We start from the raw sequence: 144,179 nt of genomic DNA on the forward strand, positions 1-144,179 counted from the left end.
AAAAAAGTCTCTGCATTGGAAGCTGGATGTTTCCAACTGGCTGTCGATTTCAACCTTGAAAGCAGAGTCAACCAAATGAGTCGTATAAGAGCGCTATTGTCGCAAAAAGAGGTCACTCTTACATCTGCTAGAGAAACATTTGTCCTTCATGTAGCAAACACCCGCACAGAAGTGTGTGCTTTGTTAAATACTGATGTGCAGTGGAATTTTATGGAGTTAATTTAGACTATCTTCAATGCGTCCTCGAGTAGGGGTTAGCTTACTTTTTTTAAATTATAAGAATTGGTCTTGTGATTTCTGTAGAAAGTATATTTGGTGTCTTGTCGGTGTTTCTTCATTGCATTTTTCGCAGCATTTTTGGTGAATTGTGCCTAATGGTCACATTAGTTGCCAGTGTGCTTGTATTAATTTGTTTACTTAAAAATGGATGCACATCTTGCAGCAGACGACAATATTTCTCGGTTGTTGCTGGTCCGCAACCGAATGCTTAGTTACTATGGCGCGCTGCCTCTTGCAACGTTGAGTGCATTCAGCCTGTCTTCCATTGCCTGAGCTGTGATTTCGACTGGGCCCTGGATTTGTGTCTCTGCAGTACGGTGTCTCCCAACGCGGATTACGACTAGATGAGGAGTCCTTTAGTGGTTCATGACGTGCTCTGTTCTGCCGGCGGGATTATGGCCTTGGCAGCGACACATGGAATAATGGGACGTTGGAATGTTTTTACAGCGGCGCTTGAGTTCTTGGCACGCAGTTACATTGAAGATTACCTGAGTTTTCCTCCGATGGCGATAGAGGCTAGTGGTTGAGGAACATGTATGTTCATTCTCACTATTGAATTGGATGGCTGAAATGTTTTCAGATGAGAACAATGATTTCCTGTTGGAGGCTGTTGCTACATACTGTGCTTACATGCTGTTGGATTTAGACTCTTTGATTTTTCTGCGTATTCTTTATTTTTTGGCTACTGCTTTCTATCAAAGAACGAATAACTTTTTTGGGGAAATGAGAACTTGACTCTGGTTTTTAGTGTTGGAGTGTGCGTTTCTAAGTGGCACACGTTTATATCACGTGCTTTGATGAAGAAAGGGTTCTGTGGGGCTGAGGCTTTCACTCACACCCTGTTAAGTTAGCATGGGTTTATTAGAAGCGTACACGCTATTTTTGCTTTCCTGCTCTGCTTTGCACGTGACACATACTTGTGATATTGTTTAGAGAAGGCTGAGTATTTTGTTTTATATGAGAATAATTTGGTATGCTAGATTTGTAAAGTGCCTCGCTAGTTTTGTGTGTATAGCGAGAGCATGGAACATCAAAGTTAGCTTGAATACTGTGTCTGTTTAGAATCATCCTCAGAAGTTCGAGCCATAATACATATGTAGCTGTGTTCACCTTTGATACTTGCGCTTTTCATAATGCATTGTGGAGGCAAAGTTACACACAGTTGGAGAACATTCATAACTTGATAATTTGTGGCGCACTGCATGTGATGTATTACTGCTGAGTACCAGAGATATGGGTCTGACCATGTAATCCTATGAGACTTTCTGTAGTTATAAACTAATCTGCTAGGTAGGGAGGGTGAAATGTAGGTATATTTTAAATTTGTTTACCTGTAGTATTATAGGATGCTTTTTCCGTTTGTATCTTATAGAATAGTAACAATGCTGACAACCTTGTTTGTGATAATATGTTCGGTTGTATTATCTAAGGTACTGTGCATGAGATTTTGGTGTTAGAAATAAACATTTCAAAGTTGCACGTTCTTTCTTTACATCTTGTATTGGACTGGTGTAAGAGTATAATGAAAGAGTGCTATTGCTATCCACGTTACTTCATGTAATCTAAGTGGCATGTTTTGGGTTGACTAGTCATTGGTGTTTTTGTTGTAGGGCAGTGGTTACCAAACTTTTGACTCGTAAGGACCCCCCATAGAGTCACCACTGGAAGCTGGGGACCCCCAAGCAATTTGTAGGATTTAAATTTCAAACATCAAAACCGTAATTCGGAAAAATTAACACATATGTGTACACAAAACAAATACTCAAATTACTAATGATTTTAGTGGCATATTTACAAGCACCTATCACCATGGGAACATCACTTTGTGAGAGTTTTCTGTGGCGATAGGGGCTTTGTCTGATTTACAAGGGACCGTTAAGCCACGTTAAGTTTTGGAACACCGTAATACACTGAGGTCCTAAGTCTTTATGCACGGTTCTGTGTATGAGCAGAATTCCTGGAACAGTAGTTACAACAAAAAGGCTCGATAAAGGGTTTGAACTTTGAATATGAATATAAAATAGAAGATAGTTGATAATCAGTTAAGGAATGCAGAAATTAGATGTGTGTATGTGTGGATGATGTGTACATTGAATGCAGATGAAAAACTTCACAAATTAGAGAGGTTGTAGAGATGCAAACTTTCCATTTCTTTGTAAAGGAAGTGGGTGTTTAGTTTTCCAGTGCATATATATATTCACTGAAAAAAACATAGGTTTCAGGCACGTTATAGTCAGGAATTAGCATTTTAAAAAACTTTAGAAATTCACTGAAGAAACCATAGGTTTCACGCACGTTATAGTTAGGAATAAGCATTTAAAAAACCTTAAAAATTCACTGAAGAAACCATAGGTTTCACACACGTTATAGTTAGGAATTAGCATTTAAAAAACCTTAGAAATTCATTGAAAAAACCATAGGTTTCACCCATGTTATAGTTATCTGGACATTTCTCTCATACAAAACCATTGAAATTCCCCTGTTATAGTTAGTTTAGCTAACTATAACTTGTGCGCCAGCAATCCACTGCTGATGACGTCATATAATACATCACTCATGATATGGTCAGTGACATCACTCAAGACATCTCAAATGACATCATTGATGACATCATCCTTGTGAAAGAGTGGTAGACCTCCTCTCATCCTAATATAACATTTGATAAACAGACTGAAAAATAGAAACTAAAATTTTCAAAACAATGGAGATACCTACACCAGTTAGAACAACCTATTCAGTAATTCCAAAATCTACATACATATCCACTCATTCAGCAATAGTTCTATATAGTCACTCATACATATGTACTCATACACCTATACATCCTGTTACACACTAATACTCATCCATAGGGTTACTCACAGACATACTCACACATGCAAAAAAATATTCATTTACTTGCATATACAGCTATACATACACCACTACACTTACTTCTACAGAAACCTACACATACTTACTCTTAAACAATCACTTATAGAAACACATACTTATTTATACAACAACTCTTCCAATCTTTCACTCTCATATATACTCACTTATATACATCAATGCTCACATATACTAGTTTAAAACATATGTACTTACTCATAAAGACACTATCGAGACAGTTATTCACTCACTAACATACCCATACACACACTCATCCACCCATATAGTCCTGCACACATGCGGTCTTCAAAACACATACAGTGAGTCATTTATTCATGCATCTATCCACTAAGTAATATCCCACAGCGAACCGTACAGACACTCATACTGACACTCAAAAAAACAACTAATAACCCATATACACACTCATGTACTCACCAACCCATGCAGACACTTTTATACAAAGTAAGATACAGATATTTACATATTTAAACATTACTCGCTAATACATGTATTCACTAAGATATACTTAATAAGTGAGTTATACAATCAATTTTACAAAAAAAAACAATTTACACTTATTTACCCATTTATTCTTTCAACAACCTTTAGCTATAATATTTAAAAAATATTTATTTTTCAGAAAGACACATTCACTGGATGATGTCATCAGTGATGTCATGAGTGATGCCACTGACATAAGTGATGTAATATGTGACGTCATCAGCAGTGGATTGCGGCACGCGAGTTATAGTTAGCTAAACTAACTATAACGGGGGAATTTCAATGGTTTTGTATGAGAGAAATGTCCAGCTAACTATAACATGGGTGAAACCTATGGGGGTTTTCTGTGAATTTCTAAGGTTTTTTAAATGCTTATTCCCAACTATAACGTGGCTGAAACCTATGGTTTTTTTCAGTGAATATATATATATATATATATATATATATATATATATATATATATATATATATATATTGGTTTTATATGCCTCCATATATACATTGTCTTAGCAAGGTGGTGGAGCTCTTCATTCTGTTCACTGTCCTTACATTGCTAATCACTTTTATCTGCTTCTGTCTACTGATCATAGCAGCACATATTTTATATGAAAATCACGATGGTTCAATAAATATTTAAAATGCCCCACTGTGTATTCTTTGTATATTTCTCGGCGAGAAAGAGAGCTGTAGTGACTGAGCAAAAAGGTTCTAGATCAGTTACTAGGAGCTCTGAGAGTGGTTCAGGGATGTCATGTTCTGTGGTTGCCAAAACCATTTGCTACCTGTCTAGGTTTAGGGGTGCATCTGGTGGCATTGTGGGCTAGTTGGTCTCAAGATGACATATCCTGCAGAGGAGCGTCAAATCAGTCTGGCACCATCTGTACGTTTATGTTGCCCAACAAATGCACAGTACCTACTGGGAAGTGTGGAATTACACAATACTAGCAACATTTTATGAAGGCCACTTTTGCATGAGCAAATATACAAGTTTACATTTGCTCATCCAAAAATTTGCTCAGTGATTGCAAATTCACTTTCCCCACATCCTACTTTTCCCTCCCTGGAAAAGGTTTTACTCTTGACTTTCCACTCTTTTTCAGAGTGGGAAGAGATTGTATAGGAGTTGAAGAATACCACTAATCATGCACGTTTTTGGAGGTGCACTGAATCACATGGTAATCTATCATTTGAACTACCTCTTATGCCTCTTTCTGACCTACACTGTGGAAAAGTGGCACAATCAGAGCCTTGCTAGAATCTGAATCCATTTACAATATGAGTCCTGGAATAATCATTGAGGCTATTATCCGAGTTCTGATATAATGAATGCGCTGCCATGATTTGTCACCCTCACTTTTGTTTAGAGCATTCCAGAGTTCCCCAGAGGGCATTAACAAGCTGCTTGCTTACCGCTCATTAAATCTGCACTGCGCCGTATCTTGTGCGCCCGCTGCCTATACATCAGGTGACTATAATGGAATGGTAATGTCCACGGTGTACTAATTTTTTACCATTTCAAGATTGACAGCGTGTTGGTTCTAAACATGGTGGCCATGCCTTACATCTTCAAAAATGATACACTATGTACAATACAGTTGTGATATGGTTATCTGCTGCTATGTTTAATTTTATTTGTTATTGCAAGCATATGCCTGCCATGCATATGTTGTTGATTTTTTTGGGGCTGCTTGGTTGTGCAAGTGGATAAATACAAGAATGAGTCAGTGGGTGGAAGAATGGATGTGTTGTTGTGCAAGAATAAGAGGCACTTTTTATAAGCCAGACCGGTTGACATTTGTAAGGCTTGTTTAAATTAAAGTGGACTGTCAGGCATATTTTGACACAAAAATTCACTCAAAGCCCCATATTATAGTTCAAGCCCGATTGAATATGATATGCAGAAACACATAAGTGCACTGTCTTAAAATGGAGTGTGAATTTGAACCTGGAGTGGCAAATTCTATGAAGGGAGGGACGTTTCTCACTGAAGTAGCAGAAAAAGGTCCGGGGTGCAAGAACAGGATGATTCTCTACACAAAGAGCTGTATGGGTATACCCTTTCTGGAGCTCTTCCGGCTGCCTTCGTCAGGAAGCTGGAAGGGGGGTGGAGGTCAAAGTTAAGCTAAGTTGACCACTTCCTCTCAGGCATCAGACCCAGGCGGTTGTTCTCGACTTCTTCAGGAAGAGGACTTGAGGCTGCAATAAAGAATTCCAGATGGATCCAAAAAATGACCTGTTGATTATATTAGGCTTTTTTTCTGGAAAATATTGGTGCTTAATGACTTCAAATGACACACTTTCAATGACACGACCAGTGATCAGGTCTTTGTGACCTTTACTTTGTATAACTCATGCTCGTACATTCTGCTTCTATTGGTTTCAATTGAATCCTTTTGGTCTTTGTTTATTGGGTCCATAGTGTTTTCTTTTGTCCAGTACAACCTGTTGCAACGGGAACCAGAAGAGCTGCTGATGGGACAGAAAAAGGAGTAGACCAGTAAATAATTTTTTTTAGATGATGTCAGCTGGTCTGACAGCCAACAATAGCAAGTCTACTGAAATGTCAATCAGGAGTTAGGGCACAGCGCTATCTTTCTACTCGGGGACTTCCGAAGAGGATCTGGACGACATGCAACAGGCGCAGAGAAGCATACTGCAGCCAATGACGATGAACAGTCCCAAGAAAATGTACACCAACGTTGTACTCCAGAAGGCGTAGAGGTAGAGCCGCTTGTGGCAATAGTTTGCAGCAGTGCTGTCTGTATAATTTGGGGCATAAATGGAATAAATCCAAACGTTTCCTGGGTGAGAAAGAGAGAGCGATAAACATCGAATTACTAGTAATGAATAAAAACAGATTGTACTTGGTATACGCTCTAGACCAACATAGTTTTGTAATCCTTTTACCTAAACTCTATCTTGGCAACAAAAGGTGAGTTAGTAAGGAACAAAACTGGGAGAGAACAGAAGAAAAAGAGAAAAACTGTCCAGCAGGAAACAAGATGACAGTGAAGCCGAAGGGAGGCACAAAGGAAAAGGGTGAGGGCAGAAGGGTGAGAGAATGAGGGGCAGAGAGGGACTGGAAAGAGTAAAACACAGGAAAGAATGGAGACTAAATGAGGAGAAGAGAGGAAGAATATGACTGCAGGATGGCTGTATCAAAGAGACTGCCAGAGCTTATCAGAAACATCCAGAGACCTTAACACACAAGTGAAGTCTGTGGTCTTTCCCTCCAGCATTAGTTCTTGGAATGAGACTTCTATGCATGAATATGTTCTCTTTTCAACTTCACTTTCTGCCACTGTTCCATCCCATGCCAACTGGATATTTTTTCCAACTTTATTTACTTTATAAAGCATCACTATAGACTACTAGCCAACCTGTTGCTGACAGACATCGAGGTCTGGCTTGGCAGTTCGGGCTGGACTGTTCCCATGAGGCACTGGGTCAAGACGGATTTGCATATGGCTGGGTCTGAACTGGGGTGGCGAAGTGAGCTAAAGAGCGATGATGGATTCAACCTAGATCTGTGACTGGGGGGTGGGTGAGTGTCTCAAAGGTTTTAGCGCACCGTCCATCATCTCCTTGTGTTTGCAACACAACAATGATACCATTGCACCAGTGTTTACGTAGCAGAAACAAACAGCCTTCATGAAAAAAGTGTACTTTTCAGTAGTCATTTTTAATATCAACATCTAACACACGTTTCAATATTACAAGATATACACAACTATTGGTGTACTGGTAGGCTAGACAGTGGTAGTTATGTGATGGCATGTAGCATGCATGCCCAGTATATAGAATAGGCCAGGTCTCCACCAATCATTTTTCGGGGCTCCCCTCTTTTTGGTGTAGGTCTTTTCTCCTAGGGTCTAGATGCCCTTTGGGCATCAGAAGATTTGGAGGAGAAATGTATACGTGTGTGATGAATCATTGCAGAAAATCAGGTCTTTAGTCCCACATCGGGCCTCAGGCAGTGGACATGTACCCCCCCCCCCCACATTACCACAATTGGGAGGCTCCAACACAAGGCTGTGTATCTACGGAGGAGGATATATCCGGCATGTCCTAGTAGCACCACCAGGAGTGAGGGTCTGTCTTCAGCTGTGTCATCAAGTTTAATTCACTGAATAGCTCTTTCCAAGAAGCAGTCAACCCTGGCATTACTAGGATGAGTGTATGAAATCAGCTTCACTATGTGAACATCTAGGACTTGTTGCATTCTTGATAATCCCAATAGCTTTAAACTCTGTTGGGGAGTAATTTTATCAAATAAGATATCGGACCTAGACGAGTGCATGTCTATTATTCAGCAACATACTGTTTACCTGGGCACAAGCAAAGGCCCACTGTTCATCTGCCTGCAAAGTTTCTAGGTGTCTTACGAAGAGCCATCCGCCCCAGAGAAGAAGGGAGACTATATTACCCCATCTTTTCGCCTGCTAGTTTTGTGTCTCAGATGTGCCCTGATACCATCATTGGTGTGGAGTTACAACAAAGAAGTAGCAATGGAGTGTTTCACAGAAAAACAGACGCCAAGCTAGATATACTGTACTCCCGCCTTGACAAGGTGAAGAACCGAGTGGATGCCCACAATTCAAGACTCAAACACATGGAATCCTGCATCTCGGAATCAGAAGACAACATTGCTACCACCTCCGAACAACTCCTGTGCATTGACAAAGTCCTAGAACTCAAACAAAACTATGAAGATCTTGAAGCCTGGTTGAGGCGCAATAACATTCGAGTGATGGGGGTGCCGGAGTCCACCGCGGTCTTGAGAATGGAGGACTTTGTGGATACCATGTTATGGGACCTCTTTGGCGCACACTTGTCCCCGATCTTAATCACTAAAAGAGCCCACAGGTCGATGGTCCGCAGGCCTCTGCCGGGAGTCCCCCCTCCTGCGAACTACAAGGACCGCGACCCGATCTTTAGGCTGGCCAGAGAATGGGGCCAAATCCAATATATTCTTCTATCCCAATTTTACTCTGGCGGTGCAGGCGGCCCACTGGGACCTCCAACCAACTAAACATCTATTGCAGCAGGCCAATATAAAATATGCCATGTTGTATCGAGCCAAGCTTGAAATTACACAAATGGCAAAATGAACCATTTCACAGACACAAAACAAGCCTTCAAGTTTGCTAAGCAACAAGTCAAGGCTCTCTGATTCTGGCAAGCCACATCACGACCCCCATCTGAGGTGCTACTGAGTGACACTGATTAGGTTTGAACAATTTCTTTTCTTCTGTTCAATAATACAAGAGTTGTTATAGTGTTTAGAAGCATAGGCCGTGCTGGGTTACAAACCATTTGCCTTTTTAAATGTGCTGTTCTTCTCTAATGTATTGGAATGCGGTCAGAGCACTCCCCAAATGCCTGTGTTTGTAGGGCATGCTGTGGTGTGCTATGTGGCTGGAGGCCCCCCCATGATTGATGCTCGGCCACTCAGCCTTCACGGCGGGTCGTAAGCTCGGAGATTCCACTGCCCCAGGGGATAACTTCCAGTTGACAATGTTTTGGGTGAGGGAACCAGAACCTTATTGGGGGTTATTGTGGGTCCAGGGGGTGGTTCAGGTTTTTTTTCTTGTGGGACAGTTAAATAAGTTTGGTTTAATGCATCTCAAAATTGTTGGCCTAATGGCATACACATACACTATTATCGTACTAGCATGTAGGGCACTGCACAGTCCACCCCATACACAGCAAGGCAACCACTTGGCGATCTCCCCCCAAGTGCAAGGATGAATAGGGCAGCGAAGGTCAAACTCATCACATGGAACATAAAGGGCCTCAATGATGGCAGGAAAGTTCATCTAGTGCATGAGTACCTGAATAGGCACAAGATCGATATTGGACTACTCCAAGAAACTCACCTAATAATCAACTCTCTTCCCACCTTACTCACTAGGGACTGGCGTCTATCCTACTCATCAATATACTCTAATTACGCGAGAGGGATCTGTGTACTTATACGTAGGGGCCAGGCTTGGACCACCACCCACTGCATTTGCGACAGCGAAGGTCAATATGTCATATTAGTAGGCACATTATACAATCACTGTGGAGCAGTATGGCTCAATGATTAGAGCGGCAGACCCTGATGCAGAGGTCTAGCCTGGGACCAGGGTTCAATTCCCCACCTCGGCAGGCCTTGGGCTCAAAATTCCACAGACTTGATAATTCTCGCCTCGGTGCCTATTCCAATCATGGAGTCCCACTCTGCAACTCTGGGCAATAGCTTGCTTAATCTCCACAATGGCCCCCACAACGCTAAGGATGCCTGGCCTCCACCTTGGGGGTGCCCAGGAGTGGACGCCTCACAGGGAAAGCCAGGATGGGTTCCACAGCGGTATTCGTACAAGTGCCTTGAGACCCTTACGGGTGCCTAGTGCGCTATACAAGTATCAATTTTACAATTTACTCCATAACTCTTGCTACCATCTACGGACCAAATATAGACAACCCCAATTTCTTCCTCAGGGTTTGGCACCTAATTGCCAGTGCTGGCCCGCCTACAGTACTTTGGTGTGGCGATTCTAATAACGCACTGGACGGCATGATGGACAGAGCAGGTAGTTCCAGATGACCCCATCACCAAGCGGCCTCGACACACCGTGATAATCATGGACAACCACCTCACTGATCTCTGGCGCGATATACACCATACCATGCATTAAAGCACATGCTTCTCATTGCTGCACGGGCAAGGACTGACTACTGACTGGCAACCAGGGACATACTGGCCTGGCAGACAACGGTCTCTTATTTACTGCACACTCTGCAGGATCATTCCATGGTGCAATTAGTTCTTCAGCCTCTCCACACCCTACCTAGCGCATTCTCATGAAAACTACCACAGTGAGCTCTCAGGAACATGATCTTCAGAGAGGAAATACGCACAACTATTCAAGAATACTTTGAGCAAAACACAGGCTCAGCCGACTCTCAAGCCGTGCTTTTGGATGCTTTCAAAGCGGTCATACGCCGCACGTGTATAGCCAAACAGCACGGCATCCTCAAATCCATGCGTGGGACACTTTCAAAACTCGAAACCAACATTGCTACGCTTAAAGCCCATTTCTACTGCTCCAGCATCCCCCGCATGCTGGCAAACATACGCAACAAGATGTCGATGTATCAGGATGAGGCGCTGAGAGAAACACTTTTCATGGAGAAAGAGACTCAAGCCCGTAGATACGGTGAGGGTGATCGCCCTGTTAGAATTTTGGCCAGGTTGCTCCAGAGTCCACATGCTTCATCCTACATCTCCGAACTTCTCGACCCAGCGATTCAAACCTGTTCCTCCACCCCAGAGCTCCTACAAATCATGGTTGACTTTTTTGCCCACCTCTACTCCACTTTGCAAATTGCATCTCTCTCTGGCCTCCATGCCTACATTGATGCCATCGAATTGGTAGGCTATCAGATGCACAGCTGGAGTTTTTAGACTTCCGGATCACTGCGGAGTAAATGCAGCAGGCAATCGTCAGACTCCCCCTGATAGAGCTCCCGGCCTAGAATACTCTTCAATTCTTACTCCTAAACTTCTGAACGTTTACCAGGACACCCTTAAGGTGGGCTGGCTCCCTCCAACCCCCCCCATTGATGCGGGAGGCAGTCATTTTCACACTCCTGAAACCGGACAAACCAGCTAACCAATGCGACTTATATCGCTCCCTGTCTCTCAACATAGACAACAAAATATTTGATACAGTACTGTAAGGATCAGACCCGATCAACCCAGATTTATACTGGGCTGCTCCACGGCCCATAACTTAGGAACCATATTTGCAGTTATGCATCATCTGCATCCCCATAACTCTGCAGTGGCTGCATTGCTCAATGCCACAAAAGTGTTGGAAAGGCTGGATAGGGAATACCTCTTCCCATTTCTATCTCGACTAGGTCTCGGCACTAACTTCATTGCACAGAGACACCTGCTCTACACTCTGCTCATCGCCCTAGTATGCCGCAATGGGCAAATATCACACCCTTTCCCAGTGACAATAGGCACGCAGCAAAGGTGCCCGCTCCCCCCTTACTTTTCGCCATCACAATAGAACCCCTAGCGGCCAAAATCATTCGGCACCACGCGAACCGGGACATAGGCTTTACATCTCGCGGACTGGTCCTATCCTTTTATGGTGGCATTACCCTTTATGCTATTCACCCCGAGACTAATCTCTCCCCATTAATCTGTGAAGTCATATGAATTAGGGGCTTGTCTGGTGTTCAAGTTAATTGGGACAAATCTACGCTTCTTCCCTTAACGGATGCCACAGTTCCGTTCCCGATAGATTACCCGCTCTAATGGGCCACTGGGCCCGTTAAATACCTGGGCACCCTGGTCAGCAGGAATGTTGAGTAACTATAGCAAGCTACCTTTAGCAGAGCCATAGCCTGGTTAGAGGACCATGTTCCTTTGTGGTCTGAGCTTCCATTGTCCATGGCAGGATGGATTGCCATTGCAAAGATGGTCGTGCAAACCAAATTTCTTTATTTGTGAATATTCCTATCACAATTACAAAGGCCTTTTTTAAACGTCTTTGTTCCAACCTCATCATGCTAGTCTGGGTGGACCAACAGCACTGCATTGCATACGAACTTCTAACACTGCCACAATCACAGGGAGGGATGGGTGCACCAGATCTGCAGCTTTATGCGCTGTGTGCCCAGGCACATTTCGTACACTACTGGACTCACCCCACACCTTTTCAAACAAACATCACGCTCAAGACAGACAGGATCTCCCCGTGGTCATTATATACAGTGCTATTTCTTACTTATAAACTGGCAGGCTCAGAGGTCGACACTCCGCAATGTATGCGTTGGGCATGGATCAGGATGGCAAGATGCACAGGCAACACTCAACTCTATGCCCCATCCGTTCCAGTGGCAAAACACCCAGTTACCTCATTCACATGATAAAGGCGCAATTAGCCGTGCCAGCAAGCAAAATATTCACACCTTTGTGGATCTCTATCCGGACGGCCAATTCCTTGCCCATCCAACCTCGGCCATTGACAGGTGCACCCTTGGGCGTCCTTTTGTATTACCAATTGCGTGCAACATGACGGGCTCTTCACAACACCTTCCCAGCTCCCCCAACGACACTCACAGCGTTTTCCGACATATACACGACACCCTCGCCCGGAAACTGATAACATCCCTATATAACCACATGCAGCGCACCGCACCAGCAGCAGCCACACCAGCCTTCCCTGAGCCAGCACCCTCCCGCCAGCTCAGCAAACCCCAGCCAGGCCGCCGACAACCTCACGAAGTGGATCAGCAACTGCGCAGACGAACTCGCCCCACTGAGGACCCCGCCCAGCAGACCCGGCAGCAAGAAGGCCCTATGGTTCACCGACGAACTCAAGAGCTCCAAGAAGAACTGCCGAGCCCTCGAGAAAGCCTGGAGAAGGGAACCAACACCGGACAACATGACCACCCTCAAGCTTGCCACCCGGAAGCACCACCAACTGAACCGCGCCACCAAGAAAACTGCATTCAAGGACCGGCTGGACAACAACGCACACAACTGCATGGAACTCTTCAACATCGTGAAAGAGCTCTCCAACCCCAACGCCGGACACAACGACATCACCCCATCGCAAGACCTCTCCAACTCCCTCGCCTCCCACTTCCACAAAAAGATCGCGGACATACACAACAGCTTCAACACTCAACCGACGCACGCCACGACCGAACCACCGCCCCCCACCACCACCCTCTGCGCCTGGACTCCGATCAGCACCGAAGACACCGTCCGCATGATGAACTCCATCCAACCCCGGATCTCCAACCGACCCCTGCCCTCACCACGTCTTCAACAAGGCCGACGCTGTCATCGCACCCCACCTGCGGGACATCATCAACACCTCCTTCGACACCGCCACCTTCCCGGAGAGCTGGAAGCACGCCGAACTCAGCGCCCTACTCAAGAAACCTACAGCGGACCCCACCGAACTCAAGAATTACCGCCCCATCTCGCTCCTCCCGTTTCCAGCCAAAGTCATCGAGAAGACCGTCAACAAACAGCTGGCCGCCTTCCTCGAGACAAAGTAGTGCGCTCTACAAATGTATTTGATTGATTGATTGATTGAGAAGCCTTGGCGAAAAGACCTCGCCCTTCTCCTAACCGATACCCAGTGGGCCTTCTGCTGCGGCCAGCCTGAGAGGCTTTCTCCCAACTACAGACTACGACTTATCCATTTAAAATATTTGCACTAATTATACTGAACCCCTATACCAATACACCCGATGGGGCTATCCCCGGAGTCCCGCTGCCCACGCTGCTATTCACCTCACGGGGACTTCATTCCCTTGGCCTGGCACTGTCCTGCAATTGCTGCCTACTGGGTGGAGATCTTCTGCATAATATGGAGAGTCGCAAACATACCAGTATCCCCGCCCCCAATGTTGGGGCTACTGGGCCTTGTAAAGGACATGCCCAGTGATTCCCGTAAATTGCTTGCTTTGATGCTCCTTGCCGCAAATCGAAAAATAGCAATGAAATGGAGACGCGCATGAGCACCACAAGCCCAAGACCGGGTCACAGACATTACATACTGCCACAAACAATTATCCAACTACTGGGACCTGATGCTGCCGGGAGACCACCTCTGAGACAACTGGGAACCCTTTACCACCTATCGTCGGCAAACAGACATCTTACCCAAGGCCCCAAACAGTAATCATAAGTCCTCCGAAGCACTTGAGGGTTACGAATCACTCACCTGGGGGGTCCACAACACTAACGAAATCAGGTGCTTGCATTGTACTGTTGCGCCAGGGGTTTGGGGAGGACACCCTTTCTGCATCCTAGAGGTTTACAGAATTTGTGCTATGTGTCTAGCTGTGCACCAGAAGTATGTGCAATGCCCACCATGTAATTTTCTCTTTCCAATTTAAAAGCTCCTGTCTGTAACATGCCAACTGTTTATAAATAAAAATCATAAAAATAAAAACTGGAGTGCCACCATGTCGCCTTTGTGAAGCAGACGGATTACATCCTGTAGTGTTACTATATGCAAGTGTTCCGATAACGTGTATGGATTGAAAAGGCAAAGATGAAGTATTGATCTCAGCGTTCCATCCTTCTTGGGTATCAAGAAGTATAGGGAATACACGCCTCTTTCAAGGCGTTCTTTGGAACTGGCTCTATGGCATCTTTGGACAGCAGAGCTTTGACCTCCTCCTTGTTAAGGTGAAGGTGTTGATGGTCTGTGTGCATGGAGGCATGTTTGGGGCATGGGGTATGAGGTCTAAACATCATCCATGTTAAACGATGAACAGCACCCATTATTCAGATGTTATTTCAGGCAAAAGGTGGTGGAACTGCTGCAGGCTTCCCCCAACAGGTGTGTGATTGGGGGAGTTGAGGGGAATCATTGTTTAGAAGTAGAGGCTCCCTTTCCAGGAGTACCTTTGAATCTTTGATAGCCCCTCTTGTATACTCCTCTGTAGTAACCCCAAGCATTTTACTGATGGTATACCAGTTATTGTTTCTGGTAGGACTGGGTGTCAGTGGTGGTGGTCTTGACTGCCCCCCTGTTCTGAACCCTATGAAAGGACGGCTACCTACGTGTTGTGTTCTGCAACCCTTCCATGGATTTTGCAGTTTCTTTGTCTTTTTCATTTATTCTAATGGAGTATCCATCTCTGTTGCAAATGTTTTTTTCCATCTCTGGGCGAAATGTTTTTTCCATCAAAAGGGATGTTTAAGAGGTTTTGCAGAACCTCAGGTTTAAATCAGGATATGCGCAGCCAAGCATGTCTGTGTAGTACAATTGAAGAATTCATCACTTGTGCTACAGTATCCAAGCTGTCCAGGGCACACAAAATAGCTGCCTAGGAGATTTGTTTTCCCTCTGAAACTAGTTCCTCTGCTCTTTGTTTATATTTATTTAGTCAGGGGCGGCTCTAGGCTCATGGCGGCCCTGGGCAGGGAGCGAGGTAGGGGCCCCGGAAGAGGGCGTCCGGGTGGGGCGGAGCACGGAGGCCAGGGAAGGGGGGGGCAGGGTGGGGGGAAGTCAGGGTGTTTGGGAGTAGAACAGAGCCGGAGGTCGCCAAATCTAAAACTAAACTCGGACAAAACGCAAGTCCTCATCTTAGGCTCAGCCCCCTCTGCCTGGGACGACTCTTGGTGGCCACCGGCCCTGGGAACCGCACCCATACCTACGGATCACGCACGTAACCTGGGCTTCATCCTGGACTCCTCCCTCTCGATGACCAGACAAGCCAACGCCGTCTCATCATCCTGCTTCAACATCCTACGCATGCTCAAAAAAGTCTTCCGTTGGATCCCCACCGAAACAAGAAAGACGGTCACCCACACACTGGATTACAGAAACACCCTTTAAGCCGGAACCATAGCCAAACTACAGAAAAAACTCCAACGCATCCAAAACGCATCAGCCAGACTCATACTGGACATCGCTCGTCAAGATCACATTTCCGGCCACCTGAAAGACCTCCACTGGCTCCCAGTCAACAATAGAATAACGTTTCGTCTCCTCACCCATGTACACAAAGCCCTCTATGACCTAGGACCCGAATGCCTCAACACGCGACTGTCCTTCTACACCCCCTCCCGCCAACTACGATCGTCCAATCAAGCCCTCGCCGCAATTCCGCGCATCCATAGATCCACCATGAGGGGCAGATCCTTCTCCTACTTAGCGGCCAAGACCTGGAATTCTCTCCCCACCCACCTTCGCCTTACTCAGAACCACCTCTCCTTCAGAAAGCAACTAAAAACTTGGATATTCGAGAAGTAAAAACACCCCCCTCCCCCAAGCGCATTGAGACTCTCTGGGTGAGTAGTGCGCTATATACATTTTTTAACTTGAACTCGCTTCAAAATCCCAAGATACAAGAAAAAAACATGGGTGGCACATCCTTCTCCGTTCAAGCAGCCAAAATATGGATCTCTTTACCCCCAACAGAAGATCCACGGACAGCCACCTTATCTTCAGAAAAATAGTCAACAGTTGGCTCTTCACCGCATAAGCACCATACGCAAACAGAAATTTACAGCATATCCCTCTGTATATAAGCATTATTTTCACTATAGATATGTACCGATCTTTGTGTATTGCTTTGTATAAACATGTACAATAATTATGTAAAAAAAATTAAGTACAATAGCACTTGAAAACCGGAGTTTATCTGGTGCATCTTTGGTCTACATGTACTTGCTTCCATTGTGCATCTATGTACCTTCCATGTACTACCCTATTTCTCATCCTGTACCTCTATCAATATCTTTAATCTACATATACTTACCTCCTTTATGCATCTATATCCTTTCAATGTTCTTATGGATCTATATAGATCACTTTCTTCAAATTTAGCATGTCCAATGCACTACCTCATTTCTCAGCCTATACTTTTCTCAATATACCTTCGCGCCCAACTTTGACTCATCTCAGTAATCTTTCAACTACTCTTTCCAATGCACTACCATATTTCTCACCCTATACATCTATCAATATATCCTCTACATTCACTCTTATTTATCTCAAACTCATACTACTACTATGATCCCCAAAATAACCCTTTCTAGACTCTCCCCTACTCTACCCCACCTTGCATCATCTGACACCTCTTTTACTATACCGATCCCCCAAAACAAAAATTTCTAAACTCCCTCTGATTCTTCCCCTCCACAGCCCCTTTTTACTCATCCAAAAGCCTCCTCCTACTGCTATGACCTCCCAAAAAATATAAATATACATCTCTAAATCCTTCATTCTTCTATCCCTCCACTATCCTTTTCCATCATAATAACAGACTAACATGTTCACTTCTCAAATTTCATATTCCACTATACTAATTCACCACTAATCCTTTATGGCTTCAACACCCATCAGGGTTACAAGCGCTATATAAATGCAAACCGTTTTCCCTTTTCAACCCCTCCCCAACCCTTCTCAATCCAAATAACTGACTAACATATCCACCACTCAAATTACTTTCATATTTCTCTATACTAATTCAACACTAATCCTTATGGGTTCAAGAGGAGGGGGCAACATGCCCACAAAAGCGCTTCAAAACCCCATTAGGGGTAGCATGCATATATAAATACAAACCTCTTTCCTTTTTCTGTCCCGCCGCTTACTCTTCTCTATCCAAATAACTGAATAACATATCCACCACTCAAATGACTTCATATTTCACTATACTAATTTTCAACACTAATCGTTTATGGGTTCTGGAGTAACGTGCTGCTCACCAGAAAAGCACTTCAACACCTATCAGGGATAACAGGTGCTGTATGAATGCAAACCTTTCTTCCCCTTCTATCCCTCCGCTATCCTTCTCACTCCAAATAACGTACTAATATCCACCACTCAAATTACTTTCATGTTTCACCATACTAATTCACCACTAATCCTTTATGGGTTTCTGGAGTATCGTGCTACTCGCCAAAAAAGTGCTTCAACACCCCATCAGGGCTAACAAGCGCTATATAAATGCAAACCATTCTTACCTCTTCTATCCTTCCGAATCCAAATAACTGACTAACCTATCCACCACTTAAATTACTTTCATATTTCACTATACTAATTCAACACCAATTCCTTTATGGGTCCCGGAGTAGTGTGATACTTGCCGAAAAAGCGCCTCAGTGTTTCGTCTGGGGTAGTAAGCGCTATATAAATGCAATTACAATACAATTACCTTAAAATTATTATTAAAGGTCTTCCATTACCTCTCAGCTCTATTTTTCCTCATTTGGATGTTTACCTTGTCTTTAATGCCTAATCATAGAGCTTACAAATAAAAATATAAATGTATTTCAGTACGAAACGTATTCACTATATTTATAAACTGTGATAAATATCTAGTTTTAAATTATATTTAATAAAAATACAATATGATTGAGCTTCATTTTTTGTGCCTAACCATTGCACCAAGACTTAGAAATTAAAATCTATAATTTTTTTTTATATTGATAGCTCCAATTAAGCAACTCTTACTATAGCCCCTAATACAAACGCTAACCAATGATAAATATATAATAGACGTAAATTCAATTAATGTTTTTTAATAAAATATGGTGCCCTTACCATAGCACTAGAATTACCCCTGACTGGTAAATGAATATACAAATAACTTTAATGTGAGTTTTAAAACTAACCCCAACCAATAGGTATGTGATTAGATTAATTTATATTTATGGCTGTATTTCTGAAAATCACTAAATATTTTGGAAATGAAATAGGCAATAAGCTGGTCACAAGCAGTTTCACTATGTTCACTGAGCCATGTGGCACGCAAGCATGTAAATAACACAATAACAACGGTTTCTTTAATGTGAACAAGGCTGATACCAACCGAATGGCGTATTTGGAGACACTGCAATTAATTGAAATACTGCAGAGTTTGGGTTCTCGTGTCTGGTTCTTGAATACTGTTACTGGATCCTTTATATAATTTACATTTATATGTAATTGCATTTAATTAAACTAAAATAAATGCATGTTAAGGAAAATGCTACTTACCCAGTATGCATCTGTTCTTGGCATATAGAGCTGCAGAGCCATATGCTTTAGCATAGATCGCCATCTAGTGTTGAGTCCGCATGTTTGCACTTTGTTTTTGTTCGAAGAAGTGTTTGCAGTCACGAGGTAGGTGACTCCTCCTTTTGGTGATAGTGCACATGGCCATCGACTCCACCCCCAGATTCTTTTGCTGTAAGGGTGATGATGGAGTTAGTAAAAGTAGTAAAGGGATGTCCATGTATAGTGTATCTAAGTAAGATAATACTGCAACAGATAAAGGTACCCGGGGAGGGTGGTGGGCGCATATGGCTCTAAAGCTCTATATGCTAAGAATAGAAGCATTCTGGGTAAGTAGCATTTTTCGTTCGAGGCATATGAGCTGCAGCTCATATGCTTTAGCATAGACTATACAGCAGTTATCCACCATGCAGTGGTTAACCTGTATCTGTTGCAGTGGTTTGAAATTGTGTTCTTAAAACTGCCTGGCCTACACTACCTTGTTGTTTTGCTAACATCTACACAATAGTGCTTTGTGAATGTGTGAGATATAGGCCATGTTGCAGCCTTGCAGATGTTATCGAAGGGTATATTCCCTAAGAATGCCATGGAAGCCCCTAGTTTGTGTGTAGAGTGCGTCCTAGGGGGAATTGTTAAGGAGCACTTAACTTTAATGTGGCATATTTGGATGCAATTCAATTCAAAGTGGCTTTATTCGAGTATTTCTCATAAAAGCATGGGACATACATAGATACATTTAAAACATCATTAAATAGTAGCCTCTATCAAATAAGAAACAAATACATTACAAAAAAGCATTAAAAATACATGTACTTGAAAATTGACACACTACATCAAATAGGTTCAATAAAACAATCCCTATATAAGCAGTTACTCGGCTATAGCTTTCTGCCTAATAGACCAGGCCCACCCCAGAAATTTCACGACTGCTATGGCCAGTGGCAAACAAGAACTAGTAGAAATGATTCTCAAAGCCACTATGCCACTGATGGTACCTAAATTTTTACATACAGGTTTTACCCAAATTCGCCTAGGGACGACATAGGCTTGGCAAGAGAATAGAAAGGGCCCAATAGTCTCCTTTGCAGATACACAAGCGGGCAGGCAATATTAGATAGACCCCTCCACCTGCCAGTTAGGGACCTGAGCGGAAGAGCACCTATCCTTAATTGGAATAGAAGCTTCCTATCCCATGGCTTGGTTATGTTGTCCCAATAAAGTTCTTGGTTAGGGGAGGTTTTAGCTTCCAAGAAGCGACCTGTCATGGATCCGGCATCAGTATTTCTCCAGTCCCGCTTGGCCACAAAGTCCCAATATAACTCCTTTAATGTTTTTTTACTAGGAAAAAGTGCCCCTGACGGGTTATCCCAAAGGGATTGGAGACCCAACAAACATAACATGGATCTAAGATCTTTTAACCATTTGATCCTATGAAATACATCAGCTTCGATCAGCGCTAAAAAGCCCTCAGAATAATGTTTGAGTTCTACAGTATTCCAGAGCCGGCTCCAATACAAGATCGGGCGTAGCTTCGCCAAATCATCCACATCCTTTCTGTCCAACTCATATCTAAGGGGGAGAAGGGGGGTACTTTTGAGAAGACCAGTAATTGTCCTAAGGAACTTATTTTCGGACTTCTGTAATGAGTGGAGCTTCCCAAAACCCCACAGCTCAGCCCCATATAGTGCTGAGCCAAGGGCTTTCGCTTCGTAGACCTGCAGGGCTTGCGCGATTGGTTTGGATTTTGATTTTCTATGTTCTGCCCCAAGGGCTCCAGCTAATTGTCTGTGCCTTAGTGTCGCTAGATCAATGTGCTGGGACCATTTTAGATCATTGGGTTACATAAATACCAAGATAGGTAAAAGCGTTAACTACCTCTAAGGGACGATCGTTCATAGACACCCTGGATCGGAAACTAAGATGGGGGTTAAAAATCATTAGCTTGGTTTTGGCCACGTTAACTTCTAGACCATGCTCCCCACAAAATTCCTCAAAAATATGGAGGGAACGCTGCAGGCCACTCGGGGTCTTTGATAAAATAAGGGTGTCGTCGGCGAACATTAAAATTGGAACCTTAATGTCCGCCAATGAGGGAGCATCTACATTAACAGACAACATTCTTGCTACTACCCCGTTAATAAACAAGGAAAAGAGCAAGGGGGCCATCGCACACCCCTGCCGAACGCTCTGCTCGACCGGGAAGTCCGCAGTGACCTCACCCTGTCTGCCCCACTGTATCTTGGCGAAGTTCGCCTCGTGCAACCTCATAACCAAGGTCAATAGTTCCTCTGGTAGTCCCAGGTTCTACAGCACTAACCACAGTTTAGTCCTGGGTACCAGGTCGAAGGTAGCCCACAAATCCGCAAATACGGCATACAGGCTGCCCTCGCCCAGCACCACAGTTCGCCATCGTAGCAAGGTAAAGCGGAACACCTGATCCACCGTACTAGTGGCCTTCCGGAACCCAGCCTGATAGGGGGATAATGCATTGTTCTCATCAACCCAATCCATAAGCCTGTTCACCACCATCCTCCCCACCACCTTTTGAATGGTAGCTATCAAGCTTATGGGTCTGTAATTACCTGGCAAACCCCGATCGCCCTTCTAATACACGGGAATAATGATTGCACCCTTCCAGGATGACGGAACCATTGCTCCCTGGGCAACAGCGTTAACCAAAAGGAAAATATATTTACCCCAGCGTTCCCCATCGTTAATAAAAAGATCCGCCGAGACCCCATCCAAACCGGGAGCTCTTCCTCTAGACACTACACTTAAGGCCAACAACACCTCTCCATAACTAAAGAAGTTGCATTTGGGATACACAGCCTTAAAACCATCCATCTCAGAACCAGGGTGGCTATCAGCATATTGTGGCTTAAAATAATTGACCCAATCCTCCTCCAGAACGTTATTATCGGGGCAATCGGGTAAACCGCCACTACCCCATTTAACAATGCTCCAGAAAAGCCTGGAATCTTTAGTCCTACTTGCCTCCCTTAATTCATTCCAGTGCCGCTCATCCCATATTTTTTTTGCTGTGGCTATACTATCCTTGTAGATCGTTCTGGCACTACGATTAGCCACTTGTTCCCTACTCTTAATAGCTTTTCCCAGAGCTAACCTGGCTTTCCTGCACTGTGCGATGTACCACTTCATAGGTCTAGAAGGTGCCTTGTTGGTTTTCCTACCCGGTGTCTGGAAATGGGATTTAATGACACAAAAGAGATTATCGTGTATAGCTGTTTTTTCATTTGACCCTGGTACGACTATATTAGCCTGCTCTAGGGCAATTATTGCCCTGTCCACCTCCATGTCTATACTAGCCATAGACTGTTGATTAGTCAAAACACTAGGTCATTTTAGCCGACGCATGTCATTAGTGGGGACAGGCAAGGGGACACCATCCCACTCTATAACGGGATTCCCTTTTGAGGATTGCCACCATTTCTGTACTACGCACCAAGGGTTCATGGTCACTTTCAAGCCTGTGCTTCACTTCCATATCACGGACTCCCTTCCATAGTTTGAGGCTACACAAAACGTAGTCTATCCTGCTCCTATTTCGTCCATTATCAAAGGTACAAGCCCCCCCCCTTATCACTCTTTGTTCGCCCATTTAGTGCCCTAAGGCCCCTTTCAAGACAAATGGCATTTATACAAATAATGTCCTCAGACCAACGTTTAATAGGCTCTGAATTTGTTTTGGGAACTCCCCATTGCCTGTCCTCTTCCGCCCCAACAAGATCGTCACAAATGTCCAGGGGTTCAAACGTGCGGTTAAAATCACCAGCAATAATGATGTTGTTGTTCAGGGAATATGTTTCAAGAAAGGTGACCAGAGCCGCAAGAACTTCTGATTTCCGCCCGTTATTGCCCCTGGCATATACATTGTATATATCAATATCAAGACACCCTGATGGATGCACTTAACTATCCACAGTGCAATACCAGCTTTTGATTTGGGATTGACTTTATGCAGTGGTGAAAAAGCAACAAAGAGTTGTTTAGTTTTCCTAAAAGATTTAGTTCTTTCAAGGTAATATAGTATGGCTTGTTTTACATCCAGTTTGTGAAGAGTGCATTCTGCCACTGAGTCTGGTTGAGGGAAAAAAACAGCTAACTCAGCGGATTGGTTGAGATGAAATTAAGAAACGACTTTAGGTAATATTTAGGGTTAGTCCTAAGAACCACTTTAATTGGGTACATTTGTAAAAATGGTTCTTATATAGTTAGTTATAGTTAGTGCCTGGAGTTCACCTACTCTTCTAAGAGATGTAATGGCTATAAGGAAGGCTGCCTGCCTTCCGGGTGAGAAATTGTAGTTCACATTTGTGCAATGGCCCAAAGGGTTGACCCATGAGTCTTGTAAGGTCTATATTAAGATTCCACGCTGAAGAGGGTGCAAGTCTAGGAGGAATGATTCTTTTGAATCCTTCCATGAAGGCTTTGATAGCAGGCACTCAAAACAAAGACAAGTGTTGTCTGTTTCGTAGATACGCTATTGCAGCAAGGTGTAAGCGTATAGATGCATATGCTAAGTTAGAACCCTGTAGGTGTAGCAGATAGAAAATTATGTTTTGCTTGGAAGCATCTAATGGATTGATGTTATTGTTTGCACAGTAAATTACAAATTGTTTCCGCTTTGCAGCATAGCATGCTCTTCTGGTAGGGCATTTAGCCTCTTTGATGATGTTCATGCAGTCTGGCGGAAGATTAAGGTTGCCAAATCGCAAGGTTCAGTTGACTGGGATATGGATGTCTGATCTCTCTGTGGTTCAGAGTGAAAAGCTTGGGGGAGAGGTGTAGTTTTTGGTGAGGAACTACTGACAGTTCCAACAGGGTTGGGAACCATGGCTGTCAAGCCCATATGGGAGCAACTAGGATCATTGTCAGGGAATGTTGTGTGAGCTTCCGAACCTGTAATGGAATTAGCGGGAGAGGTGGAAAAGCGTAAGCAAATTTTCCTGACCAATTCATCCATAGCCTTTGGACAATGGGTGAAGATACCTAGATGCGAAGCTTGGGCATTTTGCGTTGATGTGTGTGGCAAAGCGATCTATTTCTGGGTAGCTCCACATCTGGAAGAATGGGAGGAGAACTTGAGGATGTAGTCCATATTCATGGATCTTTTGTCTTTGACGGCTGATCAGATATGCAATCTGGTGGTTTGCTCCTGGGAGGTTGTAGGGACCTGGGACAGTCACAACAGCAAGGGTGGATACAGAGTTCACGTAACCAAAGGGCCGATACCACCTCTCATTCATTATACCCCCCACAGAACGTCAACTGTGAGTTTAGTATGCAAGAAACAGAGACGGAGCCCTGGCCCTTTAATGCAGACTGGAACCAAGAGTGGGAGGAGTCACGACAAGAGGAAGAGGCGTCATATACCAGGAACGACAAATCACAGGTGTGCTTGTTCACCCGGAGGGAGCGGAGCGGAGAGGAGAGAGAGCGTGGAGAGGAGAGGAGTGTGGCGGAGTTCAAGTGAGCTGAGACGAGAAGCGGAGAGGACGAAGAGAAGGGAGAGAAGCCAGGAGGCCACCGACACAACGGATCGCCCAGCCATACACCCGCGGGAGGTGTATGGCTTACACAGGTACGCGACACAATCAAGGGTTGGGTCAAGCGTAAAGGAGGGATCTTCGAATAACCCCCGTATCCCCACTTCCCTAGTATAATGTCCCTATCCTGAGCACTTATCCTTCACATCGGCATTTTTACTAGACGTGTGGCACAGGTGGTTATTCCCTCACTCCTTTCCCCTGAGTGTAGTTACGCACTTGGACCTACGACTCATTCTGTATTTCTCCTTCTGTTTGGGGCGAGAGACACAACGGAGCCAGACGAGACCCCACCTCGACGGACACCCGAGAGAGGCCGTCGAACAGCAACCGCCGAGTCCTGTATTACAAGAACCGCAAGGAGCCGGTCACCACGAGGAACTGTAACACGAGGAAAGAAAAGCTCTGATATTTTGTTAGGTAAAATAAAACCTAAGAAGACAAAGATTCACGTATTGCCTATTAATCCCGACCCCGTAACAGTGGTGGAAAATGCGGGCATAGGCACCATCTCTGGGAAAAAGATGGAAACTGTAGTGGAACAACTCGTAAAAGGTCAAGAAAGACTCGAATGGGCGTTAGAGCAACATCTGGTATCAGCCCAGGCCGATAGAGAGGTAATAAAAAAAGTAATTGAGGACAAAAGCAAACAACCTTGGGTGGACCCCGTGGTTCGGGGTGGATCAACAGAAAGAGGCGTGTCCCATGGAACACCAGCTGTTTCTCTACAAAAATATAGAAGCGGAGAAGATATGGATGCTTTTTTATTAAATTTCGAAAGAGCAGCTCGAGCTTGTGATTGGCCAGTAGCTAAATGGCCTTTCTTTTTAGCACCGCTATTGGGAGGAGAAGCTCAGGCTGCCTATCAAGTGGCTTACCCAAATGGAAACACTGCTTACGCCGACATAAAAAGAATTATACTTGATCATTTAGGATTAGATCCAGAAGCATATCGTCTCCGTTTTCGAAAGGAGAGGGGCGCAGTGGGAGAAAACCCTAAAACCCTGTTTGTACGATTAAAAATGGCCGCCGATAAGTGGCTCACACCTGCTACTAGCACTAAAGAAGAAATACTCGACCGAATATACCTTGAGAAATTTCTAGAGGCACTCCCCTACGCCACACAAAAATGGCTTCGACAACATCATAGCTTAACCACTGCTCAAGCAGTCGAGATGGCCTCTTCATTTTCCAGAGCCCAACCGAAAAATTTTCCGTTTGAGTTGGAAAAAGAGAAAAATGGGGATACGACAGGAAAGAAATTTTCCTAAAGGAAGAGAAACTATGCGACCTCGCACATGGAGAACTGAGAACCCAGGAACAACAGGACCGCAATGTTTTGATTGTAGACAGTGGGGACACATTGCGAGATTATGTCCCAAAAAGAGACTGGAAGAGGAACCCATGGAAGTTGGGTATCTCCCTAAATCGGTGCTGTACTCGGCAGAGATGGGCGGATCATTCCGTGTAAGTGTAAAAGTCAACGGGCAACCTCTGATAGCATTGTTAGACTCCGGTTGCCGCCAGTCTGTTATACAGTCTCAATATGTAAACACTAAACAATACATTCCAAAGGGGACTGTAAATATCAAGTGTGTCCACTGGGACATTAAAATATACCCTATAGCCAACATTACTATAGAAAACACTAAAGGAACTCCACACATAGTGAGGGTGGGAGTAATGTCAAAGCTACCTGAAGATTTAATCATTGGGACCGATAATCCCGATTTCTTGCATATGGTTAAAAAAACCTTAGAAACAAGTCAGAAAGATAGACGTAAAGAACTACACAGCATAAGCGATGGAAGCCAGGACTCATCCGCACAGCCCCAGAAGGTCACGCTTAAGTTTGTAAAATTGTCCAAAAACGCAACTTCACCCACCAAGGGGTCGGCTAAGGCGGCCGGATTTGATTTATGTAGCGCATACAAATATGACATTCCAGCCAAAGAGAAGGCATTAATTAAAACCGACCTGCAAATCGCAGTACCAACTGGTTGCTACGGTAGGATAGCTCCCCGTTCAGGACTGGCCGCAAAGCACTTCATAGACGTAGGAGCAGGGGTCATTGATGAGGATTATAGGGGTAACGTAATGGTTCTCCTATTTAACCTGGGAACGGAAACTTTTTCAATACACAAAGGAGACTGGGTCGCACAATTGATATGCGAAAGCATAGCTTTCCCTACTCTGCAGGAGTCAGAGGAATTGGACAGCACAGATCGAGGTTCCAAAGGGTTTGGGTCCACTGGGAACCGAGAGGAGACGATACACGCAGTGCTTTCACCCGACCCTTGGGTTCTAGATAAAAGTTTTAAGTTCGCTCAAATAAGTGACACCACTCTTTTCAATGCGTGGGAACAGGCTCACCAAAGAACAGATGAGTCCAAGGTATACCCAGCCTTCGTGATTCAAGAAGGGTTGCTGTATAGGATAGGAAAGGAGGGAGACTCCCCTCAACTTTTGGTGCCTGTATCTTTCAGGGAGCAGGTTCTTTTTTTGGGGCATAGCCATCTAGTTGCCGGACATAGCGCCACTGAAAAAACTACTCAAAATATACTCCGAAATTTTTTTGGGCCCGGGATATATAAGGACACTGAAACATACTGTAGAACTTGCGACATATGCCAGAAATTGAACATGAGCAGACCTCCGGCTGTCCCTCTTCAGCCGCTGCCTGTCATTGGGAAACCCTTCAAAAGGGTCGGAATGGACCTTATTGGGCCATTACCTAAAACTCGAAAAGGTTTTCAGCACATATTGGTCGTGGTAGATTATGCCACGAGGTTCCCTGAGGCTTTTCCTCTGTCTACAGCTAATTCCAAACAGGAGGGTGATAAGATGATCGAGCTATTTAGTCGGGTAGGGTTTCCGAAAGAAATTCTGACAGACCAGGGCACTCCGTTCGTTTCTAGGTTAATGAAGGAGATTTGCGAAACGTTGCACATCCACCAGATCCGTACCTCTGTTTACCATCCTCAGACGGACGGACTGGTGGAAAGGTATAATAGGACCCTGAAAGCCACCCTACGCAAAATGATGGAAGTCAGCGGGGCTGATTGGGACAGGATGTTTCCTCTAGCATTGTACGCTATACGAGCTCAGAGACAGTCGAGCCTGGGTGTATCTCCCTTTGAGCTCCTATATGGGCGACAACCCTGCTCACTATTAGAGATGACTAAAGATGCTTGGGTTAATGAGGCCTCAGAGGACTTATCATCCACTCTTGACTATGCTCAGAGCTTGAAGTCTAAAATTGGTAAATTGAGAGAAATAGCAGTGGCCCATCTTGAGACTAGTCAACATAGACAGAAGGTTGCCTATGATCGGGGGAAGAAGTGGAGACAGCTCCAGGTCGATGACTGGGCATTAGTTCTCCTGCCCTCATCATCACAAAAATTCAAAGCCGCATGGACAGGCCCGTATAAGGTGGTTGGAGTGATTGGTCGCACTAGTTATAAATTACAAGTCTCTCACAACAAACAGCAATCTTATCACATCAACCTTTTGAAGAAGTGGTTGGGTCCCCCACCAGCACAAGTAAACTTGACTGATCCCACCGCACCTATAGGGTCCACATGTGAACAGCTTGTCCATAACGAAGAACTGACTGTGAGGCAACAGACAGAACTGAAACAAACTCTTGAGTGTTACGCTGGTGTCTTTTCTAGCCGACCAGGGCGTACTGCCCTTGCTGAACACTGCATTGTGACCCCCCTGACAAAAAGGTTAGGATTAGGCCATATAGAGTCCCCGAGGCTAGAAGAGCCGCTATTAAGGCTGAAATCGATGAAATGCTTCGCCTTGGGGTTATCCGTCCTTCAAAAAGTGACTGGTCTGGCCCCATCGTCATGGTCCCTAAGCCTGATGGTAGCAGGAGGTTTTGTATGGACTTTCGTGCCCTTAATGATATCTCGCTCTTTGACGCCTATCCCATACCAAGAGTGGACGAATTAATTGAAAAACTCGGCAACTCAAAATACATCACTACCCTGGATTTAACTAAGGGTTATTGGCAGGTCCCCCTAAGACCCGAGGATGCCAAAAAAACTGCGTTTTCAATGGAGGAAGGACATTTTGAGTTTACTGTACTCCCCTTTGGGCTACATGGGGCGCCTGCAACGTTCCAGCGCTTAATGAACACTGTTTTGGCAGGTTTGTCCGAGTTCACGTCAGCCTATCTGGACGACATTGTGATCTATAGTCCAGATTGGCATACTCACCTGGAGCACTTGAGTAAGGTACTGAGGGCTCTCCAGAAAGCAGGACTCACTGTCAACGCAAAAAAATGCAAAATGGCTTTTCAAAAAGTGAAATATCTTGGCTATGTGCTCGGCCACGGGTTGATTGAACCTCAAATTGAGAAGGTTCGGGCAATTGCTGACACACCTTTTCCCTCGACTAGAAAGGAACTGAGGTCTTTCCTTGGACTGGTCGGTTATTACCGGCGATTTATTCCACGATTTGCGAACATAGCCGCCCCCCTTACTGATGCTCTGAAAGACACCGGGAAATCGTCCACGCCGGTAACTCCTTCTGTACAAATGATGGACGCTTTTAGAATACTGAAGTCGATGATTACATCTACTCCGGTACTCTCATCCCCTGACTTTTCTCGCCCCTTTTCGTTACATACGGATGCATCTGATTACGGTATCGGGGCTGTGCTATCCCAAGTAGGTAGCGACGGTCATGATCATCCGATACTATATGTCAGCAGGAAACGGTTTCCTCGAGAACTAAAATATGGTACGATTGAGAAAGAGTGCCTCGCAATAAAATGGGCTATTGACAAACTGGCTTACTATCTGGAGGGACGAAGGTTTGATCTTTTTACGGATCATGCCCCACTACTATGGATGGCACGCAACAAAGCTAATAATGCTAGGTTCCTCCGCTGGTTCCTGTCCCTACAGCCTTATGTATTTTCCATTCATCACCGAAAAGGCGTTGATAACGTGGGTGCAGACTTTCTATCCCGTCACCCACTCACCGATCGTGAGTGTCCAGGGTGGGAGGTGTGTAGCGACCTGGGACAGTCACAACAGCAAGGGTGGATACAGAGTTCACGTAACCAAAGGGCCGATACCACCTCTCATTCATTATACCCCCCACAGAACGTCAACTGTGAGTTTAGTATACAAGAAACAGAGACGGAGCCCTGGCCCTTTAATGCAGACTGGAACCAAGAGTGGGAGGTGTCACGACAAGAGGAAGAGGCGTCATATACCAGGAACGACGAATCACAGGTGTGCTTGTTCACCCGGAGGGAGCGGAGCGGAGAGGAGAGAGAGCGTGGAGAGGAGAGGAGTGTGGCGGAGTTCGAGCGAGCGGAGACGAGAAGCGGAGAGGACGAAGAGAAGGGAGAGAAGCCAGGAGGCCACCGACACAGCGGATCGCCCAGCCATACACCCGCGGGAGGTGTATGGCTTACACAGGTACGCGACACAATCAAGGGTTGGGTCAAGCGTAAAGGAGGGATCTTCGAATAACCCCGGTATCCCCACTTCCCTAGTATAATGTCCCTATCCTGAGCACTTATCCTTCACATCAGCATTTTTACTAGACGTGTGGCACAGGTGGTTATTCCCTCACTCCTTTCCCCTGAGTGTAGTTACGCACTTGGACCTACGACTCATATTCTGTATTTCTCCTTCTGTTTGGGGCGAGAGACACGACGGAGCCAGACGAGACCCCACCTCGACGGACACCCGAGAGAGGCCGTCAAACAGCAACCGCCGAGTCCTGTATTACAAGAACCGCAAGGAGCCGGTCACCACGAGGAACTGTAACACGAGGAAAGAAAAGCTCTGATATTTTGTTTGGTAAAATAAAACCTAAGAAGACAAAGATTCACGTATTGCCTATTAATCCCGACCCCGTAACAGAGGTGTTCTGTAAGGAGCTATATTTTTTGAGGTATGGCCCATCTCCATATGCTTGGACCTAGTTGTGAAAGGTGTAGAGTCCCCCCCCCCTGTTTTTGTATGTAGTACATTGCTGTCATGTTGTCTTTACGAACTAGGACTGCTTTGGCTTCTAGTTGCAGTTGAAAAGCTTTCAATGCTAGGAAAATTGCTATTAGCTCCAGATGGTTTATGCGGAGTGGTTTTTGTTATAGGGTCTATATGCCCTGAATGGTATGTTTTTGAAGGTACGCTTCCCAACTAGTGAGCGATGCGTCTGCTATTAGCACTATCTGTGGAACTAGGTCAACTAATGGCCACCCCCTGGAAAGGTTTTGTGTATTCTACCACTGTAGAGAGCGATGGTTGTGGCTGTTCACCAACACTAGATCTGTTAACTGACCTGGAGCCTGGTTCCACTGACGTGCTAAGCATTCCTGTAGGGGATGCATTTGAAGTACCGTGCAAGGAACGATGAGATTGCAAGAACCCATCATGCCGATCAATTGCATGAACACTCAGGCTGGTAGTGAGTGTTTAGGCTTAAATTGTGATATCAGATTTTGCATGTTGCGTATCCTGGCTGGGTTGGGGTATGCTAGAGCTCTGCAAGGGTCTATTGTGGCCCCTAGGTATGCTTGCATGTTGGATGGGTGGAGGTGAGACTTGTTAAGTTTACAGTGAAACCCAAGTCATGAAGCAGCTGAACTGTCGTGTGAGTGTGGTAAATGCAGCTGTGTTGTGATCTGGCTTTTATTAGCCAGTCGTCCAGGCAAGGGAAGACGTGAATGTGTGGTCTTCTTAAGTAAGCTGCGACTACTGCCAGACACTTGGTGAAAACTCTGGGTGCTGTAGTTACCCCGAAAGGGAGAACTTTGAATTGGTAATGGTGTCAGTCCACCATGCACCATGAACCAGAGATATTTTCTGTGAGCCGGGTGAATGGGAATATGGAAGTAGGCGTCTTTTAAATGTAGGGTGTATAGAAAGTCGCCTTTCTGAAGCAATGGGAGCACCTGTTGGATGGTGACCATGTGTAAGTGGTCTGACTAAATGTAGAGATTTCGCTGTCTGAGGTCCAATATAGGCCTGAGAGAGTAGTCCTTTTTTGGAATTAAGAAATACAGGGAGTACACTCCAGTCCCTTGATGATGTAATGGGACTAGTTCTATTGCGTGTTTTTGTACCAGAGCAAGAACCTCTTGTTTTAAGAGTGTGAGGAGTTCTGGTGACATTGCACGTTTCCTTGGAAGAATAGTTGGTGGAGTGCAGGTAAGTTCCAGGCAATACTCATACTGTATTTGTATTACCCACTTGTCTGAGGTGATTGACTTTCAGACAGGTAGGAACTGTGAGATTTCACCCGACAGGAGTGGAATGATCGAGGGTAGCAGAGGGAAGTCAATATTTGTTGGCAGGGGTTGTGTGGTTGGAGTTGCCTCTGCTTCTTCCCATATTATTTCCTCTGTTGCCTATTTGAAAACTACCTCTGGAGAAGGGAGATTGGTTGTTACCCTTATAAGAGAAGGAGGGATTGTCTGTGGACACTGTTTTTGAGCCACCCCTGTAAAAGGAGCAGCAAAAGGAACCCCTGCTACAAGGTAATTGTAAGGCCCCCATGGACTTTGCAGTTTCTGTGACTTTCTTCATCTCTTTTAGGGAAGTATCGACAGCTGGCCCGAAAAGATGCTCCTTATGAAAGGGTTGATTAAGTATGGAGGACTGTACCTCCTGCTTGAAATCAGAGATTCAATGCCAAGCGTGTCAGCGCAATAGAATGCTAGTGTTGATGGCACCAGATGCTGTGTGTGCTGCATCCAGAGCACATTTTGGGTGGAAGTGTTGGTAATGAGTTTCCCTTCTTGAATGAGATCGTTAGCTTTGGTTTTATACTCATCTGGCAAATATTGTATGAGTTTTTGCAACTCATCGTAGCAAGCCCTATCGTAGCATGCTAAAAGCGCTTGAGCATTGGCAATACGGCACTGGTTAGCCACCTGCGAAGCCACTCTTTTGCCTGAGGCGTCAATGAGTTTAGACTCCTTATCAGGAGAAGGGGCATCGCCTGTGGTTTGAGAGTTAGCTCTTTTGCGGGTGTTAGATACCACAAGAGAGTCTAAGGGCAACTGACCTTTTATATATGCGTGGTCTGTAGGAGCAGCTCTGTATTTTTTATCTAGTCTAGGAGCGAGTGTTCTGGATCTAACGGGGGGCTTGAATACCTCATCTGTGTGATTTAACATGCCTTTGAGCATTGGTAAAGAATTAGTAGACCTTTGGGAGTGTGTTAGTGTCTCAACAAGGAAATTATCTTCTAGAAGGTCTGTATGAAGCTCCACCCTGTCATATTGAGCAGCACGGTTGATAAGCTGAACATTGCCAATGTTGTCGTCCGGTGGGCAGGGTCTGGAGGGATAAGGGTCGGGGTCATTGTCCTGATCTGGTTCCTCATTATAATTCTATCAGGAATCAGTGTCCTGTGGTATGTCCTGAACTTGTGGCATATCCTGATCTTCATCCCCATAATCTTCATCCTGTGGGTCAGGTGGTAGTGGATGTGGTGTTGTATAATTGATTGTGTAAGGATTACATTTGAGTTAGGAGGGGGAGAAGGAGGTATGTAAGGGGGAGAGGAGTTAGTACCCATGCCCTTTTTAGGTTTCGCCTGGGGCACGGGCCTCCTAGCTCCGCCCCCAGGAGAAATCTTTAGTTTTGCAGTATGGGGGACTTGAATCCACCCTCTGTTCCATTGGCTAGCTCCATAAATGGAGGCTAGCCATTGGAACAGAGATCTGTCCGTCATGGCCGGACCAGATTCGTGGGCGTTCCTGCAATTTTTTCCCTCTCCACCCTTTTCGCATCGTCATGGTGGCGGTGGGCGGAGTTTTTTTTTTTTCCGTTTGTATTCGTCATTCCATGCCGACCACGGCCGGCGGAAGAAGTCCAGGTGAGTGGTTTTTTAAATTCCTGCCTTCCCGCCCCCCCTCCCGCTGTCCGTGTGTCCGTTCCGCCCCCCTCCCCGTGTGCCCGTTCCCTCTCCTTTCACTGAAAGTGATTTGTTTCTGGAGCTCGGGTCAGATGCGCTGTCCATTCCCGCCCCCATCCCGCTGTCCGTGTGTCTGTTCCCGCCCCCCCTGCCGCTGTCCGTGTCTCGGCTCCCGCCCCCCCCTCCCGCTGTCCGTGTCTCGGCTCCCGCCCCCCCTCCCGCTCCCCCTCACGCTGTCCGTGTCTCGGCACCAGAGTCCGAAACTACCACTGCTTCATTGTCTTTGCAGTGCACTCGTTTAGAGCACCAGAAGGAAAGGGGACACTTTAACTGTAGAGCCTCGGAAGTGCATGTGCAGTTGCTCGTTCGACTCGGGGGTGGTTCTGTGTATGTACTTGTACTGTTGGAGCACTGGTGCTTCTACATTTGTGCATGTCATGTGGGTCTGTGCACGTTTGAACTGTAGGCAGTGGTCATTCTGCATTTGTGCACGCTTGTTTACATTGTTAGGGCTGCTGTGACGCTGCACTTGATTGAACTGTTAGCAGTTGCGATTCTACATGCTCCCTTGCAGTTTTTGGACTGTGATGACTTTGCATTGGAGTCATTTAATTTTGTGAGCCCTCTTCGGGTTGTGGACAGTGGAGCTCCCCACACAAGGCTACCCTTTGCCCTACCAACTGACACCAAGCTCCTGTGGGCTTGAGCCGGCCAGCATGAGCTCACTGCCTCTACACCGCAGACAATAACAACCCGGCTAATTATAGCAGTGTCATGACGTCTGTGCGGACACGGACTCTAATACAACCGAAGGACTGAGAGAGAGGCCAAGGAGGGCCTCAGTAGGGCGCACGCAACTGCCTGCTACCCTGCCCCCATGCCCCGTACAACATCCAGACCCGTCTCTTAAGACTTCTTTCTCTGTGCCTTTCGCGCGGGTGCTTTCAGGAAGCCCTACATTTGTTTGTCGTCCGTTTAACACCGCATATTTGTGTGGGCATCCGTAGCAGAAGTTTGCCGAAGGCTGCACTCAACCCTTGCATCTCATTTTGAAGGTCGTTGTGCTCGTGATTTGGGGAGCGGTTTCTGAAAAGCTTGTTCTTTTCGCTGTATCGTAAAGGAAGCTTGCAGTGTCGCTTGCAACCTTTCAGCATTGTCGGTAATAGGAGAGAACATGTTCAGCTCTCCAGCCCCGCCCGCCATCGAAGAGCCGGATGGGATGGTCCTTGTAAGATACCCGTGTCTCTCTGTTTGCATCTAGCGTCGCAGGTTACTTTCCTTGCTTGGCAAACTTATTACAAATACAGTAAACAGCGACAGGGTCCGTTCTTCACAATGGGATACATTCGATGTTAAACATTCCGCCCCTTCTTATTTCTGTTGTCTAAACAGACGCATTGTTTCACATGCTTTGGGGTCCACCAGGGCTTTAATTGGGATGAAAAAGCCAGGGGGTCTCAAAGGGCCGTGGCAAGTGTAATTAAGGGCATGGCTTAAAAACACGTAAGATAAAAATCTGTGCTTAGCATAGTGTGCCGCCCGATTTGTGTTTGGCTGTTTGTTATTGCATCCAGATATGATACAACATGTAAAATTATACCTACGACAAGTCAGGACTATTGACTTTGTCCCGCCCCCTCCTCCCCCTCCCCGTGTGTCCGTTCCGCCCCCCTCCCCGTGTGCCCGTTCCCTCCCCTTTCACTGAAAGTGATTTGTTTCTGGAGCTCGGGTCAGATGCGCTGTCCATTCCCGCCCCCCTCCCGCTGTCCGTGTGTCTGTTCCCGCCCCCCCTCCCGCTGTCCGTGTCTCGGCTCCCGCCCCCCCTCCCGCTGTCCGTGTCTCGGCTCCCGCCGCCCCTCCCCCTCACGCTGTCCGTGTCTCGGCACCAGAGTCCAAAACTACCACTGCTTCATTGTCTTTGCAGTGCACTCGTTTAGAGCACCAGAAGGAAAGGGGACACTTTAACTGTAGAGCCTCGGAAGTGCATGTGCAGTTGCTCGTTCGACTCGGGGTTGGTTCTGCGTATGTACTTGCACAAATGTAGAAGCACCAGTGCTCCAACAGTACATGTCATGTGGGTCTGTGCACGTTTGAACTGTAGGCAGTGGTCATTCTGCATTTGTGCACGCTTGTTTACATTGTTAGGGCTGCGGTGACGCTGCACTTGATTGAACTGTTAGCAGTTGTGATTCTGCATGCTCCCTTGCAGTTTTTGGACTGTGATGACTTTGCATTGGAGTCATTTAATGTAGAGAGTCCTCTTCGGGTTGTGGACAGTGGAGCTCCCCACAGAAGGCTACCCTTTGGCCTACCGACTGACACCAAGCTCCGTGGGCTTGAGCCGGCCAGCATGAGCTCACTGCCTCTACACCGCAGACAATAACAACCCGGCTAATTATAGCAGTGTCATGACGTCTGTGTGGACACTGACTCCAATACAACCGAAGGACTGAGCGAGAGGCAGAGGAGGGCCTCAGTAGGGCGCACGCAACTGCCTGCTACCCTGCCCCCACGCCCCGTACAACATCCAGACCCGTCTCTTAAGACTTCTTTCTCCGTGCCTTTCGCGCGGGTGCTTTCAGGAAGCCCTGCATTTGTTTGTCGTCCTGTTAACACCGCATATTTGTGTGTGCATCCGTAGCAGAAGTTTGCCGAAGGCTGCACTCAACCCTTGCATCTCATTTTGAAGGTCGTTGTGCTCGTGATTTGGGGAGCGGTTTCTGAAAAGCTTGTTCTTTTCGCTGTATCGTGAAGGAAGCTTGCAGTGTCGCTTGCAACCTTTCAGCATTGTCGGTAATAGGAGAGAACATGTTCAGCTCTGCAGCCCCGCCCGCCATTGAAGAGCCGGATGGGATGGTCCTTGGAAGATACTCGTGTCTCTCTGTTTGCATCTAGCGTCGCAGGTTACTTTCCTTGTCTGGCAAACTTATTACAAATACGGTAAACAGCGACTGGGTCCATTCTTCACAATGGGATACATTCGATGTTAAACATTCCGCCCCTTCTTATTTCTGTTGTCTAAACAGACGCATTGTTTCACATGCTTTGGGGTCCACCAGGTCTTTAATTCGGATGAAAAAGCCAGGGGGTCTCAAAGCGCTGTGGCAAGTGTAATTAAGGGCATGGCTTAAAAACACGCAAGCTAAAAATCTGTGCTTAGCATAGTGTGCCGCACGATTTGTGTTTGGCTGTTTGTTTTTGCATCCAGATATGATACAACACGTAAAATTATACCTACGACAAGTTGGGACTATTGACTTTGTCAATGGTTGTTAATTGCATTAGATAAATAAGCAGCAACTATTGCTTGTATATAATATTGAAAACCCTTCTACTTAAAGCCCTGGTAACACCACGACAATGTTGCTGCTCCTTAATTTAAACAAGAGAAGGGAAATCCAGAGAAACAAGAATTTGCAATGCAATAGGTCTCGCATTAGGAAAGTTTGAGCTATTGGTATTGTAAATAACACATTTTTAGGTTTCGCCCCGCGATCCGCTGCGCAGGGCGAAAACTTTTGTTTACCAGTATGGACAAAAGTCCCACCTCTCTGTTCCATTGGCTAGCTCCACAAATGGAGGCTAGCCATTGGAAGAGAGAGGCGTCCGTCATTCTGCGAGGCGACTCGTGGGCGTTCCTGAGATTTTTTCTCATTCAGCCCCTTTTATCACGTCAGTGCGGCGGTGGGTGAGGTTTATTTTTTTGGTCGTCCATGTTTCTTTTGGTCATTCCGCGGCCGACCGCCGCCGGAAGTCCAGGTGAGTGCTTTTGATTGTGGCCGTTTCCGCCGCCCACCCCCCCTCCCGCTGTCCGTGTGCCCGTTACCGCACCCCCCTCCCGCTGTTCGTGCTTTTCCCGCCCCCCTCCCGCTGTCCGTGCTTTTCCCGCCCCCCCTCCCGCTGTCCGTGCCTTTCCCGCCCCCTTCCTCCCGCTGTCCTTGCCTTTCCTGCCCTCCCTCCCACTGTCCGTGCATTTCCTTGTTAATATTTCAGTCAAGACTCAAACACAAATCAGATCGATTGGCCTTGTCAGTGCTTGTTGAACCAGTTACAATGTATTTGATAATCTTAACATCAGTGGATGTCCTACACTTTACCAGGAGGTGCACATTTTGTGGTGTAAATTAACAGTATGGGAAGGTGAGTCGGCCATTACCCTTCCCCGGTCAAGCCCACATTCCTCCACAACTCCAGTTGTACTTTATTCACAACACATCTCAGCGTGGTTCAAGTGTGAATGTTTCCAAGTGGGCAAGAATACCACCTGCTCACAGGGAAACCTTTGCTGCTGAAGGTGGCAATTCAGTTTCTCAGCCCTTAACCCATCAGGTGGTAGACAAGCTGGATTCCTCTGTATCAACCCTGCACAAGTACACAAGGAATTCATTCGCCCATAAATACAGCCGCAAACAACGTAGACACGTGGAAAAAAGACTTTGGTGCCAGTTGGTTTTGACAGGGACTTTTTAAATCAATTAAATAACTAAGCATGTAATAAAACACACACTTCTTCTGCGAATGAACTGCCAGGAGATTGACAAGATACATTAAATCCTTCTTAAAATAGTGAAGTCACAAAACACACCGAGCAGCCACCGACTTCTCACGTGAGGCTCTGAGGCTGAACCGGTCGCATAGGTTCCCTGGCAGGTCATCACCATACGGTTTCCTTTCACAACCATTCCTGGTAAACATTTATGAAAGGATAATTCGTCCGTCCATCAAAAGGCCCCCTTAGGTTCCCGGGCGGAATGTAAGACGCGCAGCTCGCCCGCACGCGAGGGAGCCTGCGGAGGTGAGCATCAGAGAGGGAAAAAAAAGTAGTTGAACGTCAGCACCACTCTGGAGGCACGAGGTGCTGCATCTTCACGGCACCCGACCAGGGGGCACACATGCCTGAACGGTGACCTTTCGCAGCAGCACCACAGATCATCCCTGTTGACGGAGGAGGCAAGTAAGGACAACAAGGGACACCCGACTCACAAAGAACCAGGGTACCTAAGCTTGCACATGTAAACCACTAATTCCAATTAAAGTTTAGTCCAGAGGTTTTCATTCTGTTAAACACACAGCATGTCAGTCACGTTAGACTGTATCGCAGGTACGTACTCTTCTGCTCATTCTTTAACGTGCCTTTTTAAACGTTTTGTATTATGGTTTTAATTAACTACACAATATATTTTTGTACTACTGGTACAGCATGTGTTGCACGTCAATCTTAAACACATTTTTTTTATGGAATGTCTTCCTTTTTCGTACTCGCTCTTGCATGCACCCGCCTATTTCTTATGGCCGTAGGGACTCTTCCCAGTGGTTGCTATCGCAGGCCCGTTGCCCTTTCTCCTTACGTGCTCTGCACTTTGTAATGTTGTATAGGAAGCTGCATGTGCAGGCTCTTGATATTGGAGTGCTCGATACTTGTGTCTTCAATGTCGAATTGCTTACTGTATCGCGTATGTGTCACCATTTAGCCACAAACAAATGTTTCAGGTTTGTATATTTGCATCAATAAATGTACAGATATTTCCACCATCCTTTTTATAAATCATATAAGCTTTGTGCGAAAGCCTGTCCCTGCGCCATGGCAGAAGCATCCGTGTTTCCTTTCAACAAATGGCTGTGTAGTCCTTTCGCTAAATGTCATTCACCCACCTTAATTTGTGTAGTTATTGGTACTGTGATAACTATAGGTTTCTTCTTCAGGGATGCAGAAGACGCTGTATATGGGCGCGATAGCTAAGACTGTGAGTGCAGAGTGACTAGGGAGTGCAGAGGGTGTATTACCGTTACATCGCAACTTTTACAACGCACTTCTATTACAACGCAACTTTTACAACGCTGGATCCATTACATCGCATGGCATTACAACGCATGACATTACATAGCAGATGCTATTACAACGCATGCCATTACAATGTAAGTATAGGTAAGTATATAATTTTTTTTATTTTATTTAATATTATTTAATTACTTTAATTAACATTAATAATAAATATATTAATTTATTTTTTTTATATTATAAATTAAATATATTAATTTAAGTAATTTTTAAAAATAAGTATGAGTATAGGAGTATATGTTTTGAGGTACTGAGGTATATGTTTTGGGGTGTTTGGGTATTTTTAGGTTTCTGGGCTGGGTTTTGGGTTACAGGGGTATTTTTAGGTTTTAGAGTTGGGTTTGGGTTTTGGGGTATAGGGGTATTTTTAGGTTTTAGGGCTGGTTTTGGGGTACAGGGGTATTTTTAGGTTTCAGGGTTGGGTTTGGGTTTTGGGGTACAGGGGTATTTTTAGGTTTCAGGGCTGGGTTTGGGTTTTGGGGTACAGGGGTATTTTTAGGTTTCAGGGCTGGGTTTGGGTTTTAGGGTACAGGGGTATTTTTAGGTTTTAGGGCTGGGTTTGGGTTTTGGGGTACAGGGGTATTTTTAGGTTTCAGGGTTAGGTTTGGGTTTTGGGGTACAGGGGTATTTTTAGGTTTCAGGGTTGGGTTTGGGTTTTGGGGTACAGGGGTATTTTTAGGTTTCAGGGCTGGGTTTGGGTTTTGGGGTACAGGGGTATTTTTAGGTTTCAGGGCTGGGTTTGGGTTACAGGGGTATTTTTAGGTTTCAGGGCTGGGTTTGGGTTTTGAGGTACAGGGATATTTTTAGGTTTCAGGGCTGGGTTTGGGTTTTGGGGTATAGGGGTATTATTAGGGTTCAGGGTTGGGTTTAGGTTTTGGGGTAGAGGGGTATTTTTAGAGTTCAGGGCTAGGTTTGGGTTATGGGGTACAGGGGTATTTTTAGGGTGAAGGGCTAGGTTTAGGTTATGGGGTACAGGGGTATTTTTAGGGTTCAGGGCTAGGTTTGGGTTTTGGGGTACAGGGGTATTTTTAGGGTTTTTTAAAAAACGACTAAAAAAATAAAATAATTAAATTAAATTAAATTAATTACAATTTTAAAATTAATTAATTTAATTAAATGAATTACAGTTTTAAAATTAATTAAATTAAATTAATTAAATTAAATTAATTACAATTTTTAAAAAAAAGATATACTTACCTATACTTCCGTTGTAATGGCATGCGTTGTAATAGCATCTGCTATGTAATTACATGCGTTGTAATGCCATGCGATGTAATGGATCCTGCATTGAAAAAAATCGCGTTGTAATGGTATGCGATGTAAAATTATGCGTTGTAACGCCATACATCCCAGAGTGACTGCAGAGATTAAGGTAATGACAATGTAAATGACAATGCCATTTATTTATCTGTTTTCAAAACCAACACATAAATACACATTTTGTCATTTACAATGCCAATAGCTCTAACTTTTCCAAAGGCGAAACCATTGCATTGTAAATGCTTGTTCTTCAGAGGTATAGAGCAATCCTCTGAGAGATACAGCTTCCTTTCTTTAGGAAGAGTGGCCAGGAGGTGTCCAGTTTTAGGGTCAATATTAGTCTTTTGTTTTGGATCCAAAGGTGGGTCGTCAGACCGAGGCTCTTCAGATGGGGTATCTTTTTCTTTAGGAGTTGATTTTGGCGTCAAAGATTTAGGCTGAGAGTCTTTGGGCATCAAAGTTTTGAATCCGAGTGCTTGGTTTTAGCGGGTTTGGGCTCTGAAGCTTTCGGAATGTAAGTTCTTGGTTCCGAACTTTACGGCGCGGAGGATCTCGGCTCCGAGCCTTCAGATGTCGAGGATTTCAGTTTAGACCATTTCGGCTCCAATGCTATAGATTTGCAGGATTTCGGCTCCAAAGCCTTAGATTTGCAGGATTTCGGCTCCAAAGCCTTCGGTGTCGAAGGTGCCGGTGGTGTGGAGACTGGCAAATGCTTCGTCTTATGTTTCGGTGTCGAGGGTGTTGGTTCGGCACCGGATTATAGCTGGCTCGAGAACGAGCCGGAAGGCTCATCTTTGTGTTTCATAGCCGGGCTGGATGGCAGGGCATCTGAAACCTTTTCTCGGTGCCGACCGGAGGCAGAGTTCTGTACTCCCGGTACGTTGACCAGTAGTTCTTCCATGTCGGAGTCAGCTTCGGACACAGAGACCAATTCTTCATCCTCGGCTTCTGCAGCAGGACGATGGGAATCTAGAACTTCACCGAAGATGTCCGGTATGGAGCTGCTACTGCGTTGTAACTCGTGGCTTCGAGCCCGACGATCACAAATGGTTTTCTTGGATCGGAACAATCGGCACGCTTCACAGTCCTTTTTGTCGTGTTCCGGGGCTAAGCAGAGGTTGCACACCTCGGGCAAGTGTGTCCATGGAAATTTAGCACTGCACCAAGGACATAGCTTAAATGGAGTCCGTTCCATCAACTGCTGGCGTGGTCAGAACGGGTAGGCCCGACGGCCCGCCTCGAAGCTCCTGATTGGAGGTTTTAACATTTTAAAACGATACGCGTCAAACAGGAAACCGCGATCGAAAGACAATACCATAGAGGGTAGAGGATTGCGCGTCAAAGGAGTTTGAGAACAATCCAGAACCACAGCAATACACATCCGAACACGATGGCGGAAAAAATAAATGTGGGTTTGGAGTCAATGCCCATGCGCACTATCACCAAAAGGAGGAGTCCCCTACCTTGTGACTGCAAAGACTTCTTTGAACAAAAACAAAGTGCAAACATCTGGACCCAACACTAGATGGCGATCTCTACGTAGAAGGAAATGAGGTAATTGTATGGTAGAATAATTTTTTGTTGAGGTAACGGTCAGTAGTGGCAATGTTCAAATGTGGAGCTGTGATGATACTCTACAGGTAAACCTCTATGAAGCTGAAACCTGTGTCCCACCCAGTGAGTGATTAATGCTGACCTGCAATGAAAAACGCCAGCTGGAAGAGGCCGAAGATCGAATGGAAGGCATTGATCAGAATGGAGGGCTCTTCTCGGTTTCTGCAGCAGAAGATGCTTGGAATGAGAAGCAGGAGGCTGGTGACCCCGGAAATGATCAGGTAGTAGGGGATTAGGTACTGTGCGGGGCAGTCGTGGAAGAACACCGACCCTGTGGGAGCAAGAAGAGAGCATCATCAGAAGTATTAGTGCACCTTCCATCCCAAGCCTCCTTTCATTTCGGCTTCTTTCAGTGAGTGGAAGGAGGAGAGCATCTGTGCACTAAAATGTATTTAAGTGGCAAAGTTGGGTTTTCATTTAATGTGTAAACTGGTTTTAAAGCCACTATGTACAGGCAGATCAGTGTAAAGAGCAAAGTGGCAGCAATGCTTCTCTATATTGCACATGTTGTTTAACAGAGGGGTAGTTTGAGGGGATAAGCACATAATGTTAATTTGTGGTTGCCCAACACCCTTCATTTTAATCCCAAGTACCCACCTGTTCCTTTGTGGTTTGTTTTTGGAGACAGGAATTTCAGTTTACTCCCAAAATTGTTCTGGGGTACCACTTAGAAAGGTGCTTTAGGGATGCTTCCTCATAAACAACCATGACTTGCATATACTACTAGTAGTGCAATATTGTACCGTAACAACAAGCAACACATCAGATACTATTCTGCTCTATCACATTCTTCAGCCTGATGTGTGGCCATTCATTATGTGTTCAAGCCTCATTTTGCGACCTTAATACCTCCTAAGCACGTTTTGGAATAATTTGAGGTGAAGTGCAAGCAGTCGTCAGCAGAATAAGGGACCATCTCCTAACAGGAAAAAGAGTCAAACAGGAACACATCTCGTTTGTACAAACTTTCAGTGTTTGACTCATCTAAATGGAACCATTTGTCTTGGTTTTTTTAGAGCTAGAACACCAATTTCTATGAGGTTTACCCTAAATGTGAATGTCTTTGTAGTACACAAGTATTACGCCGAGAAAGTTCAGGCTGATGGCAACCAATCTGGTTGCAGTTAGGTCTCCCTGTTTACTCTGGTGGATGAGAAATATCTAAGTCACTTGGTGAAAAGTACGCAATTTTGTGCCGTACTGTTCCGGACTCTACACCCACTCTGTGCCTGCCCGACTGTAGACTTTAGCCAGGATTAAAGCATTTGGTGATGGTGCTTTTTGTCTTGAATGTTGTTCTTTGTTCTGCTGGTAAGCAATGTAGCAATTTAAAACCAGTCCTGCATGCATTCGTTTCTGAGTGTGTTTTTGGCCAGACATGCCTGACCTTATGTTGTATCACTGCACAGTGAAGGGTCTGTTCAGCTCCAGTGTGTGTGTGGCCTGGAGGAAGGGTTGACCCTGCAGGAGCATGTCTAGTTCACTATGTTTGCCCTTCTAGGTGAAGAAAAGCTTGGAATCACATACTACACTCAGGACTGACGCTGAGGCTACCACCAAAGTATGCTGCGAAGGGCCTCTGAGGTGCTGTTTTCATCACACATTTCCATTTTGGACACACTGAGGCAGAGGAAGTTTTCCTCTGATGCTCGATGTGATCCAAGCGCTCTGGAATTTTGCCCCAATTTCTGGATTTGCCCTCTCGTTGGAGGCAGAACTTGGTATCACCTGTAAGTTATCAGGATGGTTCGGTTTGTGCTAAGCCCTGTCCATTGGTAATGCTTTTAAAGAAATAAAGCTGCCCAGATCAGTGAAGATCCTGGACCGCTGCTTCTGTCCAACCTCAGATGATTGAGAAGGATAACGTGTTCTGCTGTGTCATGGGCCGCTGTACATCATCTATGTTTGTGAAATACATCATCTTCCTTTCCTCATCAGCCCAGACTCTTCTACCTCCAATTATCCCTCACTCATCATCATTCTTTATCCTTCCCACATCCTTCTTCACTCATAAACCCTCATTCCTCACTCATTTACCATCTGCCACTCACACTTCAGCCCTCACCTATTCTTCATTTATCATCCCTGTCTCCATACCCCTGAATCCTCACTCCTCGTCCGTCATTCACCATCCGTTGCCTCTCTCGCACCGTAGAGTGAGGAGTGAAATTACATTATAGTGACTTCAAATGTACACTGATCTGTCCAACTTGGGACACCCTCATCCCTGGTTGTTCATACCTCATCTCTCACACCACCTTTTCATTCTTACCCCCTCTACTGGCAAGTGATGGTACTGATGTAAACAGTGCCCAAATACAGGCAGGCACCTAATGCTTGAAATGCTGAATGTAAACAGGCACGACCTGCTTTAAGTCTGTTTCATTTAAATACTTTCAACACATGAATTTAGAAAACAGACACAAATTATTTTTCAAATGATGGGCAGATGACAGGAGACAGTTGAGCAGGAAATGGGCATGGAATATGCCCATATGCGGGCATGCTCTATGGTTCTTGAATTCTCAATGGCTGGAGGAAAAGTGACCTGCTGAATTTGCATTTAATTCAGTTTCCTATTGTTCAGAAGGGAATTGTGGTATCCTTCTATGTGCTATGTATGTGTGGCTCTTTCTGATTATAGAATGTTATTTGTAGAATGTCATGATGTAGTCTTGTAATGATTCTAAAGGTGGCCAGGACTCTGTCAGTTGCTGCTGCCTGCCTGTGCCTCCTGTGGATGAGATCCTTTCCTTCTTTGAAATGAATAAAGAAACCTTTTATCCATCTTGTATCTGAGATGTACTTCTTCACATTGGCGACGAGGATGGGATTCGAACCCACGCTTGCACAGCACAATGGAAAATGTTATTGTAACTTCTAAAGGAGAACCTTGCCTTGCTAGTTAACTTCATTGACTGCCTGCCGTTAACTGCCTGCTGTGTTGCTGCCGTGTTGCCTACCTACTTTCAGTGACTGTCTGCTGAGTGTATTTTACTTGCCGAGTTTCTTGTTTCTGGGACATTAATTTAAAAAATATTGACTTCTGTTAACTTTGTTGTCAACGACCACGAGGCCACCAACGAAAGGCTTTCATATCTAAACAATTACCTTCATCTTCAGCCGCGCTCTCACCCGCGCTCCAGGCTCGTTTGTTGCACATACACGTAATGCTCCTGACGACATTGCGTTTCAAGCCTAACGCTGCGTTTCAAGCACGCAGCCTGACGCTGTGTTTCAAACACGCATAACGCTGCGTTTCAAGCTCACATAACGCTGCGTTTCAAGCTCACATAACGCTTCTCTCTATGCGTTTCACTCACGTCACACTCAAGCAGTGACGAACAATCCTTTTTCCTTGGCAACCCCTTTGCTCTTGGCAACGCTCAGCTTTCTTGGCAACGCTGCACCGGAACTTCGAGTCAGACCGGCAGAAAACTTGAATACTTGAATACTTTATTCTCTCTCGGCAGAAGACTTAAATACTGTATCTTCTTAATTGGTATTAATTTTTCTTCATGGAATTTATCGTTTTTCTGTGATAACATTTACTTTTGAATACTGAACTTCGTGGGAAAGTTTCCTTTGTCTCTACGCTGACACACTCAGCTTCAGTAGTGTGTATAATTTTAAATACCTTATCTGCGTTGACACCTGAACTTAACTTCGTGGGAAAGTTTACTTTGTCTCTACGCTGATACACTCAGCTTCAGCAGTGTGTATACTTTTGAATACCTTATCTGTGCTGACACACTCAGCCTTGTTAGAGTATAGAGTTTTTCTCTTCTTCTTTTCAGGTTTTGTTAATAATATTGTGCATTTTAACTTAATTTTACTTCCCTACAGGTTCATTCACATGCTATTTTATCTTTTGTGCTTGTTGTATTTTCATCTTTTGTGTTTGTTGTACTATTCACGTATGCAGAACGTCACAGCTGCTCCCTTTTTCCTTTCCAAACCAGGCGATCCACCCATTCGCTGGTCCAAATGGAAAAAGGTGTTCCTGATTTATGCAAGGGTGTGCGGTACTTCTCTTTCTGCGGAAAGGAAGTCTGCACTTTTAATGCACTGCTTAGGCTCTGAGGGGCAAGAAGTTTTCGAGCATTTACCTGAATTGTCTACTGAAGAAGCGAACAACTTAAATAAATTTGAGGTCAACATTAAAAAACTGGATGAACATTACTTGCTAAAAGTGAGTACCATTTTAGAAAGGTACCACTTTGGCAGGCGCATGCAGAAAGATGAGGAGTCTATAGAAACCTACATCACAGCTTTACGTAAATTGGCTGCCACTTGTAAATTTGAAGGTACGTTAGAAGAAAGAATACGTGATCAATTCATGTTAGGATGTTGTCTAGAAAAAGTTAAAGATGAACTGTGGCAAAAAGATGATCCTAATTTAGATGAGGTTATCACTATAGCCAAAAGATTAGAACATTCTGATGCATGTGTAAAGGTTTTTAAAAAAGAAAAAGAGGCATCTGAAAAAAAAGGTCTTAGTGGTTAATAAGACGTCCTTGGGAAAAAATGATCTGAGAGCTACATCTAAAACTGCTAAGAAGACATCTAACTCTGCTTCTTCTTTTTCTTATAATTATTCCAGAACCTCCTCTAATTCCAGACTAAAATGTTTTCGTTGTAATGCCTCTGATCATCTAGCTAATGATAGGTCATGTCCTGCTTTATCTTCTAAGTGTAACAACTGCGGTAAGGTAGGACATTACTCGAAGGCATGCAGGTCTCAAACTAATAAAAAAAAAAAAACAAGTGAAAGAAGTGATGATTGATGAAGACTCTGATTCTGATTCAGATGATTTACATTGTGGTGAGATTTCTTTATTTGATGAAACTGTTAGTTCTGATTCTGATGAATTACATTGTGGGGAAATTTCCTTATCTGATGGAAAAAAATGTAAAGGTGCTGTTGATGTTGTGCGCATTGATAATTGTGAGGTCAAAATGCTATTTGACTCTGGGGCAAAAATTACTTTAATACCTGAAATTTTCTTTAATGAGAAACTTTTTGGAAAAGTAAAAGTTTTCAAACCTGATATAAGACCTTTGGCCTATAGAAGAAAACCTATTAAACTTGTAGGTTATTTCAATGGTCAAATTGATTACAAGGGACTCCCCCCCTGCAGGAAAAAGTTACATCTCTTGCAGGGGAGATAGCATCATAAGTTGGTTTTATCAGGCAGACTTACATCTTGCCTTACTTCCTGGTGAGAATCCCTGCATAGTTCTGAGAGACATAGTATCGCACTCTGGGAAAAATGATCTTGTCTCAAATGTTGTGTCTCCATGCACATCTGGCTGTAATGTAGTAGGTTTACAAGAAGTCTCTAATCTGAGTAAAAATGAGGTATCTTATCCTGATTGGCGAGGACTGTTTGAAAATGTCTTTAGTGATAAACTAGGTTGTCTTTCTGTTTATGTTCACAATATTATCCTGAAGACAGATGCTGTTCCTGTGGCATGTAAAGTGCGTAGTGTTCCTTTAGCTATGCAGGAACCTATGTGGTTGGAATTAGAGAAACTCATGAGTGATGGAATCATTGTGAAATCTGAAGTAAGTGAATGGGTTTCGCCTGTTGTTTTAGCACCTAAACCCTCAGGCGAGATTCGTTTTTGTGTCGATCTTCGGGGTCTTAATAGAGAGGTTGTAGCTGATAGATACCCTCTTCCCAATATTAATACTATGCTAACGCAACTTGGGGACGCTTGCATGTTCTCCACTCTGGAATTGAGGGCTGCATACCACCAAGTGAGAATTGATGAGACATCCATGAGTTTCACAACCTTCATCACACCCTTTGGCACATATAAGTTTACTCGCTTGCCTTTTGGTTTAGTCTCTGCAGCCTCTGTTTTTCAGGGGGTAATGGAGGATGTATTGAAGGGTATCAATGGCGTTAAAATTTATCAAGATGACATACTGGTTTTTGGTTCTTCACAAGGTGAACATGATCTTAGAGTTAGATCTGTTCTGGAGCGTTTCGAGGACAGAGGACTGACTTTGAGAGAAAATAAATGTAGATTTAATTTGTCGGAGATTGACTACTTAGGTCATTGCTTGACCCCTGATGGTGTAAAACCAAAGGATAAACTGGTGAAGTCCATACAAAACTTGCCTACGCCAAAATCTAGAGAAGAGTTGGTTACCTTTTTAGGTATGGCAGAATATTATAACAAATTTGTGCCTAATTTTGCCAATAAAACTTCTAACATGAGAGCTTTGTTAAAGAAAGGAATTAAGTTTTCTTGGTCTCAGGTGTGTCAAAAGGAGAATGAGCTAGTGAAACATGATTTAAGTTTAGCTCCTTCTTTACAGAGTTTTGATGTGAATAATGATTCAATTTTGGTCACAGATGCTAGTTCTCGAGGTTTAGGGGCTGTGCTCAAACAAATGAGAGATGGGAAAGAGATTACCATCTTGTTTCTGTCTAGGTCTTTAGTTGGCCCAGAGTGGTCCTATTCTGTGATTGAAAAAGAGGCCCTTTGTATTTATTGGGCGATTAGGAAATTAAAAAGATTTCTGTGGGGTAATTCGTTTGTGGTTCACACTGATCATAAACCATTGAAGGAGGTCTTTTATAAAAAGGGTTTGGATGCCATTTCTTCACGTATTTGCAAATGGGTCATTGCTCTCCAAGAGTTTGAATTTGATGTGAGATATTTACCTGGGGTAAATAATAAAGTTGCAGATTGTCTCTCTAGATTAGTTGTGGAACAAACTGACCAGAATTCTTTACCATCTGAAGATTCTTGGGAAGTAGAGGAGTTCAAGGTCTGCGAGGTGGTTGAAGGAGTTGTTCAAGAAAGTGATTGGAGAGACGCTATGTGTACAGACTGAGTTGCAAGAAGTTTGCGATTTGGTAAATAAAGGTTGGCCATGTCTTAAGAATTTGAGTGTTACTGCCAAGAGGTACTGGAATGTCAAGGATGAGTTATCCTTAAAGGATGGTTTGTTGTGAAGAGGCACTAGACTTATCCCACCTTCTCTGATTAGGGAAAAAATTCTTCTCTTAGCTCACCAAGGCATATCCAAGACTGAGGATACGGTTACATTTCTGGTGGCCAGGTATCGATCTTCTGGTTGAACGAATGATTCGTGATTGCATTGAATGTAACTCGTCTGACAAGGTATGTAAAACAAGGACACAACCGATGGTTATTAGAGAAATGCCGGTACGTTGATGTAGCCTTGGACATTCTAGGTCCCATTTCATTATGGCAACGGTCAAAAGTTACGTGTTAGTCATGATGGATATGTTCTCACGATGGCCAGAGATAAAAATAACCCAAAATATTGAGACCAAAGATGTAGTCAAATTTTTACGAGATGTTTTTGGTAGGGAAGGTTTCCCTGAAACTATCCTTACAGATAATGGTGTGCAACTGGTATCAAAAGAAATGGAGGATTTCCTGGCAAGCAAAGGTATTAAACACAAGCGTTGTTCACTTTACCATCCGGAATGTAACGGTATGGTAGAGAGGTTCAATCGCGTACTTAAGGAGTCTATTCAGATCTCTAAAGACCAGGGCTCGGATTCGAAAAAATAACCTGATGGACAGGGTAATGATTTATAGAGTTACACCACATTCCACCACAGGTGATATTCCTTTTGTGCTTTTCCGAGGTCGCATCCCAAACACTTCTATATTTCAAAGTTGGATGAGAAATTTAGGGGTGGAAACAGGGAATCATAGCAAGGATTAAGTTCATTGAAGCAGGAGTTGAAGTCGATTATGAGGAAAGAAAACTTTGATAGAAGACATGCAGTTGCTCATACCAAAGTGTGTGTTGGGGATCGGGTAAGAGTTCGTCTTCCACTTAGATCTTCTTGGCTAAAGTTTTCTTCCCCCTTTTATGTCACAAAACTCTTCCATAATGCTGTTAAACTAAATGATGGAAGGATTTGGAATTTGAATCGAATTGCTTCATTTTCAGGTTCTGCTGGAAAGACTTTACCAAATAGCAGTTTGGTTAACAAGGAGGTTCATGTCAAGTCTGATGTTCCTGTCAGGAGAAGCACACGTTTGACCCGTGCTCCTGCAATTCTCAAAGATTATATTTTGAAATAGGTTTTTTTTGTGTTTCAGGGGAAGGTGTGTGGTATCCTTCTATGTGCTATGTATGTGTGGCTCTTTCTGATTATAGAATGTTATTTGTAGAATGTCATGATGTAGTCTTGTAATGATTCTAAAGGTGGCCAGGACTCTGTCAGTTGCTGCTGCCTGCCTGTGCCTCCTGTGGATGAGATCCTTTCCTTCTTTGAAATGAATAAAGAAACCTTTTATCCATCTTGTATCTGAGATGTACTTCTTCACGGGAATCACATGGGTTAGAGGCCAGCAAGGCTAGAACAGAGTAACACATGGCTTAATAATGGTTGTCCAGGATCCTGGTGTAGAACTGTGTACAGCACTGTGCATCGACGCGCCTGCAGAAGGTGGTTTGTTTCATAATGGTTCATGTATAATTTTACTGACTTTATTCTGTGGTTTTCTGGGTGTGGTATAGAATTTACACAAAAACTGCACTTCAACAATAAATGCAACTCTAGTCTGATTTGGGACTGTCTTTGAGGGAATCGAGGTTTATAATGCAAGCAGCAGGTGAGCCAGGGTGTACGTATGGCCACTGGTACCTTGAAGCAGTGATAGTTAATAAGCTTGTGATAGTGTGATTGATAGCTGGGTAGATGGCACATTGAGCTGGGAGTTCCATGGTTTCATGGCTGAAGAAGCGTGCACCAAAAATGGGCCAAGGTCTTGCTTCCTTGGGACATGTTTCCTTCCCCAGCATGTTTACAAGTTGTAAAGGCCCCTAAATCAGCGCAGTGGTTATCACGGTCTTGTCTCCTGGGGCAAGAGAGGTCTGGAGCCATTAATACAGGTCGAGCTAGGATGGACACCTTTTTCAAAGAAGAATAACAGCCAATTTTTGTGTCTTCAGATTTTGAAAGTCAGGAGCGCATACCTCAAGGGAATATTTGCAAAATCCTCTATTACTTTATATTATGGTAATTCTGCCTCTAGCTGCTTTAACAATCATTTAGGAATAGTTTAGGCAGTGCTAAAATACCTTTGAATGATGTCTCCATTTATCTGCTGTTAAGTTAAAGATTCAAAAGGAAAAAATACATTTTTGCTTATTTTTACGATTTGTTTTTAATAGTCTCAACATTAAACTAGTGGCTATGCTGGTAGAATAATGGCCAGATACAACTGGGGGCGATGAGCTCCCAGCTTTATGAGAGGACTACTGTCAAATAAAACGAAAAATAAATCCTGGACCAAGTACATCAGGGCACCATGCAGCCTAGAATTCAATTGGATTCCTCTAGTCAAAGGCAGACAAATCAGGTTTACCCTGTCACAACATCCTAAACCACTCTAGAGTGTAACTCAACACATGCAGCAGGTTCAGCCTGCACATTACAAGGGCAGCACAGGGCAGGACCCACTCACCGACACTGATGCTTGCAAAGGACATCACTGCTGTGATGACTGCCCCAGACACTGCAAAGGAGAAGAGAAAATCAGGTTAAAGAAAGTTAGGTCTGGGGACAACATCCAAGCTCTTATAAGCCCCTCTGTATTTAAAGCATGCTCTGTACTGCAATCCCACCTAAAGAATCCCAGACCCGCCCACTTATCCCAAACAACAACTCATTCCCCAACCCATGCCCCGCAATGATGTAGATTCACCAAAATGCCAGTGGTAGCAAGATTTACGTCACGCACCCTTCAAACCCAATGACATCACAGTGCTTGCCCATAGCCCCACAATACCCCCCCCACCTCCGATTAGCTACTGAGGGGTAGGGGAAGGCAAGGAGGGAAAGTTAGAAAAAAGTCAGGGCTCCTTGCAGCTCAATTTACTTTTTGATCCTACATTTTGTTCCAGAGACCAGGGTTTGCTTGGGTAGCGCAAAGGGGACCAAAGGCCAGGATACGGTGACACGGGTAGCAGCGGCTACCCCTTTATTCACATCCATGGGCGGAATCCTCCACCTGCTTAAACAGGGGGAATTATAAAGTTGTCATTACCCGGGCTGCAGGCACCCTTCTTCATATTCACGCCCTGGTTTATCATGCAATGAACAGTGCCCAAGCTCTAGTCTATGTAATCTGATTAATCGTCATTTAGGCAAGGCAACTGGAGGAATAATCTTTGGGTCACTTACGAGCTGCATCATTGCTCATCTAGAGGTGATGTTATTGTTACCTTTACTCTTGTTGCAGGAACCAGTGGGCTGGAGTCCCTCTGAGCAGACAAAATGGCAAAACAATGTATTTACAGTCAGAAAGATCACCTCTGCTGGCACTGAATATATCTAATTTAATTAAATGTACCCTTTCCTTCTGAGGCAGCTAGTGTCTGAAACCATTGATTACCCAGAAGACCTGTTCGCTCCTTTGCTCTGGTGGTTTTGGGGATTTCTTGAACACATTAATGCACCATACACTGCTACACCAGCAAATCCGCCCACACTCCTATATTGTCTGGTATTGGATCTACAACTCAATTGTAGTTTATTATAATTTCTTTATTTTTTTTTTAAACACACATGGACCCATGTTTTCCTCTGAAAGATTTCAGTAAATTTCTGAACCACTGATTGCTTTAGATTGATTGTTATTTGTTTGAAATTGAATCCCAGGGAGCATTTATTTATATCTTTACAAGTCAGAAAGAGACACTCTGTATAAAAGGTAACAGATGAGAATTTACCAAACTGAGAAACTTTACTAATCTCTATATTTGGGATGATTTGCAAAGTCTCTTTCATCTCAACTTCTCCCATCAAACGCTGCTGCTGGTTGTCTTGGAGGACATTAATGCATAGAGTGCCCTCACACAACTAATTGGCTATAGCGTTAGGGAAGTAGCTATTAAATAAGCAAGTTATAAAAAGCCTCCTGGACTCTTCAAAGGAATTTGTAAATTAACCCTGGAATCCTATTTGCCCGAGTTATTAGGAAAGGAACAATCTGGTTTTGTTAAGGGTCGCCTTATTACAGACCATACTCGTTTATTTTTTGACATCCTGTCCAAATCCTTCCATGGCTCACATTCCTTGGCAGCAATAGCCTTAGGTGCATAAAAAGCGTTTGATAGAGTGGAATGGCCTTACCTATTTCCCACACTTAAGTGGTTTGGCTTTGGTCCTAAAATTATTTCTTAAATATCAATTTTATACACTAATCGACAAGAAGCAGTGTGTGCAAACGGTGGTACATCTTCTTACTTTAATTTAGGTAGAGGTGTCTGACAGGGTTGTCCACTGTCCCCGTTCCTTTTCAACTTAGCCTTAGACCTTTTTTTATTATCAAGAATCCATCAATATAAATATATTCTTGGATTTCACTTTAAAGATACTCAAATTAAATTGGCAGCTTACGCTGATGATGTATTATTTATTTCACAACCTCAGACCTCTCCCCCGCATTCCTACAAGAAGTGTATTCCTTTGCAGCGGTCTCTGGATATAAATTAAATAAAGATCAATGTAAAATCTTACCTTTAACAAAATATACTTTCAAAGACGATTTCTTTATCTCCAACTTCACATGTAGCCCATAAGTATTTAGGCTTACAGTTTAACCCCTTCCACACTCATGACGAGCCCAGCTCGTCATGGAGCAGGGCGCTCGCACGCTGATGACGAGCTGGGCTCGTCATGGATAAAGGAAAATAGCAATTCCCAGCACAGCAGGGGAAAACGCCTAGCAGCCAAGGTGTTAAGCCTTCTATTTCAGGTACAATTTCACGTTGGATGGAAAGTTGTACACAGAGAATGTCCTCTTTGACCATTAGATGGCACCCTTTATACCCATCTTGATGGGGCCGTTTAGACACCATAAAGATGAGGTTGTCCCCTATAAATATCTACATAATTTCCAATATCCCAGTTTCTATTCCCTTAAATTTTTTCAAGAAAATGAACTCTATATTATCCCCTTTTCTATGGAGTAATAAAAAATTGTATAGGTCTTTATCAAAATGGACTCCTCCAAAGCCAGTAGGTGGTTTCCCCGATTTCCCTACATACCACAAATCTTTTTTACTTTGTCAAGAGTTGAGATGGCTCTCTGAGTCTCTCGTGGATTGTCCTCTTTGGGCTGAACTTGAACCATTTTTTTAGCTCTCCTTTCAAGAATATTTACCTTTCTCTCACAAACCACAATCTTTATCTACTCCAGTACTTAAACACCCATCAAAAATATTGATACCTAACTCTCCGCTAGATTCTATGGATTGGACTTCTCTCTCCAGATCCACAATATGGCATAACATGATATTGATACGTGCCAGGCCTTTCTATTGGAAATCATGGAGGCAAAAAGGTTTATTCTGGATACATCAACTGTATATACAAGATGAGATTATGTCTCTCGCAAGCTAGTAGACTCTTTGGCCTACCTACATCTTTCCAACCTAAATATCTCCTTCTGAAACAAGCCATTTTAAATGCTCAAGCCCAATACATACTCCGAAACCCTCCTACTGATCCTACTTCCTCTCCGGTCAACAAATTACATATTCTTTTACGCATTAACCACAAAGCCTCTTATTTATAATTATTACATACTTCCTGTAATAATGTAAATGTAAATGTACAGGAATTTATATAGCGCAAATCACCACTGGTTTCTAAGCGCTTGCTTAGGGAACCAGTCCTGGTATTCCCCTGTGAGATAAGATCAGAGGAGACGGAAATAAAAACACAGGGAGTGTGAGCTTACAGGCGGATTAACCAAGTTTTAATCCTTCTTCTAAACGGGAGGAGTTCAGTGAGGTGCCTAATCTCGACAGGGAGAGTATTCCATAGTCTGGCAGCTGCCACCTCAAAGGATCTACCTCCGGCTCTGACTTTCCTGAATCTGGGTACGACTACCAGTTTGGCCTCAGAGGATCGAAGCGGTCTGGTTGGAGTGTACAAGGCAAATTTTGATTGTAAAGGGGCTGGGCCAGTTCCATGGAGAGCCTTAAAGACTATGCAGAGGGCCTTAAATTGTACCCTCTGTCTTATAGGTAGCCAGTGCAGTTTTGCCAGGGTGGATGGTCCATGAGATCTTCTCCGAAGCCCCAGAGCCAGGTTAGCAGCTGCTGATTGGACCCTCTGGAGCCTGTCCAACAGGAACTCAGGGGACCCAAGCAGGAGGGCATTACAATAGTCCAACCTGCTAAGGATGGTACATCTAACCACTTGGGCGCAGGCATGGGTAGGTAGGAGGGGCAGAACTTTCCTTAGGGAACGAAGGATGGCAAAACAACAGGCAGACGTGTTTTGAAAGCCAAGAGTGTGGGGTGAATTAGACCAACCACATTGCACCGCCCCTGGAGCTCTTCAACAAAATGCCAAAGAGCAGAATGTATGCCTCCAAGACACCCTGGAGGAAGAAGTGAGAAATATCCAAGCCATGTAAGCTTTTTGTTTATTGGCAGGTACCACAAAATGGAGAGGATATCAACCCATTAAAACCTTCGAGCGTTGGAGAAAGAAATCAGAGATTGCCACCAATGACCTGAAGGATAGCAATAACTAGAACACCTTACAGACAGAAACAGCAGGCGTGTGCCTGCCAGCAGCTGTATCCTGGGGACAGATGTGGGAAAATCTCAGCAACACAATTTGGCATTTGAGATGAGATGGTGACAGCTGCCAGAACCCATTAGATAGTTCGCCCGCCATCCCGTGTGCCAATAGACTGGCAGAGTGCATTGCCAGGACGGTAGACAGTGTCCACCAGCCCCACGTGACCACAGATTGTAAGGCAACGTGCATAGCCAGGACTGTAGACAGTGCCCACTAGCCCCGCATGACCACAGACAGAGTGTGTAAGACAGCGTGCATAGCCAGGACGGTGGACAGTGTCCGCAAGCTCTGCGATCTCATAGCCAGGGGGAATAAGGCAGAGTGTACAGCCAGTACTGGAGTGTTCACCAGCCAAGAATGCCATTGCCACCAGAGTGTAATTTTGGGACTGTACTCACACAGTATAGTTGTGCATGGAGGCTGCCCTCGCCACCCTCTCGCTTCTTCTGGTCTCACCTTAGACTCCAACTTTCACTCTCCAGGAAAAAAACAGCTTTCACGTGAAACAGACCCCACAGGTGGACAAGTGACAGTTTTTCTTAGAGAAAGTTCTGCAGGTGAGGGGTTGGAAAACAAAGAGCTCCATGGGATCCAGGGCAGCTGCCTCACGGCGAGTAGTGGCACATCACAGCCTCCCCGCTTCGGACACCACACCCCAAGTTGGCTCAACCCGCCGTCCCAAACTGAACATGACATCAGGCAGCAAACATGGAACTCTGGCTTGAAATGCTCCTGCCTGCTGAAAAAAAGAAAATAAATTCCTTGTACAGCGCCGTGGTAAGAGACGTTCCACTGTTGTGCTGCTGGGCTGTGCTGCTCCCGATGCCGTGAGATATGAGTCGTGAGCAGCACTCCACCTGCCGCGAGCAGCCCTCCGTCTGCGCTGAGGCGGTGAGAGATGCGTCGCGAGCTGCCCTCCGCCTGCCGAGAGAAGCCCTCCGTCTGCACAGCTCTCCACCTGCCTCGAGCAGCCCTCCGTCTGCGCTGAGGCGGTGAGAGATGCGTCGCGAGCTGCCCTCCGCCTGCCGTGAGAAGCCCTCCGTCTGCACAGCTCTCCACCTGCCGCGAGCAGCCCTCCGTATGCACGGAGGTCGTGAGAGATGTGTGAGGGCACAACTCTGTGCCACCCTTCTGCAGAGTAGGGCGGGCGAGACAACATAATCTGTACGTGCAGACAACAGGACAAACCGGACTCCTGAATACCCTAGTACCACAATCATTTTAAAATTGTGCCCCTAAATTTTGTGTAAGTTGCAACCACCCCTGTGGCACCACCCACGTTACACCACTTCATCAGGGTCCTCCCCGTGAATTAGGCCCAGCCGTGCCTCTAAAGGGGAATAGGACGAACATTATGGCTGAAGACCAGATGGGAGAGGGCAGTGAGCTCCCTCCCAACATGAGAGACTGATGGCTCTCCCAGTTAGCCCCCTGTTCAACAGGCGGAGAGTACAAGAGTACCATGGTGCTTCATCGTTCTGTTCCAGTTCACCCTTGGATGGACTCTATATTGCATCCTGGAGATCTCTGCCAAGGGCAGCCTTCCTTAAGAAGAAAGTTTGCATGATGTTTAGAAAGATCGGCACCACATCAAGCGAATGTCAGGAAGATGTTAGCTTTTAAGTCAATGGGCGCACCCAGAGTTCATGGGATACTCTTGTTCAGCTGTATAGTTGTGTTTCTTGTGGGCTGTGAGGCTGTCTGGTAATCGGTTGCGGAGCCATTTCTTCTCCACCTTCCGAGAGGTGTGCTTGGAGGTCCAGAGGTCCTCGGTAAACCATGCGGCTTTCTTGTTGGTGTGGTTGGTTGCTCTGGGTCTTCCTTCCTTCCTAGGACCGGTTTTTGGCATTACAGCCGTCTTCAGCCAGGCTTGCTTGAATCCAGTGGCAAACACTCACATGCCTGAACTGGGGTGGCAGAGTGAGCTAAAGAACGGTGATGGATTAAACCCAGATCTGTTGACTGGGTGTGAGTGTTTGATTGGTTCAGATGCTCCGTCCATCACCACCCCCTTTTGTACCGCTTTGTTCGCCATAAGTTGGCAGGGTATGCTCAGACGCGAGTCCCTTGCTCACTTTGCAACTGGATTCAAGCAAGCCTGGCTGAAGACGGTTGTAATGCCAGAAACCGGTCCTAGGAAGCTTGTTTCCGGTCCAGGGAAGGCATGGCTTGGCAGTTCAGGCTGGACTGTTTCCATGAGGCACAGGGTCAGACTGATTTGCCTAGGGCCATGTCTGAACTGTCCGCATATGGGGTGGAGATCAGGCCAAACATTTGTATTATAAGAACAAGAATCTTCTGTAGGTGCTGAAGAAGGGCGAGAGGTTTTAACACTTGGCCACTCCACATGGAAGTTTGCCTGCATCAGAGGAGAAAGGCGCCACATGCTGTGAGGAATGGTAGGACTCATAAGTGGACAAAACCCTAGATGTTCATGTTCTTCTGTCTGGAAATAAAATGGGTTGGTTGACTGTGTCTAAAGTTTCCAAGAGCCCGGGTAGAACAAGAATATTTAGCATAACAAGTGTGTGCCAAGTGGAGATTAGCTGCTTCAGTTCTATTTGTGCAGCAGCCCACGCGGATAGGGCCAGGCAGAGTATGGAATGTGTTGCAAGCATTGGAACAGCTTTCTGTACAAAAATGTTCAAGAGTTTGGGATTTTGGGATGAGTCTGCATTTGGTCAGGTCATGAAATCACTGTACCTCTGCCTCATTGCTCTCAGTGACCCTCAGATTGCAGTATAAGTGCCTCACCTGTATATCACTATATCATCCACAAGGTCCTTCAAGTTATCAGCATTTATGTATCACTCATGCCAATGTCTGGGGCATTTAGGGCCAGATGAACGAAAGCTTTTATCATTTCTTAACAAGCCAAATGGCAATTTCGGTCCATTAAGAAATGCAAAACAGCTATTTTATATGTACAAAGGCCAAACAACTGTCACAATTTGAGTTTTCTACAATTTGAGTTTTCTACCAAGTAGATATTGTGATTTAGGAAACACAAATAAGGATGACCCATTTGAGGGAGGAGGAGCCAAGAGGGGAGGAGGAGCCAAGATGGCCGCGGAGACGGACGTGTAGCCTCCCGGCTCCTCGAGCCTTTGTTTCCCGCACAGCAATCCTGCTTACTATCCTGCTCCTGTGTACCAGCGGGATGTTTAGGGAAGTTTCCTGACCCCGTTGGTGTCCCTCCGGTGTTCCTACCTGCCCGGCAACCTGAGAAATTGTCGAAATGCATGCAGGCGACGACTCTAGCCCTGGACCCGGGACCTGCGATACAAAGCGCCGCCTGTGACTGCCGTGGCTGCAGGGGCCGATCACTTTGGAGCGGCGCTGCCATACTGAGCTGGCCGAATGGATATCTGGCCTTTACGCCGGTCGCTTGTGTGAATGTGACTGCCTGCCGATTGGGAGCCTGCATTGCCGCTTCCCACTGCGGAACGCTGAACGATAGCCGCTTGTTGCTTTTCCAGCATCGGAAGCGCCCCGGCAGCCGGGACTCCCTCATTCCCTCGCCTCTCCTGAGCCGATCGGAGAAGAGCCCCCCCCACTGTATGCAGCCTGCGACTGCGGACCTGTCCTGTCCCGAAGGAGCTGCCCGTCTCCTCCTGACGCCGATTCTGCCTGCAATCACTGTTTGCTCTGACGGCGGGACCACGAAGGCTGGCTCACCTATAGTAATGGCGGACGGCGCCCTGGCTCCTGCCCGATATATCCGGCTTGCACCCGGTCGGGGAGCTGAACTGGCTGAAGCGTCTCGTACCACGGAGGCAATGGAAGATCAATCGCCAATTACCCTTGCCTCTGTTCTCCTGGCTCTTACTCGACTGAGGGGTGAGTGGTATGCGAGCTCGCGACTGCTTGAGGAGAAGCTGGATGGCTGTCTGTCTGGATCGGACTATATTTTGCCCGTCCTCTCTCCCTGCTCCATTGAACAGCCTCCGCCGTTCCCTGTCTGTGAAACATTGTTGCCGGGGAAGTGTGACATTGATCAACAGCTTCGCGATGTCATGGAGGGAGAGGTACATTCTACCCGCCTCTGTACTGCTACAATGTCTCTTTCCCCAACACGGAGCACAACCTCGCCCACGGAGTTCAAGAGGCCGCTGCTGCAATATCTGACTATCCTGGCCGACTGTGCCTACTTATTGGGGACATCGCTAACTCCCGCACTGTGTAGTGTTATTGCTTTTGACACGCAGCTCCATTTATGTGTTGACTCTGTCTGGGACTGGCGACATCTATTCTGCCCTCGGGCACTTCTTTATTACCGAGTGTGGCCATTTTGTTTCTTTGTTCTTGTTGGGGCGGGCTCTCCCTTTCTCTTCGCAATTGCTGGCTTTTCAAGAGGGGCGGGCGCAGGGGGGTGTCCCAGATCGGGCCAGGGCTAGGTCTTAATTAGTGGGATGGACGCATGGGCGGGCGGGGACTAGGTTGGGACTGTTCATTGTTTGCTTTACTTGCGCAATTAGAATTGACCCTCCCCATATGCAGTTCTGCTTGCTAATTCAGTTTTGCTTTTGATAATTGGGGCGGGGATGCTTAGACGGCTAATGGTGACCGGGAGTATGTGAAAGTGACCTCCTCCCGATTTTTCTGAGAGTTGAAGATTAGAATTCTCTTTTCTCACTCTCTGTATCTTGGATATTATGGTATTCTTTTCCTTTCTTACTTCTTTCTTCTTCTCGCTGTATTTCGGGTTTATTGGGCGACAGACACACTGCTGGGGGGGTACGCCATAGCCTCTGCATGCGTGTAGGGTGGGGGGTTAGCATTTTAGTTTTGGTTTCGGTTCTATGGTGCCTTATTTTTTCCTTCTTCACTTTTGTTTTTCCTTTCTTCGGTCTTGGTCCGTGTCTAGTCATGCTAGGGGATGGGTGGCGGCGGTTGTTGGGTGGGATGTTAGGACTGATACCTTGCTGTAGTCATTGTACGCTGCCATGCCGCCTGGGTGGGGACTTGATTGTTGGGTTTTTAGATTGTATGATGTATTGTAGTCATAGTCATGTCCCACCTGCACGGACTCTGCCTCCTTCATTTCTTTTTTTTTCTTTTATGATTCAGAAAAAGTACGTATTGAATTCAATAGTTGCAAGAAAAATTTAAAATTAACCTTCACTGATCCTGGGACATGGTGATACGATGTTTTACAGTGTAACTCTTGAATACTTGCCGATGGTACTACGTATTGCTGTGTCGCCGACTTGCACGCACTGTTGTTTCCTGTATTTTCGTGGCCGGCCTGATGGTTGTGGGCCCGTATTTGTTCTTTCTTAATGCACAATAAAGGTTTACAAAAATTAAAAAAATAAATAAATAAGGATGACCCATTTGTAATTCCTAAAGCACATGTACAAAGAATTTCCTAAATGCGAATTGGGCATTTTGGAAATGCATTCACCAACAACTCAAAGTCGATGGTAACCATGTGCAAAATGTAAAAAAATCTTTTTTTAATGTCGCATGAAGCGCACATATGCCCCTACGACATATGATCATTTACATGTGCAGAACTAAGTTCGGGATGCCTCAAGGGGGGGCCTTAATCTCAGAGGCAACCTTGGGTTTGGAATTCCTAAATTGCAATTTTCAATTAGGAAATCGCAGTTTAGGAAATTCAAACCATTTCATATTTGGCCAATAGGTGGAAATGCAACAGAATTTTTTATGATATACTAATAACGCTTCCAACATTTTAGGAATCATTATTAGGAATTCACAAATTTTGTACATACCATTTTGTGATTCCTAAAAAGCGATTCCTGTGGAATCACTATTTAGGAAATGCAAAATAGGGAATTTAATATATCTGACCCTTACTCCTGTACGTGGGCATTACAGAGATCACCAATCATCATGCCTTTTGCACTTGTGAGTCACTGACGTCGCCCGCGGAGGCATTGACACCATGTGTCATCACGGATATCCAACCAGCCACTTATCTTCACCACTGCAAAAACAACAGTTGATGGACAAAATGCAGACCAATGTCATACATTCACCCCAGTACAGAGATCTGGGCCTAAATCCATCATTGTTTTGCTCACCATGCCAATCTAGTTTGAACCCAGCCATATGCAAATCAGTCTTGACCCTGTGCCCCATGGAACAGTCCAGCCCGAACTGCCAAGCCATATCCTCCCTGGACTGGAAACAAGCATCCTAGGACAGGTTTCGGGCTTTCAGCCCTCATCAGCCAGGATAGCTTGATTCCAGTGGCATGGAGAGCACGGGACTCACGTCTGAGCATACCCGTTCCAACTCGGGGTGACAAATGCAAAAACAACAGTTGATGGACATAATGCAGAACAATGTCATACAATCACCCCAGTACAGAGACCCGGGCCTAAATAAATCATCCAGCCCGAACTGCCAAGCCTGGTCCTCCCTGGACTGGAAACAAGCATCCACTGGATTCAAGATAGCCTGGCTGATGAGGATTAGGAATCCGAAACCGGTCCCAGGATGCTTGTCCAGGGAAGACATGGCTTGGCAGTTCGGGCTGGACTGTTCCCATGAGGCACAGGGACAGACTGATTTGCATATGGCCATGTCTGAACTGGGGTGGTGGAGTGAGCTAAAGAATGGTGACGGATTAAACCCAGATCAGTTGACTGGAGTTGAGTATTTGATTTGCTCAAACACTCCGTCCATCATCCCCTTTGGTATCACTTATATTCCCCACTGTCACATCTTTACCTGCGATCACCAATATCTCTCCCCAACCCTCACTGCTCCAGCACCTGCACGTTGCAGTTATCAGTCCCAGGGACTTTATTTCTGGTCACTCACATGCACCCCAAGAGGAGCCAACATCTTTTGATCCTGTGCATCTCTGAAATGATCCCCAGGTACCCTTGCACCTCTATACCTGAGTAACGCTGATGTCTGCCTAACTCCCTCACAGCTCCGCCCCCTATGCATCAATTATAAGGCTTGTTACTGGTGCATCACTGATATGACAATTCCTGTACCAGTGTAACACGGTTAACACACAGTAGCTTTATACCTTGCAAAGTCTCCCTCTCCCACTTAATATTACCTGACATCCCTTGGGGCATCTTCTTCTCCTTGAGGTCACTGAGGAGAGGGGGGAAGGAACCCTCATTTGATGGCTCCGCCATATTTCTGCTTCGGCCGCCTTGACGCAGAGATGGAGCTGTGGAGAGAGGTCAGTGGGGAAATCAAATCCACATTGAAGGTGACCAGACACACAACTGGTCTCACATTAGAGGAGTAATAACCATCCTCCTGACTTCATACAATTCAATGGAGTCACTCAGTCCCCAATGCAGCCTGTAGATGCTTCATGGGAGTGTCACTCAGTTCACAGGCTGCAAACACTTCATAGGAATCTGAGCTATTTCCCATCACCAGGTGCTCAAGCTTCCTCTAAGCTGCTCTCATTCCCCATCAATGGCTTCACACGATTTGTCTGAGCCTCACTCACCACTCCGTTTCCAGAGTCGCGCTCATGCTTGTTCAGTAACAGAGAAGTTCTCAATATGGATTCCTTGGTGACAGGCTCACGATGTTAGCAGTGTTCTATTCTATAGAAATCTTCTCACTTTCTGGGGGTCACTCTTTAGAATGCACAGTCCATAAGTCGAGACTGACCATTGACTAGACTTTGGTATTGATGCTTCTCTTTCACAAAGAGCCAGAGTAGTAGTAGTAAAATCTTTATTCGGTTTCAGTTTTACAAAAAAAAAAGATAAAAGCGTTCATACATTTCAACATTACTAAAACATATTCAGTTCATTTAAAATTTGTATCACCGTTACTTTATCAGGAAGATTGGAGATTGTTATTTTGAAGATTTAACCTGTGCTTAAAAATACATTTTAGGAAAGTGCTTACAACTTTGCATACATGTTCAGAACTTAAAAATTGCAGCCACAGCATAGCAGGACGACACCTTCTGAGGTCTAAGGATCGGAGCAAGGGGATTAGCCAAAGTTTGCGGTAGGCAGAATAAAATTTGCAAAAGAGTATGAATTGTTGACTGCTCGGATAGTTCATCGCATGGGCAGGCCATCAAACATTCTTCCCAGCTGTTTCTATTGGGAAATGCTACAACCCTGTGGAAAATGTTCAACCTAAATCTCGCTAATAAGAATCGTTCAAACTGCGAATCAACGTAGGTTAAGTATGGTTCCATTTCCAGGGTGGTCATGACCCCTAGGGAGTGCTGTACAGATGATTTCTTAATCTCCACAGTAATAAGTAACTCTTCAAAATGGCTCAGCGCCTTTGCCTTTAGTTCTTTTTTTGAAATTTCAACAATGGTTTCAGGATTGTGATAAAACTCAGCCATTCCTAGGTCAGTAAAAAGTTTTTTTTACGTATATTAGCCAGTCTATTTTTTCAACGCAGTCTAGGGTCATACAGTCCGTAATAATGTCTTTGGTGAGGGTGTTTTTTGTTGATACCCATATTCTGCGCCAAAGGAGTACGGGTTCGATTTTGGCCAAGTCCTCAATGTGTGGCAATCCCAATTCTGCATGGCAGGCAAAGGTGGAAACTCTTTTTGGGACCGCAAGTAAGAATCTCGTAAAGATGTTCTCTGCTACCTGGAGGGCTTTCGTGTTTTTATGACCCCACAGGCCCGCCCCGTAAAGTGCGATGGAATGGCCCTTGGCTCTGTAGATTTGAAGTAGTTCAACCGGAGGCTTTTTCCCTAATTTTTGTGCAAATTTCATAAGGGCGGCAATAGAGCGCAGAAGTTGATGTTTACGCGCTTCTATGGCCGCTCTCCAGTTGAGCTTCTCATCTATCATAATCCCTAAATAGGGATACTGGGGGGTGGTTTCTAATTTTTCGTTGTTGAGGAAGATGCTTTTTCCATGTTTCCTAGCTTGGCCAGCTACCATAACGTAGGTTTTTTTTTCTGTTTATATGAAGATCTAGGTCGCTCATGAATTTTGCATAGCTGTTCAGGGATTTTTGTAGCTCACGTGGGGTGCGTGCTATGATCACTGCGTCATCCGCGTACAAGAGCGCGGGCACCAGTCGATCTTTCACACGGGGCAAGTCCAAGCCCCCCCTCAACATCTCTACCTCAAGACCGTTGGTATAGAGGGAGAAGAGGAAGAGGGCAAGGACACACCCCTGCCTGACCCCGCGCTCTATGGAAAAGGATTCCGACAGTTCACCCGGTACTCCAAAACGCACCCTGGAGGAGGCGTTAGAGTAAAGTTCTCTGAGAAAAGTCACAAGAGCCATATCTATTCCCATATTGGACAGCACCAACCATAATTTTGCATGGGAAACACAGTCGAAAGCCACGGAAATGTCGACATATACCATGTATAACTTCTCGCGCTTCGCCGACACATATTTTCCCATCAGCAGGGCCAAGTTCAGGGCTTGTTCCGAGGCCCTCTCAGAAGCCGTACTGGATATCCGCGAGGGTCCCGGTATCGTCCACCCACGCCTGTAAACGCTGGAGTACCACTCTACCCAGTACTTTCCCCAGTGAGTCCAGGAGGGAAATCGGTCGATAGCAAGTCACCTCCTCTCTATTTCCCTTTTTAAAAATGGGTACCAGTATTGATTGGGTCCAGGATGTGAGTAGGCACACTTCATTGTTGCATCGAACACCCTGGTTATGATAGGGGCCCACAGATCTAAATTAAATTTGAAAAAGTCGACTGGTACCCCATCCGGGCCAGGGGCTTTTCCACTCTTACTGGCATTAACTGCAGCTATTACCTCATGTAATTCGACTGCCAATGGGATTGGGAATGGATTATCCTGATTTGGGCTATTGTTTCTTTCTGTGGGGGCTACTACTGGGGATTGACCAAAGATCTTTGCCAAGTGATTTACCCAGGTTTGTCCCTCGATAGCCACTTCTATGCTTGGGCGATCTTCTGTGTCAGTCAAGAAAGGTGCTTTTACCACCTTCCAAAATAAGTCGCTATCTTTATTTAGTGAGCTTTCGTGCAACTGATCCCATAGTGCTTTTTTGAGCTCTTCTTTTCACACTTTGCACGCGAGCCTATACGTTTTTCTCAGGTTCCTAATCTCCTCTTGATCTCTTATTGTTTTTGTTAATGCTCTCTTTAGCTTTTTATGGGCGGCTGTGCAGTCATGATTAAACCAACCTTTTTTCCTTTCCTTGGTCCCTTTCTGGTTCACGGTAAGACATTCATTTACTTTTCCTAATACTAACTTGAAATGGAATAAGACTTCCTCTTCGCTAGCCTCCGTGTCTAAACACTTCATTATTGCAGAGTGTGCTCCAATTACAACCTTATTTGTCAGCTCATTTGGATCAATCTTCCCCCACCCCAAGGTGTAGCCATTTGTTTTTGTGAGCTGTATATTATTCTGGGCGAGGGTGGACATTATAGTCTGGGCTAATGGCTGGCTTTGGTCAAAGGTTAATTCAAAGGCTAAGGCTGAGTGATCACTCAACGTGTTAATTTTAACTTTAAAGTTTGTAGTCCTATTTACAAGGGTCGCTGTGGTAAGAATGTAATCAATAGTTGTTTCGCTTCCCCTTCCAAGGTAGGTGGGGTCCAATTTCCCAGATAAAGGGTTTATTTGATTTAATATAACTAGGTCCAAACTGGACATAGTTTCGTTTAAGAAATCTCCCACCACTGAATGGCTAAAGTGGGTTATTTGCTCTTCTGTTTCACACCCCATACCGCAAACATTACTATTAAACTTCTCACAGGGATGATGGTTAAAGTCACCTCCCCAAACGATACTTGGGGGTTCCAACCCTTGTGTTAGTTTCATGCCGCTAATCAATTTCTTACGAAGAGCCCCCAGTATTTTTATTCTCTCGTTTTCCACTAAGTTATCATATAGGTTAACGAGGAGAATTGTCCTCTTTGTCTTGAATGCCAATCTTAGGATTTGATAATACGGCTCTAGACTAAGTACAGTAACTACCAGGCCTGGTATAGTGTTTGATATACAAGTTATCAACCCACCTTTAGCTCTCCCATGGATACCTGCGATTCCTGGTGAGAAATACGTTTTATACCCTGTCAGGTGCATTTCTTTCGTGAGCCAGGTCTCCTGAAGGGCCAAGACTTGACATTCTTTAACAAACTCTTGGATACTTCCGTCCAAGATTATTTCTCGGAGACCTGCAACATTATTTCGATTTTTTCTACTCTCCTGGCAGGGACCGGTCTTTCGTTTATCCTATTTTCATTGTCTCTCACAAATATCTCCAAGTCTGAGTTATGTTCCTTGTGAGTTAAAGTGGGAGCCATACTTGTTTTACTCCGCCTGGTAGAAATTTCCCCCTCCCTCGGACATGATCGATTCGGTTGAATCAACTGAGTTTGTCCTTCGTTGCTACAGATTTCAGCTAAAATATCTGAGGTGAAGTCGCCCAAGGGAGTATCTTCTTTTATCATAGGGGATTCTTGCATCGGGGGGAGGTTACTGTTAAGTCAATCTATTCCTTCTAGACCACACAACGTTGAGAAGGGGTTAAACGTTGGTATGTTAAAATCTGGGAATGTTGGTTGATAGTTATTATTCAAGTTACTCCAGTATGTCTGAGGATAAAGTGGTTGGGGAAGTTGGTTAGAGAAATGATTCTGGGTAAATTGATAGCCTACTTCTCTCCACTCTGGGCGTTGCCTTCTAATATGATGGTATTTGGGGGTATTTATCAGTTCCCGTGGGTAGAAGTAGCTAACAGTGTGTGGAAATATTATCCCCCCCTATGGCCTCATACCAGTCTCCTATAGTTCTCACCGCCTTATGATCCTTAAAATTGATAATTATCACGTCCCCCCTTTTGTCTTTCGGCCTTGAGCCCACCCAAACAGCACGCCTTACTGACAGGATTTCTCAGTTGACGTGTGCAGGGAGGGGTCTATTCTGCTTCAACCAATAGATGGTTTTATTTTTTAGGGCATGATAATTCTCTCTGACCCCTTCTGCTAGTTCTGGTACTCCTGCCATAACAATTGTATATGGGGCTGATTCAGGAGGTAAATCAACTATCCTGCATCTGGATCTTTTTGGGCGCTGTAGTGACTGCTCGCCCGACTCTCTACTTAGTATGGTATTTGTAGGGGGATTAGGATTAGTGTTTGGTAAGGGGGGAATTCTTTCTGCAGGATTCTTCTCTGCTATGTTTTTTCCCCTTACTGTTACTTTAGCCCCATCTTTTGGCTGGGTGTTATTGGGTGGTTTTGGATTTTCATTATTAGTTGTTTCTTTTGAGGATTTAGCCACTGCTTTTTTCCCTTGCGTGGTTCCAGGTTTAAGGGGTGCACCACTGGTAGATGGTTGTTCCAGTGGTAAGACGTTAGGGCCAATAGGGTTTTGTGTGGGATGTTTATAGAATTGGGGCGATAGTTTAGTGATAGCCATAGTGTTATCTTCTATTTGCTTGCCCAACTTTTCTAGATGCGTGCTTATTAGTCTTGTTCTCTCCAGAAGAGGAAGCATAAGTGCCTTCACTATTACCTCTATTCTGGAGAGAAGTTCAGCCTCCATTTCAGGGAGTAGTCCTGTCGTATTGTTCATTTTCTGCACCATGCTAGGCTTGGGGGGTGATGTGTGTGGGGGGTTGTGTTCAAGATAGTAATTGTGTTTTGAGATGAGGGGGAAGGTTATCTCTTTCTTTTCTTCGGATGATTATTTGTTTGTTCTAAAGGTGGTGGAGAGGAAACAGGTAAGTTGGGGGAACTAGATAGTCTAGATATATTGGGGCTAACTAGGAGGATTTCAGGGGCTGGCTCAGGTTCATTGCTGATTATCTGGTTTGTTCTCTCTCTCACCTAGATTCCCAAGGGAGTGAGTAAATCAATGTCAATAGGGGGAATGGTGGAAGTCGGGGAATCTGAGACAATCATATTAGGTGAACTAGCTTTCCCAATCAATCCTAGGGAGGAGCGCTTACCAGTTAGAAAAAATAGCGTACACTGAAAAGCGCTTATCCATGGACTTGCTAAGACGATCGTTACCCGTTTAAAAAATTCGGTCGATGGTCCCTGTTACTGGCCCCTTTGATGTGTTAATGATTATATTCCTAGGTTTTCCTGGGTCCGAGGGCATGGTTAAACGTGGGTATATGTTCAGATGTATAAGACAGGATGATCAAGGAACAATACACAATGTCTCGTACTACGTGGGTCAATGGGAGATTCCTGACAGATGGCAAAGGGAAAGATTCACTCTTACCGGGAAAATAGTCGTTAAGGGGGTGGCCCGTCCCGTCCTTGGTCGACCTTGGACGGCCTTAGACGGCCCGCCCTTTGCCCGGGCATGGCCCGGGCGCTCACGCGCAGCGGGACCAGAGTGTTGGATTTATGTGATCAGGGTGAGGGGAGGAGCCTGCAGGGAGAGCGTCCAGGTGCTGTCAATGGAGGCGGGCGGGCGCTCCTGGGACTTGTAGTCCAGCGCCCACCCTCGCTCGCAGCCCTGCAGCCCTGCTTCAGCCAAAACCCCGAAGTGTCCAGAACAAACGTGCTCTTCAAGCAGTCTTTGCCGATGGTACAGCAACAGCAGCCCCACACGAAGCGGGACCCGCGCAGCGGGTTCCGCGAGGAGTGAAGGGAAGGGAAGAGCACAGAAGAATACCGCAGCTCGCAGTCCAAGACGTGGCAAACAGAGGAAGGAGAACTCCAGCGAGTGAACGATTCCAAAGCACTTTTCAGATGGCAGATAAGTGGGGAGGAGCCTGCAGGGAGAGTGTCCAGGTGCTGTCAATGGAGGCGGGCCGGCGCTCCTGGGACTTGTAGTCCTGCGCCCAACCTCGCTCGCAGCCCTGCAGCCCTGCTTCAGCCAAAACTCCGAAGTGTCCCGAACAAACGTGCTCTTCAAGCAGTCTTTGCCGATGGTACAGCAACAGCAGCCCCACACGAAGCGGGACCCACGCAGCGGGTTCCGCTAGGAGTGAAGGGAAGGGAAGAGCACAGAAGAATACCGCAGCTCGCAGTCCCAGACGTGGCAAACAGAGGAAGGAGTACTTCAGTTAGGAGATGGACCGCTCAAGGAGGAACTGAAGCTATTGGATCAAGAGCTTTTCAATCCAGAGCTGAAGTTTTGGATCTGGTTAATCTCAATGGGGAGTCAAAGCTAGTGGATCTAGTGCAACACAGGTGAATTCACGCTATTCGTTCTAGTGCATCTCAAGTGGGGGGGGTTGAAGCTAGTGCATCTCAATGGGGGGGTTGAAGTTAGTGCATCTCGATGGGGGGGGTTGAAGCTAGTGCATCTCAATGGGGGGGGTTGAAGCTAGTGCATCTCAATGGGGGGGGGGTTGAAGCTAGTGCATCTCAATGGGGGGGGTTGAAGCTAGTGCATCTCAATGGGGGGGGGTTGAAGCTAGTGCATCTCAATGGGGGGGTTGAAGCTAGTGCATCTCATGGGGGGGTTGAAGCTAGTGCATCTCATGGGGGGGTTGAAGCTAGTGCATCTCAATGGGGGGGGTTGAAGCTAGTGCATCTCAATGGGGAGGGGGGGTTGAAGCTAGTGCATCTCAATGGTGGTAGGGTTTGAAGCTAGTGCATCTCAATGGGGGGGGGGCGTTGAAGCTAGTACATCTCAATGGGGGGGGTTGAAGCTAGTGCATCTCAATGGGGGGTTGAAGCTAGTGCATCTCAATGGGGGGATTGAAGCTAGTGCATCTCAATGGGGGGATTGAAGCTAGTGCATCTCAATGGGGGGATTGAAGCTAGTGCATCTCAATTGGGGGATTGAAGCTAGTGCATCTCAATGGGGGATTGAAGCTAGTGCATCTCAATGGGGGGGGGGTGAAGCTAGTGCATCTCAATGGGGGTAGGGTTTGAAGCTAGTGCATCTCAATGGGGGTAGGGTTTGTAGCTAGAGCATCTCAATGGGGGGAATTGAAGCTAGTGTATCTCAATGGGGGGTGGAAGCTAGTGCATCTCAATGGGGGGTGGAAGCTAGTGCATCTCAATGGGGGGTGGAAGCTAGTGCATCTCAATGGGGGGGTTGAAGCTAGTGCATCTCAATGGGGGTTGAAGCTAGTGCATCTCAATGGGGGGTTGAAGCTAGTGCATCTCAATGGGGGGTTGAAGCTAGTGCATCTCAAGGGGGGGGTTGAAGCTAGTGCATCTCAATGGTGGGTGTTGAATCTAGTGCATCTCAATGGGGGGTGGAAGCTAGTGCATCTCAATGGGGGGATTGAAGCTAGTTCATCTCAATGTGGGTGGAAACTAGTGCATCTCAATGGGGGGTGGAAGCTTGTGCATCTCAATGGGTGGGTGGAAGCTTGTGCATCTCAATGGGTGGGGGGAAGCTTGTGCATCTCAATGGGTGGGTGGAAGCTTGTGAATCTCGATGGGTGGGTGGAAGCTTGTGAATCTCAATGGGTGGGTGGAAGCTAGTGCATCTCAATGTGGGTGGAAGCTAGTGCATCTCAATGGGGGGGGGTGGAAGCTTGTGCATCTCAATGGGTGGGTGGAAGCTTGTGCATCTCAATGGGGGTGGAAGCTAGTGCATCTCAATGGGGGGTGGGAGCTAATGCATCTCAATGGGGGGTGGGAGCTAATGCATCTCAATGGGGGGGTGGAAGCTAGTGCATCTCAATGGGGGGGTGGAAGCTAGTGCATCTCAATGGGGGGGTGGAAGCTAGTGCATCTCAATGGGGGGGTGGAAGCTAGTGCATCTCAATGGGGGTGGAAGCTAGTGCATCTCAATGGGGGGGTGGAAGCTAGTGCATCTCAATCGGGGGGGCGGAAGATAGTGCATCTCAATGGGGGGGTGGAAGATAGTGCATCTCAATGGGGGGGGGGGTGGAAGCTAGTGCATCTCAATGGGGGGGTGGAAGCTAGTGCATCTCAATGGGGGGGTGGAAGCTAGTGCATCTCAATGGGGGGGTGGAAGCTAGTGCATCTCAATGGGGGGATTGAAGCTAGTGCATCTCAAGGGGGGGGATTGAAGCTACTAGAGTGCATATCAACAGAGTTGACATTATTGGATATAGTGCAACTTGGTGGTGAGTTGGACTCCGGGCATCACGTATAGTAAATAGGGGCTGGACCCACTATATCTGATGGGATGTGTTTTTTCTGCGCATTGCTCAAAGGAGAATTGATTGAAGAGCCCAGCATGTATGTTTTCTAGGCTACTTCAGTCAGATGACATGACCTGATGAGATCCGAATAATAACTACAGGTCGAAATGATGCCAAGCCCTCCCTAAGTTGCATACTACCTTTCCATACTTTGTGAAGAGATACTATATATGTACAGATAAGATCGCCACTCAGGTCATGAAATTGCATTTCTTGCACTATTTTTGGAATGTAAGAAGTGTATATTATTCCTATATCACAAACGTAAGAAAATTCATCATACAAAATATTTTGTCCTGTACCCTTCTTGAAAATATTTAGGATGATATAAGTTATTGAATTTCCACACCTCTAAGCAGATGCACAAGTGTTGATGAAGGAGTCCCACAGGATAAATGTTTGACTTTATTATATCTACCCATGTTCTTGTGGACAAACAAAGGTTTCTTTGTATTCTTTCCATGTCACCATGAGACGCTGTTCCAGGCATTAGTTCAGTTACCGCATGTGAAGATGACAACTCCCTGAATGTATGACTGGTAATTCTTTATATTGCCATTTACACCCGCGTCTTACTAGGGAAGGGTGGACCATGTCAGACTGCAAAAAACAGTAGAGGGACCCTGAAAACCTAAAATTGATAAAGGCAGGGGGAACAACCCACCAGGGAGAATTAGATATTCAACACATGAAAGGGGCATCCCCAATATATAAAAAGGACAAAAGAATTCCAAATATAAAGCCAACCAAAAGCACCCACAGAACAGCTGTTTTACTTTTCAAAATTTATTTTTAAAGTCATTTTAAATAATACTCACATTATGATAAGCACAGAAACATTCATTTTGATCATCTTATTACATATAAAATGTCATTTTGTTTGAACAATACAAAAAGGGAGGAGCGTCAGCCCGGAACCATATTAAGCATTAAAAAAATGACGCACAATTCAATCATTCCATCAATCAACCACTAACTCACTACCACACAATGCATACACTCAAACGGAGCATCATTTCATCATACATGTGAAGGAAAGCGCCATGTCAGGCTACCTCTAACTAGCATGTAGTCTCATGTATTGTGTGACATTGTCCAACAGTCCATGATTTTTAGGCAGCATCGCTTCACCGAGATTTTTGAACCAATAGGACAGTGTTAAAAACAATAGCAGCCTGCGTTTAGCTTAAAAAGGACCAGATGTGACACAGGTCCATCCTGGTAGCTAGGGTTACTCTGATGCCCAAGGCCAGGTTTTGAGGACTCATTTCTGAGAAAGGATTTGGCCACATCCCCTCAAGCAGGGACAGTCAATAGCAATCCAAAAAATATCTCTTTACTAAACAACAACAAGACGTGAGACATGAAATGTAATGAGATTATATGAGACTAGTTGAAACCAGTTACTGACCACCATCCCACAATAGGAATATGCGATACCAGCCACACACCGATTGTTTGCATTCCGCCCTGTATATTAGACCAAGTTGCTCTGTTAAACCTGCCAGCATTAGAGTTGTTTTCTCCAGACTTTTTGCATTACTCCTATTTTGGACGAATTGAATTTGTTTTTAGAATTGTAGCACTGGTTAGCAGTAGTAAAATACACAAAGCGCTTGTGCTCTCTCCTTTAAACATGGTGAAATTGGCTAACACCCAATTGGCACATTTAAATGTACTTGTAAAACCCTAATGAGGTGGTACAACATGTATACATGGCCCGTAATTTAAATGCTACTAGTGGGCCTTCAGCACCAATTGTGCCATCCACATAAGTAGTCCTTTAAAGCAGTCTCAGGCCTCCTATTGCAACCTGTGTGTATATTTAAAATGCGATTTCAAATTGGCAAAATAAACCTTTTGCTAGGGCTAAAGCTCCCTTTTTAATACCGGTCACCCCTGAGGTAGGCCTTAAGCAGCCCACAGGGCAGGGTGCAGTGAACTTAAAAGGCTGTACATGTACTTTAAGTTTTACCTGTCCTCCTAAATTCGTATTTCATCATTGTGAGGCCTACTTCTGCCATAGGATAACATTGTATACATAAGTGTAAAGAGGTGACACAAAGTGCTAACTTTCTACTGGGAGCTAGTAGAAAAGTCTAGTTTTGTCTCTAAATAATTGTAATGTAAAACCCTCTTTAACTGTAAAGTTGGATTTTAAGTCACAGTTATGAAAATGCCACTTTTGGAAAGTTCACAATTTTCGTGTCCCAACCTTCAGGTGCATGCAGCCTATATCCTGGGTCATATGACTAGGCTAGCTGGAAGTGGATCTTTGTGTATTACTCCAAGACAGTGAGACAAATACGTGTTAGCAGGATAGGCCGTCTGTCAGGATGAGGGGAAGAGGAGCTCTAGGAAAGGCAATGGCTGCCATAATAAATCTGTCTCTACTGAACTAAAATGAAATCACTATTTCTTAACAGAGAACAGAACCAGGGGTGGAAAGGAGGCTACAACACTACCTCACTTTGGAGAAGGAACTTTGTTCTACTGTCAAAATGTTTAGAGGAATAGGGACATTTAGCAGTTGACGAAATATCAAAGTTTGGTATCGTTCCATTTTGAAATTCGACACAAGTTTACAGAATCTCACAATGGGTCTAGAAGGGTATAACTAACCGTTATTTGGAAGGGGCATGCATAGGGCTTCTCTTCCAAATAACCATTTGGTACGGTATGTATCAATATTTGTGTCCAAAATCTGTTTGCAAAACACTGACATTTTACCAACTCCCAGAATGATGTGGTAAGCCTTTCACAAAAGTCGTATGGTCCCCTTGTTACCCTCTGTTAATGAGAGGAAAAAAAGGAAGAAAAAAAAAAGTTTGTTGTGGAACAGGAAGTGATCCAGGGGACCGCTGTCTTCTCTCAAAACTTTCGAAATGTTTTTATTAAAAAAGGTAGCACCATTTCCTTTAAGGAAAACAGGCTGCATTTAAAATACTTTTTTTCACTCAAAAAACAAAGTTTACATGGACGTTATAGTTCGGCTCACATTTCACTTGTACAAAATTAAAATTCTGTAGTTTTAGTTGCCTGAGTCATCTGTCTTATGCCCTTGTAACGCACTGCTTATGACCTCACATATTACATCACTCATGAAAGGGTCAGTGACATCACTTTTGACATCATCCACTGAACCACTAAAACACCTACTCACACCCCCATACGACATCTCGTACACACCTCAGACACACACACACACACACATTCACAGACCCATACAACTACTGATACACAGCCACTCGCTCAACCATAGAGCCACTCACTCACTTATACAGGCACTGACACAGCCACTCACTCACCAATACAACTACTCACACACCCATTTCTTCAATAATACAACCATTCACAAGGAATTTTAGTCAATCAAGCAGCATTTGTAAAGCGCAGCTCGGTCACCCCTAGGAGTATCTGGATGCTGTGGAAGCAACGTAAGAATAAAGGTCAGAAGCTAGAAGAAAGAGGCAGACCAAAAGTCAGAAAGGAGCAGAAAGACAAAATACAAGACAGAAGCGAACAGAGAGGGAGAAATATGAGCAGAGGAGGAACAAAACGAAGGGAGCAAAGGGTAGTGGACTGCACGCAAACTGGACAGGAGGACCATTACAGGGGGGAGTTGGACAGAGGACCTGCTCATTGGGGTCATGCTGCGGCCTCCATTACATAGGTCCTGGGAGGGAGGGGGCAAGCGCTGGGAGGAAATAAACGACAGGAGGAGGGAAATGGGCAGAATAAAGGGCAAGAACGAGCAGAAAGAGGCAGAATAAAGGGCAGGAACAATCAGATAGAGGTAACTAAGAGCAGGAATGAGCAGAAATAGGCTGAATAAAGGGCGCGACCGATCAGAAAGAGGTAGAAAAATGAGCAGAGTGGGCACAAAACCAAACTCAGCAGAGGGTATCAGACTGCGGGCAAGCTGGACAGGAGGACCATCGCAGGGGGAGCTGGCCCAAGGACCTGCCATTCACTCACCCTTACAACTTCTGAACACTGCCCTACAGTCACCTGCACTACTACTTACATACCCATTCACACATCCATACACCACCTACACACCGTCATACTCCCCCATACAGCCACTGACTCTCCAATGCAACCCCTCACACAATAACTTACTTAAACAAATACCCTCTCAAACAGCCAAACACACCTATACATCCACTTATTCTGCCACTCACTCACCCATAAAGGTACTCAAACATCCACTCACCCACACATAGAGCCACTCACTAATACAGCCACACTCACCCAGCCATACAGTAGCTCGCATACCCATTTATTCACCCATACACATACCGTGTTACACACCCATACAGCCACTCATACCAGATTCAGACAGTCTCAGAGCCACTCATATGACATATGTTAGGAATAATATCACTCATTAGTGGTAAAAGAAACAGTAATTTAACTTGAACAGTAGCTTACTATATATCTTTAAGTGTCAGGAAAATGTACAAAACAATTTCACTTACAGGATGATGTCATCAGTGATGTCACAGAGCGCCATGTGTGAATTAATATGTGAGGTCACAAGCAGTGCATCATGGGGCTTACATTTATAGTAAGCTCAGGTAATTATAACTGCTGAATTTTAATGGTTTTCTATGAGTGCAATGTGAGCAGAACTGTATCATCCCTGTAACGATTGGCTTTTACAGTGAATTTTAATGTTTTTTAAAAAAATTTATTACCCAACTGTAACCTTTGAGAGTGGGTGCGTGAGTGGCTGTATGGGTCTGTGCGTGGGTACGTGAGTGGGTGCATGAGTCGGAGTGGATCTGTGGGTGTATGTGTGTCTGAGTGGGTGCATGAGTTTACTAGAGGTGTTCTTCTCCATCAGGTGTCCCTCACAGGCATCTATACTGCTGCCAGAGGATCAGGGTACCTCCACCCTACCCCCTTCTACTGTATTTTATCTTTACTTTTTCTACTGAGGACTGTTCCTCCACGTCTAAAATAACGGCTGCAACTTTGGGACCAGCCAATCGCAACATTTCTGTTAGTGCATGAGTTTGAGAATCATTTGAGGAGGATCTACATCCCTAGATATACACATTTGGATTTCTTTTAATAAGTCTAAAACTATTGAACGGATTTACACCAAATAACAAAAAGCACTCTTTCTGGACCAAAAGCAAGCTTTCTGCCAAACAGGACGTAATTCCGTCAAGCGGTTCAGAGTATAGTTGTGTTCAAAATCCCAACAGTAAGTAACACAGGAAACAAATATTTTTTTACTTCCTATTGTTCCTCAGCCCAGGCTTGATGGATTGCCCCAAAACTTTCCATGACTAACTAAATCGGCACACTTTTTTAAAGATTGGTCAAACCGCGCCAAAAATATAGGCAAGTCAAAAATGCTTTTCCTATGGAAACATGGTCCTCACTATAACCACCTACTGGCGACTGGCAGTAGGTAGCAACATATTTCATCCTACTGGCAATAGCCAGTAGGTAGTTATAGTTAAGACCAACTATTCCCATAGACAAAGCACTTTCGTTTTGCCAATATTTTTGGTGCAGTTCGATAAATCCTCTCGAAAAATTCCAACCAGTTCAACACTAACTTTAGCTGGTGTGTGGAAAGTTTTGGGGTAATTTGTGAAGCAGTGGGGAGAAAAAGGGAAGGGGGGGGGTCTTAAAAAAAAAAAGTTCTCCCCATGCAGTATTAGGATTTGCAATTTTTTGACACGCTACAACCCAAACCGCTGAACGGAATGAGTGAGGTAGGCCTGCCACCTCCAGGCTATTACCACCCAAAAGGTGGGCTACACTGGGGTGGACACGATTTTCCAGAAGTAGTCGCCTTTGTGATGGCATACTTAGGAATTCTGGGACCGGGTTATGCCCACTTCCCACAGGAAGTAGTCATATATGAGGTGTAGTAACCCCAAGGGTCAGTAGCCCATTGGCTACTACCAGACACTCCCCTAATGCCCCTACTTCCAGTATTTAGGGGAGTCTCTGGCACCAGAGAACCAGACCCTGACAACCTAAGAAGAGAGACAACACAAAAGCAGAGAGGGGAGAAAAAGCAGCTGACCTGGTAGCACCTCTGCCGCCTGTCTGTATCCCTCATTAAAATCTGCTTCATAGTTGACTAGTCCGGCAGCTGTTGACTCCAGAAGCTTGGGAAGACTGCCTGGCTTTGATAAAGACCCAAGATCTCCTGTGAACAAAGGACCTGCTCTCCTGCACCCTGCAGGAATCCTAAAGCTAAGACTATGAGGCTTCCGGAACAGTCACAAAAGTGACACCTGAAGCAACCACTGCATCAGTCGCCCTCGGCTAGAGCTCAAGTGGACCAACGGTGTCAACAAGGTCCCCCAGCCCTCGAGTCAATCATGGATTCACTCCTCATGGACACCCTGATGCCTGGACTCACCCCTCGTGGGCTCCCCGATGCCACCTGCAGCCTCTGCACGCAGCCTGACCTCCCTCCCCCCCTTGACTGCTCCAGGTAAGAAAATTAAACTCCTTAAGCCACCTCTGCATCCGTTGTTACCGGGCTGTGGAGAAGAGGACCCAAGGTGTCCCCAGTCCCAATAGAATTGCAAGACTATAAACCCCCTGTTGGTTCACCCTGAATGGCCTTCCAGCCAGAGCATGCATCCTCTTTTCGCAGTGACCAATCACTAAAGAAATCTATTGGGCTCCCGACTCTTTTGCACCCTGCACCCGGCCGCCCCCATGCCTTTGGCAGTGTGTTGCTGTTACGGCCTTGGACCTTGCCCATCACGCACCTTAACTCCTGGAGATTGGTCCTGAAAGTTGCTGTATTATATCTGTTTGCAGAACCTTTTCTTCCTTCCATATGATAACCTTGCAGAACTCAAAAATGACAGTGTCCACTTTTTGACCTGAAAATAATTTATATTTAAAAACATGCTTACCTGAATGATTTTTCTCCGTCTAAACCTATATAAAGATACTTGCTATTTTTATAAATTGGTGTGGATCTCCTTCTTGAGTCGTATGGGTCAATATTTGATGATTGTGTGGATTTGCAAATGTCGTGCACTCCTCCGTGTTCAGCATAAGGCTGCTCGACTACACTGCCCCCTAACAGAGCACTTTGGGGTTGCATAGCAAGCCCCTGTTCACTCATATGGGAACCCCTGGACTCTATACACGGCATTTCAGATTTCTGATATATCACACAAAGAGCCAGCTTCCTACACCTGTACTGTGCTGCTGTCAGATCTTGCAGTTATTAAACTGGTCTTGCTTGCTGTTCATCACTTTATTACAGACAGGCAACAGTAGCCCTCCTGTCAAAAAATATCCCCATGGAGCCCAGCGGATTGTGCAAGTGTCCCTCGCCGAGGAAGCTGCTCAAGTGTAACGCAACAATACAAGTCCAAAGCATTTCTGCGATTTACAACATTCATCGCTGTGTTGTACAACGTTCTTTGCTCTGCGTGAAAGTACAAACTTAAACAACACCGCTATTATCAATAAACTGGAATCGAGATGGATTCCCACAGTATTTGGGTCCTGAAGCCGTTAGATCTTTATGCAGCAATCAAAGCCATCATCCAGACCATCCAGAGCTGGCTGAACCAGATTACACAGCCCTGCTCAGAGTTGGTTTCTTTCTTTAGTTTTATGTTGTTGTTTGGTAAAGCGCCAGTGGAGAAGTGTGGCTCACCGGTTAGAGGAGGCAGACCCGGACGCAGAGGTCAGACCCGGGATCAGGGTTCAATCCCCGACGCGGCAGGGTCTTGAGCTCAAAATGTCCACGGACTCGATAATTCTCGCCTCGGTGCCTACTCGAATCATGGGTTCACACTCTGCAACTATGGGCAATAGCTTGCTTAATCTCCACTACGGCCCCACCGCGATGGGGTGCCTGGCTTTCACCTTGGAGATGCCCAGTCGGGGTTATCTCGCAGAGGGAAAAGCCAGGATGGGTTCCCAAAGCAAGCGCCTTGAGACCTTACGGTGAAAGGCGCTATATAAGAACGTATGATTTACGATTTATTGAACTTGCATATTCACCAGCTTAGCTTTCCCATCTTGGATTTGCTGTTTTTTTTGCTCACTCTGTAAAGCTGTGCATGCACGTAGGCTTTCTACAGATGTATTGAAAATACTGACCCTTTGTCAAAAGTTTCCAATATGAAACATTTTGCAGTTTAAGAGTTTTAAGTTCACACTCACAATGCAAACTTGCTCTTCTGACACCTTTTCTCAACTCTCTTTTTTCAGGGTATAGCTCCCTGATAATGAAGACTGTTCAGGGCCCCTAATCCCAGCTTTAAAATAGACAAAGATGTTGATTGGTTATGGAGATTCTACATGTAATGCCCAGCATAAGTCAGCAGTCTAGTGCTGAAGCCTGTATCTACAGTTAACACCCACCCACCCACCCACCACTGATGTCACTGGTCATGTGACACAGCATCAATAAAAGAGGCCGAGCGCACGTGCTCTGGGCCAGTTGCACCATACCTCCAGTGTGTCCTGCGTCTGTGTGTGAGTGCCTGCCAGCATGAGGGCCTAGGGCCCATCACCGACTTTACAATGGCGATGAGGGTTTAGCTGTGCCCATGCGTGCCAGCTAAGTGAAAAAAAACGTCAAGAAGAAAAAGGGGAAGAGAATGCCGCTCGCCTGAGAGCACCCCCTAGGAACAACAGAGGCCGAGAGGCCCGTGGGGCGTGTGTCGAGCCCCGGGCCTGGAGAAGAAGGAGAAGGTGACCGAGCTCACCCCGCACCTCTCCAGCCTGCCGTAGTCCGCCCTGCCGTGGCGATACCCTGAGGAGACAGAGAAGCCATTGCGGTGCCCACCCGCGTAAGAACAGGCCCGTCGGCCGAAGGTGAGCCCCAGACTGTGAAGCACTAAAAGCGGAGCCCACCCGCTATGAGCCACGAACACTTAATACGCCCCCTGCAATGAGAGCGGCGCCAGCTATCGATTTAAATTAGGCAAGGCTCACGGAGCCCACCTGCGGCCTGCCTGCAGCGACACCGCAACTGCCCCGTAATTAAGACAAAGCTCGCAGAGCCCACCCGCGGCTTATCTGTAGCGACGCGGCATCGGCCGCCATTGCCCCCGTTAAAGAAGCAAGGCTCGCGGAGCCCACCCGCGGCCTGCCTGCAGCGTCCCCCGCCGCACGTGTGAAGTGCGGCGGCGGGGTGAGAAACTCTTATCATAGAGCGCCCGCAGCGTGAGGGGAGCTGCCGGGCGCCCAGAGAATAAAAGCGGCGATCAACTGAAGTCTAAACGGAGCCCACCCGTCAAGCGCTAACGTCTCCCCGCGCCGCATGTGGTGTGAAGGCGGCGGGGGAGGAGTAATGTGGAACCAGCGTCCGGCCTGCAGCCGGTCAGACAACACATCAACACCCCTTGCGCGGCCCGGACACCAGCGCCGACACCTCTCCCCGCCGCGCAGCATGTGAGGAAGGAAGCTGCGGCGGCGGGGCACGAAAGGACAAAGACAGCATGCGGCCCGGCCCGAAGACATTTCAAACCCCCAGCGTTTACCTAGGCGAAGGCACTTTGGAAAAGTAGAAGCCCGTTGTAAGGAGGCTGGAGACCGCCATCCAGCTCATCTGCTCTCAACTAAGCCCCCTTCACAATTAGGCCCCAGAGTCAGGTCAAAGTTTATTTGCATAATTAGTTAAAAGCCCCAGAGGAAAAGTAAAGAACTTAGCAGGATTCAGCAAGCATGCACAGGAGGCAGCCCCTCTCACACATTGTCTACTGCCCCCAGCACACCAGAGTGACTGCACCACCACTTACCCCCAAGCGGCACACAGCCCAGCACCGGCAGCTCTGTCAGGAGGATCAGAAGAAAGCTCCGGTCGAGCACAAAACAACGTAGATTGCCAAGAAAGAAATCCTACACTGCCATCTAGCGGCCAAAGTGCAAAATCGCGCCTGTACAATAAATAGCACTGGCAGCAAAGTTAAATGCCACAAGGAGAGACAAGCAACCAGCCTGCAGCCGCAGCAAAGGAAGACTGTAACTGCGCACAAGGACCAAGCGCAAGAACACTACCACACCAGAACGCCACCAAGCAGACACACAGCCAAGACTGCATGGCCCCCACACAAGCGTTGCCCAGAGACTGATAGAGAACCACCTGCTGGCAGGTGGTTACTCGCAAGAAGAGAGGAACGCGCCACAAAGCACAAGGAAGGTTTACAGTAAAAGACTACGAAGGGCAGCAACCTGCCCTCCGTCACGTCCAGAGAAATAAACAAGCCATCACACCGCCGAGGAAGAGAAAAGGTAAATGCGCAGCAGCGCGCCAGAAGCACAAAAGAGCGTGAAGACAACCCCAAGAACGCGCCAGAAACCCCAGAAGCGCGCCAGGAGTGCAGCGACTCCTCACAAGATATCCAAGAAAACGCGCGACAAGTGCGCCCCACAAGAAGATCACAAGAATCGCAACTAGCACCAAACAGAGGAAGCACGACCAAAAGAAGAACGTCAACGGAGTGGTGAAGCAACCCTCCAGAAGCAAACACCCAAGAAGCATCTACACCACGCCAGAAGAGAAGACAGCGATGCCTAGTGGCCACAGGCCATCGCTGCAGCAGAATGGCAAAAGTAAGAACACCCCACACGAACCAACGATGGTTCTAGAACCCAGCACCAGGAAGTGCGAAAGCGCATGACGCAAATGCGCAGCAGTGCGGACAGCACTAGCCCAAATCAGCAAGTCACAAAGAAGACACGAAGAGCGCACTCAGTTGCGCACCAAAGCAATCAAACAGAGATGAAAAGAAAATGGTTGCGCGGGCAACCCGCAGCATTGAAGAATCCGCCCAACAGCAACATGACCACTCAGCATGGTCACCAAGAACCAAGAAGCTCAGCACCACGAATCTTACCTGCCAGACCTCAGCAGAAGGGACCAGCACGAGGTCCAAGAAGTTCGGACAAGGCGCGGTCCGAGGACCTGGACCCACGAACGTCAACCACACAAATTAATGAAAGCGATGGGAAGAAGATGTGAAGGTCGTGACGCTAACCCTGGAAGTGAGTGACGAGAAGACAGTGTCCTAGGACTAGGACAAGACCAGGAAGACACGTGCAGAGTGCGCACGCTGCATGGGAAAGCCTGGCCAGAGAAGATGAAGAAAAGGGGACCAGGGTACGTCGCGAGAAGAGGAGAAGAGAAGAAGAAAGATCGGAGTGGCATGCCGCCACCGAAGAAAGGAAGAAAAGAAGAAAGGAGAAAGAACAGAGTGGCCACCGCCCCTAAGAAGGAAGACGTATTCAGAGTGGCACGACTGTCAGGTTAAAAAGGAGGAAGAAAGAACAGAGTGGCCGCCGCCACTAAGAAAAGAAGAAAGAAGCCACCCCTGCGGAAAGAAGGAAAGGGACAGGCACTGGGACACCTGAGTGCAATGGAAGACAAGCCTGGCAAGAGCACCGGCAGCGCAGACCAAAGACAACCACCTACGAGCCATCCATCCACATGGCGATCGCAAAAGAGAGCAAGCTAGACTGTTGGCGACATCTACTTCTGGGGTTTGAGCGGAAGATTGGATGGCGAGACTACTCAGGCCTCTGGAAGTGGAGGGCCTGACCTACCTCGCACCAGCCCTTAGCAAACCAGAATCAGAGACCTCGAGGGACTCTGGTGGCAGCAAGTCCCGCACGGGAGACAGGTCTACAGATGCACGTCTGCAGGACTCAAGGGGATGAAAGCCTCGCGAGCAATGAAGAGAGTCGACAACTTAACCTTCAGGTGGAATTAGGACACGACGGTGAGGTTCGTGGAGCGCCCTGCTCCGGCCCGAAGGCTATGGTGGAGCAACATGACCGAAAACACCAGTCCAGTGGAAGCCTGGCAAAGAGGTCCTCTCGGACATCTGGTGAGAGAAGAATACCGTCGAGAGGGGCACCCTAGTGAGAGGGATGTGTGCACCTACTCTTTTTCACCTGCCAAGAGTCGACAGTAAAGTCTGCCTGGAAAACATCACGAAGCCAGAAGAGAGAACAAAACCAGAAGACTGTTGACACCTGTGTCATCCAGTTATCTCTCATCACCAACGGAGCGAAGCAAAGGCAGGGCGGAGAACAGCGGACAGACAGCACAGACAAAGAATGAACCCGCCGAACAACTGCGAACCGTGCCACCAAGAACTGTTAATCCAAAACGCAAGAACTATACTGCCTGCGGCTTGCAAGCAGCCAAAGAGACTCATTTTGAAAGCGCAAGTCCAATGTTATTTTCTGTGTTTTCTTTCCCCCACAGGTTTTTGGACTTTTTCTGTTTGGGTTAATTTTTAACCAATTTGGGGAGGGATGTAGTGCCCCAGCATAAGTCAGCAGTCTAGTGCTGAAGCCTGTATCTACAGTTAACACCCACCCACCACTGATGTCACTGGTCATGTGACACAGCATCAATAAAAGAGGCCGAGCGCACGTGCTCTGGGCCAGTTGCACCATACCTCCAGTGTGTCCTGCGTCTGTGTGTGAGTGCCTGCCAGCATGAGGGCCTAGGGCCCATCACCGACTTTACACTACACTCAGCAGGGACCTCAATGGTGTAGCAGGGGTGCCAAGAGCCTTATTGCAAGTGAAGAGGGGTTTGTGCATACATTTGCGTGCCTGGCAATACAAAACGACCACTGGTCGCTGCGAAGGAGACCCTCAGACCCCTGGGCCTCGGTGCTACTGCACCTGCTGCACTATTGATAGCTACACCCCTGATGGCTCGGTCCCCGAACAACACAGTGGGTTCTTGGAATGACGTGAAACCCTCAGTGAAGGTGCAGGGTTTGAGTCTTTTCTTGAAGGCTGCCAGCATTAGGAGATTTCTAAATCTGGCATTCGCCTTGTCCAAAGAGAAAGCAGGTGTGAAATTGCAGCACTCCAGAAATCAGTTTGAGCGCACCCACTTTGCTTGTTGTTGTGATTTTGTTTTCCTGGACGCACGCTCTGTGCTGGCTGTCTCTAGGCGTGGCCCGAGGTCCGAAGCAGAGAACGGAAGTCCTGGGGAACACCAGTGGCTGCGCCAGTGTGCACTCCTCGTGCAAGGAAGGAAAAGAGCCCCTTGATGCCCGAACTACGAAATACAGCAATAATCAGGGTTCGGTGGGCCTTTCAGGCCCGGGTACCACTGCACTCATGATTGATACACCCCAGGGGAAGACCGGGATAAACAAATCACGAGTGAAGAAGAATGCGCTAGGAGGGGTGCAGAGGAATACAACGCTGAAATGTAAAGGTGGGCTGTCCTCCAGGGTTCCCCAGCCGTCGTGGTCTGCTCACTTTCCTGACCACCCCTTACCTCCATCAGACCTCAGCCAGCAGCTCTGTCCACCTCGCAGGGGGCATCTCATAGGCAAGCGTTCACTGCAGCCTCCGGGAAGGGAGGGGGAGGGGTGTCACCTGCTATAATATTCTGCAATGACTTCCCCCTCCTTTTGGGGGCCGTCTCTGCTCTCTCATTAAAAGAAGGTGCCAACCTGTATACAGCAGCCGAGGGTGGTCGGACTCCTAAAAAAACAAGCATTGGCATAGCCAATAGGTTTCGCCTTAACATAGTTCAATAGGCTATATGTGGGATGTTATGAACTACCAACATATTGTGAATGGTTCAATAAATCCATAATCTTTCTTGTCCCTTAGCAGGGGGACCTTATGATAAATGATCTTGTCCAACAGGTAAAAATATCCTTCCAACCATTATGTCAGCATCACCCATGGAACCAATGCACGTCATCAACATGTAGGACAGCTTAACATATATATCCATATTGCCCAAGACTACAGTAGGTAGAACACTAGCTTTATTAAATAACATTCACACCCATTTGCCCTCTGACATACCTTGCAAATAAAGCCACAGTTTTTAAATAGCAAGCACACTTTTTAGGTCTTGTGGCATTGAACAGCGCGTAAGCGCTGTCTCGCCAGAGATCTATTGTCGCTGGGTCTGCTTCCCAGGAGACAGCACCTGGCTGCGCGCATCTCGCAAAAGGCGATCGGCGCAGAACGCGCTCGCTGTGGCCAGCTGCTGTCTCCTGGGAAGCCCCAACACCGCACACACAGACACACACACGAGCGCACATACACACACGCACGCATACAGAGACACCCCCGCCGTCGCACACACACAGGCGTGCACACATACACACACGAGCGCCCCCCCGCTCCCGAGTACAGTCCCACTTACCGCCAATCCGGTGTTCTGTAGCCTCCGCGGGGCTCTCCCTCGGGTATGGGAGCCCCGCGTCACCACTGCTCCTCGGGCCAGGCACTCCGTGGGCGCTGCTTCGCGCACAAAACGGAAGTCCCGCCCCCACGCTAGGTTTCGTTTTCATGACTGCGCGCGCACGTCTTGTGTTTTTGTTTTAAATCTCCCACGTCCCTGTCCTAGTCAATGTTGGCATGTCTGCTAGCATCTCATACGTTTTACAACGCTATTCACTCCCTCAAAGAGACGCTTTTGCAACAGAAACAAACATTCTATTTGCCCTTTAAGGGATATTGGAAAAGGCGAGATTTTATGCGGAAGAAGGTGAGATAGGAACATGTTTGCCTACGAAAGTTTCTTTAGCTACTTCCTGGAGATACTATTGCCATGTATGTGTACGTGAGTGCTGCGGCTGCCCCTTGTCTTCTTAGGAAGTAACCCAGTATTCCTGAATGCTACGGTCAGCGAATTTCTGATTTGTCATATTGCGCACATCTATATGCCCCCTCAGTTATCGTCACGTTTTTTTCACCATTTTATGTCGCCCTTATTTTGATGTTCATTGCAAGGTGCCGGGTGCATCATTTCAACCCAACTATGCGGAATATGACTCACAAACCAATTCACCTGTTCAAAGATTTCACCCCGGCGGTACACTTTGTATTTTATCCTTCTACGGTCGATAAAACAAATTCCGGTAGGTAACACTCATCTGTTTAAAAATGCGAGATGACGCTGGGGTAGAAATGGGTTTTTATAAAATCCACATTGAAAAATCGTAATTAGCTGCATTATGCCTGAGCATACGTTTTTTCAGTGTTACCCCCAATTGACTCTGTAGCACTGTTTCGGTTTTTGCCCTTGGAACTTAAGTGAACCCGGAGACCCGAGTAAGAATCGTGCCTCCTCTACGTGCACAAATTGTATGACTTTGTGCAGGTCACTATCTCTTGTGGCTTCACAGTTCCCTTACCTGCCAAAATGCTGGCGCACCTATCAGCGTCTCGGTAACGTGCAGCACTGCACATTTTCTGCTCGGCAGAGAAGGTGCGCACAACACCTTGAAACACTGAAGTTTCTGCTCCACCGTTCCAAAGTCACCTATCGCAAGCGAGAACGCTCTTGCCGCATAATCCACTGCCGGGTGCCGCTTGGACACGAATCTTGCGTCCACCTCCATGCTGGTTCTCCGCTTAAAAAGGGAGTTAAGTTCAGAACGAGGATGGACTAGAAGTGCACAGACTCATACCAATCGTACAGTGAAGCAATCGTTGTGGAAGCAACTATAACCCTGAATTGTGTACCGAAGTATCCCTGACTGTGAAATACTTTTATTTTTTATTGGAATAATTGACAAGCGATACTCCTTAGTTTTACCACGATTTGAATGAATTTGTCTAGCATGTTAGACTGCCGGTGTCACCCCATGTGATGGTGTCCCCCCCCCACCCCCGCCTAGTTCCTGATGGATGGAATGCTTGCATTAATCTCAGTCACTGGTAATTATTCTGGCCGCATCACAATAGTTAGTTCCTTAGCCCAAATGCCACCGCAGTGCTGACCCTGCCATGTGCACACCATTCTTCACCCTACTCACTACAGAAGCAGGTAAATACGCAATGGCAGAGCACAGAAATCAGCGAGACCAGCCCTCTCCTGTGAAGACAAGCAGCGAAATCATATGAAGCTTAGACAAAAAAGTAGCTCAACCATGAAGTCAAACGAACTGGGTCGCCAAAATCTTGGGATGCCCAAGGCAGAGCATTTGAGATCTCTTTCACACAGGTAAGGGCACCCGATCATTCTCAAAGAGGAATCCAAAGACAAAGTACTGTTACTGTTACGTCAGTAATGGTATCCAGCCACTTATCGCTATTGCCAGCAGTCATTGTTTTGAGGTAGTCGGATGCATAGGAAGATGCTGTCATAGTAGGATGGGTGGTCCAATCACCCGACCACCCAGCAGACTGATGCAAGCTGTGTGAATAATAACAGCTGTGAGCAACAGCATACTCTTGCACACACTCTCACTGCTCACCAATTCAAAGTTTGCTAAAAAATGTATGCAACGCATTGTCATACACAATGCCAATAACTCAAACTTTATTGCTGCGAGACCTATTGCATTGCAAATGCTTGGTAATGTAGCACCACTGATCTTCTACCTCTTAAGCACATCTAGTGCTTAATTTGTGCTCATGCCACTAGGAAGTATGCACCTGTGTTCTTTTTTGGGGTCTACAAGCAAGTTTTCCTCGTCAGACTTTTACCCAGAGCAAGAGAAAGAGGGGCGGAAACAAGGATGAATCGAAGGTGGATAAAGAGCGAGAAGAGAGAGATCAAAAAGAGTCTGGAAGAGTCAAAAAGAAGCAGGAAGTGGAAGAGAGTAGAATAAAAGACATGAGCTGGAATCACAACCAGGCAGCCTTGCTCAATAGCAACCACATCAAACGATACACTGTGTGTCCCTAAAACAATAAACAGTGCAAGCAGGCGAAGATTTTCAGGACAATTTACACATGGAAGGGGGTCTGAAAGAGAAAGCTGCAGGCTGGAGAGAGGGAGGGACTCTGGGCCATCTTCTGTACGTATGTAGGTGTATATATACACATACACAAATTTTGGCAAACGGGGCAACGCCTGGACTAATGGAATTACAAATGTAACATGCAGGCAGATTAAAAGGCAATGGGAAGCCACACTGAGGGCCACGGAGCAAGTGGGCGAGCTGAGAGAGGGACGCGTGGGTGAAGAGATAGAGAGATGAGGTAGGGAGCTGGAGGTGAGCCCGCAAGTGGTGCACGAGCGTGTGCTTACTGCGAACGAAAGTGAAAACGCAAGTATGTCGAGCCGGGAGAGCAGTCTGCTCTTTTTCGAAGCACATACTCGTGATTGTGGGGCGCCCCTGCACGCTCCCGGAAGGTGTATGCCGCCACAAGCACAAGTGTGTGCTAAAAAGAAAACAAGCATTAGGAATGCATTAGAGCTTGGGTTTGTTTGAGTTAGAGATAATGGCATTGTAAATGGCAATGTGTTTTAGGCATGTGTTTTGGAGTGGAAACATGTGGTGTGTGTTGGATATGTGTGTTGGATTGGAATGTTATCAATGGTGGCATGCTGCACTTTAATGCAATATCTTTAAAAGGTAAAGTGCAGCATAGTGCGATAGGTACAATATTAATTGGTGGATGCGTTATCAATTGGTGTGTGCATTGATGTGTGGTGGATGTGTGTGCCTGTAGGAATTGTGCAGTGATGGCAAGCGTGTAGTGGTGGCTTGAGGTGAGTATGACTGGTGGTAGCGTGCAGTAAGAGCGGTTAGTGAGTGTGGCTGTCAAGCGTACAGAGCTGGATGGTAATGCGTGTGGTTGGTGAAAGGGTGCACTGACAGCTGTTGATGATTGTTCCAATTGAAAGAGTGGCTGGTGCACTGTCAGCTGTTGGTGTGTGTGTGTGTTTAGTGAAAGTTGCACTGACATTGTTTGTTGTGTGCGTGAGTGTTCAGCGGCACTGATGCATGGTTGTGTTTGTTTTTGGTGAAAGCGTACATTGATGGTTGTTGGTGTTTGTGCCTGGTGAAAGCATTCATTGACCGCTGGGTCTATGTGTGTGTGTGTGGTGTGTGTATGGTGTGTGTGTGTGTGGTATGTGTGGGTGGTGTATGTGGTGTTTTCTGCAGAATCACACACTGCCCCTACACATTCACACACTGCTCACCCGCACACTCCCAATGTCACCCTGCATAGTCACACACTGTTTATCCTGCACACTCATTCTGCACACTAACACAATGTGCAACCTGCACCCTTACACTGTCTCTGCAGTCACTCTGCACTCACTGTCACTTTACACTCACTCTGCACTCACTGTCACTTTTCACTCACTCTGCACTCACTGTCACTTTACACTCACTCTGCACTCTGAACTCACATTCTCCGGATGATGCCATCATTGATATCATCAAGGATGTCACTTGATATGTCATTAGTGATGTCATTAAGGATGTCATTGACGGAGGGGGGGTTGGGGGCATCTTGTCACTAGGTGCAAGATGGCCACCACCTAGTGAGGCTCTGCTGGCTGGACGGACGGATCATCCACCATAAATCAAACCAATTCCTATACACTGTTATGATGTATTTGGTATCTACAGTGCAGTATGTATTGCTCGTGATTATATAAGGACCATGGGCACCAGTGGCCCACATATACGGTCGTCTCCAATCGAGGAGTGAAATGGGTCTATTAAGTACGCCTCTTCACAATAATGGTCATTGATGTGTGAGCATATCTATGTATATCAAAGCATGCTTTTAATATGAATTCCAGCGGTGGGGGCTGAAAGGACGAGCAGGCTGGGAGAGGCGATGTCAGAGGCTTCTGTGAGCTCCCAGCCTGTCGTTTCCAGTGGTGGGGGCTGCAGGGAGGATCAGGCGGGGAGGGGCGATGTCAGAGGCCTCTGCGAGGCGGCATCTAGCTTCAATTACCACAGGCCCACAAGCTTTGGCAGGGAGCCAGCATGCGAGCACACACGGCTGAAAAAACAAGGAATGGATTCTTGCATCAGGCCAAACTCACTGCAGAATGGTGAACGCGCCCCGACCATCTGGATTCCATTACCGCGGCACCCTGACAGCTCCTAATTGAAATGTATTGACTCCCTTGCGCATAACCGCACAGAAAATGCAGGAAGTGCCGAACATAAAATATATATGGCCTATTGCGTCAAGGCTACTACAAACACGGCACCGCGAGGACCAATTACCATGCAGATGGCAAAAATAACTACTGAAAATGTCGCGCACTGAGGATTTTTTGCTACACTATTCTGAGCCCCTTAACAATACGGCTCGGAGCTCCGCCCCACTGCTGACGCAGTGGTGACGTAGGCCGAGCCCTAAAAAAATAAAAAATAAAAGGAAGCAGAACGACAGGTAAAGGTCCTCCTGCATAGGCGAGACCTCAATCGATGACATGGTGGCGTTTTCAGTCCTAGGATTTAGTTTGAAATAAATGCATTATGGAAGTTGGGGTCTTGGCTTTCTTCTAGAGACTGCTTTGAAATAACATGTACAATAAATGTTTGCAACAGAAAAAGACCTGGGCTGGAAACATGGTGCCAAGGAGTAATGTGGCGGCCTTGTGGCATGAGAGCCCCTGGCTGTTGTGCCATAGTGCCCATCAACTTGGAGCCAACTCTCCAAAGCGCTAGACCACAAGTAGAGGGAGGAAACACAATCAGCAAGCTGGTAACCCCTGGTCACTGGGAGCGGGCCACAGAAGTAAAGTGTGGCCATCCCAAACACCGCTCATTCACAAAACACCTCACCTCCCAAGGAAGCGCCCCGCCTAGGTAGGGTCAGACAGGAATCCAAAATCAACCCTGGCCAAAAAATAAAAAATAAACATCAAACCACCCCCACACTGCAGGGGGTCACAAATTCAATGAGAATACACAGGCTCATTTGCAGAACTAACCAGTCTCACACCATGCAAGGCCTACTTCACTGAACTCCTCTGACATGACAACTATATAGCCGCTATCATGCAGGACCAACTTGGCCCTAGTATGTATTGTGTGAACTTTTTAGGTTTCGACCTTGGCTTCGCAGTGCCCCTCCCAGTCGAAAGCTATTGTTTACTATATGGGGGACTTGAATCTGCCCCTTCTTCCATTGGCTAGCTCCATAAATGGAGGCTAGCCATTGGAAGAGATTGGCCGTCAATCACGTTTTCCAGTGAAAACGCGATTCGGGGGCGTTTCTGGGTCTTTTTTTAAGCCCCGCCCCTTCTTGCCGTGTGTCCCGGGCCGCGCTGTAATTGGCTGCAGGCCCGGGACACCCCAGTGACGTCATTTCCCGGGCCGCGCTGTGATTGGCTGCCGGCCCGGGACACCCCCGTGACGTCAGCCAATCACAGCACGGCCCGGGACCTGACTTGTTTTTTATTTTTACGGCGACCCGACCCGACCACTTCTGTTTTTTTTAAGCACCTCTTCAATCTGCCACCGTGAGTGAGCGAAGCGGCCCGCCTTTGGTGTTTGTGAGAACATTCCTCCACTCCCCGGAGGTCATTGTCGTTTTGTGCACTGCACTTGCTTAATGCACGGTTCCTTAGAAGGTATTTGTCGAGCACTTTGTGAGCGCTTCCGCTGTTTGTTTGTAGTTAAGGCGCGCTGAGCGGCCCCTGTAGCCTTGGACGTTTCTCAGGGGCAAAGGGCGGCCCCACGGCAGACATGTCTGCGAAGAAATGTCTCAGGGCGATGAGCGTCTGAGGCAGGCTGCAGGGTGTGGGGGGCGCCATCTTAGACTGATGGCGCACCGACTGCCCATGACAGAAGTGCGCAGCTGCGGGACTGAGAGATGCAGGCCTCGTGGTGATGATGCCCGTAGGAGAGGTGTCAGGTGAAAGGCAATGGTGAGGTGTCTTTTCTAAAGGGTTTTCTGGTTAAAGAGAAGGGTGGGCAGCCAGTCTTTTCTAGAGTTTTATCAGACCAAAACGGGGTAGAAGTGGTCAATTCGCTCCTACTGTCAAACCCCCATGCGGTCACCTAGGCTGCAAGTCACCTGCGCCTGACAGGCAGAGGAGAGGATGTGGCGTAACTGTCAGAGCTGCCGACCTTGTAACTGGAGAACCAGGTTCGAGTCTCGGCTCAACAGCCTATGTTCCTGGGCAAATCACTTTATCTGCCTAATAAAAAATGAATGTATCCCTGTGTAACATAACTGGTGCTGTGTAAAGCGCTATAAAACAGCAGAAAACAAAAGGATCGATCGATTGTTCCTGTCTCCAGAGCCTGCAAACACTTGAAAGCGTGTTTATTAGGCGCCCCTGGTGGCGGTGGAGGATGCACTTTGGATCTGCGCTGTAGTGAGTATCACTTCCTTTATGTGAACTCTTTTATGCATTAGGAGTTAAGAGCCAGTCCCCGCAGCTCATATCTGGTAGATAAGATAAGGCTGGTGTTGAAACACATCTCTTTGTTCCTCAGTGACAAACGCGGCCATTTGACATTTTGCCTACAGTTTACAGTTCAGATACTCTCCGATAGTGGCAGCGCAGACCTTGGCACTGTCTGTGTTCATTCATTCACAACTCCTCTAATTCAGCACTTTCATGGGGATACTTTGGCCTTTTTCACGTTGTGCTATAAATTCAATTAGCACGCATTTCTCTTGTGGATATTCATCAGTATACAAACCTAACCATATCGGTGCCATAATCTCCTATACCTCTCTCAAAAACACTGCCTTTGTAGCTCCTCGTGGAATGGTAATGGTATTTGCTGCCCCTACTGGTGCGCCGGCAATGAGACTAGCTTACCTTGCTTTGGCTGGCAATGCCTTGGAATGCTGAGAGTTGCGCAGCCAATCAGCTTCTTCAGACTTCAGGCCATAGGGCAGCTCTAGGTCACATCTGGCAGGCCCCTGAGAGCAAGCACTTCACTCACAACATTGACAACAAGCACAAAGAACATACTGGATGGAGCACGATAAGGAGAGAGATGGTAGTGAAGATGAAAGGGCGACAACACAGGGACATTTGTATTTATTTTTTACCATGCAGTGTCAACTTCAAAGTGCAAGATTACAAACAATAATAAAATATAACATGAGATGCAGTAACTTAGCATTAAACACACCACCATGTAACATTAACTTAAGTCCAGCTCTAGGTACCAGCAAGTGCATGTGCTATTTTGCAATTTTGTTCTTTGGTCAGGCCTTACTGTCTCTTTCCTTATGTTTACACACTCACCATTGCCAGTGGCCCAAAAACATGTGCCTTGGGTAAAAACGAAATTTTTTTATTGATACTGCGCCCATGCTGCATTACAAAATTAAATAAAAATCAGGTGTAACACCAGATGCGACCCATATGAAGTATTACACTATGTTTGATCACAATTAGGTATGCACACTTAGGCCCTCGTTACCAATGGGCTGGATTATGGAACGATATTCATCTCACGTCCCAAATAATGATGCTTTGGCGTTTGTTATTTATCAGATGTTATAAATAGCACCTTTTACAAGTCTTCCTCCTAAAGTGAGGACTAACTTGCAGATTTTGGTACTTTTTTTGGGTTTTACTTGTATTTGCTTTTTGTTCTAGTCATGTTGAGTCAATAATTGCACATGAAATTGAATGCTGAGAGGCAGACAGTGAAATTGATTCATCATAACACTGTCGGTACATACCCTTATTACACTCTTTGTGAATGTGTCCCTAAATTCACCTTTCATTTCAAGTTCAGAAATAAGTTGTGAAATTGCTGGTGGGATGTATAGGAAGGAAGGAATGCGAAGAGTAAAGAGCAATGGAGGGAATGAATGACTGTGCTGTTACATATATGTATTTATAGCAATATTGTCCCGGAAATTAATTTTTAATGCTAGTTTATTCCCTTACAACCTTCTTGAAAGAGATTTTGGCTTTCCCCAAATCATGCTTGAAAATCTGATTCTCTCAAGCTTTTTTTTGTATTTTGCATTCTGGAAGTTACAACCTGGGATTTGTAATGGGATATGCAAAACTGCAAGTCCCAGAATGCAAGTTAAAAACTTGGAGTGGATGAACTGTTAATGCATGGACCCGATAAACTTGGGGGCTCTGTAACTGTTGACCGGCATAAACAGAGCCTGACGCTGCCGTGAGGGGAACGGCACCAGGCGAACGCTGAGGATTTCCAGCGGCCGGGGGCGCAACTACATCGACGAGCGGACTACCGCTCCCAGAAGCCCCGGAGAGGGCGTGGCACAGCATCCCGCGCCCGTAGGCGCCACAAGAGCAACGAGCGCCAAGCGCTCCTGGGGGCATAAACAGAGCCTGACGCCGCCGTGAGGGGAAAGGCACCAGGCGAACGGTGAGGATTTCCCGCTGCCGGAGGCGCAACTACACCACTGTGCTCTGTAATGCTAGGGAGGACGCTTATATAAGAGTTGGTACCTGCTGCGCGGTTTCTTCTGTATTGTGGTCAGGAAGTTGAACAATCGCCATTGGGCGTTGCCAAAAGCTCCCATAAATTTGCCTGATTTTATGAACTGCCACATTCTTCCAATGCTCCTTAGAAATGTGCGCCTCAAGGCAAAATTAGAGACAATCACGTTACTGCCATTACCCAAATGCAATAACACCTCAAGAGAGGCAAAAGGTGTAAATGATAAACCGGTCATGCAGGTTGGGGGACACCTGTTCCCAAGCCAGACCTCTGTAGGTACAACACACCGTTGACAATGGGAAGTATTTTCTGTTTCTGGTCTTTAATAAAGACTGTTGCATGTCTAAGTAATAACAAGTGTGCATAATTGCAGGCCTCGGATCATTACTTCTCAACAGCATTGCAAGGAGGTGGGGAGGGCTGTGTGGGCTGTGAGGGCTGTGTAGGCTGTGTGAGCTGTGTGGGCTGAGAGAGCTGTTGGCAATGTAAATAACAATGCCATTTATTTATAAGTAAAAAAAAAAAAGAAATGTCATGAGCAATGCCAATAGCTCTAACTTTTCCAAAGGCGAAACCATTGCATTGTAAATGCTTGTTTCCACTTTGTTTCCACTCCTGGGCATCCATGTGACAACCTAATGCGTTCTGGGAGTTGTAGTCATGAGTTGCTCCACTGACCCAATTGGGTGAACTCTAGTGCCGACAATGATCGAAATGGGGTCCCCTGAGGATTTAGAGGTGGTGCAGGCCTGGCTGCTACAACGCTGACACAGCTTGGACTTATCACCCCATTCCCGCCAAGGAGTGGCTTACTGATGCCTACTTTTCAAGAGTTTATGGCTGACTGTCTCTGAAGAGACTTGAGCGCTGGAAGCCTCCAGACCACCCACACTGTGTTTCTGCAGAGACCTTCCCTCAGCAGCCTTTCTGACGTCACGCTCTGCTCGTGGTTTCATGTTTATTCCAAGCATCAATGCTTCAGGAACCAGCTGACATTGGAAGCTGGAGCCACAGAGATGAAGTGAGAGATAAGATCCATCAGACAGCCCTCTGGAGAGAGGTGCCTACACATGGCAGGGAGCTGCTGCTTACAAAGGCTTCTGGAAGTGTCTTCTGTGCATCACACAGAGGGTTTAAATTTACTCTATAAAAAGGGGCAGTGTCTGTGGAACCGGCCACATTTTATGCAGTTTGTTTTTATGAAAATGGCGAATGAAGGGTTGGTGGATTTTTCACAAATGTATTTATTTATTTATTTATTTTTTCAATTTTTAAAGCGCGCAAATACCCATACAGGTGTCTCGGCGCTGGTGATCAGAGAACTCCTTACACTTTGAGGGGTGGTTAAACAGAGGAAAAAAGCCATGTCTTGAGGCTTTTTCGGAATTTAAGGAGGGTGGGGGCAGTTTTGATATGCAGTGGGAGGGTGTTCCATAGTTTAGCAGTGGCTGTAGTGAAGCACCTGTCTCCCCAAGTGGCCTTTTTTGTCCGAGGGACAGACAGCATGAAAGCTGTGGAGGATCGAAGAGTTCTGCGATGCTCCAATGGATGAAGAGCTTCTTTTAAAAACTTAGGCCCTGGGTAGTTAAGGGTCTTGTAGGCTATGCAGAGAGCCTTAAATTTTATTCGGCTCCTGATTGGGAGCCAGTGGAGCTCTTTAATGTGATGGGATACAGATGTGAATTTGGGGATAGAAAGTAAAGTTCTGGCAGCCGCGTTTTGAACGGTCTGGAATTTGTTGAGGACTCCTTCCTGAGCATTAAGAAGCAGAGAGTTACAGTAATCCGTTTTAGAAAACACTAACAGTACTGATAAGTGTTTTACCGGCTGACTGTGGTAGATAAGGAAGGAGTTTCTTGATTTTTTTGAGTGTGTAGAATGCAGATGATACGACAGCATTGGCGTGGTGGTGGAAAGTCAATTTGTTGTCGAAGGTGACTCCCAGGTTACGAACCTTAGTCACCGGTTGGGGGGGGATCCCAGCTCCGGTGGCCACCATTGTGGGGACCATGCTGGTTTCAAGCTCCCGAATGTCATCACCTCCGTTTTATCAGAGTTAAGTTTGAGGCAGTTTGATGACATCCAGGAGCTTATTGCCTTCATACCCTCCTGAAAGTTGGCTGCCACGCTAGCTCCGTTATTGTACACCGATAGCACTAGTTGCGTGTCATCGGCGTATGTGGTAAGGGCAATACCATAGGATTTTATCACCCTCGCCAAGTCCGATACATAGATATTAAAAAGCGTCGGACTTAGCGAGGAGCCCTGTGGAACGCCGCAGGGGAGAGAGAAGGTTTGGGAGGTGAAATTGCCCATTTTGACAATCTGAGGCCGATTGGCGAGGAACGAAGCAATCAGGTCTTTAGCTGTTCCTCCTATTCCCAGAGCTGCGACACGGTCGATCAAAACGATTTAATTCTATGAAAGTAAGACAGTGCAGTGTGAACTGCATCACAAAAAGAATAGGTTTATTGTAGAATGATACATGATTTTATTAAAATAATATCAGTAGATAACATGATTATTCGATGGTACTTGAACGGCTATTAATTATCCTTCGTGTATAAGTAGATTAACAAGTCTAGTTTTTAGGTCTGGCCTTTCTCATTATCCCATTATTGTTCCACAAATTCATACATAATTCACATACATAGAGGGGCTTTTGGTTAGCACCCCACCCCCGACTGCTCTGATAAAGTGCCATTCACATGTTGGTTCCGCCCAGCACAGCATACAGGGGCAATGAGTCTGCCCCCATCATCAACTGGCTACCTTCACTTCCAGTGACCATACAAAGTCCGTGCACGCGGTCACATCCACTTAAAAGTAGGTCCTTTCTCTTCAGTAACAAAACTGGCTCAAATAGTATTTTATTTTACTTATATGTTTTTTATTAATTCCTGGACTCGGCAGGGGGCAGAGGGGCAGTAATGCAGCCAACCGGTTTTTGTTGTTCTGTGTTTGGTCTAGAAAGGAGGTGGGAAGTGCTGGTCTTAGCAGCGCTAATTGGGCGACGTACATATCCATTGCCATACCAATAGGGACAATGATTGGGACCCATGATTGGCAACTGTGGTGTTTAAGGATGCATTCCCCAACTTCTGGAATTGCCATCTTACATGTATACTTTACTTGCCAGATTTGTGACTAAACCAAGTTCTCTTCTCGGTTTGCCATATTAAGATTTTCTGGAAGGGAAGGTCTTTGTGTCTTGTGTAATGAATGCTGATGACCTCTAAATGACTCTTTCTGGGCTACAAAATGTGTTTGACAGTTCCTATGTTAAAGAAGATTGTAAATACAGTGTACTTTAAGCCGTGTTCCTTCTGATATTAACCACTTAGTGTTAGCTTTGAGGCAGTGTGTGCGCTCCCTTGGTTCCACAGCCGAGTACATGTTTGCTATTGATAAGTGCCGGGTACTCCCCTATTAAAAGTATTGCGCTCTGGCAGAGAGAGAAGTGAAGGTACTGTCTCTTTAATTTAAAAAGTGCAAGTACTCAGTAGCTGCGAGTACGCGGCCATTTAAAGCTCTGCTTATGATTTTGATACAAAATTCTTTGTAATAGCAGATACCACGTCTCTGCTTCCAGCAAAGCGTCACTTAGTGTGTCATCAACATTAGGCACAACAGACATGTCACAGACTTGTCGACTGAAAGACCGACAGCTGCGCGTGCACCAACCTACTGAGATGTGACTGACTGAGACCCAACCTTATGCTTTGAGAATGACCAAAGTGCTGCACTTCCCCCTGGTGGAGGCGCATGAAGTGCGCCCCGCAGCTGAGTCAAGACCGAGAGGCGGCACCCCCCCCCCCCCCCCCCCCCCAGTCTAGGGGAGGGGTGCCTTTAGTGCCGAGGGAACGGTTTCGTTTCCCTGAAAGTAGGCAAGGGGAGGGTCGCCTGAAAGGCTGGCGTCTTGAACAGCGCAGTATGTGGCGCCCCCGATTGTGGGGAGTGGCTGCTTGTCGTGGGAACTTTAAAAGGAAACGAGCTGCGTCTGTGTGTGGAGTGTAGCAGCATGCGCGGGCCTCTCTAAACAACAACACAAAGTAACACAATCAATATAATACACAAACTAACACAACACACTTACAAACTAATATAGTACAACCACGCAGTACAAAACAATGAGAAAACGCATCACAAAAGCACAACTGCAAAATACACTTCACCACAACAGAAACACTGCATAATCAACATGCACAAACACTCTTGTCACACATTTCCACCTCTATAACACGGTGGTGCGGGGAGGTTGTACCGCCTGTTACCACCAGGACATGGAACGGCGCCAGCCTTAATGTTTCGAGATACAGCCCTCTTTGGAAGTAAGTGAAAGTAGCCAGGGAGGGCGTGTGCGGGCGGAAGAGAGGCTCTTGTTGTGCCCAGTACCTTCTAGTAACCCCCTCGGTGCCGCCTCAGGCCCCAGATGCTAGCCTGGGCCCCTAGCGCCTTCCTCTCTCCCTGTCCCTCATTAGGCGCTGCGCACTTACACGTCAGTAGCAGCAGAGATAGCACTCAAGCTGGAGAGACTGCACCGAAACTCGTCGACAGCACCGGGTCTCCAGGGGCCGCCGCTGCCTTCTCTGTGGTTGTTGATGACGGGGGGGGGGGGGGGGGGGATGGAGGCCGGAGGCCGACGCTCTGACACAGCCCCTCTCCGCCTCCTGCTTTTTGGAGCAGCCGCGCCCCTTCCAGAGCACCACGTGCCGCGCCCCATCTAATGATGGAGCCCTGGCGCTTCCTGCAAGAGCAGGAGGTCCTTGTGTGTTTACAAACTTTATTTATTTATTTATGCAATTTTATATAGCGCGGACTTTACCCGAAGGTGTCAGAGCGCTTCACAGAAGGACCAATAATGATATACAGGAACAAAATACAAAAGCAAACAATAAGTTACATGCAGTGCTTTAAATGGGAAAAAATAAGTGCAGGTACTCATTAAAATAAGCTAGAGGTGTGGCAAGTGGGCGGAGGTAGGGGCGGGGATAAGGGCAAGATATGATGGTACATGTGTACTTTATTAACTGTACAATTAATTAAAATCATTACAGTAAAAAAAAGGAAGAAAGAACGAACGATTCGTGTATAAAAAACTAAAAACAGTGATTACAAACTTCTTTGCTTAATAAAATGTGGTACTTCTGTACTGAATAAAAAAATTCAGCACCGGTGAGTCCCGCATAGTTGGCCTTATCCCAACTTTTGTGGACCTGTTCCTGAAGCCCCCATTTGTGCCCTGAGATTGGTCTGCATTAGTGAGCACTTGAGCTGGCCTCTGTGGCGCACTAACAGCCAGATTCATGAAGCCGAAATCGGCTCGCAAAGGGCCAGATTCTGAGAATCTGGCCCTTTGCGAGCGCTATTTTTGCATTTGAGATTCATCATCCCAAATGCAAAAATCGCAATTCTAGAAATCGCTAAATTGCGATTAATTGCATTTAAGGAATCTCAATTTGAGATTCCTTAAATGCAATTCATGAACCATTATAAAATTGCGAATTCGCAATCTGGGGCCGCTATTTACCGCGAAGTCTAACTACGTGGTAAATAGCAAAAATTTAGAAAAATGCACTTTAGTGCATTTTTCTAAGTTGTATGTTACACACACACATGTCCTGGACATGTGTGCGCAACACCAGTGTACATTACCATTTCAGGGGTGCAACAGGGCGTCCTTTGGACACCCTGGCACCCTTGAAATTGCGGCACATTTGCGATTAGCTAATTGCTAATCGCAAATAAGGAATGACTCACCATTCATTACTATGGGCCTTTTAGGAATGAATGGGAAAGCCATTCCTTATTTGCGATTAGAAATTAGCTAATCTCTAATAAGGAAGCAGTAGAAATCGCTAAAAATATTGCGATTTCTACATGAATCCCGTTTTGCGAGTCTTTAATAGCGATTCCTTAAAAATCGCTATTACGGACTCGCAAAACATGACAATGATGAATCTGGGGGTAAGTGTCTTACAAGGGACGTTTCTCTCTTTGGGGGGTGTACCAGTGGGGCACTGTCAATGGTGCATCATAAAAAGATCCCATCAGCTTTAGACCGCAGAGTTTGCAGTGGGCTTACCCTGGGTTATACTACTTTCTTTAGCGACTTTTAAGGCTAACCTCATTTGATGAACACATTTTGCCAGTCTCGCTAAGGTCATTGTGATGGTACACAATGGCTTTTGTACCAGTTGCAGCACATATAACACATAAAATGCGTTTATGTAAACAAAACAAGTTAACTCATTACACAAAACGAAAGCCAAACAGGAGATGTTAAAAACTCCTTGTTTTGTAACCAAATGCATCGACAGTTGTCATAGAAGCTAATTCCCCCTCCCCCCCTCCCTCCCCCCTTCACCCCGGAGTGTTCCAACATTCCCCGCTGTGCATTGCCCTATGGGCAGGGCTGAATTCACACCCATTGTACCAATATCCTGCTGCCCAGTCCGTGTTATCTTGTAAATGCTAAATGCAGCAATTAGTGTTTGGGGTGGGGGTTGTGGGGGCACACAAAGGTAAGCAGCTCCTTTACTAAACATAAAGATGAAAAGAAAAACGTTTTTGGTCGAGGATTGGATTGCACTGCCACATGTTTTAGTAGGGCTAGTGTAATACACTAAATGGGACTGGATGACTGCCTGGCAGTCCCAGCCCATTTCATTCACCTAATGGGGAGGGGGCGGGAGAAATCGCTTTCAGCCGAATGGCCGTTGCTCATCTGATGAACAGTGCAGGGCCTGTCTAGACCCTGCACTGTTAATCACAGCGTGAGGTAAGCCCTCTCAACACCCTGCGGTCTTGGGACATTCAAGGAGGCGCTGCTGGAATCTTCAGCAGGGACTGCCCTGAGCTTGAGGAGATGCCTAACCTGCGCCTGCCGTGCCGATGATCAGGGTACCGGTACTCTCCCTGGCTACAGAGAAGTGCCGGTACTGACGGAAAGAAAATTCGGAAGTGCCGGTACTCAGTACCGGTGAGTACCGGCCCATTTAAAGCACTGGTTACATGGATCAAAAGTGACACTAGTGAGCAACCAAAATACATGAGGTAGCAATCGGTGCATTATAGGAGAAAAAAGTGATAAGGGTGCAGGTTACAAAAACGTACAAAACACAAGTAGAGGTATAATACTGCAATAGAAGGCAGACACTCCAGCACAATAACAAACGTTAGATAGGCAAAGGTGGCACTTGTGCAAGTATCTAAAACAAACAAAATGTGCGAGGTAGCAAACAGTGTGTTACAAAACAAAAGTGACGTGTGCAAGTTCCAAAAGGGTACCATACACAGGTATTGGGATATTACTAAACATTTAAACTACCAGAACACCCTGGGGAGGAAGTACCAAAAGCCTGGCCAATAGACTTTCCAGTAATGGGAGGTCTTCCTTCAGACGAAGGCAAGGGTGTGAGTTAGACTTGGAGGTGTCTTTGGAGGAGGAGAACTTTAAGGTCCCGTTTGAAGGCCTGAGAGGAGGAGGTAGTCCGGAGCTGAGGCGGGAGTCAGTTCCAGATTCTCACTGCGTTGCCTGAAAAGGATTGGGCCATCGATCTTTCCTTTTCGAAAATGGGGGGTTCAAGCAGAAGATTTTCCGCATTCCGAGATGGTCTAGAGCCTCCAGAGAGTTTCAGTTTATTCGACAGGTAGCGAGGAGAGGAGGAGTGCAAGGCTTTGTGGGTGATACAGGCAGTCTTGTAGATAGCTCTAGCCTCGATGGGAAGCCAACGAAGGGAGGATAGCAGCGGTGTGATGTGGTAGCTTCTTTTAGCCCCATAGATGAAACGGGCTGCGGGAGTGGAAGACTGAGTGTAAGACCAAACGAGAACTGAGCCGCGAACTGGTTTGAGAGTTAATGCACCTACTGCTGCAGCTAAGGTCTGTGTGTGCGGTCCGCAGCTCGGTCACCGTGAGGTTACGGTACCCACCTCATCATTAAGGCCGCTTGGATTGGGCCAAAGTTAGGGTGGCGTCCCCGTTTTGCTAGGACGGTCCCCATTTTTAACCAGCTGTCCCAGAAAATTTCGAGAAAAGTAGCTCATGTCCTTGTTTTTAAAGAGGTCGACTGAAAACAGCGGGAGGTGTTATTTATGTTTTACAGAGCAGGGATAGTTAACAGTTGTTTCAAGAAAGCAATTTAATTAACAGGCAAGCTACTGGGTTTAAAAATTGCATTTTATGTATTTTCTTACTGCCTGTTCTGTAATTCTCTGCCGAGGAGCACTCTCATCTCTTGAAGTAAAATTGTAGTCCTTCTTTTTTGTGTGAAATGTCCCGGTTTTTGGCTTTCAAATTCTGGTCATCCAAGCCAAAGTCAGTGGCACACCCCTGTCAGAAATAGGTGGAAAGAAGCAAAAAAGTTTTTCTTTCTATAACAGTGTTGCTTTTGAAGTCCTCCCAAATACAGGAGTGAGGAGGAGGACCGAGCCTTTTGAGACTGTGTTGCATTCTGTTTTATATATATATTGCCCTATCTCTCCTCTGTGTTTCCCTTTGTATGGATCTGATGCCTGGAATGTATGATGCGTGCCTGCATCTTACATGCTGGGTTCCAGGTTCCATACCAACGGTTATATTGAGAATCTGTATGCTGTACTGATGTGCTGTGCTTCAACTCCTGATCAAGAATTAAACTTATATATTTAATTCATCAATTTATTCTCCTTGGATTTTATATTGGCGACGAGGTACATCTTACGATTTCTGCCACTATTCTTGAAGCAGAGGAGCAGAAATTCGAAGATTTTGTTTTTGAACCTGGCGAAGAAAAGGAAAACTTAAAAACGATCGCTTTTACTTTATATAGTCTTCAAGACTATACTGAGCGATTCTACAACGTCGTATTTGGGAAGATTTACGACCAACGAGTCTAAAATTACGATTTTTAAACATTTTTCTCTTTTACCAACGGAAAAAAAAGAGGAAATCCGTGAAAATCATCTGTTCTACCTTTACTTGCAGCGCGCATTCATGCGGTTTGAGTACGTTTTATTCCGGCGGATTGGTAATTTTGAAGTCCGAAGTTATTGAATTTTGTGCTCTTTTGGTTGTTTGCGTGTTTGACGCTCGAGACTGTTTGTGAGTTCGAGACAACATCGCTTCTGACGTACGTCTCCTCACACGTCAGCGCGCTATACCTACCCAAGACGCACTGCTTTGTCATCACGTTGTGCGTATGAGCGCCTTTTTGTGTGTTCATGGTAACGAAATACACGAAGTTACCGGAGACGCCGAGGAGTTTGTGAAGATTCCTGCTGTGCCTAATTACATTAAGGTATCGTACTGTTGCACACCGGAGGGTAAAAAAAACAATAAATACTCAATATTATTAACTCTATGATACTTTTGACCAATTAACTCGATATTACAAATTGAGCTAACGCTGTGTTTGAAAATTCGTCTATCAAAGGAATTTGGATTACAAAACTATTACTTGACTACCACCTTGTGGATTATATTTGTTTTCTCTCGTTCATTTACTTTAAAGTTTTTATTTTATTGTTTTATGAAGAACTGCATTTCTTTTTAGGAGTATATTTACACCTTTACCCAAAATGCAATTTGATCCACCTTCAAAGTTTTTGCAAACCAAAGGAGATCCGCACATTCCATGGACTAGATGGAAAGAAGAGTTTTTTACTTATCTCAAAGCTATGGATGGTGAAAGGATGTCAGCGGAAAGAAAAAAATATATATTTCTACATTGCCTTGGGTCAGAAGGGCAACTTGTTTTTAGGACTTTGCCTCCTGTTAGATCTGGGGGTGATACTAATGTGTATGATGAGGCTGTACAGAGAATAGAAGGAAGATTTAAACCTGTGACTAGTGTAGCTTTAAATAGGTTTAAGTTTTATACCAGAGTACAAGATGAAAATGAATGTTTCGATGAATTCTTAACAGCTTTACGTGCACTTTCTTTGCATTGCAATTTCGGTCTGATAACCGATGAGATGATCAGAGACCAAATTGTGGTGCATGTAAAGAGCAAGAAAGTACAGGAACAATTGTGGATTTTGGGGGATCCAAGTTTAGAAACGGCAATAAGTACAGCTAAAGCTCTGGAACAATCAGACAAATGGATTAAATCCTTAGATAAGGTTTCTGTTCACACCACTCCTTCTACATCTACTAGTGAGGTTAGCACTGTCAATGTGCGGGAAACAAAAACTCAAGGTCCTAATAAATACGATGGTAAAGGTAAACAATTTTATTGTTTTAGATGTGGGAATCCGGATCATATTGCTTCCTTCCCACAGTGTCCTGCTATAAATAGACAATGTAATAAATGTGGACGTACAGGACATTTTTCCAAATATTGTAAAACTTCTGCCAAACCTTTTAATGATTACAAGAAATCTTCTTTTAATACTTCTAGGCGTTCTAGTGGGAATGTATCTTATGTTGCAGAAGAAGGGAATAACGATTCTTCTATTAAAGAATCAGGTATTGTGGTCTCTGTGCAAACCCCATTTGACATGACACAAGCGGATAGTTTACCATCTCCAAAAAGTCTGGTGAACATTTTAGGTAAGACTCTTGAACTCATGGTGGACTCCTGTTCTCCGTGGACTATAATTACTCGTGATTATTGTGTAGAGCCATTTGGAGACTTGGTTGATATCAATTCTTTGTGCAAACCAGACATTATTGCCTATAATTTTGATAAATCCGAAATCAGTTTTATAGGTTTTAAAGAAGTTCTCATTATTATATGAATAATTCTGCAGTTATCAAAATGTATGTGGCATTGAAAGGAGTGAATGTCTTAGGATGGAGGGATCAGGCAAAGTTGGGGATCTCTTTGAATCCTAGGTTGAAAGATCCTGTGTGTGTACTAGCTGTATCTGATGGGGAGTGTGATATTGCATCTATGTCTAAGGAGATCTCTGACTCTTTTCCTAATGTTTTTTCTGACAAACTTGGGAAGTTGAATAGTTTTACACATAAAATTAAAGTCAAACCTGATACAGTCCCTGTTAAACAAAGGTTAAGGGGCGTTCCCATTAGTGTCAGGGAGGAGCTCAGAATTATGCTTGATACTATGGTTAAAGATGGTGTTATTGAGGAAGTAGAATCCTCTGAATGGGTTTCGCCTATTGTTTTGGCGATTAAACCTGACAAAACTATTAGGTTGTGTGTGGACCTGAGCGCCTTGAACAAATGTTTGGTCACAGACTGTCACCCATTACCGAACATTAATGAAATGTTGTGCATGTTAGATGGAGCCTGTGTGTTTTCAACCTTAGATCTCAGATCTGCATATCATCAGATCGAACTCACGGAAGACTCCAAGCACTTCACAGCTTTTATCACTCCTCATGGATTATTTCAATTTAAGAGGATGCCATTTGGGTTGGCATCGGCTGCTTCAGTCTTCCAAAGGGCAATGTATCATATATTTAAGGATCTAGGTGTCTTTGTCAAGTGCTTTCAGGATGATATCCTTATTTTTTTCAAAGAACTTCTCAGAGCATGACATTCATCTTAAGGAGGTTTGTTCCAGGTTGGAGAAGTTTGGTCTGACTATCAAGGCCAGTAAGTGCAAGTTTTTTGCAAAACAGTTGATTATTTAGGACATTCTATTTCAGGTGATGGTGTTGTGCCTAAAAAGAACCTTGTTGATGCTATTGTTAAAGCTCCTTCTCCGGACAATAAGGAAACATTACTTTCGTTTGCAGGACTTTGCGAATACTATAGCAAGTTTATCCAAAATTTTGCTAGTAAAATGGAGCCTCTTAGCGAGCTAACAAGGAATTCAGCTAAATTCATTTGGACTGAAAACAGGAACAGGCTTTTAAGCAAATTAAGGAGGAAATTGTTAATGCGCCTACATTAAAATCTTATTGTGTTAATAAGAAGTGCATTATCACGGTCGATGCTAGTCTTTATGGCATTGGTAGTGTGTTGAGTCAGTCATCTGGTAAGGATGAATGGTGTGTTGCCTTTTCCTCAAGGACTTTGTCACCTACAGAGAGAAGGTACTTTGTTATCGAAAAGGAGCTGCTTGCCTGCATTTGGGCTGTCGAGCATTTCAGGAATTATGTGTGGGGTAATCGATTTGTACTACGAACAGATCATAAACCTTTGGTTGGGATTTTGTCTCCTGGTGGCGGATGGAATTCTACAACGCGCATAGCTCGGTTGTCGTCACGGCCTCAGGAGTATGATTTCGAGATTGTGTATGTTCCCGGAAAGTGTAATGTTACAGCGGATTTTCTTTCTAGGTTTCCTTGTGAGGATGCTCCTATCGTGGATAATGAGGTTGATGTTGTTGCTTCTGTTGGGGATTGTGTTTCTAAAGGAGTTTATTTCATTGTGTGAAGAAGAGTGGTTTGCTGAACTTGGTAAGGATGTGGTTTGTCAACAACTTCTTGATTTTGTAAGGAATGGTTGGCCAGCCTGTAGGGGTATTTCACCGGATTTGGCTCCATTTTGTCAGGTTTCATCTGAGGTCGAAGAGTTTTCTGGTCTACTGTTCAAAGCTGGTAAGTTAATTCCGCCTCAGTCCTTACAGAGGAAGATTTTGCTTCTCGCTCATCAGAGTCACATTGGCATGTCATCAATGAAACGTCTCATTAGAGAAAGTTTTTGGTGGCCGGGAGTTGATAAAATGGTGGATAGGCTGGTAAGGGATTGTTCACACTGTGTTAATAGTGACAAAATGCTTCATTTGACTTCAGCTCCCCTCAAGCCTGTAAGTTGGCCCAACTTTCCTTGGCAGAAAGTAGGATTTGATATATCTGGCCCTTTTAAACAGTTGCCTTACAATGCTCGTTATGCTTTGGTCCTAGTGGACTACCACTCCAAGTGGCCCGAGGTGAAGTTTGTTAGCACTGCCTCTTCTCAGTCCGTTATCCTTTTCCTTAAAGAAGTTTTTGCGAGGGAAGGGTTTCCTGAAACTTGTGTTACAGACAATGGTGCTCAGCTTATTTCAGCTGATGTTGAGAAATTTCTTAGTAGTTGTGGTATTAAGCATTACACTACCTCCTTGTATGAACCCAGGGAAAACGGTCAAGTTGAACGCTTTAATCGGGTCCTTAAGGATTGTGTAAATGGTGTGCAGGTTTCTGATGATGGATGGTTGGATGTTGTGAGGAAGAGGTTATGGACATATCGCATTACACCTCATTCTGTTACTGGGGTTAGTCCCTTCAAACTTCTTAAGGGAAGGGAGCCGCCATCTGATATATGTCCCTGGTGGATTAAGAAACTTGATATAAATGATTCTGTTGTGGACCTTGTCGGCGTAGCCAAACGTGTTGAAGACAAACAACTTAAAATGAAAACATTGTTTGATTCCAAAATGAAGACCAGGGTTAATGATTTTGTGGTGGGGGAATGGGTGCGTATTAAAAAACCTGGTTTTCTGGTTAAGGGTTTTTCTAAGTTTTTCCCTCCCATCAAAGTTGTCAAGGTTTTTAAAAATAGTGTAGTCACGCAGGATGGAAGAGTGTGGAATGTTCGTAGAGTGGCAAAATGTAACAGTGTTGAAAATGTGCTTAGTTTTTCTACTCCTATTCCTAGTAATAGCCAATGGAGATCTAGTGTTGATTTCACTAAATGTTCTCCAAATGTTGTTCAAGATAATTCATCTGTTGCCTCTAGAGTTAAGGTTTGTAATAGACAAAGGAATGTTCCCAGCAGATATTTAGATTAATGTACATAGGAGGTTTCCCCTCCTGGCATTTAATTTATTGTTTTTTTTTTCTTTTAGGGGTATGATGTGTTGCATTCTGTTTTATATATATATTGCCCTATCTCTCCTCTGTGTTTCCCTTTGTATGGATCTGATGCCTGGAATGTATGATGCGTGCCTGCATCTTACATGCTGGGTTCCAGGTTCCATACCAACGGCTATATTGAGAATCTGTATGCTGTACTGATGTGCTGTGCTTCAACTCCTGATCAAGAATTAAACTTATATATTTAATTCATCAATTTATTCTCCTTGGATTTTATAGACTGCACTTTGGGAGGAGATGTGGGTGTGGCCAGAGATTCCGGCTTTGGATCTGGGAAACCAGGCTCAAGTCTAGGTGTGCGCTCAACATCCTGTGATTCTGGGCAAATCACGTAATCTCCCCGTGCCTTAAAAGCACACAAATTGGAATAGCCAATATGTCTCACCTTTGGGACCTAATGTGTTTAGCCATGCAGCACGTTGTCATGGGTGCTGTGCCGCCAGCGATTGAAAAGCTATACAAATACTGCACACTGGAGTATGCACTCTGATGCAGGAATACATGCTTGCCTGACGAAATATTTATGGACACGTTCCAAGGCTTTTTAACGCACAGACAGAAAGAAAGGAGCCTTGATGCAAGTCAAGTAAGTAAACAGGAAAAGGAGTAAACCCGTTATCCCAGCTGAGACCGGGCAAGTATTATAACAATAAGACAATGTCTCAACTGGTATATCATGCACGGGGACTGTGTAAATTGTGTATCAATCACCTAGCACAGAAAGGGGACGAGGGAGACCAAGTAAGGGTAGCAGGGTTGTATTAGCATATAGAAGCACAAAATACAACTACATTGCAGTAACCATAACAACCAAATGTGCACTGGGAGTGTTACAGTGAATAAACGGCGCAGTGACACGTGATTAGGAAACAACATAAGGCGGTGAAAAAACAGTGGATCAAATGAAAGTACTTACAAACTCAAACATAATTTCGTTATTTGCAAATTACCCAAGGGTTGCCCCGAATGTCCTTGTAGAGTCGACGACGTTTCAACCTCTTTAACTTGAGGTCATCATCAGGACGATGGTTACATAATTAGAAGAGTGCTCTGGAGGCACTATAGGGGAGCGAGAGGGGAGAGTTCAGAGGATGAAATCCATTGTCAGGAGCCGCAATGAAACGTCCCTTGGGAGAAGGCAGCGGTGAATAGCTGATGTGAGATCGGTTGGAAGGTTCAACATCCAATGTCAATGGAAGTGGCGTATGGGTACCTGGGCTGCGCTCTCAGAGATGAATTATGATGGCTGCAGGGGAATGGAGCCTTGGCACTGGTGAAGAATCGGACCAGCTAGTTTGTGGTCTAGAGAGCCGGCATTAGTCCGGGGGGTCAGGGGACGATTCCCCGTTCGCTCCCCTACAGTGCCTCCAGAGCACTCTTCTAATCGTGCAACCATCATCCTGATGATGACCTCAAGTTAAAGTGGTCGAAACTCCGTCGACTCGTTTGATCCACTGTTTTTTCACCGCCTTGCGTTGTTTCTTAATCATATGTGTCACTGCGCCGTTTATTCACTGTAACACTCCCAGTGCACATTTGATGGTTATGGTTACTTCAATTTAGTTGTATTTTGTGCTTCTATATGCAAATAACAACCCTTCTACCCTTACTTGATGCAAGGCAAAGCACTATCACCTTCTGTGTGCCGCCATGTTGAATCTGCTTTCTTGATAAATGTTACAAAAAGCGGAGCATGTACTAATACAGCATAGAAAGAAGCAACAGGCGGAACCAGATGCTAAGAGTGCTTCAAACTGGAATAATGAGTGGCTGAGGAGTGAAGTTAGAGCAATGTTCAAATTGACAACGCAGTACTTTTTCCTTCCAAAGATTCCCAAAGTAGTTTGCATGCACGACCAGTAGCGTAGCCAGGGGGGAGGATGGGAGCTGTCCGTGCTGGGCGGCACTTTTTTGAGGGTGGTGGCACTACATGTGAGGTGAGCAATTTCAGCAAGTGCAAGATAAGTGTTTTTCTTTTTTTTACATTTTATTTTCCCTTGTCATTTCTTCAACTTCCCACATCCGCTCTACCTGCACCGGCCATCTCTGGGCAGCAAACTCAGGGACCGCCCTGGTTGGCAAAAGTTCTAGCTACGCCACTGAGTATGACACAGACTCAACTTCAACTGTGGTGTAGTGGAACCGACAGTTAGAGATCCCTTCACGGTCGGTGTGGATGGTGCGGTGCTGTCATCTAAGATGTAATCTCTGGTGCTCTTTGTGTGCAGGCTGGGATGAGGTGTGAGAGTGGGCAGTCAAGTAATGCCTCACAGTCCAGTCCCTGGGGAGCTGCCATAAATGTGCTTTGAAATCAGAGTTCTGAGAGGTGGAGGACGACAGGAAAAGGCAGTGGGCATCCAACTGCTATGCAGCTGTGGCAGGTGGCACCCCAAGCTCCAGAGTAGGCTGAGGGGAGTGCACTTTCAGCCCCCACGTGCATTCTTCTAATTTACCTCTGTAATTTATACTCTAGAGCTAGAAAACATGCACTCTCATAGAGTGTTTCAGACAAAAAAAAAAAGGAGCGAAGCAGAAGGCAGGTAGAGTCACACGAAAGAGAGACAGCAATGAGAGTGGGGAACACAAGTATATGGGCAACAGGAAGCAATATTGGTTGGTGAGACAGCGACACTGCATGCAGCGGTGCACAGAAGAAAGTTGCGAGAGAGCGACTCATTGCAGAAGGTGGGAAGAGAGATAGCTGGAACCGTACTGTCAGGGAGTACTTCGTGAGAAAGGAAATGAGGGAGGAGGGGAATCATGGAAGCAACACTAAGAAGGGCAGGGGGATGCTAAGACAACATGGGTAGGACGTTTTTAAAAGAGAATGGGAGAGCTGGTTGTGAGGGGCATGCCAAGGGAGCGGTAAACATTGCCTCATTCGCATATCATCTGGTTGAAGCACTATTGTTAAAGTGCTGTAAACAAATATCGTGTGTGGGCGAGTTTTAAATATAAATGTTTTTATGCTTGTAATACATTGTGCTTCACAACTTTGGAGCATATAAATTAATCAATTGCAAAACAAAACACCAGTTACCTTGCCAATAAAAAGAAAGTTTGTTTACAAATTACCAACACGCATTCACTTGGCATAACCCATTCACGCACGCTACCTTAATAATTAATAAACGGAAGTTTGTTTACCTGACACCAACACGCAATCACTTTGCTCTTGGATTTAAAGTAAAAAATACAATAATTTACAAACATGCACACACATGCTGCAGGCAACAGAAAAAGCAAGCAAAAAAGAAAAAAATAGTCCCCCAAAATGAACACATAAACACTAACGCGTAAAGATACCAGTAATCAGGCAGTGCTCTGTGGGAGGAAATATAACACAATAAGGAGGGTAGGTAGGAAGTATTAACCACTAGCAAGACCACATTTTTAAAGGACAATTGAGTTAATGAATGAAAAGGTAGTGGGCAGGCTGTAAACCCAAAAAGTGTATACAACATGTCTCGAAGAGACAGCACAAGCACTGCCTATGATGGACCTAAAAAATGGCCCTATATGATAAATAATTTTTTTAACAAAAAATAGTCCTCTAGCTATATGGGGCACGTCTACAGCATTCCAGCCGCAGCCCTTGCAGGTAAGAGCGGTGGGACCGGGTTGGTGGGGGGATTTGAAAGATGACCTTGGTGGAAAATTAAATAAATAGTTTATCTTCCCTCCTCGTCGTCTGTCGAAATCCCCCCACACGGCCCCACCCCCCTACCGCTCTTACCTGCATGGGCCGCAGCTGTTGCAGCCTAACCAAACCAAAGTGCCTTCCTGCAGTATTTTCACAGACCTTCTACCCGCCTGGCCTCCTCCTGGACAGGTCAAGTCACCATGTACTCAATTTGCCCCTTATTGCTCTATGTGCATCTCACAATGTTATGTTATGTAAAGGCGGATTTATAGAGCGCACAGCTACTCAAAGAGTGTCCCGGCGCTGAGACAGAGAAAAAGATGGAGAAACACAGTCAGTGCAAGAGAGACAAGGGTCCTACAAGTGGGAAGGACAGCCTGCTTGTTGGAACAGCCATGTTTTCTGTTTCTTTCTGAAAACACGAACATTTGCTGTTTGTCGAAGCGGTAGAGGGAACCTATTCCAGGACCTGGTCACCAGGACCTGAAAAGAGCGACCCCCACAACGGGCTTTGGCACATTTCGGAGTTGCTACCAGATGTTGAGGCGCAGACCTAAGAGGTCTGCCGGGGGTGTAGAATGAAATTCTTTGACGTGTGTAGAGTGAGTAGAGTGCCCCCATACCATGCAGGGCCTTGAAAGCCAGAGCTTTAAAGAGTATTCTACAGAGGACTGGCAGCCAGTGCATTGCTTTCAGATGACGAGAGATCCGCTCTCTGGGCCCAAGGCTGAGAACTGCCCTTGCTACCGAGTTCTGCACAACTTCCAAACTGTTGAGCAGACACTCCGGGAGTCCCAGATAAAGGCTGTTGGCATAGTCGAGCCTATAAGTAATAAGGGCCTGTATAACTGTCTTCCTATTAGAAATAGGTAACAGGAACAGAAACCTGCGCAGCATCTTCAGCATGCCAAAACAGGTGCCTACAACTGATTGTACTTGTAACTTCATGGATAATGTCTCATCCAGCTTTACTCCTAAGTTTTTTACCGTCTTAACTAGAGTTTGAGGAGGGGACATATCAGGGGGCCACCATTGCTTCCAGGCGTCCAGGGGCGGGGTGCCGAAGATGATTTCAGACTTCTGAGTTGCATTTAAGATGGTTCAATTGGAACCAAGCGAAAACGTCTCTCAGGCATTTATTAATTTTTTCCCCATTAAACTCCTCATTCTTTTTGCCAGTAGACAGCAGCTGGGTGTCGTCGGCGTAAGATATAATTACAGCCTCACCAGCTTCCAACAGTGTGGCCAGAGGGGCCCTATATAGATTAAAGTGAACAGGGCTCAAAATGGATCCCTGAGGCACGCCCACCTCAAGAGGAGGTAGTCCCGCTGAGAAAGGGGGTGACCACACCTCCTGATGCCTTGCCTCCAAAAAGGAGGACATCCACTTCAACACTGTGCCCCCCCATACCCGCACTCCTGCAATCTCCGAAGGAGGTGGTCATGGGAGTTACGGACAATGGAGGATAATGCTCTAACAATGGATGCGATTTCCAATTCTGAGGTTCACAAACATCACATATACGCTATTTCAATTTTCCTCAAAGATGTGTTTTGCCTATGTGGCTCCTGTCACTCACTTTTTCTCAGTTATCACACTAACACTTTCTTCTCCTTTTATGTTTGTCAAGCTACTTGGAGCAGAAGTTTTCTTGCAAATAAATATGAAACAGGGAAACCAGGCTGTTTCTGTCATATGAATCAGTATGTTTTTTTTCAAATCACTGGGAGCCATTAGTAAGTATATTCTTTTCTATAAACATCTTCTGCTGTGCTAAAGTGGCATTGTTAGTATACTTGTGTGTTGTTGTCTTTACCTATGCTGTGAAGCACAATGGGGAATTGCCTTGTTGCCACTCTCATCTTGAATTGCCAACAGAAAAGTTTATAATAGCAAGCATTAAATGGGGGAAGCACAACCATCCCTACTTGAGGCTTGTAGTTTTTTTCCTTTTAAAGCTGAGGCTTAGTCAGCAGGTGTCCAAAGGACTAATGTGCCTATTGTTCTTAAGTGCCACATAACTGCAACCTATCGATTATCTTGGTCACTTAAGTCACAGAGAAGGTATTTTAAGATGTGTCATCGAGATGAAATTGTTAACCATTCAGTCTTCTCTTAAAGTATGGTTGATTTTCAAGAAAGGTGATGCAAATAGGAAATTTAAACACTGTGGCATATGGCCTGGATTTAATGTAGTTAAGATAGCTTAGGGTGTTAAGGTGCGTGCTGAGAAATGGTTACAACCTCAAGTGACTCCCTGTGGCCACCAGCACTAGGCCCTGCCCCTCCAGCTAGGGATACCATCAAGAGTCTGGGCATCTGGCTGGACAATGCATTAACATTCGGCCACCAGGCAACTAAACTAGCAGCTACCTGTATGAGTATCATCAGATTGATACGAAAGATCCTGCCACTCCTCCCTTTCAAGGCCAGACAGATCTTGGTTCAGGGTCTAATTCTTTCCCGGCTCGACTTCGGTAACGCTCTATACTTAGGAGCCCCCGAATCCACCCTGAAAAAACTTCAGGTAATCCAAAACTGCGCTGCTCGTACTCTCCTACGCATTCCGCGCCGGCAATCAGTGAAAACTGAACTAAGAGCCCTCCACTGGCTGCCAGTTAAAGACAGAGTCAACTTTAAAAGTATGTGCATCGCCCATCGTGCCTACTGGAGGAAAGGAGCAATCCTTAATCGCACCCTGATCACCCCCTACAACCCTAACAGGCAGCTCAGGTCGACCCTCGCCTACCAAGCCATCATTCCCAGGTTTAAAAAAGAAAGAAGTGGAGATAGAATGTTCTCTACAAACGTAACAAGGCTCTGGAACTCCCTCCCTCTATCCATCCGCTCAGAACCAAACATTCTGCTTTTTAGGGAAAAATTTAAAACCTTTTTTTTCAGTAGATAACCTGACACTCCCCACTGATTTGTTTTCAGATTCAGCGCTGGGACGCCTGCGGGTAACTGTCGCGCTTTACAAAAATCCAATTCATTCATTCAAGTATTCAACCTCAACAGCGCTGTCTAAAACATTTATCCTCCAAGGTAAGGTATGAACGGAACCTGCTTATTTACAGTTGCAGTGAAGACAGGGTTCTGCTTGCACACATTGCTATGTTAGCATAAGCGTATTAGAAGTTTAGAAACCATTTTGCCACTTTGCAGCTTTTACACACAACACTAACTGTAACTGTTGTTGCAAGTTAAACTGCTTGATTTTCTTCGCATGAGAATGGTCTGTTTTTCACATCCCTAGACTTACACCGCGGCCTTAGTCTATACACTGTGTGCAGAAGTCTTCAGGGTCATAATAACAATGTATGCTGTGATTCAGGTTGATCGGCCCACGCTCTAGACAAAACACGCACACAGCTGCACATTGCTGAAATTCGAGTGCCTTTAATATTACAGTGCATGCATGATTTGGGCACTTGGAGAAAGAACCTTTCCAGTAACAGAGAACTTTGCTGATCCTGAGATGTTATTCACCTCTGCTGATCTTGGAGGTATGGGGTTCCCCATTTAAGCCTAAGAGAGCTTCTATTATTATAAAACCTAGTTTCTAGCAAGGGAAGGGTGGTACACAAGGCGCTTATGACTTGTTTCCACTATCTGCCGAACAAATGCACAGTTCCCACTGGGAAGTGTGGAATTACACAATACTAGCAACATTTTATGAAGGCCACTTTTGCATGAGAAAATACACAAGTTTACATTTGCTCATCCAAAAATATGCTCAGTGATTGCAAATTCACTTTCCCCACATCCTACTTTTGCCTCCCTGGAAAAGGTTTTACTCTTGACTTTCCACTCTTTCAGAGTGGGAAGAGATTGTATAGGAGTTGAAGAATACCACTAATCATGTACCTTTTTGGAAGTGCACCGACTCACATGGTAATCTATCACTTGCACTTCCTCTTATGCCTCTTTCTGATCTGCACTGTGGAAAGGTGGCACAATCAGAGCCTTGCTAGAATCTAAATCCATTTACAATATGAATCCTGGAACAATCACAGAGGCCATCATCAGAGTTCTGATATAATGAATGCGTTGCAATAAATTGTCACCCTCACTTTTGTTTAGAGCATTCCAGAGTTCCCCAGAGAGCATTAACAAGCTGCTTGCTTACCACTCATTTAATCTGCACTGTGCCGTATCTTGTGCGGCCGCTGCCTCTAAATCAGGTGAATGGAATGGCAATGTCCATGGTGTATTCATTTTTTACCATTTAAAGATTGACAGTGTGTTGGTTCTAAACATGGTGGCCATGCCTTAACTCTTCAAAATGATACACTATGTACAATACAGTTGTGATATGGTTATCTGCTGCTATGTTTAATTGTATTTGTTATTGCAAGCATATGCCTGCCATGCATATGTTGTTGAGTTTTTTGGGGCTGCTTGGATGTGCAAGTGGATAAATACAAGAATGAGTCAGTGGGTTTAAGAATGGATGTGTGAGTGCAAGAATAAGAGGCACTTTCATTTATAAGCCAGACCGGTTGACATTTGCAAGGCTTGTTTAAATTAAAGTTGACTGTCAGGCATATTTTCACACAAAAATTCACTCAAAGCCCCATATTACAGTTCAAGCCCCATTTAATATTATATGCGGAAACAGTGCACGGTCTTAAAATGGAGTGTGAATTTGAACTTGGAGTGGCAAATTCTATGCAGGGAGGGACTTCTCACTGGAGTAGCAGAAAAAGGTCCGGGGTGCAAGAACAGGATGATGCTCTACTCAAAGAGCTGTATGGGTATACCCTTTCTGGAGCTCTTCCGGCTGCCTTTGTCAGGAAGCCGGAAGGAGGATGGAGGTCAAAGATAAGCTAAGTTGGGCACTTCCTCTTGGGCATCAGACCCTGGTGGTTGTTCTGACTTCAGGAAGAAGCCTGGAGGCTGCAATAAAGATAATTCCAGATGGATCAAAAAACAGTCCTCTGTTGGTTACATTAGGCTTTTTACTGGAAAATATTGGTGTTTAATGACTTCAAATGACACACATTCAATGACACGACCAGTGATCAGGTCTTTGTGACCTTTAGTTTGTCAACCTCATACTCGTACATTTGGCTTCTATTGGTTTTATTAACTCCTTTTGGTCTTTGTTTATTGGGTCCATAGGGTTTTCTTTTGCCCAGTACAACCTGTTGCAACAGGAACCAGAAGAGCTGCTGATGGGACAGAAAAGGAGTAGACCAGTAAATAAACATTTTTAGATGATGTCCGCTGGTCTGACAGCCACCAATACCAGGTCTACAGAAAGGTCGATCAGGAGTCGGGCACAGCGCTATCTTTCTACTCGGGGATTTCCGAGGAGGATCTGGATGACATGCAACAGGCGCAGAGAAGCATACTGCAGCCAATGACGATGAACAGTCCAAGGAAAATGTACACCAAAGTTGTAATCCAGAAGGCGTAGAGGTAGAGCCCCTTGTGGCAGTAGTTTGTGGCTTTGGGGTCTGTATAATTTGGGGCATAAATGGAATAAATCCAAACGTTTCCTGCGTGAGAAAGAGAGAGAGATAAACATCTAATTACAATTAATGAATAAAAACAGATTGTACTTGGTATACTCTCAAGACCAACATAGTTTTATACTCCTTTTACCTAAACTCTATCTTGGCAACAAAAGGGGAGTTAGTAAGGAACAAAACTGGGAGAGAACAGAAGGAAAAGAGAAAAACTGTCCATCAGGAAACAAGATGACAGTGAGGCCGAAGGGAGGCACAAAGGAAAAAGGGTGAGAGGGCAGAAGGGTGAGAGAATGAGGGGCAGAGAGGGACTGGAAAGAGTAAAACACAGGAAAGAATGGGGACTAAATTAGAAGAGAGGAAGAATATGACTGCAAGATGGCTGCATCAAATAGACTGCAACAGCTTATCAAAAACATCCAGAGACCTTAACACACACGTGAAGTTTGTGGTCTTACCCCTCCAGCGTTATTCTTGGAATGAGACTTCTATGCATGAATATGTTCTCTTTTCAACTTCACTTCCTGCCACTGTTCCATCCCTTGCCAACTGGATATTTTTTCCAACTTTATAAAACACTAGCAGCCCGTCCCAACGTTGTCCGAGTATGAATTGCTGCCGGCCAGTAGTATATGGTTTTGTAGGATTTCGTTTTGATAGCATTTCTTATCTGTGACAGGCCTGTGAAACACTCCGATTCACAGTGCACTGCTGATGCACGAAAGAGTGCGCATTCAGTAGTGTGTGAACTCGAGTTTCCCTACTTTATTTTTCCTTGCAATATTATATAGCGCGAACTCGACAACATGGCATGAGCACAATTTACATTACAGAAGAACACATTAATTTGTAGTAGGCACGGGGAGACAAAGCGATTTACCTGGAATCACAGGATGTTTAGCTGATGCCGAGATTCAAACGTAGCTCCCCAGCTCTAAAGTTCGCAATGTTAGAACTTGTGGTGGGAGGTGTGTCTAAAAGTGTATGTCGGTGCTGGCCATCAATGAGAGAGACCTATGCATTTTTCAAATCGGTGGTGAAAAAATATGAGTATGTTGCTGGAGATGTGGGCCGCCGTACCACCAATGTACTTACCAGGGGAGGGTAAACACCCATTATTCCGCAACTTTCTTTCCGTATACCATCACTCTTCATTACGAAAATACCATGACTCCGCAATGCCATTATAACGCATGGCATTACATTTTATATGCTGTTACCACGCATATATTTACAACGAAATTAGTTGTAAATGCATGAATGGTAAAAGCAGGTTTTTTTAATGTTTGGATAAGGTAATTATGGGTATAGGGGTATATGTTTTGGGGTACTGAGGTATATGTTTTGGGGGTGTTTGGGTATTTTAAGGGTTCAGCTATAGTTTTGGGTTATGGGGTACAGGGGTAGTTTTAGGGTTAGGTATGGTTTTGGGGTACAGGGGTATTTTTAGGGTTCAGGGCTAGGTTTGGGTTTTGGGGTATAGGGGTATTTTTAGGGTTCAGGGGTAGGTTTGGGTTTTGGGGTACCAGTGTATTTATAGGGTTCAGGGCTAGGTTTAGGTTTTGGGGTACAGGGGTATTTTAGGGTTCAGTGGTAGGTTTGGGTTTTGGGGTACAAGGTTATTTTTATGGTTAAGGGCTAGGTTTGGGTTTTGGGGTACAAGGGTATTTTTAGGGTTCAGGGGTAGGTTTGGGTTTTGGGGTACCGGTGTATTTTTAGGGTTCAGGGCTAGGTTTGGGTTTTGGGGTATAGGGGTATTTTTAGGGTTCAGGGCTAGGTTTGGGTTTTGGGGTACAGGGGTATTTTTAGGGTTTAGGGATAGGTTTGGGTTTTGGGGTACAGGGTATATTTATAGGGTTAAGATGGGTTAGTGTTTAAGGGTGTTGAGGTATTTTAAGGAGTAAGGGTGGGTTACGATTATGGGGTGCAGGGGTATTTAAACGGAGCATGGTGGATACCCGGGGCTGGAATGTACAGAACCTGGGAAGAAAAAACAATGAAATATTGGGCACAACACTCGCTTTTTTTTCCATAATCCCGCGTCCCGCACATGCCCACGCCCCCAGCACACGCCCACAGCACACAATATGAGACATGGCATGAAGGCGGAACGTACCACACGCCCCCAGCATTTGTCACACCCCCAGCACACGCCCACAGCACAATGCAGACACGCCCACAAGGGACTACTTTGCTGGCACGGTTCTTTTACCTTTTAAATGTATATGGTGGGCGCCTGCATAGCCTATGTCCTTCTGAGGCAACTGCCCTTTCCAACGCTGTATTGGGTGTTGTGATTGGTGCTGTGGTTCCTGAGATTACCCGCCTCAAAGGTTTGGGCTCTCTCTTTATTATATTAGTATAGATAACTATAGACTACAAGTCAACCGGTTACTGACAGACATTGAGGTCTGGCTTGGCAGTTCTGGCTGGACTGTTCCCATGAGGCACAGGATTAAGACTGATTTGCATATAGTTGGGTCTGAACTGGGGTGGCGAAGTGAGCTAAAGAACGATGATGGATTCAACCCAGATCTGTGACTGGGGGGTGGGTGTGAGTGTCTCAAAGGTTTTTGCGCTCCCTTCCACATCTCCTTGTGTTTTCAACACCACAATGATACCATTACACCACAGTTTACGTAGCAGAAACAAACAGTCGACATGAAAAAGTGTACTTTTTAGTAGTCATTTTTAATATCAAGATCTAACACACGTTTCAATAATACAAGATATACACAACTATCGGTGTACTGGTAGGCTAGACAGTGGAATTTATGTGCAGGCATGTAGCATGCGTGCCCAGTATATAGAATAGGCCAGGTCTTCACCCATCTTTTTTCGGGGCTTTGGAGCCCCCCTCTTTTTGGTGTAGGTCTTTTCTACTAGGGTACAGATGCCCTTTGGGCATCAGAAGAATTGGAGGAGAAATGTACACACGTGTGATGAATAATTGCAGAAAAACAGGTCTTTAGGCCCACATGGACCTCAGGCAGTGGACCTGTACCCCCCACATTACCACGATTGGGAGGCTCCAACAAAAGGCTGTGTATCTACTGGGGAGCAGGATATATCCGGCATGTCCTAGTAGCTCCACCAGGAGTGAGGGTCTGTCTTCAGCTGTGTCATCCAGTGTAATTCATTGAATAGCTCGTTCCAAAAAGCCGTCAACCCTGGCATTACTAGGACGAGTGTATGAAATCAGCTTCACTATGTGAACATCTGAGACTTGTTTCATTCTTGATAATCCTAATAGCTTTAAACTCTGTTGGGGAGTAATTTTATCAAATAAGATATCAGACCTCGACGAGTGCATGTCTATTATTCAGTAACATACCGTTTACCTGGGCACAAACAAAGGCCCACTGTTCATCTTCCTGCAAAGTTTCTAGGTGTCTTACGAAGAGCCGTCTGCCCCAGAGAAGAGAGACTGTAATACCCCATCTGTTCGCCAGTTAGTTTTGTGCCTCAGATGTGCCTGGATACCTTTCATTGGTGTGGAGTTACAACAAAGAAGTAGCAATGGAGTGTTTCTCTGGACCAATGAAACCAGAAGCTTGTGATGTGTGCTGGAGCACCACAAAGCAAAGTTCTGAAAGTTGAGCTGGGGGTCCACCAGGTAGGGTCAATGTTGTTCATTCCACAGTGTGCTGCCTGTCTACCCATGCCATTATTAGCATTAGGTTTTTTTAGGTTCATGACAAAACAAGACTGATGAAGTGATGGGCATGTTCATGAACAGCTATAAAAGTCTGGAAGGATCACCATTCTTATAAGGGCAATATGCTCAGCCAGAGGCAAATTCAGATAATTTGTTAAATGCTACCCTGTTGTCTTTAAACATGTTTTGCATCACACACAGAGCAAAATATCCTCTGCATGGAAGAATAGCAAAAACCACCACCCTTCAAACTGTAAGCCTCTCTGATGAGGTGTGTGCACACCAAGGAAACAGCAGTGGGGATAATGGGCTTCCCTGTCGAGTATCTAATGTTATATCACACGGTACAGGTGTAGCTCAATTAATCTAACTGCAGTGGTGGGGTGTGTAAAGAGCAGAGTGATCCATGACACTAGCCTGACACCCATCCCCATTATATGCAGCATCGCACTCTTGTAGCCCCATTTCAGGGAGTCAAAAGCCTATGTCTAAAAAGACTGCAGCCCCCCTCACCTCTTGATGCAGCAGTTCTAAAAGACATTAAGAAAACTCGCAGACTACATGCTGCTGAGTTTTTGTATCGGTGACGGGTTTAGATTATTACAGGAAGTGATGGCACTCTAGCATCTGCGTAAAGAGTCCAGAATGTGGTTAGCGAGTACACGGTGCAAACAGGTCAGTGGGGAACAAACCCAAACAAGAAAGAAGCCCTGCATGAGTGTGAAGAAATAATGAAGGTTGACATCCCGAGTTTCATGCAGATGGATTTATAAATAAATCCAGATCAGTACAGAAAGAAACAAACCAGCCGACACGGGTTTCGTCACAATACAAGGACAAATCCAGGCAAGCCATAATGATTTTAGTAAGTATCTTATCAATGTCGATTCATAATAAAGTTCTGTAGAAACTACAGGATGCTTCTGGATTGCTCTGTTTCAACAGAGTTATTATCACAGCCTCTGAAGTGCTGGGGGAGTTAACCCTTGAAATATGCGAGCTTTATGTGGCAAAAATGCGCAATTCAGTTGTGAGCCCATCTGCTCATGGTGCTCCCCCAGGCATGTGCCCAACCATGTTTTAAAATAAAGATATCTTCCTTTCTACCTATTTCCAGCCAGGCTATAGTTGTGTTATCTAAGTATGCTGAGGTCATTATCTCAAAATATGGTATCCGAGAGGAGTGTGTAGTCTCATACTATTATCTAAAGCAGAATAACATACAAGGGCCTTTTCTATCAGCTGCCCTTTCTATCAACGTATTATCACTGGCAGCACAGGAGGGATTTAGCATTCAGGGTCCTACAGGGCATTTTCCTTATCCATAGGTGCTGGAGGTGGAACATTTTCCCTAAAATCTAACTTCACGCTCAGTGTTTTTTTTCTAAATTCAAGATGTACAGTATATGTAAGTTTATCATAGCTGTCTCACCAGATTGAGTGTCTTGTCTCTCAAGATCATAAATTATGGATTTTATGATATTTAGCTATTTCCGAGGTACTTTAGGTCCCATGATGTTTTGGCTGTGCAAATCCTCAGAGGTAGGACTTGAAGGCTTCCCATACCACTGACTGGGGACTGATCCAGCATTAATCCAGATTTTTTTTTATTTTTTTAACAAATTTGATTGTTTTCCATCTTTACTCAACATTTTCAATTCAGTTTATTAAAGTTTTGGAACTCTGATGAGGGCCACTTAAAAGAATACATACCAATTAATACAGAAAGTGTGATAAAAACATGTGACAGCGCAATAATGACAAATCACTCCGATTAATTTTTTCTCAATATAACAATTTCAAGGAGTAAAGTTCGGAATTAGCAGCCAACAAATGGGGAACAAGGCTTCCTGAAGTGTGCACATAACTATTAGAGAGCAACCCGATCATGTGCAAACTAACAATTAAAATAAAAAAAATAAAAATATGCAAAAACCTTCAAATGGTAGACATACCAATGTGACATACATTCGAGAATAGGAGAGGATATTACGACTACACAGTGGGGTAACGGCTCAGGAATTGCATCCCATTTGAAAAATATACAATTAAAATATGTACATAAATTCCTTGAAAAAGGTGAACAGTTTTGCTCCAACTGTTTCATTTATGGGACTAAAGAGAAAGTCGTATGACACTGTACAAAGCGACACTGAATGCCAACATTCCACTTTACGGCACTCCACAACACACAACTCCACTCTACGATACACTATGGCAAGGCACTCTAGGACACACTTTTCCACACTACGATGTATCCACTCCACTCTATAACATTCTACTCCACTGTACACTCCTCCACTCTACAACATGCTACTCTACTCCATTCTACAACACACAACTCCATGACATGCCACTGCAATGCAAGCTCAGAGATTCCACTGCCCCAGGGGATAACTTCCAGTTGACAATGTTTCGGGTGAGGAAACCATAACCTTATTGGGGGTTGGTGTGGGTCGGGTTTTTTTTCTTGTGGGACAGTTAAACAAGTTTTTTTTAATGCATCTCAAAATTTTTGGCTTAATGGCATGCACATACATTATCGTACTAGCGTGTAGGGCACTGCAGATTCCACTACGTACACAGCATGGCAACCACTTGGCGATCTTCCCCCAAGTGTAAGGATGAATAGGGCAGCGATGGTCAAACTCATCACATGGAACAGAAGGGGCCTCAATTATGGCAGGAAAGTTCATTTAGTGCATGAGTACCTGAACAGGCACAAGATCGATATTTGCCTACTCCAAGACACTCACCTAATAAGCAACACTCTTCCCACCTTACTCACTAGGGACTGGGGTCTATCCTACTCATCAATATACTCTAATTACGCGAGAGGGATCTGTGTACTTATACGTAGGGGCCAGGCATGGACCACCACCCACTGCATTTGCGACAGCAAAGGTCAATATGTCATATTAGTAGGCACATTGTACAATCACTCCATAACTCTTGCCACCTTCTACGGACCAAATATAGACAATCCCAACTTCTTCGTCAGGGTTTGGCAACTAATTGGCAGTGCTGGCCCACCGACAGTACTTTGGTGTGGCTATTTTAATGACGCACTGGACGACACGATGAACAGAGCAGGTAGTTCCAGACGACCCCAAGCGGCCTCGACACTCACCGCGATAATCATGGACAACCACCTTACTGATCTCTGGCGCGATATCCACCATACCATGCATTAAAGCACATGCTTCTCATTGCTGCATGGGCAAGGACTGACTACTGACTGGCAACCAGGGACATACTGGCCTGGCAGCCAACGGTCTCTCATTTACTACACACTCTCCAAGATCTTTCCATGGTGCCGTTAGTTCTTCAGCCTCCCCACACCCTAACTAGTGCATTCTCATGAAAACTACCACAGGGAGCTCTCAGGAACACAGTCTTCAGAGAGGAAATACGCACAACTATTCAAGAATACTTTGAACAAAACACAGGCTCAGTCGACTCTTAAGCCGTGCTTTTGGATACTTTTAAAGCGGTCAAACGCAGCATGTGTATAGCCAAACAGCACGGCATCCTCAAATCCATACGTGGGACACTTTTGAAACTCGAAACCAACATTGCTACGCTTGAAGCTCATTTCTACTGCTCCAGCATCCCTGACACGCTGGCAAACATACGCAACAATATGTCGATGTATCAGGACGAGGCGCTGAGAGAAACACTTTTCATGGAGAAGTACTCAAGCTCGTAGATACGGTGAGGGTGATCGCCCCGTTAGAACTTTGGCCAGGTTGCTCCAGAGTCCACATGCTTCATCCTACATCTCCGAACTTCTCAACCCAGCGATTCAAACCTGTTCCTCCACCCCAGAGCTCCTACAAATCATGGTTGACTTTTTGCCCACCTCTACTCCACTTTGCAAATGGCAGCTCCCTCTGACCTCCATTCCTACTTTGATGCCATCGAATTGGTATGGCTATCAGATGCACAGCGGGAGTTGTTAGACTTCCCGATCACTGCAGAGGAGATACAACAGGCAATAGCCAGCCTCCCGCCAGATAGAGCTCCTGGGACACCCTTAAGGTGGGCTGGCTCCCTCCAGCCCCCCTATCAATGCGGGAGGCAGTAATTTTCACTCCTTAAGCCGGAAAAGCCAGCTAACCAATGCGACTCATGTTGCCCCCTGTCTCTCATCAATATAAACAAAATATTTGCTACAGTACTGTAAGGATCAGATCCGATCAACCCAGATTTATACTGGGCTGCTCCACGGCCCATAACTTAGGAACCATATTTGCAGTATTGCATCATCTGCATCCCCGTAACTCTGCAGTGGCTGCACTGCTCAATGACACAAAATCGTTGGAAAGGCTTTAGTGGGAATACCTCTTCCCATTGCTATCTCGACTAGGTCTCGGCACTAACTTCATTGCACATACGTCTCCTCTAACCTCTGCTCACCAACCTAGTATGCCTCAATGGGCAAATATCACACCCTTTCCCGGTGACCATGGGCACGCAGCAATGGTGCCCGCTCTCCCCCTTAATTTTCGCCATTGCAATAAAACCCCTAGCGGCCAAAATCAGTCAGCACCACACAAACCGGGACATAGGCTTTACATCTCCTGGACTGGTCATATCCTTTTATGCTGACAACATTACCCTTCATGCAATTCACCCTTAGACTAATCTCTCCCCATTAATCTGTGAAGTCAGAGGCTTGTCTGGTGTTCAAGTTAATTGGGCCAAATCTACGCTTCTTCTCCTAACGAATGCCACAGTTTCGTTCCCGATAGACTACCAGCTCCAATGGGCCACTGGACCCGTTAAATACCTGGGCACCCTGGTCAGCAGGAATGTTGAGGAACTATAGCAAGCTAACTTTAGCAGAGCCATAGCCTGGACCATGTTCCTCTGTGGTCTGAGCTTCCATTGTCCATGGCTGGATGGATTGCCATTGCAAAGATGGTCGTGCAAACCAAATTTCTTCATTTGTGAATATTCCGATCCCAATTACAAAGGCCTTTTGTAAACGTCTTTGCTCCAACCTCATCACGCTAGTCAGCCCTGCATTGCATACAAACTTCTAACACTGCACCAATCACAGGGAGGGCTGGGTGCACCAGATCTGCAGCTATATGCGCTATGTGCCCAGGCACATTTCTTACACTACTGCACTCACCCCACATCTTTTCAACCACACATCACGCTCAAGACAGACAGGATCTCCCCGGGGCCATTATATACAGGGCTATTTCTTCCTTATAAACTGCCAGGCTCAGAGATCGACACTCCGCAATGTGTGCGGTGGGCATGGATCAGGATGGCAAGATGCACAGGCACCACTCAACTGTATGCCCCATCCGGTCCAGTAGCAAAACACCCTGTTACCTCCTTTACATGATTAAGGCGCAATCAGCCATGCCAGCAAGCGAAACATTCATACCTTTGTGGATCTCTATCCTGACGGCCAATTACTAGCCCCTCCAACCTAGACAGGTGCACCCTTGGACGTCCTTTTGCATTACCAATTGTGTGCAACATGACGGGCTCTTCACAACACCTTCCCAGCTCCCCTAATGACACTCACAACGTTAGCCGACATAAACGACACCCTCGCCCCGGAAACTGATAACATCCCTATATAACCACATGCAGCGCACCGCACCAGCGGCGGCCACACCAGCCTGAGAGGCCTGGGCGAAAAGACCTCGCCCTTCTCCTAACCGATACCCAGTGGGCCTTCTACTGCGGCCAGCCTGAGAGGCTTTCTCCCAACTACAGAGTACGACTTATCCTTTTCAAATATTTGCATAATCCATACCGAACCCCTATACAAATACACCTGATGGGGCTATCCCCGGAGTCCCGCGGCCCACACTGCCATTCACTTCAGGGGGTCTTAATTCACTTGGCCTGGCACGGTCCTGCAATTGCTGCCTACTGGGTAGAGATCTTCTGCACAATATGGAGAGTCACAAACATACCGGTATCCCCGCCCCCATTGTTGGGGCTACTGGACCTTGTAAGTGATATGCTCAGTGATTCCTGTAAATTGCTTGCTTTGATGCTCCTTACCACAAAGCAAAGAATAGCAATGAAATGGGGACACACATGGGTACCACAAGCCCAAGACTGGGTCACAGACGTTACATACTGCCACAAACAATTATCCAACTACTAGGACCGGATGCTGCCGGGGGACCGCCTCGGAGACAACTGGGAACCCTTTACCACCTATCTTCGGCAAATGGACATCTTACCCAAGGCCCCAAACAGTAATCATAAGTCCTCCCAAGCACTTGAGGGTTGCCAATCACTCACCTGGGGGTTCAAAAACACTAACAAAATCAGGTGCTTGCATTGTACTGTTGCGCCAGGGGGTTTGGGGAGGACACCCTTTCTGCATCCTAGAGTTTTACAGGTTTTGTGCTATGTGTCTAGCTGTACACCAGAAGTATGTGCAATGCCCACCATGTAATTTTCGCTTTTCAATTTAAAATCTCATGTCTGTAACATGCCAACTGTTTATAAATAAAAAACATAAAAATAAAAACTTGAGTACCACCATGATGTTGCCTTTGTGAAGCAGACGGATTACATCCTGTAATGTTACCATATGGAAGTGTTCCGATTAAGTGTATGGATTGAAAAGGCAATGATGCAGCATTGATCTCAGCGTTCCATCCTTCTTGGGTATCCAGAAGTATAGGGAATACATGCCTCTTCCAAGGCGTTCTTTGGAACTGGCTCTAAGGCATCTTTGGACAGCAGAGCTTTGGCCTCCTTGTTAAGGTGAAGGTGTTGATGGTCTGTGTGCATGGAGGCATGTTTGGGGCATGGGGTATGAGGTCTAAACATCATCCATGTTAAACGATAAACAGCACCCATTATTCAGATGTTATTTCAGGCCAAAGGTGGTGGAACTGCTGCAGTCTTCCCCCAACAGGTGAGTAATGGGGGGGGGGGGGAGTTGAGGAGAGTCATTGTTTAGAAGTAGAGGCTCCTTTTCCAGGAGTACCTTTACATCTTTGATTGCCCCTCCTATATACTCCTCTGTAGTAACCCCAAACATTTTACTGATGGTATACCAGTTATTGTTTCTGGTAGGACTGGGTGTCAGTGGTGGTGGTCTTGACTGCCCACCTGTTCTGAACCCTATGAAAGGACGGCTGCAACGCTCCCATGGATTTTGCAGTCTGTGTCTTTTTCATTTATTCTAATTGAGTATCCATCTCTGGGCCAAATGGTTTTTTTCCAACAAAAGGAATGTTTAAGAGGTTTTGCTGAACCTCAGGTTTAAATCAGGATATGTGCAGCCAAGCATGTCTGTGTAGTACAATTGAAGAATTAATCACTTGTGCTACAGTATCCGCACTGTCCAGGGCCCACAAAATAGCTGTGTAGTAGATTTGTTTGCCCTCTGAAACTAGTTCCTCTGCTCTATATTTATATAGTACATGTTGTACCAGCTTCTCTATGTCATCCCGGGTAGCTCTATAATGCCACAGAAGTAGGCCCACTGAATTGGCGATGCGCCAATGACTGGCATGTCCTAAATGCTTACTCCTCTTATCTGGAGGGGGAGTGTCACCTGTACTTTGGGAAGCAGCTTTTTTCCTAGCTGTTGTAAACACTAGGAAAGCCACCGTGGGGTGTCCCCTAATGTTACACAGATCATTTGGAGAAGTTTTGTACTTTCACTTAATACGAGATGTTTGTATCCTAGACTTAACTAGGTCTATAAATATCTCTGTAGACATCATAGGAAGACATTGACCTTTGCACTCAGTTTTGGAGAGAGTCTCCGCTAAAAAGTCACCTTCGTCTTCTGTGGAGTGCATCTGAATTTTGTGATACTCAGCTGTGTGCGGTCGAACTCTATTATAGGAAGTAGTGGTCCCTGCTGGTGATGTTGGGTTCAGCACATCAATGTCACGGTCTGGTGGAATGACATTAAATGCGTTCCAAGGATCTGTACTATCTGGGGCCACTCTCTGAAAGTCATGGTCATGAGTAGGGCTCCCAGTGTCTGTCATCTGAGTGCATGGAAACTGGTGACATGGATGGTGATGAAATGTCCAGTGGCTGGTTGCTTTGTGTTCAGTAGTCTTTTTCTTTTTAGTGGGCTGAAGCATATCCTGCCCTGTTCTTTTATGACTTGGTTTTTCTAAAACAAATGGTCCATGTCTCTTACTATTCATTAGTCTTTGAAGGTTCTCAAAGACATTACCCTCTGCATCATCGCGGCCTGTGCTATGGACTTTTCTCAAGTCTCTTTTTATCCGACACTCCGGTGGAGCCGAAGACATTGTTGTTGGTGTCTTTGGTGCAGATGGCTTTTTAGGCGTAGAAGCTGATGATGCTAGTGGAGTCGAAGTTGTATGCCTACTTCACTCAGACGACTTTGCCAGCACCGAATTGGTACGCAGCACCAGTGGTTTGTTCGGCATTGAAGACTGTGCAGGGGTCAATTGCTTTGTGGGCACTGCATATTGCTTTGGCTTTGAGAGCTGCATGTCTCCTCCTCCTTTGTCCTGTAGGCCCTGAGCCCAATTAAGATTGATGCACCGGTCCGGTCAACTCCGATGAGCGCTCTCGTGTAGACCAGAACCAGAAGGCTGTGGCGTACAGGCGGTGATTCATGGTTGTACTTTCAAGGTGTAAGCATGGGTCTGGTGACACTGGGTATTCACGGCCCTTGGAGTAGTCTTCATTCTGGCCTGATCTCGTAGTTGTGGGCTGGTCTAATTTGCTTATTAGAAACGCCCACTACTTGGATTGCTTTCAGAGGTGGTGGTGAGGCTTCATCCTGTGCTTCCTCTTCACATTGTTTGGAGTTCTCAGAAGTGAAATAATGTGGTCTGCACAAGAGAACACCCCTTTCGACACCATCCTCCTCTTCTTCTCTGCCAGCCCCAATGGTTCTTCCTCTGCGGCGATTTCTGCCTCGGTCACCATCTCCCTGGTGTGAGAAAGATGTCTATTGTGTCAAGAGTGAAGCGTTTTCTTCTTCTTGAACAGGTTGAAGGCTGCACAATCCTGTATGCTATGTTCCATTCCAGCGACAGGCAAAGGTTACAGATGTTGTGCTGATCAGAGTAAGTGTACTTTGACCCACACTACAAGCATTTTCGAAAAAGTGTGTATTGTTTACCTTTCATTACCCAGAGCCAAGCTGTCTTGGACAGCTGGGTTGGAGAGCAGGAATAAGCCTATTGTATCTTTTGGGGCGCAGAGCCAGCCCACTCTTGTGAATCAAGAAGATTTGCTCATACTGCTTAACATGAGAACAGTGTTGTGATTGGATGAGAGTGTTGGCTGTACGGCGGGTGAGAGGTCGGGTACCCAAGCAAGATTCACAGGATCACTTTAAAAATTGTGTTTGGAGGGGGGTGGGGAATGATACATCCTTTTCAACGCAACTTTTACGACGCATGCCTTTACATCGCAAGTTTTACAACGCATGTCATTAAAACGCATTGCGCTGGGGGGCGCTCTAGGATAGGGAATAGATTTAATTTACTATCCAACACCTTCCCTACTATCCACGGGGACTGGAGTTGAAATAGTAAATTAATCTATTCACTATCCAGCACCCCTCAACACTATGCGTTGTAACAGCATGCATTGTAATGTCATACAACCGGGGGGTGGAGATGTGCAGGGCAGCCATATGTAGCAAATCTGGCCACTCCTAAGCCATGTAAATAATGTTTTCTAGTTATGGATCTACTACTTTCGGAGATAGCTGCAGCAGTACTGTGACACCGGAGCCAAATTGTGTGGAATCCAATCACCTCCACCAGTTCCACGTTCACCTTGCCCGAATAATCTGTTGGGAATTATGGTTTGCCTCTGCTCGTCACAGCTACTCAGAGAAGCCTTTACACAAACTATAAGCGCTCACTTGCCTTAACCTTCAAATTGATCTATTTTATTACTAACCTGGAGATATGTGGAACCATGTGAATATCTGTCTCATCCAATAGGACTATTGTGCAAAGGTCGAAGATACTTTCTTCAACTCTCCCAGGCCTCTCTAGTCGACTTCTTAATATTGGCCTGTTTCATAGTATTTCTTTTCCACTTGAAGAAACTACTCAAAATAAGGAAATAAAAACAGGTTTATTCAAAATCTCTCATTAGGTAATGCTTCAGAATCCTCCAGCCTCTCAAAAGGTTATTGTCCTCAGGATCCTGAATTTAAACGGAGTCCTAATTTATGACAAATGAAAACTCATAACTCTGGCTTTGGCCAAATGCTGTAGTGCATCACTAACAATCTGAGGCTCTATCTATCATGAGGATCCAATGTCTTTATTCCCAGCTATAAATGTAAATATTTTCATTGCTGAATATTGTGCACTTCAAATGTCACCATACAGGATACCCATGAATTAACCCTTGCGGACTGGCATATTTAACAAACAAAATCACATGTGCTCAGCCGAAGACAACATTGATCTTTTAAGTGCCTTAGCTGTGTAATAGTTACACTAAGGAATAGATGTGAAGAAACAGATTGGGAATGCAGCTAGATAAGCATAAAATAAACGGAGGACGCCCTTCCAGCCCTTAAATAGTCCTACTGACCAAGATGATTGAGGGCTAGGTAGATACACCCAATGTTAGGCTCATTGTCTAGTTAGTAGTATTGTCTCCACGTCTCCTATCCGACTATTCTTAAACGGGTGGTGGAAGCATTCTCTGGATTCATCAGCCCAGAACCTGTGCACAAACACCTCTATGTGCAAGTGTGGGTGCAGTGGCTCTCAAAAGAAGCCCAGCCTGGCAAAATTGCAATGCTGCACTAACCAGTCAGGGTAAATGTAGTTTTCTGAACAAGTTATATGGGGCAAATGTTATTTAATCAGGTGATTTTCTTCAAACACTTACATCACTACTCATTTAATCACCTCCGTCAAGGTTGAATTCAATACTCGAGCTTGCTGTGGGCTCGGGTCTTTACAAAGATCATGAATACACCACCTTGCCACTCCACACCAATAGCTGCTGAGCCCACATTGATGCCCTATTGAGGGATCCAAGAAGCCTGATATTACCTATTCTACCATTAACTTAAAACTATTAATTGTCTTCCATTACAGCTCAGCTCTATTTTTCCTCATTCGGATACTTACCTTGCCTTGCCTTTAATGCCTAATCTTAGACTCCAAGCTATCTATGAATGCCCAAGTGGAAAAACTAGCAAGATCAAGCTTTGTCACTATAAAAACTCTGCGATTAATTTCCCCTCATTTGGGATTTCCACACAAGATTCCATCTCCCTTGTTCTGTCTAAACATGATTACGCCAATAGCCTCTACCACGTATCACCTTTAACGACCATGAACAGACTACAACGGATTCAGAACTCGGCTGCCAGACTGCTCTTGCATATCAAGCCGCCAGACCAAATCGCACATGCCTCGAAAGCCCTGCATTGGTTACCGGAAGCCAGAAGATCCATGTTCAAGCTGCTTTGTATTACCCACACAGCATTACATGGAATGGGACCGTTATTCATAAGGAATAAAATCACCAAACACATTCAACAAAGGAACCTCCGCACCTAAGAAAACATGGGTGGTACATCCTGCTCTGCTCAAGCAGCCAAACTATGGAACTCTTTAACCCCGACAGAAGATCCGCAGACGGCCACCTTATCTTCAGAAAACTATTCAAGAGTTGGCTCTTCCCCACAAAAGCACCATACGCAAACAGAAAATTACAGCATATCCCTCTGTATATAAGAATTATCTTCACTATAGATATGTACCGATCTTTGTGCATTGCTTTGTATAAACATGTAGAATAATTAGGTTTTAAAAAAATAATAATTAAGTACAATAGCACTTGAAAACCGGAGTTTATCTGGTGCATCTTTGGGCTACATGTACTTGCTTCAATTGTACATCTATGTACCTTCCATGTACTTGTATCTGTAGTTTGTTACTTTTCTCCTGAAAAAGCATATCCAATGCACTACCCTATTTCTCATCCTGTACCTCTATCAAGATCTTTAATCTACATATACTTATCTCCTTTATGCATCTATATCCTTTCAATGTTCTTATGGATCTATATTGATCACTTTCTTCAAATTTAGCATTTCCAATGCACTACCTTATTTCTCGGCCTATACTTTTCTCAATATACCTTCACGCCCAACTTTGACTCATCTCAGTTATCTTTCAACTACTCTTTCCAATGCACTACCCTATTTCTCACCCAATACATCTATCAATATATCCTCTACATTCACTCATATTTATCCCAAACTCATACCCCTACTATGATCCCCAAAATAATCCTTTCTAGACTCTCCCCGACTATACCCAGTCTTGCATCATCTGACACATCTTACTATACAGATCCCAAAACAAACCTTTCTAAACTCTTCCCTCTGATTCTTCCCCTCCGCAGCCCCTTTTTACTCATCCAAAAGCCTCCTCCTCCTGCTAGGACTTCCCAAAAAAATCTAAATATATATCTCTAAATCCTTCACTCTTCTATCCCTCCACTATCCTTTTCCATCAAAATAACAGACTAACATGTTCACTTCTCAAATTTCATATTTCACTATACTAATTCACCACGAATCCTTTATGGATTCCAAAGTAGCGTGCTACTCGCCAATAAAGTGCATCAACACCCATCAGGGTTACAAGCGCTATATAAATGCAAACCTTTTTCCCCTTTTCAACCCCTCCTTAACATCTCATTCCATATAACTGACTAACATATCCACCACTCAAATTTCTTTCATATTTCACTATACTAATTCAACACTAATCCTTATGGGTTCAAGAGTAGCGTGCTGCTTGCCCAAAAAAACGCTTCAAAACCCAATTAGGGGTAGCATGCACTATATAAATACAAACCTCTTTCCCTCTTCTATCCCGCCGCTTACCCTTCTCTATCCAAATAACTGAATAACATTGTTGTATTCTAAGATTTACATTACTATGTGAATCAGCCTAGGTCTTCCTAGCTGCTCAGCCTGAGCAAGAGATGGTGACGGAATGTTGGGGTGCCTGTGATGAATGGAATGCCTGGGTGCCTGTGGGTATGAGTGTGTGGCAGTTGGAGATGGGCTGAGCAGCTAGGCGGGCTGCTCCTGGTGGGGCTGGCACAGGAGTCATTAGAGTTGTACCATGATGATCCCTGTATGATATTGCTAGACATGGATAAATAAAGAAGACTACAAGAAACCTACTACCTGATTACAAGTGTCTTCTTATACGAAGTACAACATATTTTTGGCGACGAGGACCAAGGACCAAGACCCAAGCGTATTTAAGAACTGAACACAAATCCAGAGCCTCCTAAGAAAACTTTGTAACCAGCGTAACTTGAAGAACAAAAAAAGAAAAAGTATGGAGTAAGAGGCAAGTCAGCCCCACCAGTATCCAGTCATCGGACGGCCCCAACCTGTTGCCTGATCTTTCTCCATGGACAAGACCACAGGTATGGTCTGCAGTTAGGTATTGGATGTAGTGACGTTTGCCCTACCACTTCCCTTAGAGTCTGCTATTTGGATGTATCCACTGCGCTAGGGAATTGTGGCTGCTCAAGTAAGAATTGAAGACTGAACTCTGAATATATTCACAAGTACTACAGTAGTGGTGTGTTAAAGTCTCAAGGGTGTGAATGGTTTCACATGTACCACCCAGGAGCGGTGTGGTTCAACAAAGATTGTGGTTTTTTTTGGCACAAGGATTTTACAAGTATGGACATGTTTGCATGTGGTTTATTCTGAACTATATTACAATATCAGCAAGCACTGTGACGGTGATGGCCCTATGTTATCTGTAACATGGAAGTCATCTGTCAGTTTCTACATATGGGCATAAGAAGTGAGATGTTTTTACCTTCAACAAGAGAAATATTAATTTACGCTAAAGAAGAGAGGGTGTTACATCTCTGTGTGTTCCTCAGTGGTGGCAAATATGGACATTTGTATGTGGTTCTTGCACTGCCTGCACGTGAGCCTTTTGAGGTCAGTTTGGAGATTTTTCTACACGGTGTGCTGTTTGCCAGGCCTAATCCGAATTTTATTCACGTTCTTTGCATGTTAATGAGGCCTACTCGCACAGTTGTCAATTTAACTGCCTTCTATTTAAAAAAAAACAAAAAAACCTGGCACGAAACTTGTAACTCGCGTGCCTACCTACTATCTGTAAATGTAAATGTAAATGTATTACGACTTATATAGCGCACTATCACCCGAAGGCATCAAGGCGCTTGTCTTGGGAACCCGTCCTGGCTTTTTCCCTGTGAGATAACCCCTACTGAGCATCCCCAAGGTGAAAGCCAGGCATCCCGCAGCGGGTGGGCCGCCGTAGTGGAGATTAAGCAAGCTATTGCCCAGAGTTGCAGCGTGGGACCCCATGATTAGAGTAGGCACCGTGGCGAGAATTATCGAGTCCGTGGACATTTTGGGCTCAGGACCCTGCCGCGTCGGGCATTGAACCCTGGTCCCGGGCCAGACCTCTGCATCAGGGTCTGCCACTCTAATCAGTGAGCCACACTCCTGATGCGTTGCGTGCGATCTTCTCTGTGAAGTGCCGTGCGTCATCCTCATTCTGATGTGCAGGGCTGTTGCGTATCTGGCGCTGCTGATTGTCGGAAAGGAAACGGAGGTGCACGTATGCACCGTGAGCCACTCTGTAGTGACGGAGCTGACGTGCCGCCATCTCATGTTGGTCTGTTGGAGTTCATATTAGCGCTTTGCCATCAAGTTGTACAAGTTATGTGCGACGTCGCGCAAAGTTATGGACCTTCTTTTCGTCAGTCACCATGGAAACTCAAGTTTTAGGAACACAACAGTTCTTTGCCGCTGCCCGATACGAAGAAACTCTTACTCAAGTGTGGTATTTAGAACTATAATGTAGCAGTCATGAAGTTACGGTTCCGGTCATAAATATTCATGCAAAGACGATTGCTTAATGTTGAATCTTAGTCAGGAGTGCCATCTGGTGGTTTTTGGCAAAATAACAGGGAAACATTAAAAACATAGAACTAGTCATAGAGATTGTTGGAACACGTACTACACGTAGCTTTGCATTGTTCTGTTATCTTATAACTGATTGTACATTTAAGGCACACATGAGTCTAGCGCTATTCTTATGGTGTATCTTTGCAATGTTGTATCTATTGCATTTATATTTTGCAGCACAACTTGGGTGAGAGATCGCTCACCGGTGTGGGGACATAGTTTGGAAGTGTTCTTCTCTTATGGTTATTGTACTTGTTTCCACCATGCAATTTTAGTAGTTTGTGATGCCACAGTTGATACGCTATTACAGTTGGAGGCGTCTTAGTCTTTTGGTGGGTGGACATCACTGGTTTGCCCTTAGTTGAGGGTGGTTTCGGTCTTGGTGGGTGGTTCCCATGTTCTTGTATGGTGTTTGTAAGTCGCATTGTGCTGCACGTCTCACATGTTGTATGTGTGTAAGTCGCCCCGCGCCTCACAAGTTGTCCTGTGTGCAAGTCACCCTGCGCCTCACAAGTTGTCCTGTGTGCAAGTCACCCTGCGCCTCACAAGTTGTCCTGTGTGCAAGTCACCCTGCGCCTCACAAGTTGTCCTGTGTGCATGTCACCCTGCTGCGCCTCACATGTTGTCCTGTGTGTAAGTCGCCCTGCGCCTCAGGTGTTGTCCTGTGCGTAAGTCGCCCTGCGCCTCAGGTGTTGTCCTGTGCGTAAGTCGCGCTGCGCCTCAGGTGTTGTCCTGAGTGTAAGTCGCCCTGCGCCTCAGGTGTTGTCCTGAGTGTAAGTCGCCCTGCGCCTCAGGTGTTGTCCTGAGTGTAAGTCGCCCTGCGCCTCAGGTGTTGTCCTGAGTGTAAGTCGCCCTGCGCTTCACAAGTTGTTCTGTGTAAGTCTCCCCGTGCTTCAGATGTTGCAGTGTGTAAGTCGTCCTGCGCCTCACTGTGTGTGTTCCCTCTATGTGGTCCATATTGTGGTACACGTGTGATGGTAGTGTTTGTATACCTTTGATGTTAGTTTCTTGCCTCAGGTGTTTGTCGTGGGGTGTGTCCATCCTTCTCTTCTTAAGTGTTCTGTTGTGTTTTTGGGAAAGGTCGGGGTTATTCCCATTTGTAATGTGATATTGCTTTACATTGTTTTTCCTTCCCATTTTGCAATTGTGTGGTGCTTTATATTTAATGAATCTTAACAACTTTCATTAGTGAAGATGGTGTTTTTGATGAATGTTTTTTTTAATATGTCAATACCATGCCCATCTTTTCTTATTAGCTTTGTTCTCTCTTTGGTGATGTTTTACATTTTCTTTTCATCCCTTAGATATGGACATCTTCGCTTTTTGTCTATAGTTTTTCTTTGAAGATTGCAAGTGGTGTTTTCATTTTTAAAGGAAAGGGATATTGTTGTATTCTAAGATTTACATTACTATGGGAATCAGCCTAGGTCTTCCTAGCTGCTCAGCCAGAGCAAGAGATGGTGACGGAATGTTGGTGTGCCTGTGATGAATGGAATGCCTGGGTGTCTGTGGGTATGAGTGTGTGACGGTTGGAGATGGGCTGAGCAGCTAGGCGGGCTGCTCCTGGTGGGGCTGGCAGGGGCAGGCACAGGAGTCATTAGAGCTGGATTTAGAGTTGTACCATGAGGATCCCGGTTTGATATTGCTAGACATGGATGAATAAAGAAGACTTCAAGAATCCTACTACCTGACTACAAGTGTCTTCTTATACGAAGTACAACACAGATCAACCACTCAAATGACTTCTATTTCACTACACTAATTTTCAACACTAATCCTTTATGGGTTCTGGAGTAACGTGCTACTCACCAGAAAAGCACTTCAACACCAATCAGGGATAACAGGTGCTGTATGAATGAAAACCTTTCTTCCCCTTCTATCCCTCCGCTATCCTTCTCACTCCAAATAACGTACTAATATCCACCACTCAAATTACTTTCATATTTCACTATACTAATTCACCACTAATCCTTTATGGGTTTCCGGAGTAGCATGCTACTCGCCATAAAAGTGCTTCAACACCCCATTAGGGGTAACAAGCGCTATATAAATACAAACCTTTTTTCCTCTTCTATCCTTCCGAATCCAAATAACTGCAAACCTTTTTCCTTATTTAACCCTCCCCAACCCTTCTCAATCCAAATAACGGACTAACCTCTCCACCACTTAAATTACTTTCATATTTCACCATACTAATTCAACACTAATTCCTTAATGGGTCCCGGAGTAGTGTGCTACTCGCCGAAAAAGCGCCTCAGCATTTCGTTTGGGGTAGTAAGCGCTATATAAATGCAATTACAATTACCTTAAAATTAATTATTATTAATGGTCTTCCATTACCTCCATTTTTCCTCATTTGGATGTTTACCTGGTCTTTAATGCCTAATCATAGTGCTTACAAATAAATATAAATTTATTTAACTATATTTATAAACTGTGATAAATATCTAGTTTTAAATTATATTTAATAAAACTACAATATGATTGAGTTTCCTTTTTTTGTGCCCAACCATTGCACTAAGACTTAGAAATTAAAATCTATAATTATTTTTTGTATGGATAGCTCCAATTAAAACAACTCTTACTATAGCCCCTAAAACAAACGCTAACCAATGAGAAATATAGAATACGCGTAAAGTAATTTAATGCTTTTTTAATAAAATATGGTGCCCTTACCATAGCACTAATATTACCCCTGACTGGTAAATGAATATACAATAACTTTAATGTGAGTTTTAAAACTAACCCCAACCATTAGTTATGCGATTAGATTAATTTATATTTATGGCTGTATTTCTGAATATCACTAAATATTTTGGAAATGAAATAGGCAATAAGCTGGTCACAAGTAGTTTCACTATGTTCACTGAGCCATGTGGCATGCAAGTACGAAAATAACAACAACGGTTTACTTAATGTGAACAAAGGCGGATACCAACCGAATGGCGTATTTGGAGACACTGCGATAAACTCAAATACTGCGGACCTTGGGTTCTCGTGTCTGGTTCTTGAATACTGTGACTGGATCCTTTATATAGTTTACATTTATATGTAATTGCATTTAATTAAACTAAAATAAATGCATGTTAAAGAAAATGCTACTTACCCAGTATTCATCTGTTCTTGGCATATAGAGCTGCAGAGCCATATGCTTTAGCATAGATCGCCATCTAGTGTTGGGTCCACATGTTTGCACTTTGGATCCAAAACTAGGGGCTTCCATGGCATTCTTAGGGAATATACCCTTAGATGATTTCTGCAAAGCTGCAACATGGCCTATACCTCACACATTCACAAAGCACTATTGTGTAGATGGGTTACCAAAACAACAAGCTAGTGTGGCCAGGCAGTTTTAAGAACACTATTTCAAACCACTGCAACAGATACAGGTTAACCACCGCATGGGGGATAACTGCTGTATAGTCTATGCTAAAGCATACGATCTGCAGCTCATATGCCTCGAATGGAAAATGATACTTACCCAGAATGCTTCTGTTCTTGGCATATAGATCTGTAGAGCCATATGCCCCCACCAGCCTCCCCGGGTACCTTTACCTGTTGCAGTATTATCTTACTTAGATACACTATACATGGATATCCCTTTACTAATTCCATCATCACCCTTGCTGCAAAACAATCTGGGGGTGGAGTCGATGGCCATGCGCACTATCACCAAAAGGAGGAGTTCCCTACCTTGTGACTGGAAAGACTTCTTCAAACAAAAATAAAAGTGCAAACATCTGGACCCAACACTAGATGGCGATCTATCCTAAAGCATATGATCTACAGATCATATGCCTCAAACATATATTTTTGTAATACTATGTAGAAGCAAATGGGGTAATTGTATGGTAGAAGTATTTTTTGTTGAGGTAATGGCAATGTTCAAATGTGGAGCTGTGATGATACTCTACAGGTGAACCTCTATGAAGCTGAAACTTGTGTCCCACCCGGTGATTAATGCTGACCTGCAATGAAAAACGCCAGCTGGAAGAGGCCGAAGATCGAATGGAAGACATTGACCAGAACGGAGGGCTCTTCTCGGTTTCTGCAGGGCAAGATGCTTGGAATGAGAAGCAGGAGGCTGGAGACACCGGAAATGATCAGGTAGTAGGGGATGAGGTACTGTGCGGGGCAGTCGTGGAAGTACACCGACCCTGTGGGAGCAAGAAGAGAGCATCATCAGAGAAGTATTACTGCACCTTCCATCCCAAGCCTCCTTTCATTTCGGCTTCTTTCAGTGAGAGGAAGGAGGCGAGCATCTGTGCACTAAAATGTATTTGAGTGGCCAAGTTGGGTTTTCATTTAATGTGTAAACTGGTTTTAAAGCCACTATGTACAGGCAGATCAGTGTAAACAGCAAAGCGGCAGCAATGCTTCTCTATATTGCCCATGTTGTTAAACAGAGGGGTAGTTTGAGGGGATAAGCACATAATGGTAATTTGTGGTTGCTCAACGCCCTTCATTTTAATCCCAAGTACCCACCTGTTCCTTTGTGTTTTGTTTTTGGATACAGGAATTTCAGTTTGCCCTTACTCGCAAAATTGTTCTGGGGTACCACTTAGAAAGGTGCTTCAGAGATGCTTCCTCATGAACAACCATGACTTGCATCTACTACTAGTAGCGCAATATTGTACCGTAAAAACAAGCAACAGGTCAGATACTATTCTGCTCTATCACATTCTTCAGCCTGATGTGTATCCCTTCATTATGTGTTTAAGACTCATTTTGCGACCTAAATAACCTCCTAAGCACGTTTTGGAATAATTTGAGGTGAAGTGCAAGCAGTCGTCCGCAGAATAAGGGATCATCTCCTAACAGGAAAAATAGTCAAACAGGAACATATATCGTTTGTACAAACTTACAGTGTTTGACTCGAGTCTAATTGGAATCATTTGTCTTGTTTTTTTAGAGCTAGAACACCGATTTTTATGAGGTTTAAGGTAAATGTGAATGGCTTTATAGTACACAAGTATTACCCTGGGAAGCTTAAGGCTGATGGCAAACCAATCTGTTTCCAGTTATGTCTCCTCGTTCACTCTGGTGGATGAAAAATATCTAAATCTCTTGGTGAAAAGTACGTAATTTTGTGCCGTACAGTTCCAGACTCTACAGCTACTCTCTGTGCATGCCGGACTGTAGACTTTAGCCAGGATTAAAGCATTTAGTGATGATGCATTTGTTCTTGAATGTTGTGGTCCACAGGTAAGCAGTGTAGAAATTTAGGGCCAGTCTTGCATGCATTTGTTTCTGAAAGTGTTTTTGGCCAGACATGCCTGACCTTATGTTTTATCGCTGCACAGTTAAGGGTCTGTTCAGCTCCAGTGTGTGTGAGGCCTGGAGGAAGGGTTGACCCTGCAGGAGCATCATTAGGTGAAGGAAAGCTTGAAATCATATACCACACTCAGGACCGCTGCGGAGGCTACAACCAAAGTATGCGGCGAAGGGCCGCTGAGGTGCGGTTTTACCCACACATTTCCATTTTGGACACACTGAGGCAGAGGAAGATTTCCTCTGATGCTCGATGTGATCCAATCGCTCTGGGATTTTGCCCCAATTTCTGGATCTGACCTCTCGTTGGAGGCAGAAGTTGGTATCACCTGTAAGTTATCAGGATGGTTCGGTTTGCGCTAAGCCCTGTCCATTGGTAATGCTTTTAAAGAAATGAAGCTGCCCAGTTCAGTGAAGATCCTGGACCGCTGCTCCTGTCCAACCTCAGAGATGATTGAGAAGGCTATCATGTTCTGCTGTGTCATGGGCCGCTGTACATCATCTACGTTTGTGAAATAGATCATCTTCCTTTCCTCATCAACCCAGACTCTTCTACCTCCATTTATCCCTCACTCATCATCATCATCATCCTTTATCCCTTCCACATCATTCCTCACTTCTAAACCCTCATTCCTCACTCATTTACCATCTCTCACTCACACTTCAGCCCTCACCTATTCTTAATTGCTCATCCCTGCCTCCATACCCCTGAATCCTCACTCCTAATCCGTCACTCCTTATGCATTGCCCCTCTTGCACCGTCACTCACTTACTTAAAGAGTGAGGAGTGAAATGACATTATAGGGACTTCAAATGTACACTGATCTGTACACCTTGGGACACCCTCATCCCTCTCACCACCTGTTCATTCTTCCCTCCTCTAATGGCCAGTGATGGTGCTGATGTAAACAGTGCCCAAATACAGGCAGGTACCTAATGCTTGAAATGATGAATGTAAACAGGCACGACCTGCTTTAAGTCGGTTTCATTTCAATACTTTCAACACAAATTTAGAAAACAGACACAAATTATTATTTTTCAAATGCTGAGCAATCAACAGAGGACAAGAGACCGTTGAGCAGGAAATGGGCATAAATATATATATATATATATACACACATACATACACACACACACACATACACACACACACACACACACACACACACACACACACCCACCCACACCCACCCACACCCACATATGTGGGCATGCTCTATGGTTCTTGAATTCTCAATGGCTGGAGGAAAAGTGACCTGCTGAATTTGCATTTAATTCAGTTTCCTATTGTTCAGAAGGGAATCATATGGGATAGAAGCCAGCATGGTTAGAACATAGTAACACATTATTTAGTAATGGCTTATTATACTTGAACAACCAGGATCCTGGTTTAGAACTGTGGACAGCATTGTGCAGCGACGCGCCTCCAGAAGGCGGTTTGTTTCATATTGGTGCATGTATTATTTTACCGACTTTATTCTGTGGTTTTCTGGGTGTGGTATGGAATTCACACAAAAACTGCACTTCAACAATAAATGCAACTCTAGTCTGATTTGGGACGGTCTTTGAGGGAATGGAGGTTTATAATGCAAGCAGCAGGTGAGCCAGGGAGTACGTATGGCCACTGGTACCTTGAAGCAGTGATAGTTAATATGCTTGTGATGGTGTGATTGATAGCTGGGTAGATGGCACATTGAGCTGGGAGTTCCATGGTTTCATGGCTGAAGAAGCGTGCACCAAAAATGGGCCAAGGTCTTGCTTCCTTGCGACACATTTCCTTCCCCAGCATGTTTACAAGGTGTAAAGCCCCCTAAATCAGAGTAGTGTTTATCATGGTTCGTCTCCTGGGGCAAGAGAGGTCTGGAGCCATTAGTACAGGTCGAGCTAGGATTGACATTTTTCAGAGAAGAACGGCCAATTTTTGTGTCTTCAGATTTTGAAACAGTCAGGAGCGCATACCTCAAGGGAATATTAGCAAAATCCTCTATTACTTTATATCATGGTAATTCTGCCTCTAGGTGCTTTAACAATCATTTAGGAATAGTTTAGGCAGTGCTAAAATACCTTTGAATGAAGTCTCTATTTATCTGCTGTGTTAGGTTAAAGATTCAAAAGGAAAAAAGACATTTTTGCTTATTTTGACGATTTGTTTTTAATAGTCTCAACATTAAACTAGTGGCTATGCTGGTAGAATAATGGCCAGATACAACTGGTGGCGATGAGCTCCCAGCTTTATGAGGGGACTGTTGACAAATAAAACGAAAAATAAATCCTGGACCAAGTACATCAGGGCACCA

At 45.2% G+C, this 144,179-nt stretch overlaps 2 protein-coding genes across 3 annotated transcripts in view; both read right to left on the bottom strand.

The window, feature by feature from the left end:
* Positions 1 to 5,972: 5,972 nt before the first annotated feature.
* LOC147678416 (transmembrane protein 272-like) lies at positions 5,973 to 99,854 on the bottom strand. 2 transcript variants are annotated; one of them, XM_086946007.1, is made up of 5 exons: positions 99,622 to 99,854; positions 63,027 to 63,143; positions 51,843 to 51,893; positions 42,451 to 42,639; positions 5,973 to 6,455 (listed from the first exon to the last, which is right to left on the bottom strand). In XM_086946007.1, exons 2-5 carry the CDS (start codon positions 63,106 to 63,108, stop codon positions 6,250 to 6,252), a joined length of 528 nt encoding a protein of 175 aa, XP_086802133.1. In that variant the 5' UTR covers positions 63,109 to 63,143; positions 99,622 to 99,854; the 3' UTR covers positions 5,973 to 6,249. The 2 variants fall into 2 exon arrangements, with proteins under 2 accessions (XP_086802133.1, XP_086802134.1); XM_086946008.1 differs by lacking the exon at positions 99,622 to 99,854 and adding an exon at positions 99,358 to 99,375.
* A 16,046-nt stretch (positions 99,855 to 115,900) lies between these two features.
* LOC147678417 (transmembrane protein 272-like) overlaps positions 115,901 to 144,179 on the bottom strand; it is an 81,883-nt gene continuing 53,604 nt past the window's right edge. The window contains exons 4-5 of the mRNA XM_086946009.1: positions 140,580 to 140,768; positions 115,901 to 118,021 (exon numbers count right to left, since the gene is read on the bottom strand). Coding sequence (XP_086802135.1) covers positions 117,816 to 118,021; positions 140,580 to 140,768 — 395 coding nt within the window. The 3' untranslated portion in view covers positions 115,901 to 117,815. The remainder of the gene's footprint in view (positions 118,022 to 140,579; positions 140,769 to 144,179) is intronic.

The sequence above is a fragment of the Lissotriton vulgaris genome, chromosome 12 (assembly GCF_964263255.1).
Source record: "Lissotriton vulgaris chromosome 12, aLisVul1.2, whole genome shotgun sequence".
Taxonomy (NCBI): Eukaryota; Metazoa; Chordata; class Amphibia; order Caudata; family Salamandridae; genus Lissotriton; species Lissotriton vulgaris.

Coding starts and splice junctions, on each gene's coding strand:
- LOC147678416 (XM_086946007.1), bottom strand. CDS start 63,108: ATGGCGGAGCCATCAAATGAGGGTTCCTTCCCCCCTCTCCTCAGTGAC. Junction 51,894..63,026: donor GATGCCCCAAGGGATGTCAG/GTAATATTAAGT, acceptor TCTCCTTTGCAG/TGTCTGGGGCAGTCATCACA. Junction 6,456..42,450: donor GCTGGCGTTTTTCATTGCAG/GTCAGCATTAAT, acceptor TTTCTCACCCAG/GAAACGTTTGGATTTATTCC.